This window comes from Coturnix japonica, chromosome 1, assembly GCF_001577835.2.
Source record: "Coturnix japonica isolate 7356 chromosome 1, Coturnix japonica 2.1, whole genome shotgun sequence".
NCBI classification, from domain to species: domain Eukaryota; kingdom Metazoa; phylum Chordata; class Aves; order Galliformes; family Phasianidae; genus Coturnix; species Coturnix japonica.
Window position 1 is genome coordinate 62408488 of NC_029516.1, and position 144179 is coordinate 62552666.

The window sequence follows — 144179 nt, forward strand, 5'->3', positions numbered from 1 at the left end:
TTCCAAGAAGTTACATTTCCTAATGTCCAGCCTGAATCTGCCCTGGTGCAGCTTAAAACCATTCCCTCTAGTTCTATCACTGATTACACGAGAGAAGAGGCCAACCCCCAGCTCACCACAACCTCCCTTCAGGAAGTTATAGAGAGCTATAAGGTCTCCCCTGAGCCTCCTCTTCTCCAGGCTGAACAATCCTAGCTCTCTCAGCCGCTCCTCACAAGGCCTGTGCTCCAGACCCCTCACCAGCTTCGTAGTCCTCCTTTGAACGCGCTCCAGGGCCTCAATGTCTTTCTTGCAGTGAGGGGCCCAAAACTGAACACAGTACTCTAGGTGCAGCCGCACCAATGCCGAGTACAGGGGGACAATTACCTCCCTGTTCCTGCTAGTAACACTGTTTTTGATGCAGGCCCGTGTGCTGTTGGCCTTCTTGGCCACCCGGGCACACTGTCGGCTCATGTTCAGCCAAGCATCAATCAGTACCCCCAGGTCCGTTTCCTCCACACAATCGTCCAGCCACTCCACCCCAAGCCTATATGATAAAGATGAAATCACAGCTAGGTAGCTTGAAAGTCACATTGGAGAACTAAATGCCATCCCCATTTCTGCTGTAAAGTTATCCCACGATATTTTAAGAGTTACTGAAATGTATTTCTAATGGTTTCTAAGTACATGTTCTCATTTCTTCAATTTCCAGTTTCCAAGATCTGCAGATGTGCTGAATCTCACAGCTGGAATCATAACTAGCTGGTGACATTTCCTGAATATATGACGGAAAAGAAACCTTTACTCTGGGAAAGAAGAGCTTTAGTATCTCAACATTTTAAATGCAACACTTCTGCAACAATAGGATATACATCTACAGTATAATAAATAGTAGAAATGAAGTATGGTTAAACATCTCTGCGCAACTTCTTGAAATGGACAGAATCAACAACAGTCTGAGACATTACATTTATTTCACTTGCTGTAAGCCAGGCAAGTCAAAACTGTCCTTGTGACAGGTGTGAACCAAGGCCTATTTAAGCCAACAAAAGCCTGGATCAGGCTAGTAAGGCTCCAGTTTGGTGCAGCTAGATCTTATCATTTAAATTAAGAACAAGACCCTGAAAAGTTGTATTTCCTTCTCTAAACATAAACACAGCTTCTAATACCACAAGAGTATTTTTGGCATTCAAGAAGTACAAACTGCATGTTGTCAGTGCTTTGTTATTTTTTCCACCAAGTAAAAAAGTGGAATGAATTATCCACAACTATAAGCTCATATCTAAAAAAGCTAAGAAAAATGAGACCCGGTTAAAAGAAAAGAAAGGTAAAAAACTGACCAAATATTTGGGGTAATCCTTAAAACGTCGGGTTATCTTCTAAAAAAAATAAATACATCAGCAGCTCCAGTAGTTGCGAACCTCATGAGATTATTTTCCATCTACACTAAGAGCAGAGCTGGAGCAAGGAGCTGCTCCCAAAGTGAGGGATTTGTGCTCAGTAGACAAAGTGAATAATCAGTTCTTTGACCACAAGCAGGTTAGTCCCTTTCCTTCTGTTCTCCATCTGCTCCAATGCCTTTGTTGACTTGGAATTTCTTTCACAAAACTGGCCTTTCACATTCCAGCTTGAAACTTCAGCAATGTGTTCATCAAGACTTCTGGGAAGTCACCTCTCCAGTAAGGTACGTCTTTGCTCAAAAAGTTGGAACATGCATTAATTAAAAAAACAAAAAACAAAACAAAACAAAACAAAAACACAAAAAAACAACAACAATTATTCTCATTTACTGACCTCTAAACTTCTTGGGAGGGTTGGCAAGGTCACCTGCATCTGGCTGAACCACGCATCTGTCATCCACCAACCTAAAAATACAAAAGTTATTACTCACTAAAACATGTTTGAGAGCAGTATACATAAATTCCAACACACAAGTCATACCTTCACTACAGAAGTTTATATATTTTTCCAATTTAAGCCAAAAAAAATGGAAGCCGTGTTTGTATCAGATACGAGAAAGGATGTTTAAAGTCCAACAGGTTAGCTTGGCCCTAACCCCATTTGCAGGTTCTTGCATCTGCTCTGAGGCCTTTCAAAAGCAGGCAGAGCAAGCAGCCATCACTCAGGTACAGAAGTATATGTTAACCTGTGTTAACACAACCAGGACTTAAAGGAGAGCTTGCCAATGGCTCCCTGTTTTCACCACACTTAGCTAGATTTTGAATACAGAATCTGATCAAGCACCTCAGATTTTAGTCCTCAATCATTCTTCTTCACAATTTCCAGTTTTTTTCCTCTAGAAGAGGCATGTAAAATCAAGACTCAGCTCTGATCAAAACTCACAGGAGCACATTTTCCTTTGCTACAATGAATAAGTGTTTATGTAACTAGCAGCTGAAAATATAAATAACAAACTAAACATATTTCTCGCAATATTTTAACAGTTAAATAAACAACGCAATTTGAAAAGATTATAAACCCCACTTAGAAGACGAAAAGTCGCTTATCTTATCACAGAACTTCCTAAGCATAAATTTAGGTTCCCTTCAGGAAGCATCTTGTAAACAAACTGCCTGTTTCAAACAGCTACTCACGGTTAAGGGCACAGAACGGCCCTGCCACTCAGCAACGCAAGTTGTAACAGCATCTACTGTGGGAAACTGACAGAAAATGCACAATTTGGGTTCATCTCAGTTACGATGAAGACGCATTCAACTTTTACTCAAGTTGAAGGGTTTATACCATAAGACCGATTCCCCAATATAAACAAGGATTTTGCACCTCAAATAGGACCGTAAGAATTTTGGAAGCCAGTAGCTCAGTTACCATAACATATTTGGCGGCAAATCTGAGGTATCTGTGAGGATAGAGAAGCAAAGGGACAGCTACAGGAGCCATGGCCTTGTGGAGGTGTGCTTTTTGCACAGTTTATATCATTGGGGCTTAGCAAAATCAAAGCAAGGCCTGTATAGCAGGATTTAGGAAGAGTCAGTCCTGCAAGATGCCTTTTGTCTATGAACTAAAGTGGCAAAGCATTCTATAAGCAGTTCCTAAAATCTGCAGAAAATTATCCGCTTCAATTCAGAGACACACGATTCCATACTGCTTCAATACTTCAATAGCAGTTACCAGCAAACACTGCTGTGATAATGACTAGTGTCTGCCATGTGAGAGGTGTCTGTAAGGGTGAGTGACGAGTGGGGCAGTGGAAGGAGAGGTCAAGGCCTGGCTGCTCTCCTGCCTTCTGGCTTCAGTCTTAGTCACTGTCTGCCACCGTCAGACTTGGAAAGCAAATAATGCAGATGTCTAGCTACACTTCAAATTTCACCAACTGCAATGACTTTTTGAAAGCAAGAAACTCAAAAAGAATAAATGTTAAAATGCCTCACCGAGGGATTTTAATGTCAAGTGCTTGCTGCTCTACAAAATCCCTCCAAGGCTGTCTGAATGAACCCGTGAGGTTTAACCCTTAAACACAGGCAGGATGGAGGATGGTATGTGGGAAGTGGCGTGACTCACAAGGCACATCCTGTGCTTCTTGGTGACATCTTGCATACCCTAGTGACAACTCCAACTGCTCCTAGGCACCCCACTGCTGCAACAAAAGCCATGTACAAAACATCATGTCGGTGCTGAGAAAAACAAACAGAATCCTGCACACCCTCTGAGATGGTGAGCTGCACCATTCAAATGCATGCTGAACTTCCTAGGCTCAGAACACAGATATTAAATATTTATTCATCATCTTCATTTAAGCATTGTCTAAAGGCACAAAGGACCATAAATGAGTTCTGCGGTCGTCAGGGACCAAAGACATCAGACAAGGCAGACAAAGCAGAATGGAATGGCTACTGCTCCCATCCCATGTGCAGGAAATGACAGCTCAGAGAGATTAATTGATGTGAAGCAGAACAGCCACGCAACAGAACTGAAACATCTCCTGAGCCCTTGTTCAACTTCTGGCACTTTTGCTTCTTATTAAGTCCCTTATAACACAGGACAAAAAACTAAAGTATTGCTTTATTTGTACAGTAGTCATTCTGCAATTTAATCACCAGTATTTTCATACAATGAATGTACTTCATGAGTTTGCATTTTGAAGAGTTTGGGAGTACTCAGAGGCACTTCTTGCATGCCATAGTTATAGCTGAGTTTCCTGCAGCTCACAAAGTGGGGGCCTCAGCCCCTCCTACAGGCTGGGGCCAAAAAGGTCCCTCAAACACAGAGTACTTTCCCTGAGTGCACTTCTCAATATACCCAAATCTCACTTCTTAAGGAGGGGTAGACAGCAGCTGAAGATGCACTGGTGGATGCACTGAACAACTAGTTAATGACCTACACAACAAGCAAACAAACCAAGGGGTAAAATCAAACAACAGGCTTGACCACACAAGGTCCTGGACATCATCAGTTTCCATCAGACCAGAACAAAGCACCTTCCAGTGTTGCTCGCTGTTTTGCATAGGAGACTGAAGAGCGCAAATGAGCACTTTGGTAATAAAGGAAGAATTTACTATGTTATACAAGCAAATGTGCTCACTACTTAAATACTGATCTAAACTATTAAGCAAATATTCAAGTCATTGTGCTATCAAAAAGCTTTGGTAGACTTCAGGGGGTTTAATTATTTAATCATTGATCCAGACTACTTTGTGCCTCCTGTTGTCACTTAGTACCTGCCAGAAACAGCATGACCACATTTCAGTTTTTCACATCAGCTGCATATAAGCAACAAACAAGTTCATTACACATGTACAGAACAATCCTTATTTGTGCAAGTTCTTCTTTGAATACAACAATTAACTGCTTCATGCACAACCTCACACTAGCATGTACAAAGCCACACTGAAAAAAATAATAAAGCTATCTAAATTATGTCCAGGAGGTAAGGCCTGTTTCTCAGTGGAGAAGAAGCAGCTTACAACCCCCTGCTAGAATAAGCCAAGGTAAGCACACTGTACAGTGTGAAGCAAAGCTCCAATCTGTATGGAGTTCTACAGACATGTTCCTCTTCCTGCATCTGGTGGGGTTAAATCTGCCTCATCTCTCCACATGTAAACCCAAACATATTTAGATGCATTCAATTTAACAATATCTTGTAGCAATGAACTCCACCTATAAGGTGACACCTGTCTGCAAACATTTACAAGCAGTTTTAAACATACCATCTCTCCTGTTTGGTAGTGTTTTGGCAATAAGAGGACAGGATCCACTTCTCCTAATGCTCTTCATTATCTGCATTCAGAACTTGCCTAAAACCAGCTTCAAACTTCTCATATAGCTTCTATGATTGCTCCACTCCCTGGGCACTGCTGGGAAACAGGGAAACAACTTGGGGTAATTCCCACTGCTGGGAACAGCAGCAACCTTTCTAGGGATTTTCATTGAAAGAAAAAAGCAGAAGGTATGTGCACAACCAGTGGGTTGCAATGTGTATTCAGGGAAAGAGGAGGAAGAATTCACTGATAAGGCAGGTATGTTGTCAGAAAATATTGATAATGTGTTTATAGCATGGCTGTTCAACCTGTTGAATTGCCTGAGCCACAGAGTGAAGAGGAATTGTCTAGAGTTACTCTGAAATGAATGCCTCCTATTTATTTCCATGGAAACTACACCAGATACGAAGAGCACAATCACACTATTTGAGCACATTCTCAGCCACGATACAACTCTTGTTCAACACATTCACCAGCATTAGCTATGTGTTTTCACCAGCAATGAACAAGAGCTGCGTGTCAGACTCATAAAGATCTGCACCAGTGGAGGTGACCCACTGCCTCGCTGTGCTCACAGCCACTGCTGGTCTCCATTAGTGTTCAGCAAGCATCAATGAATGCCAGCGGGTGCTATGTTTCCCACAAAGAGGAACTGAATTACACCCCTTTGCTTCATGCACACTTACTTCCATATCAGATGCCCTTTTGTCAGACTGCCCCTATGCTGCCATCTGTCACACGGCAACAAAATGTAATGGAATATTGATGGGAAGGCTCAGCCTCTACTGTCATACTACCAACATCCACCTCTGACATTGTGGACCAACATCATAAAACAGAAGGCTTTAGTTTTGGAAATGCCCTTGTAAAATATAAAATACCATTAATATGGAAGTAACAAAACATTTCAATTTTTAATATTTTTCTTAAAACATTAGAAAAAGAGGAACAAAAACATAAAACTAGTGGGATATGTGACCTTGTTTTCGTGAACCCAAGGCATCAGGCTGGTCCAATGGCAGTGGTTGCAATACTCAGTGAGTTCTCAAGGTTTCTGATGAAAGTTCACTCTTCCTGTGCTTCAAAGTTATTTTGTCTCTTTCTACCAACAGAGAGACCTTCATGTTTCAGGGCTACTATTACTAAGTACTTAGTAACAGAAAATAACACACAAGAGAGGACAAAAAACACTACCCTATACACTCTCATACATACAATTACCCTAGGTTTGTGTGCCTAACTTGTTAAAATCACAAGAGAAATACTGATGTCTAATTATTGTTAACACAGGGATGTGCAGAACTAAGTGTGGTGCTTTACATACATACAGTATTCTATCCCTCTAACAAAATAAGCCAGAGTATGTTAGACTGAAAGCACTTCCTCTCTGGTTGCTCAGCTTTTACTCTCACAGTTCCTGTTACATTATCATTTCACTGATTTTCTCAGCAGCAGGAACAGGGGACAACATTGACAACAGACGTCAGCAAGAGAAGCTGGACATTTTAATTGCTAGTGGAGCTAGAGATTTTAATTGCCAGTGGAGCCAAGGCCAACCTTTGTCCAGCATCAGCTCACAAATCATGCCAAGGCTATGTCCCAAAGATTTGATCTCAACAACCTTTCACGAGCAAAGAAGCAGCCCTCAGAGCTTCCCCTTCCTTTGTTCCACAGCCATCCCTTTACACACACTACCTTCTCACCAGAAATATTCCTCTGGAACACCTCCCACACAAAGCAATTCTCCCCTTCCTAACTGTAGCTCTCACCCACAAAGCTTCTCCCGCTCTCCTCACACCCCAGCGTGCAGTACCCACTCAGGAAGAGAGGTGCTAGTCACACTACTAAGGACCCAACCAATAACAAACAATAGGTTATTAAAATTTTGCTGCCCTGGAAATCAAGCATCAAATACCCAAGTGCCAAAACAATCAGGTCCACCCAGTTCTTTGCCAGGTCCACCCACTTTTCATTTCATTTCTTCTCTTATCAGGCATCTGGGTCAGCCCACTTCTTGCTTGCCTCAAGCAGTCCCCTGCCAAAACTCTGCAGTTATTATACCTCACCCTTCTCAAGACGTTAGTTCATACTACTTTTTGACGACCAGTCCTGATTCAAACAATTTACAGCTTTATGATTTAGCTCAACTGTATGAAATTTGTCCTTTTCCTGTCTCCTTCCTCATCAAAGCTTGGTTTTTCGTCCTCTTCTTTTTGTATCTGCAGTCTTTCAGGTTCTCCTACATTAACCCCAACTGGCACAGAAAAGCAAAAAGTATCCTCGTCTAGCATCAGACCTGGAGGTTGGTGGCCCCAATGTTGGTGGGCATTTGGAACTTGATGATCTCTGAAGTCCCTTCCAACCCAAACCATTCTATGATTCTATCTCCCTTACGCAGTGAATAAACTTCATCACAAACCATCCTTAGAGTAGAACAAGAATATGGGCGTATTTTATGCCAGTTGCACAGAATGGAACCACTCAGCCATTCCTACCATGCTGGAAAATGCTTGTGTTGGTTACTCGGGGTTGTACTACCAAACACCAAGGAGACAGAGGGCACAAGGAACGGTACCAAGCACATACTGGGAAATGGAACAACAGCTTGCATGCAGGCAGTGCCAAAGTTGCATTAACAGTTGCACTAACAAACAGCCCTAAAGTTTTTTTCCTTATCTGATATATCCACGTAACTGTACCTGCAGGCTTACATGTCAGAGGGGAAAAAAGTGTTGCCTGTTCAATTAAGTACTACAGCTATAAATCCTGAATGTCACTTTGTTATTCTTTTGTACTGTATTATATCCAGTGGTGCTCTTAGATTGTAAAAGCTTCAGAAACCTGTTCAGTAGAATTTGTTTGTCCATTTTATAGCTAAATTTATTTTTAAAACATTGTGTAAATTAAAATAAATAACAGTAGAGTTAAAAGAATTGGTAACAATAGAACACAGTGCTACTTGGAGGTTGCAATGCAGGGGAGGAAACACGATTCCTAGATTTTAGACTTGATTCTGCCATTTACTTAGCCAGCATAATAGGCAAGTCATTTAAGCACAAGGAAAATGGAACTGAACTTAACTGGGCCATACTTACTTTGCCAAGGAACTAAGCATTTGCATTTTTTAGCAGAACAAAGCATCCTAATTTACTGTTGTCAAAATGAGGCCTCAGAACCAGCAAGGGGAGGAGGAGAAGACAGGCACCTCCAGAGGGCAATATCAACCTTTTATAGGATGGATATGCAGAACAGGACACCTTCTGGACACAGACTCTCTCTCCCCCTTGCCTATTTGCTGCTTGTGATACAGTTTCTAAAGATTGGTGATTGGAAAATCACCAAGGTGTGGTGGGAACAAAAGAGAAAAGTCTTTCAGTTAAGCTTGTTCAGCTAAGACATTTGTGAGGGACCATCTGAGTTAATTACACGCAAAATAAAGAAGGTAAAGAGAACTGTACAAACAAAGTTTTGCTAACACTGGAAATCTGAGAATTTCAAGAAAAGGCTTTAGAAAGTGGAACATTATACAAGCAAATCCAAAAAGGTCACCTTCTGCTCATCTGCTGTACTACAGCATGTCTGAGGTATTATCCCACATGAAGTACACGTATACAGCCCAAACTGAGTCATTATTATTCAGGGTAGAGGCCACATACCACAGATGTCCATGATCACCTCCAAATATTCCCTTTACTTCTTTTAGGAGCATCCAAAACATCCTTCACCAAAGTTTTTAAATTTGATCAAACTTTGGTGGCTCTTCTACTTAATTTTCACTCGTATTAGCAACAGACTGAGTGCAAAAACTGTAATGAGTCCAGGATTTGGCCCAACAAAAACAGGGTGCTATGTTAAGCAGCTTAGGAGCTACTCAAACAAGTGGTTTTAACTCTGCTTGTTTACACATTATAATTACCCAAAACACGTCTGCAACTCAGCCCTCTCAATGTAAAAAAGCATGGTTGAAGCATAAGCATGACGTGTGTTGACAAAGCACGCATTAGAAGCACCGACACTGTGATGATCACTAATTACTAACAGGATTTTCAGAAATAGGCAAACTTACGTCTTTACATCAATTTTAGGCATGTAATTCACAGATTAGTCCTTGGCAGGCCAAGTAACTTACAATTCTACAGTACGTAAGTGATTTCAGAAAGAGCTCCTATTAACGGTATATCTGGTCTCAAAAGCAGGCAGGCATACAGAACTTGTTGCGTGGTAGTTATTCCGCCTCAGGCAGCAAAGCAAAAATAAATTAAAAGAAAAAAGAAGAAAATCATAATCAACAGAAATTCTGCATTCAACTCCTACCAGAAGAACTCATGGTTTTTATTCAGCACTGTCTACAGCTGCAATGCACATTTGTGAGCATCCACTTGAAAGGTCTGTTTTGAAGAACCACGTGCTAATGAATGGAAGTGGAAAGGTTGAATTTGCCACGGTTAACACTATTTAATGAAATAGAAAGTTTTACTCAGAAAAATACTGTTGAGAAGTGCCAACATCAGTCAAGCGATCAAAAAAAATAACACTGAAAATGGTAATTAAGGCATTCACACCTACACATCAGAAAGGCAACTCATTATATAAAGGATGAATAAGCAAAGGGAGAGAATTAGGACACTCATATTTAGCTGAAATACTATGATGTAAAAGTATCACCGTTTAACTAGAGAAGCTGTTCTCAAATGCCAAACAGCTCAGCAGTTTTTGTGACAATAATATATGCATTTAAGTTTTTTTGTCTATATATGTAAATAAATAGAACATACAAATGTAAATACAACCTGGAATCTAGGTCCTAGACATCAAATCGTGCTTTTTTCATCTCGTAGCATAAGAGTAGTAACCCCATCATTGCATAAAACTGTGTGTGTAAAGCATTTCTTTATCAAAATGCTGACCAAAGCTCCATTTTCCAGACCTGGTTACACATCAGGAACCAAAGAAGGATCCATTTGATTTCCGAGGCCTTCAGACAGTGACAAGTCCAGAGCTAGCATGACCGTGCAATTCCACAGAAGTCAGTCAAGCAGCACTACTTGATAGCAACAAGGTTCCTGTTCCTGTGCTTTTAATATTTATTCTTTGGTGTGTCATGGCTCAGCTGTCCCAAGGCCTCTCTCCAGTTCAGATGAGCACTATTGTGCTACCACCGTCATATCCTAGGACTCATGCCATTACTTTTGGGAACAAATCAGAGCTTGACACCAGGACACAAACCATGTCTAGTCCCAACCTTACTGGTGAACACAGTGCACTGGAAGCACACCATAGACCAGTGTTCTTTCAGACAAAAGAACACAGCTCACAGTTGAAATGTTAGAGCCACGAGGCTGTACCCAGAAGGTAATTCAGCTCCCAGAATCCTGTAGTTGGTTTCAGAACTGACTTCTGCCTGCAGGGATGAGGACTTGGCTCAGTAGATCTGTCTGAATGAGGTCTGTTCGTTCTTTAATATGTATCCAGCTCTCATTGATGTTAATTAGAATTATGCAAAGCTATTAAAGCATAAGAGAACACTTTACATCAACACGTGTTCCAATTTTCTAAACAAAAGGGTGTTTTTTTTTAATTTTCATTTTGCAATGATAAATGTTTACAAATCTTTGCAGTTGGGCCAGGTACTCCTGTAGATTTCTCTTTGCTTTTCTGTTTCTTTGGCACAAACCAACCAACCAACCAAACAAGACTTAAAAACAAAAAAAAACAGCTGGAAAATTACAGTTACTTTTACTTGTTTTTTAAACTACGTGAAGCCAGTTTCCCACTGGGACAGATCATTTTGGGAGCTGCTCCAGATTATTTCAGAGCTGCTTTCCCAGTAGCTGGGAGCAGCTCTCGAAGCATTTTGCCACACCTACACCCAACCTGTACCTGCTCGCTTAAGAGAAGTTACAGGCGGCAGCGCAGAGTAGCAACCCTTAGAGGAAGTGGCAAGATATGCTCCTTCCATATGGTGAAGCAGCTGAGAAGTGGGAGAGTCCAGAAACAGCAGCCATAAATAAGACGGTAAGACAACAACTTCTGTGGACATATGCAGGTATTGAAGGCAAAGGTGTAAAAGAACCTAGTGCACTGCAGTGCTGGTCACGAGAATCTTTCATAACTAGTATTTTAATATGGAAAAAAAAAAAGCCAGAATAAGCAGATTCCTACCTCGGAAACGCTTCGGCCCTTTCTCAAATTGACCTCAATGTGAGCAGCCATCCATCTTGGCTTCAACACACTGAGGCATCCTTACAATAGCAAATCAAACGTGCCCAAGAACATTCTCAGGCTCTGAGGCTAAGTGGCATGGGAAAGCACACAGCTATACCAGCAGGATCTCATGCTGAAGAGAGGGTGGGGTGGTCACACTCTTCACAAGCTTTCAGAAGCATTCCAACCCTTACTCCCATACAGTCTTGGTGATAGCGTGAGCACGAGTGCCAAGATCATGCCATGAGCCTTGCTGGCAGGTCACTGCTACAGATACCTATAAACTCGTGTTAATATATTAATACTGGTGCAGCAGGAAGGTTTTTGGAAAATGGTCTCATTCTTGACCCAGAGTTTTCACTTGTGCTCTCAGAGCCAACAATATTTCACTGAACAGGGACAGCATTTTTATCAGCACATAAACGTCAGAGCAGCCACTGCTGAGTGCTGAACAACGCTGACTCGCAGGCTGTGCTGTCAGGTGTCCAAACGTTATATCACCTCCTGAGGTGTGTCTTAACAACAAGCTTTGTTACAAAGAAGTGAGTTTGGCCTTTTACTTGAAGGCCCTCCAGTTTTGCAGCATTCTTTTCAGCTGAACCAAAGCGTTTCAAAGTCTCTTCATACGGTTTATTCTGACACCGTAACAGAGGAAAAATGCCTGCAAGTAATCATTTTCTGCTTGGAGAACTGCAGTTCTGGATGGCTTACACACAATAACCAGGAATTGAGTGGCAGGCAAATAAACCACATCTTCTAGAAAAGCTTACATTTTGTTGGTACAGCCAGTGGAAGAATGGAATCCACTCAATTTTGCCTTTTAAGAATATTACTGCTGTGCAAACACTTCTTAACACATTATGATCCTACAAAATCCAGATTTTTAACAGTACGAGCCACATTTTAGCTGGGGAAGCTCCAGGACAAGGAACATGTTTCATTTTGGAACAAACCTCAAAGCACTATTATTGTCAGGAACAACCCAGGCATGCAATGATGCATCTTCTCACTCCTATGCCAAAATATATACATTGGAAACCAAAGAGAATTTAGCTGTAGAGTTACAACTAAGTCATGTTATGAATGTTTTTAAGGTCAATGGCAACTGATACTAACAAGATAGCACGCATTTTATTCCAAGCCTTGGTCTCTTTATCACTTCTAATGGTATATATCTTGATGCTGCATGCATATACACACACACGCACATATATAAACCTGCTTTCATTGAAGTGAAACTGTCCCTTGCTGTCACTGCTGTGCTGAAAAATATGTAGAATGGCCTTCAGATATTCAAGTTCAAAGCCAGAATACCAAGAGAACAAATCCACACAATTGCTTTTAAATCTCATGATTTTTCAAACGCATCTCTTCAGTTTGTGGGGGATCTGACTCATAATTGTCAGAAACAAACAGGAAACACTGCAGACATCTCCAAGTATTTCCTCTCTCCACCCCGCCACCAGCCTTGTCTTTTACTTCACTTCAGGATACTTTACTATCCCTTTCATCAGGTCGGCAATGAAACGGCACTGCTCTCCACAGTACCCAGGCATGCAAGAGCTTCCCTTCTCCTGCCCAAACCTGGGGCAGAGGTGCCCTTCCTCTTCATGGCATGGTGAATCAAGGCCACTTTGTGCCTTCCACAGTGACAGATGAGAAAGCCCAAGAGCTCCACCACGCTTCGCCCTGCTGCAACCACAGTACCTAGAGGAGTAGCAGGGAGGTACCACCTCGGTGGTACTGCCCAACAGCGATCTGCCTCATCTGACTGCCCGAGGGAGCCTGTGCAACCGGCAGCGGCATGTGCAGCCTGTCAGAGGACCAAGCTTGGCCTGCCAGTCCCCTCCGGACCACTGAGGGCCTGGAACAGTGGAACAGGATGAAAAAGTGCTACAAAGTACATACTGGGAAGGGTTTTTTTACATCACTTGGTTTACTGCAGTGCTTCCTTTCATTGTATACGTGGAAAAAAAAAAACATTTCCCTTTCTCCATTCACCATCGTAACCTGTCACAACAGCAGGCAGGCAGCGGTTGTGTGAGCCCAGCCAGCAGGAGGCATGGCAGAGGATGGAAGCCAGGACAAGCTTGACAGCACCCCAGGGAAGAGTCCGGAGCTGTAACCTGCAGGAAAGCACGGTAGATTTCTTGGCTGGCCCTGCTAAACAAGTCCATCACCTTCTGCAGTGAAGGGAAAGGACGTAAATAATATTAACAGTGGTGGGAGAAGAAAGGGAATAAATTGATTTGCCAAAGACTACACAGCACCCATAGGGAAGTGAAATAAGGTCAGAAAAAAAATGGGTGACAGTAAGTGGCCATTATCACTGGCTTCTGTACTGTCAGCACTCAAACTCAACAAATTGTTGCAAGATAATTTCATCCAAGCTCTCTCCTCCCATAAACAGCTGGACCCTGATGATCTGTCCAAGAACCCTCCAAATAGGGCTATTCTATGACTACAGGGACCCTCACTGGGCATGATAGGGACCATGGAGGCATGCACTAGAATCCTATGCACTTGCCTCTTCAATTATGTCAGTTATCTAGTGCCACTCTTTACTATTTTTCAATGGAAAAAACAAGTAAGTGTGATACATTTTAGTGGCCATTCTCGGAGGAACTTGTTGCACCTTTCAGGACATGTTGTGTATTCAATCTCTTCCTATAGGTGGACAGTGTTACTGGTAATTGCAGACAAGCCGAAGACCCCCTTAATGACAACCTTAAAAATGGTGCAATCCATGCTGTCCTGGCTCCAACAATGACTCTGAATAGTAGCAGCAATATTGCACTGCTGCTGGACACTTTCCCTGCAAGGGTAACCTGGACAAAAGAGCATACCAAAGTTCAAATCTGGTTTCAAGTTATACAAACTAATTGGTGTACACAACCCCAGTTTAAAAGGCCCTGCTAAAGTCAATCTAACATTGTGCAATGATATTCAGCAGAGAAAAACCATTCTAACCTTTTCCTTATCTCTCCACAAGCCTCCTGGACTGCTACACATTATCACAGGTTAACCCGCTGCCTGGCACATTAAGATTAAAAACCTGCTCGCTGCCCTAGCTACAATTCTCTATTCATTTGTGTATAATAAATATCAAATACTCAGCTATAAACTGATCTGAAGAGATAGTACATCACCCCACCCCGAATCAGCTCCATTTTTATCACCTTTCCAGATTTCATTACACAATCACAAAGCCGAGCAACTATCTCTACAGTGCAGCTCTGTGTATGGTTATACAGTTCTTTCTCCAAGTCAAACAGTGCTGCACTGTCTGGGATAATCTCAGCCATTCACATAAACAACTTGTCTGCTATATTTTGATTAACGCTTCCTTTTATGAGGATATTGAGATGCTTCAAAGCACAAAGTCTGGCCTTCTGCTACAACAGACTTATTTCTCTGACTGGGAAATGCAGCTGCCAGCCTTGCCCCATGCCCCTCTCTGAAGAAGAGTTCTATTATTTTCCAATTTGACACACAGAAATAAAATGGCATTGGCTTAGGTGATGGCTGACACTTTTTTGATTGATACTCATACATCACAACGTTCAATAAAAGCTGACCCAAATGCAGGAAAGGGCAAAAGTAAACACCAGGCTTGCTCATTCATTTCAGGTTACAAGCTTGCAGAGGCTGACGGTCTCCAAGCAACAGTCGACTCAGTTAGCACAAATCATCCACTAAATTGTTTAAGTATATGAACTCATATTGCTTGGAGAGAGCTAAGAAGCACTCACATAAACTGTTATGACGGTGAACAGTAACATGTTGCCACCATTAAAAAATAGCTTGCAGAATAAAAGCATATCCACAGCCTCGGTGGTTTGAAAAACTGTTCCCCAAGCAGCCGAGATGGTCTCCGATATCACAGTTTATTCACACACAAATCCTTCCGCTGGTACAACACCATAAATAAGACATCAGAGTTAAAAGAGCTGTCAGCTCTACGTATAAACAGATATTAGTCAAACCTAAATGAATAATCTTTCCTAAAGAAATGGAAGTGGCAATGAGGATTATTCCTCTGAACATATGCTGTTGCTTGCTACTTCGGCAACTTAAAAGGAGTGCAAATTGCTCCTGCACCTCATAGCGGGCAGTTTACTGCGCTGGGCTGCAGCTTTGCATTAGCAATTCTGTGAACTGGAAACAAGCTTGAACCTCTGCTGTTTCTTTTCCTCTAATCCTCATTCTGAAGAGGTCTTAGAGTGTATTTTTGTTTATTTTTATCTTTCAAGTTTAATTTTTTTTTTTTATCTAAGAAGTGAGAGCTGAGAACAGCTATTTGTTTGTACATAAAGCTGTGTGTTAATATAAAAGTCTACATCTAATTTGTTGTCCTGAAATCAGAAAAAGGTATCACAGTACTTATTAAAGTTAAGCTAGCTACTACCAACTAACTTAACACAGACTTTGTCAGAGTTGTGGGATGAACTTTCAGCTGGCATTTGGGTTAGATTTGCTTCTGATCTCCTCAGCAATGCAAAGCAGCAGACAGCAGCTGATGCTCATCACCTGGAATAGAACAGATCAACTGACACAAATTCCCACTGTTCTCAACATACAAATATGGCAGAACTAAAGTAAGACTTCTCAGTGATCCCCAGCAATCCCTTCTGGCCAAGACCATTTGAAAGCGATTGCTTTGGTATTAGGACTAATATAAACCAGAATTTCATCTGGTCACTTGTGCCCAATTCAGGTGCGAACACCAGCCCCATAGCACAAACAGCTGCTACTCATTCAGAGCAGCAATAGGGCATTGCCCATTGACTCTCCTTGGAGAGCTCAGGTTCTGCAGAAGCCTTTTGGCCACTTAATTCTACACAGATACAGAGAACCTGACAGCTTCTTCCAAGCAATCTTCAGTCCCATCACCACCAATCTACCCAAAAGGTCCCACCTTCAGTCTAGCAGCTGAGTAGTGGAGAATTCATCAGCCCCTTGAGATAAACACCTGATGTGGGCCAAGCTCAGAGCATCTCCTGCATACTAGCAGGAAAACAAAGTTCATCAGCATTCTGAGATTCAGACTCCTAATTTTTCAAGCCAGCTGAGAAGCAGCAAACAAGCACAATCAGACTGATTACTCGGTGATAGCAGATGATCATTTGCTATCAACTGTTCTGAGTTGTGTGGACCCCCACCACGCAAATTTCCCCTTTGACGCACTTCCTCCAGCCACACAAACTGCAAGCACTTTGGCTGAAAGTCAGAGCAGTGTCAGTGGTGCAAAAGATACTCTGAAGCGTGTTCTTGCCAGCACACATTGCTCTTTCAGGGCTCCTGAGCTTGGTAACGGGGACAAAATGAACTTCCTGTTCTTCCACAACTGACACAGCAGATTAAGTGCTGGGAATGGGGAACTGCAGCAAACCACCTCAGACTGCACAGCCCTGAGACAAGGAGAAAGCACTGCTTAAAAAGAGCTACCAGCACAGGGCACTGAATGCATCTCTGACAGGTGAATTCTGTTCCACTTCATAATGAGAAGGATCAAAAACTCGTGGAAGATATTTGTGGCTCAGCCTATGAAGCACTTCCATATTCTTTCTGGATGCAAAAATGAGGGGGGAAAAAAACCGTACTTGATTTTATTTCTTTTTTTTTTTTTATTTTCCCATAGAAATAATGAATGCCTTTGTTAAATCCTTAAAATCAAGCACTCGGACCAGATCCATCAAACTAAAACACCCCATTCTTGAGCAAAAATAGGCAGAATGAAGAAATCCAGAGCGCTCTCTTAGGTAACACCAAGCACCAGCCCAGATTCCCAAAGCAAAAATTCAGGGGCCGCTCAATGGCTGATACCTGAAGACATTTCACCACCCAAGCAAGTTTGAGATTCTATTTGTTTCAGTATAGTGAGAGGACTGAAATGTTTGGAAAGAAGAGCTGTCCAGACATTTTCAGTCATTATTCACTAAAGTGATAAAACACCTCTAGATCTTGTACAACCTCTCCTAAACTGGGATAATATGATGAAAAATAGCTACTGAAAAATGTTTTTTTTTCACACCAGCTTACTGGAAATCTTTCTTATGTCTGAACACGAGCTTGGTTGCTTTAGTTCATGCACTTGTCACTACAAGTTAGACCATTATCACACACTATATCTTAACAACGTACAAAAATGAGGCACAAAGTGCAACCAAGACTGAATTCTCCCTAGATCGTCTCACTAATCTCCAGACACTTCTCAGCCTCAGTATATTTTCATGTGAACATGCATCCAGGAGATGTTTACATTACCAATCAGGCTTTAATGTTTCCAATTCACTGTTTGGTTCTACACACAGTCGTCACTGCCCCAAAATTTCTTTATTTTAAAGAGATTTGCTTTATGTTGAAATAAAACTTTTGAAGTACAATTCAGTGTACTGGGCATACCTCTGCTGGGCATGTTTCATGCAAGCCTACAATCTCAAAGACTTATTGAAATACTTTGAATTTTAAATGTTCCTTTGATCTATAGGCGGCTTGCTCTTGACTGCAAAAATCATTTGGAAAGGTTTCTTCTATTTCCAGTTTTCTTTGGTGCAACTGTCAGGCCACTTCCTGAAATAAGTCATGACTGCACCGATTGTAACTAGCACGCTAAAGCCAACTCTCAACTCCCTGGCAGAAAGAAAGCTAGGCTCTTCATCAACACACTCCATCTATGCCACAACAAGATACTGTTGGCACCAGGGCTCTCTCTTATCTGTCATGTAAACATCACATTTCCTGCACCATTTTCCACATCCTGCTTACACATCACCAAATCATACATTTCTTTCACATCAGCTTTGACTTCTGCAGCCCCCCAGCTCCAGCATTTCCAAGGACATGGTACAATGTCTGAAATAACGCAACCATGCAACAGTGGTACCAGTTATTCATTTTCCCCCACCTCCTATGTACTGTCTCACTTCTAAACTGCACTTGCCTGATGAGACCAGAAAATTTGATCTTGCCACTCTGAGAGGAAACTACACATTAAGACAATTGCAGGAGTCAATTAGATCCCCAAATTCTCCTTGAGAAGCTTCTGGCTGCTCTGAAGTCCATTCCAGGAAGCCAAACACATTCTTCAGGTGGATGATTCAGGGAGTTTTGCATCTTATTCAGAAGGTTTTGCAAATTGTGGGAGGGTAATTTCTTTCTCAGCAATCTCATTCCTTGAAATAACCAATCCTTTGATCTTCTGCCTAAGGCAGTATCTGCAGCTAGCCTCCAAAGAGTTCATTTGGATGAGGCACATCATCTCATTCCAACTTGGAAACAGGATTACTACAGTAACCAAAAGTGATCTGCAAGATCACTTCTAATGTCCACAAGTCTTTGCAGAGGCTCAAACACAAAACAATCCGAAGCTTTCCACAACTACATTTTGTGGAAAACCAGATCAAGATAACTGTAATTGCATTTTTGACCATCCAGTTGACTCCCTTTGCTCTCTGAGAGCGGCTGTATTGCCTGCTCGCTTCCAGATAGTGGAATTTATTGCAACCGCATAAAAGGTTTCACTTTCATCTGCAAGTCACCACTCAAAGCGTTCATTAAGTAGCCTCATCAGATATTTGATTCCTTCTGATTTGCTCAATTCTTTTTTTTTCTTCTGACGGATTTATTTTTATTTTAAACCCATAAGCTTTCAGTTCTAATACTGGAGGTCGTATCAGTTCTATATGCTCTCTTTAAATGGTGCACTTTTCTCTGTGACTGCTTCTCATACCGCAGCTCCACAAGAACACTCATCTACCATGTGATACCAGTTATGAACAGCCACAAGTGATAATGCAAGTTCTGAAGACTTAATGACTACCGAACTCTAAGGAAAAATCTGAGATGCTGTCAAGTACTTTCTTGATCATTTATTCACTACCATTTATTCATTTATTTATTTTTTAACAAATCCTTGTTTTCTCGGATGAAGAAATCAAACAGTAGACATTTCTTTGATGACAGTTTTCAGAGAGGACAGAGCTCAATTGCATTATCTCATTTTTATTTTCCTTGGGTCAATGTAGCCGCCATTCTTTGCCTATGACTGAAGTTTTGTTTTTGCTCTTTGCAGTTCTGTGTATTTGGGCATACACAGTTTGCCCTGTCAATGCTGAATTTCTTTCTAAGAAAAGCATTGACCCAGCCTCTTGGGTCACACAACTCAGCTTTTACCCAGCCATTACTGGGTATCTGTGCTTTGGGTGATGACTTCTATTGCTTCAGCTATATCGTTCCATAAAGGAGGATTTTATGTCATAATTCAATGACAAATGAAGAGTAGTAATTAAATTCACTAGTTTCAGTGAGGATGCACCCAACATATGAGGCACAACAACAATGCCAGCAAGTGTAAAACTTTTTTCAATTCATATTTTTTCACATGATAAAACTTATTCTGAGTTTTTAGATATATACTTTAAAAGGTTTGACATGTGGAAACAGTAATGAACCAATCAGTTTTGTCACAGCTGGCTTTCTCCAAGGTTTACCACAAGATAAGTAAACATTAAAAAAAGCAATTTAGCATTGACTATCTTACCAGATCAACATTTATAAAACAGAGCGGCAACCCAGAACTTGAAGTCTTATGTTATATATGACAACTTGTTAGCAACCTTGTGCAAGTCACTCCTCTGCTTGAGTCCCATCTCTTATTACAACAATTCCCTTTAAAACACTGCAGATCTACAGGGGAAAATCCAGACCAACACTCTCTCCTCCAGCCCTACTGAAGTATAACAACTGTGCCAGGCAGAGCTTAATCACAGTGAACAGTATAGTCTGCCACAGACAGGAGACAGGTAAAATGGTCCCAAGGCCAGGAGTTTGACTCCACCACCCCAATGCACAACACTGCTTCCAGTGAAGTGCTGTAACAGAACTTCACGTGTAGCAGTTTCACTGTGTCCTGTGTACTACTAGATAGGGAAAAAATAAATAAATCATGCAGTAATTGGTCTTTAAATTCACTGGCAGAAAAACCTGTTCAGCTACAAAAGTTAATACAGACAGGACTTGAGGCCTGCCAGGTCCTGACCTTGTTTTTTTCACAAGCAATGCCATCGCTACCATCAACCAAGCTCACCTCTAACCTGAATCCTGCAGTTGTCCAGGTTGCATAGCAGTGCTTCTGAATGACTTAGTGGCCAAATTCTCATTTCTACTCAAGTAATCTAGAGAGCTTGCCAGGGAAGCATTAACCTGGACTTGGATATAGTTCAATTGGGATCCTGTTATTAATTACTTTGTAATGCATTTGCCTTTTTTAAGCCTACAGATGTTCAGGTGTAGGACCTACTGTCAGGGATCTTGGCTGCTACTTTGTCGGTTATTTTTTCTTAGCAAAAGTGTATACATTATCATAACTAACTGTCAACTACACTTATGGAAATGAATTATTACCTTCTCACTTAAAAATAAAAATCAATAGCCACTAAATTCTGTATGTTTTGGACTTTTATCATTTAAAGGCTACTTCATAAGCAGCATGTTAGGACAGCAATGACATGTAATCCTATCTACAAAGATACTTGAAAATTTCATCTGAAATTTAAACTTTCCCGCTGTGACATTAATAAGAAAACCCAAAATATTTCTTGCAGCAGCTCAATACTTGCAATGCCTGTTTAACGTCAAAGCTCCATTTACTAAGTTCTGCCTTCAGTCTGAGAAGCACTACAGGCATCGCCCAACCTGATTTTTACATCAGCAAATCTGATTTCTTCTTCTATATACCAACTGTAAAGCCATGAAATTTCACAGAATTCTTCATTTAACTTCAACTTTCCAGCTGTCTGCAGAGTCAAGTGAAGGAAAAAAAAGTTAGCTTACCGAGTAGTTTTACAACATTTATTCTTTGATCAGAAAAAAAAAAATGGAGCTTGCTTAGTGATGTATTTTTACATTTTTCACCAGTCACAACTAGAAAGATCTGCTCCTGGTGTTTTCAAAACCGATAGTCTTAACACAATCCATTAGTTTTGCTTACAGCTTTTTTTCATTGTTTCTGAACGCTAAGAAAATATTAACCAGGCATAAAAGGTGACTGAGAATACCTTAGCCAAGCACACCAATTTGGTTATCTGGAACAACTGCAGAGCCTGACAGATCTCCAAGATTATTCAACTTTAAGTGAGATCAACAAGGTCATGCCAAAAGCAGTGCTCCAGTCTCAGGCACTCTTGTACCAGTCGTGAGACCCCACCTGCAAAACATGTGCCCTGATACAAAGACAGAAGAAGGAAATTACTACTAAACTCAAGGCACTTCTTATACATCACGCACGCGATGTTTTCAAGCTTACCTCCACATCCACCCAATTTACTTCTGCTTAAATGGAAGTTTAGAACACTCTAAATTCATAGAGTCCCAGGAGCTGGGACTTCTCAAATAATCCCAGATTATTTGATAATAAGGATAAAACTATACTTGCCATGTTCTGTACAGCTGCCCCCTAAAGCTGACAAGTTAAACTCCAAATTGCATAGCTCAAGATTGAAAAACTACCCAACATTTCACAGGCATTAGACTGCAAATGTGCTCTGGAGCCAGGCGAAACTCCCCATAGCAAAACAAGACATGTCCTGCAGGGTTCCTTGGTGCTTTGTGCCTGCTGGGCTCCAGCTCGAACCTCAGGCTAGGCAAAGAGGCAGGAAGGAATGATATCACAAGCAAAGAGAAGTTCATGAGCTGAGTTTCTGTCTGTTAACTGTGGGCACTTTGGTGTAAAAGTCTGGAGCTTACTGTGAGTTTCAGCAGCTGTTTCCTTATTCTGCAACTGCATGCTTTCTTTCAGCTGCCTCTGCAACACTCATTAACTTACATATGTCAGGTGCAGAGAAAAAAAAAAAAAAAAAAAAAAAGCAAACGTTTGAAATTCAAACAAGCCTCTAAAAGAAAATCAAGATAACAAGTCCAAGCGTTGGATCATAACAAGCTTCTGTATTTTGTGATTCATATGAAAAGCTCCAGTTTCAGGGTTTGTTTTTCTTTTAAATGACATTGATTTTTATCTGCCAGAGGTCGAAGAAGAAAAGCTTGGTTACTGTTTTAACGTTGGCTCCTGCAGTAAGTTCAATTTGCAGTGTCAAACAACAACAGCCACACCTCCATATGCTTTCCTAGCCTTCTTCTGCCAGGTAATTTCAAACGGATTTCAACCCCATGCCTTCTGTCACATGGCTGCAATCAACCTAAAGGGACATGTCAAATGAACTGTCTTAAACTTGTTATCTATAAGATTACAGGAATTCATTACATATAACCTTAGTTGCTAGGTGCACATGATGTCCAATGCTTTGGTAATGATTCTGCCATACTCTGCAAATATGGAACAGGACTGTGTCAGTAAGGGCTGCTTTGTGCTTTTAAAGAGAATTGTGTATGGTAGAATAGGCAATCTTAAAACTATTCCCACTATTTCTTATTCGGAGGGATTGATTTTGTAACTCAGTCATTCTCTTAGGGAAGACAGTACTGTTATGCATTTTCCCAAGCAATACCAAATATTCATTTGACTGAGACCAGACCAGACTCACCATTTGAAACAGCAAACCAAGCAGCAGCAGCATCAGGCTGCTTGCTTCTGTGTGGAATAATCTGAAAATAAATAAGACAATTTGCCAGCAACTTTCAAAGCTATTTTCTGACAGTGGGGGACTGCAGATCCCTCAGCAACTGTCCTTCTTGTGCTTCTGTTCACTTACACTTTCTTTCCAATAGGTTCTGCCTGTTGTACCATACACACCTAACTGCCCATGCACACAGGGTGCCTGAATCTTGCCCTTCTGACTTTCCTACCACCTAACCCTAGGCCAAAGAGCAAAGCTGCTCAGAACCAGCAGTGCAGGAGCTACTAACTCCAAAGCCATTACAATGAGATAATGGCCAGGGGCAGCTTCCAGCACAACCCACAGTGTCACAGCAGTCCCAGTAAGATCATTCTCCATCACAGTGCCTGCAAAAGCCAGGCCAACATTAAGAGGAGCAGAGGAAGAGGAGTCCGCCATGCAGGAGGAAGAGCAGGCCTTATGGCTGCACTGCCACTTCCACACAAAAAAGATCATCCCTGGGCACACCTCCCTCAGTAGAAGTCAAGGCACAGCACCACAGCAAACAGCAGGATCCAGGGCATACGATGGGCAAAGTCTGCACGTGAATGTACCTGTGGAACTGGCTGTTCAGTACTTAGAAGGAATCAAATTTAATATAACATAAGTGAAGGTTTGAAAAATCAGTCATAAGGACGCTGTGAAAGGCTAAAATATTCATCTTGAAACAAGTGGCAAAATAAAACACCAATGAGGAAACAAAGCAAAATCCTGAACGATCAATTTCCTTCCCTCATTTTTTCAAGTGCAACACAGTGACACCTGAAATCTGCTGCTCCTCTCTCGGCACAAGAAGGGACAGACCCTTCAGCACAAGCAGACACCAGACCCCCACATGCACCAGGGCAAACCCAGCATCTGTGGGCCCATGACTCACCACATAGCTCAGCAGCACCCGTGCCATTGGCACTGCAGAGCGTGAGGCCCAGTGCAACACCAGCTGCCCACAGGCACGAGTGCCTCTCACCGGAGCAATTGCAGATGGAGCCCACCCTGCCTTCTGGGGCACGTTCAAAATATAGGGTGCCCCTGATTGGCATCTGCAGACCACATAAGGGACTGCTGACCTAAGCCTCTCGTTATGCAGAAGGCAGCTCAATACAGCTTAAAGTCATACAAGTTGCTAAACAATCTTCACTCTATACTGACTGCTTCCCACACAGCCCTGTCGAGAACAGCAGAAGCTGTAAGAGCCACACCAGCCGTCTCCACTTAAAATTAAGTCTCCTTTTATTTCAATCAGCACACGCAGCTTAGGGGTAAACTCACTTTTACTTTGAATCAATTGGTTCTTTTCCTACACCCACTTCACTCTCCACTTGTTTGTCCTTTGATAATGAACACTTTGAACTAGGGATATTACGTTTCAGCATATAGCCTTATTAATCGTAAGGCTGTAATTAAGGCTACTTCTGCACTCCTTCACATTCAGGCTGTGCTCTGTGTGCAGGCAGAATGCCTGGAAGAAGCCGTCCCCCCTGGGCTCCTTACTTGCTGCATTCCCACAAGAGTTCTTTGTGGGAAGCCCCGTGCCATTGTTTATTTAAAGGCGGCACTGTTGTTTGGGATGAGCATCAAAATAAGTTCATTACAAGCAGCAAAGCTGGAACAGTGCCCAGTTGTTAATGTGAGGGGATAATTGCAGAGGAGATAACCTTTAATACATGCATTGAAATGCAAGGCAGGCGAGACACAGGCTTGTATTTATATATTTCTGCTTATGTGGTAAGCATTATATAGTCAGTGAAGATATTTAATAATGCATACAACATAGTTCACGCTTTAAAAAGTTATCACAGAAGAGAAATACACAGTATAGCTGCAAAGTGGCCCATAACCAGCCAATTTGTGCTCTCAGGTACATCAGCAGACACAGAAAGTAGCTGTAGAATTCAGACTGGTGCTTTTGCACTACATTGATAACAAAGAGAAGGTATTTCTGAAAACGCTAAGCCTGCAAAGCAGAAAAGATATTAAGACACAGAATCAAACTGACAAGTTTCATCAGGAGGATAAGGCACCTCTGTAACAAAACACAGCAGCGCTTCTGGCCACAGGAAAGAGGAAATTCATCTTTCCTCCCTGCTCCACATATTACTGTTCTGTATGTATCAGAATTGAATTATGCTGATTCCAGTTACGCCACTTTCACTTTCTTCAAGCTTTTTATTCTCTCCTGACTAATTACCCTTTGTCAGCTGGCAAAAGAAAGAAAAAAAAAAAAATTGCCATTAATTAAAGGACATGTACAGTTCTCCTCAAACATAGCTTACAGTTTCAGGCAGTATAAGAGAAGGATGGAAAAAAAGGTGCACTTATGAAAATACTACACTGGCGTGTTGTAGCATCATCAGTATCCTGCTGGTAGCCCCCACCATGTCCCCCATTAACCACACTCAATGAGGATTTTGTGGCCCCGCACCGCAGCAGCTGTGCAGAGGTGAGCCAGGAACGCAGCTACCCACAGTGACCGGTAGCCCCATTGTCAGACTTCCCAGCAGCTGATGCCGGCTCTTGTGGATATTTACTGCTTTTCCGCCTCCCCAGCTGAGAACATATTTTCCTCTCATTGTACAGAAAGGTGATTAGCGGTAGCTCCAATTCCCAGCACACATCAGTGCCCACACTTACTGTCAAAGCACTGGGAAGGTGGTCCGAAGGCTCAGGCACCACTGTAAGACAACCTGTGATACCCGGATCCATCGCCTGCTCTGCCACATTCTGCCTCTAGGACATAAAGCCTCATGCTGTGCACGAGCTGAGACACTCTTAGAGTTTAAAAATGTGTGTTATTCAGTAACCCAGTACAAAACTGATTTTGAAATGGCTGAAAAATTACCCATGGGTACAAATTCCTTTTCCCAAGCACTTCTCAGGCTGAACAGTTTGTATACACAGAAACATTCTTTTTTAAAAACAGAAGCAGAGAAAAAGAAACAGCTCAAACCTTTGGGATCAGGAAAGTCAGATGACCCGTCATCAGCACCACAGAGCAGAGCCCAGATTCAGAATAAACCCAAACTCAAACAAACAAAAATAAATGCAGGCAAGTGCTTGGACCTCTGTACCTCACGCATCTGAAGCCTGCAGCATCCAACAGAGAGTGCTGAGCTTTGAAACCCTCTCTAAGAAGTCCCAGAGGTGCTGCTGCCCACCTGGATCCACAGCCTGCAACATCCTTCTGAAGACGGGCATTTCTGCCTCTCCTTCAAAACCTCACCACAGCCCCATTCTACAGATGGAAAAAAGAGGAAGAGTTAGGAGCAGGCTGCCTCACTTCTCTGCCCCTGCCCCCAGCCAGCGCTGACTCGAGATGCGGAAGAGACACTCAGTTTCCTCTTCTGACTGTGGGATCACATCTACCAGCAGAGCCCTTGCGCTGTGTTTCACCCAACAGCTGTTTTATAAGTAAACAGAAACAAAAGCCCTGCACCAGGGACAGGAAGGCAGGTTTCTCTTGGCCCAGAGAAGTGCCCAGCCTTTTAGGTCCCACTCCCAGTACCTCACTGCCCCAGCAACTCCCAAAACCTTTTTACAGCCAGAGGTGTAAAGAGGCGTTGCTGCCTTCACAGCACTCCCAGGCATAATCATCTGGACACGGGGCAAGGATGCCTGGTCCCCAAATGCTGAACAAGGGAGGACCACCAGTCCTGCTCCCTGCTCAGCAGGAAGGTTCCCATGCTCAGGCTTCAGCAGGTATTAAGAAGGGCCTAAGCTCAATCTACACAGCTCAGCTTCATCTTTCTTTTGGATTTAAGTTTGATGAAGAAAACCGAGCACATGAACATTTCTGCATCAGCAAGCAAGCAAAAAATGCACGAAACCCAGCTTTCGCATGGATCACATCAGCACTAATCTGTTGGAATAAGGCCACTTACGCATGGGTCTCCCCAGCCTGAAGAGGTACTGTGCACGCCTTTTTACCTTGTTTATAGTGTGGCCTCACTCACGCTTTGTTTAAGAAACAATTAGCCTTTGACAGCTTAAAATAAACAGCACTCTCTCCCTGCTACAGAGCCACTAGATTCAAGTTGGATTTAAAGTTCTTGCAGCTACATGAGATTGATGGACCAACAGACTGCGAGCCACAAGCTGGTTTGCTCTCCTTTCCCTGACCTTGGCAAGACGGGACACCTCCACACAGGCACTGGCAAAGCAGGGGACCTGTAGCAGGCAGACCGGCTGCAGATGCACAGCAAATGTGCAGCTAGGCAAAGCTCTCTCCTGGACTTACTGGTGCTTTCTTCCTTGGACATAATGGTGTTTGTCTCTTGCCTGGCTGCAGCCAGCCCAAAGGCAGTGACTGCGCTGTCTGGCACAGGTAACACCACCTGGCAGCACGACCTTCAATGTCTGCCCAACTCCTGCACCACCAGCAGAGGGTCAGTGCTCCCACTTAGAGGGCATGGGAGTATTTCACTGGCAGCTTCACTTTTCCTTTGGAGCCTTCAAGCTCCTCAGCTCCAATCCACAGCCGTCTTTGGACGATGGGGAGCACAGGATGCTGAGGAGCTGCCAGAGCTGCCTTGTGTTCCTGAAGCCCTGAAGGAGAGACACAAGCAGATATCCTGCCTCATCCTGGAGGTGTCCTCCAGCTGATTAGCTTGCTTTTACTACAGGAAAGCCTGGAGTGATGTTAGTAAGGGTGTTAGCTTAGGCTCAGTGACTTCTGCAGAAGAGATCCCCTGTGCCATAGGCACACTGCAGCCTCGGCTTCCTGTCCGTAAAGCTGGGTTAAATGCTCTGCCCTTGCTCCTGGGAAGGAGCAAGAAGCTACAAGAAGCTCAGTAGCCACCAGGTAACCAAATGCAACAGTGTAACAGAGCCCAGCAACTCCAAAACAAACTCTCCTGACACAGAAGACATGTGGGGGCTACAGGAATAATAAACAATAGCCAATGGTTAACAGCTGCACAAAGCAAACATTTTCAGACAGCATTTAAGATCACAAAGAGTCAGCAAAATAAAAGGAGATGTGAGACACGGCAGTCACAGATAGAAAAGGCACGAAATTAACAAATAGAGGAACAAACCATGGAAAAAATATTTGTTAACGTGAAATGATCACACACAAGAATAGGAAGTAATCATAACATAGAAAAAAATATAGAGGACTACAAGCTCCAGCTTCCTTCCAGTAAGTGTACGGCAGCAGGTACCCCCACAGTCATTGCTGCTATCCTAACACTGACTGCCCTTACTCATAGCCTCACTGTTGGGCCTCAAGGGCACCAGCAGCTCAGTGACAGGAGCCGTGCACACCTCACAAACTAAGGGTTGACTTCAGCATGAAGTACATTTGCTTAACTGTAGCTCTGAAGGTACAGCTGATGCCTGAGAAGCAAAAGCTGTTGTTTAACCTGGGCTTGAGCTGTCTCATGGACTGAATGGCAACGATTCACCCCACCAGCACGCAGTTCAGGCACGCTCAGGGACATGCTCACCTTAATCATAGCACCCAGGCACTGGGACTCTGCATCAGTGGAACTGTGAGGGCTGCTGCTGCAGCCACGCTGTGCCACAGGTAAAGAACACGACGGGTGTGCTCCTGGAGGCAGCCCCGGTGGGTGTGTGGGATCCCAAGGGGCAACCAGAAGCACACAGAGAACCCCAGGCAAACAGGAGAGGGGCAGCCACGGTTGCACTGCACCTTTCCATCCAGCACAGAGGAAACACAGCTCGTGAAAGAAGCATCCCCACGGAACGGAGTATTTGGTTACGAAGAGCTGCTTATTGTCCACCGCAGGGAAGACCCCACCGGAACACGAACGAGGAGAGGCGAGGAGAGGAGAACACGAACGAGGAAAGTTTTTTGCCCTTTCACACCTTTGCAGTGAATCACACACACACAGCCAAAATTAAAAATAATAATAATAGTTCGAAGTAAATACATAAATAAATTAAAAGCTTTCAAGCCAGGTACACGGCGCACACGGGGCACTCCGGGTAGGCTGCGCCGGACAGAACCGAGCCGGGCCGGGCCGGGCTGCTGTGTCTCCCCGCTGCCCCTCTGGTCCTCCTCCGCACTTCCTACTTTCCCCGCTCCGCCGAGCGCCGAGCCGGGCTGGCAGCGCGCTCCGCCGGCCGCTTCCTGTGCCGCCGCCCGCCCCGCACTCACCCCAGGGTGCTGATGAAACCATTGACGGAACCCTCGGCGTAAAGGGACACGATGTCCCCGATGTACAGAAAGCTGGACATTTTCTCAGACATTTTGCCTCATTCTCCGTTCATCTCCGTTCAACTCCGCCCTCCTCGAAGCCAGACAACACCGGGTGAGTCCGGAGGAGCGCGGCGGAACGGCGGCGAGCGCGGGCCCGGCCGCGGCTCCTGCGGCGCTGACAGGAGCGCGGCGTCGCTGCCCCCCGCAGCCCTTAGCCCGCCTCGCCCCGCGCCGCCTCCCGCCCGCCTCCCGCCCCTCGCGGCGGCCCGCCCCGGCCTCGCCACATGGCCGCCCGCCTGGCCCGAGCTGCAAGGCTGCCCCGGCGCGTTGCCGCTGGAGCTCGGTGGCGTGTGTACTCCCCTGGGTCAAACTTTAGGAACCCGACTTCTTTCACCCATGTTTTCTCTACAGCTCTAATCGCAGACTTGCATACCCGCAGCACCAGTTAGTCACTGCTTTTCCACAGAATCACAGAATGACCCGGGTTGGAAGGGACCTCAAGGATCATGTAGTTCCAACCCCCCTGCCTGGCAGGGCCACCAAACATACACCTTTACTAGATCAGGTTGCCCAGGGCCCTGTCCAACCTGGTCTTGAACACCTCCAAGGACGGGGCATCCACAACCTCCCTGGGCAGCCTGTTCCAGGGCCTAACCACTCTCCTAGTGTTTTTTCCAGCAGCTAGCTGGAGGTTGTGAAGAAACAATAATTTACCGTGGTCAAATACTAGGCTTGAATGTTAGGAGTATAAATCTGGTGGCAGGAACAAGCAGGTTGCTGCAAATGAGGAATAAGCTGAAAGCACGACACTTGCATTACATGTCCCACACTCACAGATTCCAGCTTTATCTCACTTCTACTCCAAGCAAACACCAGAAATGCTGAATCTCAACATTAATGTTAGGAAGAAATTACCATCTAGCCTGCCCAGAAAAGCCTGTCATGCCATTTTAGTGTTTCTGTGAAAGAAACAGAACTTCTGATCTTCAGGATACCAGGTGAAGTGCCCTACACAAGCCAAGAAGTTGGCTGGGGTCGCATGAGACAGAAGGGGCCAAGGAAATCCTTGAGCTTGAGAACGGTGGCAGAGCAGTATGAAAGGGTGACAGATTCAGGCTTTGGGGATAATAACCTGAGCAGTAGGTGCCAGCCCACTGACATCAGCAGAGGTCACATAGGAACAAAATGGGAGCCACAGTGGTGACACAAGAAGGCTCCAGGGAGCATATTGAAGGGACTTGAAGCAACTTGAAGGGAGCATATAAACAGGAGGGGGAATGACTGTTTATGTGGGAATGGCAATTGGACAAAGGGGAATGGTTTTAAACTAAGAGGCTTAAGTTAGATATTAGGAGGAAGTTTTTCCATTCAGAGGGTTGTGACGCATTGGAACAGGATGCCCAAGGAGGCTGTGGCCACCACATCCCTGGATCATTATGGTCCTTTTCAACCCAGGCCATTCTATGATTCTATGAGGGCTGCTGCCCAGATGAGGTGACACAGGAGAGGCCAGAATCACACCACCCATGTAAATGTCCACTGGTAGCTGATACACACAGGTTGTCAGTAGGGCTTGGTATAGTATACTGTGCCCCAACATCTGCACCTGTGTGTAGGACAGCTGAGTTCTAACATTACAAAAGATTCATTTTAGGAAATTTTTAGCGTGTACTTTCCATGGCAAAGCATGGACAGGAGCCCTGTAACTCCTCATCTTCTCTGCCTCTTTTCTTCCTGGTAAGCTGGGGCCAGGCTGCATTCTGTAGCATCCCTCCATCCATTTGTCCTTACTCAAATGGAATGCACTTACCACCAAAAGCTGTTACCACCTCCTAGCCCTCTAGTGATAAATCTTAATCCAGTTTTGAGCAATGATGGCTATTAGCTAGAAACGATCTGTCTGAAAACAGCAGGCTTTTTCCTCTTTGTGGGGAAGAAAAAAAAAATCAGATTCAAAAGGCAGTCGAGCATTTGAGCAAACACTTCATTTTAAATCTGTATCATTGAAACAGTCCAACAATCTCAATGAAGTTACTAGATTTGTATGCTGAAAATAAGCAAGCACTCTCCTGCTTTCCTCAACTAGGTCTAAAACTGGTCTGCAAAGGAGCCCTTGCTGATCCTCTCCTTGCAGACAGGAAACTTCAGCTTGACAAATGCTTCTCCAGCATTTTCAACAAGCATTAAGCCTACTTTTATTTAAAGTAATGTTCGTGTCTCACTGAGTGTTAGTTTTATGAAGATAATATCTGGAAACATTTTATTAAGATGAAAGAGATTTTGTCATAACAAAGTATACATAGAAAAAAAATGGTGTGGTCAGAGATTGTAAATAGAACATTGCTAAATTTGTCTGGAGCAGAAATAAACCAAATTGGTTTAAATATTTTTACTTCTGTTTTTAACCTTGCAGCTAGATGCAGAGCAAAGGTGAGACTCTTTAGTCATTAAATTGGACTAGTTGGATTAATAGCTGCATGGAATTTTTCAAGGCCTTTGACATAGTCCCACACCACATCCTTATCTCCAAATCAGAGGTATGGATAAAGAATAAGCTGGATGATCACAGCCAGAAGACTGTGGTCAATGGATCTATGTCCAGGTGGATGAGGTAGCATTTGGATTTGATGATCTTTAAGGTATTTCCGAAGAAACTATTGAAATGTGTCTAGAGAAGGCCACAAGGAGGTACCAACCCATGAGGAAAGGTTGAGGGAGTTGGGCCTGTTCATCCTGAAGAAGAGAAAGCCCTGGGGAGACTTCATTGCAGCCTTCTAGTACTTAAAAGGAGCTTACAATCAAGAGTAAGACCAACATTTTACACAGCAATAGGACAGGGGGGAATGGTTGTAGAGCAAAAGAAGGGAGGATCCAGATTAGAAATTAAGAGATAATTCTTTACACAGAGTGTAGTGAGGCACTGACACAGGCTGCCCAGAGAAGCTGTGGATGCCCATTCCCTGGGGTAAACCAAAGCCCAAGTGGATGGAGCCCTAGGGTACTCTCATTTATGGCAAGGCGGGGTGAACTGGGTTGTCTTCAAAGTCCCTTCTAAACCAAGCCATTCTGTGAAATGGTATATGCTTTCTGATGGTTATCTCCAGTAACCTTTTGTCTCAAGCTGTGCATACAGGCTTCTCCATTCAACAGGACCCAGCTTCAGAAATCACTGTCTGGTGCTGATGTACTGCCTCAGTGCAAACTCTGCTCTCCATCATGGAAACGAAGAAATCTTCCTTATTCAACTTTCATTTGAAGCTTATTACTTATTTTCAGGGATTCATCTATTTTTAGTGACTTTTGAAGCAACACTCTCAAATTAAATCTCTATGTTTGTAAATACTTGACTTCTTTAAAGGGAAGATTTATCATGATCTCTGCATCCTTGATTTCTGCTGTTCATGTCATTGCTGAGGCACAGAAGAGCAGCAGTTTATCCATAGAAAAGTCAATAAAAGCACCCACTGCTGCATTTGAATATCTGCTTTAGATGTGAGAATGCACCATATTGAAATTACTTTTAACTCAAAGAAGTAAATCGTCATTTAGATAGGCTGACATGTTAAGACATGAAAGGTGGAAAATAAATAAAAATATGAAGACGTCTGAATTTCCTGTTAATCTTATATGAACAGGGGATCCCCTGACACTGACCAAATATCTTATGGATTTGAGCACTACCTGAGTGGAAGGGCTTTGATCTCTCTCCTGTACAACCTCCCTCTTGTAGAAGGGTTACAGAAGTTACATATGTATAGGCCGCTTCAGTGAGAGCAAACTGGACCAAGGGGAGGCATATGCAACCAGTGGCATTGATGTTTCTTTTCATGAAAGCAGCACACAGTACTTTCCAGCTGCAAGGGAGCAGTGGGAAGAGAGGAATGCCTTGAACTGTTTCAGTACAATTACTATAGGTGGAATTAGGCCAAAATGCATTATCTTTGGATCCAAAGCCTTGATTTTGTTTCTCATTTTTCTAATGCAAAGAAGAAAAAAAGAAAAAGAACAAAGATTATCCCATTGCAGACATTTCAGCGTTTAAAACCCAGCTCTGATCTTAGAGCCCAGCAGTAACTGGAGTACTTTTTACACTCTAATCACAAGCAACGTATAATTACGGCATACTTGAGGAATGCTTGGCTTTCAAGGCACCTGATGAAGTTTCTCACACCAACTGGAGACACCCCATTACCTTGTGGATGGTTGTATTTAAGACAGCTTAGATCTTCCTTGAGCACAGAGGCATTTCAAAACCTTTGGAAGTATAAAAGAGAGCATTTATTGGCCTAAGAGCTGATTAGAGAGAGCCAGAACAGCCTATTTTGACAACACCCGCACACAAGAATTGATTTATTGCTGCTAGCGCTTTGTTTTACTTTGCTTATAGCAAACGCCAAGTACTAGATGATTTCTTGATAGTTAGCTAGCTGCCTGCACTCTTTCTGCCTTTTTTCCCCATTGTGGGAGTTAACTCTTTATGCCATTGTTTGAAACAATCCATTGGTGTCAGTGCCATACAAAATATCATGTGCATCTGGTAAAAACCAAAGAAGAAAAATACCCGAGGGGGAAAAAGGCCTGACAAAGAGAAATGTGATTTGGTAACAAGAAGAGCCTCGTGAATCATGTAAATGTACTGTATTTGACCAAGACTGTGAAAAACAGAACACAGAGCACTCACTGCTGCTCTGCCCAGTTTATTCAACCTGTTATAGTACAACCATGGAACCGTGGCTAAATTCCTAACACCTGGTTTTACATACGTCTTTCCACTGGAGGCAAAGATTTTTCCTGTCATTAGAGGTGGTCCTGGAAACAAACATCTCTCATATCTCTCACCTCTGTGAGGCTTTTGTATGAGCACAGGGATGAACTCTGTATGTTCACTATTTGTGCACACACATATGCACTGTGATGTATATGCAGGAACAGGGCTCACTTGCCATTTCATACAGCTCACTCTGTAAGAGCTAATATATGTGTTAATTTGAGAATTTAAATAATTGCTGGCTTGCCATAATAATCTCTTGAATGAAACTCAGAAATAATGAAAACTAAAGTTACTTGTGAATTAATTATTTAAGTAAAAAGTTTAAAGAGGAAGCCTGAATGCTCTTCAGACTGTGGCGCAGTACAACAGCTATGTAAATAAATTCCTGAGAGCCGCTCCAAGCCATTCACTTGAAAATAATTTTACTTGTGATACATTCAAGCCTTTTGAAATAAGTTTTTGATAGTTTAACAACCAAAGTTGTTCATTCACAGGGCCAAAAATGAAAGCTTGACCGAGGCAGAAAGTACAGTGTTTCTTTCTTTGAAAACTTCTATCCAGAATGGATGCTTTATTTGGAGAGTTCAGGAAGTTGAAACGTTGCCTTCTATCACCTCACAGCCACAAAGCAAGCATCAGGAAGCACACAAAAATGAACTTACTATTCCCGTGTGGATTGAGTGCCAACAGTTACACCAAGTTTGCTTTCAGCCTTGCAGAACTCACTGCCAGCCCCCGGAGACTTGTTAATTGTGCACTGTCTCCTGGGGTTTCTTTTCTGCTTGGCTGCCTGAAAGCAAAGCCTTGCTCTACAAAGCAGAGAGATAAACATACCTTGTTTGGTATAATAAATGGCCTCATTTTCAGCTGCTTCTTCTGCTTTTTTTCTTCAGCCCTATCCCACTCCCAACTATGACTTCTCCAACAGCAGAATCAGTGCACCTGCAGAGCACAGTGTCTAATTGCAGAGCCATCTTTAATACTGAATTACAAGCTGAAAGGCCAACCCTATTACAAGGCGGATATAGCAGAATACTAGTCAACATTTTCATTAAATAATTATTTAAGTATCTTGATTGACTTTTCCCACTGGAACTCAGTATCTTAATTTTGGGAGAAAAAAAGTTAAACTTCACCAAGATTTCCACAAACAAAAAAGTACCTTTAGAAAAATAACAGCTCTAATAAGAATCCTAAAGATGCAGTTATGTTCACAAGCTGAATAAAGTGGCAATAATTTGTATTCCTGGAAAATATGGCTATCTTATACAGCACATAAAATAGAGGAAGATCTCTGTGACCACAACAGAGCAGCAAGTAAATCATGTATCTGAGGAAAACCACCCCCTTCCTTTCTTTTTTATTATGCAAAGCATGAGGAAAGATATTCCAAACCTATTGAAGTTTCATAATTTAAGACTGCTTAGAAAGCCACCTTAAGATTTCATGGCTTTTTTCCAGTCTTTTATTCTATTGAAAATTTGTGGTGTTGTTTTCTGTATCGGCTGTGTTTTTATTTACAAATAAATACTACTCCTTTGCAAGAAATGCCTCCTTTCACTAGCATAGCTGGCATATTACTCCTTACACAGTAAACTGAAGGCTCTGCCACCAATTTATTTATCTGCATTGACCATGTGAAAAATTAACAGACAGGGAAGAAAATTCATATCCTTCCTTTTGGTCATATAATCTTAATGACACTTATCCTTCCTCAATTGTACTCTAGGCCTAGGCCTTCACTCCAGAAGGAATCAAATCAACAAAATATACTGAAAATAGAAGATAAGAAAAGCCCATTCAAGTCATCAGGCTGTAGGTAGTAGGCAAAGCAGAGAAGCAATCTAGGGAAATGAGGAAGAGCTAAAATTTAATCAAATAAATAACTTATCCTCAACTATCTCTTAAAACATAAAATACCTGAGGTGCCTCAGGAATGGGTCAGGAAGCAAAAATCATAGATTATGAAGAATTTTATTTAGATTGATTAAATTATCTAGAAAATGACCCTGATCCCGTGAGTAAGTACAAAAAATCAAAAGATGGGTGGCCAGCAAGGCAATGGAGGTGATATAATGGATGTCTTCTCTGCCTTTGTGAGGACGCAACTGCAGTACTGCATCCAGACCTGGGGCCTCCAGCACAAGAAAGATGTGGAGCTGTTGGAGTGAGTCCAGAAGGGGGAAGCATGGATACTCAGAGGGTTGGGGAACCTCTCATGTGAAGAAAGATTGAGGGTTTTGGGCTTGTTCATCCTGGAGAAGCGAAGGCTCTGGGAGGACCTCATTGCAGCCTTCCAGTACCTCATGTGAGCTTACAAGAAAGCTGGAGAAGGACTATGCATCAGGGTTGTGGTGACTGGACAAGGGGAATGGTTTTACTCTGAAAGAAGGGAGATTCAGGTAAGTTGTTATGGAGAATTTTTTTCTTACTCAGAAGGTGGTGAGTCCCTGGCACAGGCTGCCCAGACATGCTGTGGATGCCTCATCCCTGAAGGCATTCAAGCACAGGTCAGATGGGGCCCTGAGCAGCTTGATCTAGTGGGTTCCAACCCCCCATTGCAGGGGGTAGGAACTTTGTGATCTTAAAGTTTCTCCCAGCCCAAACCATTCTATGATTAGTAACATACAGTAATGTAAACATCAAAAGATATCCCCAAAAATGAAAAGTAGGATTCAAATTAAGGGGAACACCAAGTAAATGAACCAGCTTATGTGGTTTTTTTTTAAGTTAAAGATTAATGGGAAAGACCATAAACAGAGAACATAAGGAATCATGCATGATTTGTATTATGTGTGAAATTAGCTGACTGTGTGTTACGTAAAACTCTGCGGGTAAAATGAACTACACTTGAGGAGCTCTTGGGTACTTTTAACTAGTAGTAAATCAGCTACATTTCATTATTTCCTGCTGGTGTTCCTACTGGAAGTATATTCAACTCATTTTTAAGCAAAGTATTTTCTTTACTCAAATGGCAAACAAATCACTGATTAAATGGAGAGATAATACACCCAGATGATTTGCATCAATGTAACTGCACCTCAAGTCCTATAATTATGCATTATAACACCACTGTGTAGGGCTTGAACCAAAAATTCCCCTTGCAAACAAAGCCAGAGTTGGTAATTGCTGCAAAATGACGTTACTAATTTATTTTTTAGTATCAACCCCTGAGGGCTGTTGAGATCCCAGAAGATCCTAAGTCTCCAAAACAGGTGTAAATTTAGCTTCCTAGCCTTTTCCATAGTGTTTTGAGTTTACTGATCTTTTTTTCTCCAAAGACAGTGCGCACACAATCATTTGCAATCCGCTACTACAGATACCAGGGGGCAGATAAAGCAAGAAGCATAACATTGTCACCTAAATCCTCATTGCTTGGCCTTCACAGTGAGCTATAACAAACATGCTGCTGACAACCACACCACTGACGTCAGCACTTGCTTCCCAGCTCTGCTGCAGAGTTCCACAGTACTACATCTGGCAATGCCATTTCCATGGCCACAAAGGACTTGCCTCTGGGCTTTCACCCAAGCTTGCTTAAGGTAAGACTCACTCCAACAGCTCTACATCTTTCTTGTGCTGGGGGCCCCAGGTCTGGATGCAGTATTGCAGATGGGTCCTCTCAAGGGCAGAGAAGATGGCAGCTATCACCTCCCTCACCCTGTTTTCGGATCTGTTTTTACAGAGGCCAGGTCACAGGTGGCTTTCTGGACTGCACATTGCTGGCTCATCTCTATCTTTTCATCCACCAGAGCCATCATGTCCCTGTCTAGTGGGCTGCTCTCAAGCAGTTCTTCTTCCATTCTGTATTTATACCTGGTACTACTCTGTCTCAAGTACTGCACTTTGCACTTAGACTTGTTGGACTGCATTAGGTTCACATGGGACTACTTCTCCAGCTAGTCTACGTCTCTTTGGATGGCATCTCTTCCTTTTATTGTACCAACCGCACCACTCATCTTGTTGTTGCCCACAGACTTGCTGAGGCTGCACTCAATCCCACAGTCTAGGTCACTGATAAAGATGTTAAAGAGTCCCAGGATAGACTCCCAGGGGACATCTCTCATCTTATGCAAGGTGTTGTCCTATCCCAAGGACTGGACCCAAGCAAATGCTGGAGTAGTCTCATCATTCCTATAACACCACAAATAAGAAATAAAGTGCTACCAAAGGCTGCAGTCCAACAGATACTGGACCAAACCTAAAACCTCAGATGTGGTATAGGAAGAACTACCTTATGAATTTTAAATCTCAGAAAGCACAGCAACTGAACCAGTCCCACCACCACCATCCCTTGGAAATCGCAGTCAGACAACACTTTCCTTCACGCTTGAGTTGGAATTTGGCTGGAGCAAAGATTGAAGTACCTAATTTCTTGTTGTTTGAATAAAGAGAAACACTGCTGATATCCTGGCAGGGCAAGTTTCCCTGCCCTGTGTGCTATGACACAGGAACTAGCTGTAGAGACAAGATGTTCTCTGTAATTACCTAGGAACATCTTTTGTTTACTTTGGTTGAAACTCCAGTGATGTCCCACCCCTGCATGCGGAGCATGGAGTGCACCTCTATTTTACCTGTACTGGCAAAAACACATACACAGAGGAAAGATGAAGAGATTACAAAGAAAAAGTTTTTTTTCAGTATTCTGGCCATAGGTGTTTTTGGGCAAGGGTGTGTATAGACAGGTCTGGGGTATTTCAAGCAACTGCTGCATCATTCTCAGAGTCATTTTCTCATCTATCTGCAGCATTTGGATTAGCTGAGCTGCGCACAGTTGTTTGCAAAACTACTTTACTTCCAGCTATCCCAAGGCGATCACTGAACCTCCAGTTTTGGTTTGAGATGGCACATGTTCACAATTCAAGGCACCTGCCCAACAGCAGTCTGGCCCAGTGAAAACACTCGAGATTTACATCCCAGCCACCTCAAAGAAGAAAATCCACTTTTTTTTTAATAAAAAACCATCTAAAGATTGCTTGCGGGATCTTTGGAAATCCTCCAGATGTGCTAAAGGCTGAGGAGAAAGGGGAATGGTGCTGCTTCTTGCTTTGTACATGAGCTTGACCCACTCCAGCCTTCCATTAGCTCTTCCATCTCTGGATTGAGCTGCTTTAGTCCTGGGCAGCTCTCACATCCACCATGCCTGAATGCAAGAGGAGGGGGAATTTTCTCTGTCTCTCACATGCTCACATTCTGCTTTATGTTGTGAGGCAAAACTGCTATGCACATTCTTACCCACTATCCCTAGGCTTTCTGAATGTGACTTCTATCTGGTGTGACCCTTGGAGCTTTCCTTCTCCATGCTCTGCTCCTGGTCCTGAGCTTGCTCCAGCACAGGCAAGACCACCAACTGGACTAATGCAGACCAAAAGATCAGACCCGTCAGTATTCAAACTGACTTCAACATAGGTGAAAGCAATTTTTACTTTGCTCTGCTAATTATACAAACAATGAAAGGCCGTTTTCCCACATCATCACAAGAGTCTCTGACAACATTAACAACCCAGGAGAAAAAAAAAAAGGTTCATCTTAAAAAGCTAAATACCCTACTTTTCACTCTTTTCTAGTAAATCCCAGTTTGGATGCTACAGTCCCATAAACACTGATAGAAAAAAGTCCTCAAGCATAAAACCGGCACAAAGGTGAGAGCGGCTCCCTAAGCTCTCAAAATAAAGTTCTTTGTTTACAGGTGTCAGACACCCAAGGATAAATATCATCTCACTTGTTTAACTTCCTGAGCTGTAATTTACCTACTATAAACAGAGCTGTTTAATTCTCATCTGTATCAGTTAAAAGGAAAATAACGTTATATCCTCTTTGTATTAATATCAGTACTCAGACATTGTTCTTCACTAAGGTGAGAAGGTCTGAAGACCACATAGCACTAAGGAAAGATGCTTCATTTTCAACACAGCATCTAAGGCAACTCGTTTTTTTCGAAGGAGGGTATCCAATGCCTTGCAATCTTCTTTCTTTGCCAAGGGTAATCCTATGTGAGAGTGACATTGATATTTGGTTTTCCATTTTTGTGAGAGAGGGATACTTTACACATGAGTGCACTGCAGATTTTTTTATTGTTTAAAATATATGCTCCAAAGCTGACAATACTGTTGTGATCTCGGGACATAATCTGATTTTGTGCTGTTACTGGGGAAAAAAGAGGAGATATTCACAGTGCAGATAGACCATTCCAAACAGGAGCATAAACTGCTTCCCCAGTCCTCATACCAGGAGACTATTGGACAATCTTACTTCTTCCATAGATTATTCTGATGGTACTTCTCCTTTGTTTGTGGCCATATTGGGCTGGTTTTAGGGTATGACCACCTGGTAGCGAGAATAAATGTTCATGTTTATTTCGTCACCAAGTAGAATATTAAAGAGATGAAGCTTAAAGAAAATAATAATAATTCTTTCTTCAGAAAGACATTCCGTGACATGCACATCAAATACTTGTAACCACCCACATCCAATGCCACTTTACAGCACCTTCGGGTTTGCTACAAAAATACTCCGAGGGAGAGGACAAAAAAAGTTATCAGCAGGAATTCTGTTAATTGTCACCAAAAGCCTTTAGCTAAATCATTTCCTGTCCTCTGAATCCAGCTGGAAGCACTTGCTAGCAAGAAGGCGGCCACGTAATCGCATGGCCCAGTCGCTCTCTGTGAGACAAACAGAGGAAACGACATCCTATCATAAATCTGTCAGTCATGTACCAAATGGGTATCGTGAGGGCTGGGCTTTTCCCTCTCTAATTATCACTTGGCACACAGAAGCAGGGTTTGATATACTATTTGTATCACAGGCTTTTTTGACAGCCTAATCCCACAGATTCAGCCTCTCACAGACCTGGTGCCAGAGCAATGAAGCAGATCCCTCAGTGGAGAGACCAGAGGGAGTTGAGGAGACCTGCATGTGTTGCTGCCCTCCCACTGATCTGCAGGGTGAGCTTATGTGAGAGACTGAGAGCACTGCCCTTCTTTCAGTGCTTTCAGTGGATGAGCTGAAGATTGAAGATAAATATGAAGTTAATTTATTTAATGCAAGCTGATAGTCATTGTTTTGACATGTCTGGGCATATTCAAGGAGTAGGTAGGTGGGTAGAAACAAAATAGCAAAGAAAACATCCATGAGCTTCAGTAACAAAAGCATTGTACCTGGACTTTTTCAGATGTAAGTGTATGCGGAAAGGAACATCAGCATCTACCCATCAGCCTGCTGCTTGATTACAGGCAAACAAGCAAAGTCAAGGAGCACTGTGTAGGTCATAGGACAGGCATGGAATCAGAAGGGAAACACAGACACCAAGAAGTAAATGGCAGGAGATAAAAAGGAGTTCAGGAATTTGAGGAAGCAGTGGCGTCTGAAGGGCAGGTTGGCATGTGAGTAGGGTGGTCCACACACAGCAGGCCAAGGCAAGCAGCAAGATGTGAGGGAAGCCCATAGGTGGAAGGAGGCCTCCATTTTGGATGCTGAGGGCTGCCAGAAAGGCCCAGACTGATCGGCTGAATCTAGATGATCACCCCAAAGCCACCCAAAAATTAATGATATATTTTGTCCTTTCATGCCAGGGCAAGAATTTTTGCCTGGCAAAGAAGAAGGCCTGCAGTGGAAAAAGAATTACAGCCTGGCTCTGGTAGCCACAGATCCAAAACACAGCCAGGAAAGCAGTGTAGTTCTTCCGTTGCTCATTCTCACTCTGCTTTCAGCAGGAAACATCATCTCAGTTACTGTGGTAACAAAAAAGGGTAACTGTTGGAGTAACAAACATCATGTGTGCAAATTCAAGTATCCAGGCACAACAGCCCAGAGGGAAAAATCGAACAAACAAATAAACCAGCACAATGGTAATGAAAGTAAACCTAGTGCAAGGTACTACACTTTGGCCACAAACAGCTCCGTGCATTGTTACAGGCTTGGGGCAGACTGGCTGGAAATCTGTGCAACAGAAAAGGATTGGGTGTGTCAATTTACAGCTGGCTGAATATGAGCCAGCAGTGTGCCCGAGTGGCCAAGAAGGCCAATGGAAACCTGGCTTGTATCAGAAACAGTGCAGCCAGCAGGATCAGGGAAGTGATTGTCCCTCTGTACTCAGCTCTGGAGTGGCCTGGCCACACCTCAAGTACTGCATTCAGCTTTAGGCTCCTCACTGGAAGAAAAACAGCCAAACAAGCTGCCCAGGGAGGTGGTGGAATCACCATCCCTGGAGGTACTTGAGAAACAGAGATCCTTACAGGAGAGTGAAGAACGTGTCAGAGATGTTATGTAATACTGCACTGCATTGACAGACCTGTAATCCAGGAGCATGCACAATCCTTTCCTTCCCCCAGCATATTGAGCTCCAGCACCCACACTTTCCTTAGAATTAAATTCACCCCAAACCTCAAGAGCTTCAATAAAGACCCTTGCATACCTCAACATGAGTCATGAACATACTTTGCTGGGTCTTGTAGCAAGTCTCAACCCACACTACAATGTAGTAACTTGTTTTTCTTTAATCTGTGGTATATTTAGTATGTAGGGATCATATTCAATCCCCTATTAGTTATGAAACCAGAACTTTTGATAAGTCATATGATTCTTCAAAGATAAGGAAGCAGACTCCTGGCTGGCTGGCTTTATAGAAGTCTCAATATCTCTGCAATTATTGGTGCAATCATATACCAGATGACACTTTTCCTGACTTGTGGTTCTCCGGGCAATTCTTAATTTAATCTACAACAAGGAAAAAACAGGCGTAAAGCAGAGAAAGGGGGAGAGGCAGAAACCGAATCCTGTAGATAGCTCTGGGCCAACCCAATTGAAAGAAAGCTGTCAGTATTGCCATCAAATCAAGAATGAAGACAAATACTGTCTCTGCTATAACTGAAAGAAAAGGCAGCCACATTCAGTTCCATCTGTCTCCTTGCTGCCTGTCCACACAGAAGGTGTGGCAAAAGATGAAGCTGAGATCATTGACAGAGAAGAAAGGGAAGTAAAGAAAAACCTGAGAGAAGCCAGATTCCATTTGTTCCACTGTTCACAGAGCAATTTGTTTAGGTAATTGCAAAGTAAAACAAACAGAGAAAGAAAAACATCTGGGAGGATAACTTGGTGGGAATGATCTGGCTGTACATTTGCTTCCTATTCCCCATCAGTCAACAACCTCTTGCTATCTGCAATGCAAGAAAGGCAGAAGGGGGGGGGAGGGAGGTTGCTTTAGGGTTTCTCTAATAGCTTTGGGACTCAATTTAAACAACAGACACGGAGGGAGGAGAGCAAATAGACTAATTGCATGTTTTTTTGAAACAGCCTAAGGGTTAAAATGGTGCGACATGGCCTGTAAACCCAGCACTGGCACGAGCATCAGACTGGCACTGGCACCGCTGCTGTTTCCTTTGTGTCTTTCTTATAACTTCCCAGAGGGGCTAAATTAACAGATCCTATGAGAAGGACCCACCTCTGATCATAAGAGAATTAGATTTTCCTCCTTTCCAGAAAGCAGATAGGAACCATCAAATGTAAAAAAAAGCAACAAGTAATGGCAACAGCATCTGCATTTCTGGAGGACAATAGAGGGGCAGTGCTAGAATTAATAGCATTTTAAGCCAAATTCAGGGCTGGTGCCAGGGGAAGGGAGCTCTGTCCCAGACTGTTACATTTGCTGAGAGTAAGGCTAAATGGAGCCCATTGAGCACGACGAAAACATTATGAGGTTATTACAACAACTTGTTTGAAAATGTGCAGCGGGAAGCCAGCAACGCCAGATGAATACAAAACCCGAGCCCGGGAGCGGTGTCAGGCAACATAAATAAGGTTTTGTCCTCATGTCCATGATGAACCTCGTGTTCGTTGTTTGGGACATAATCCATTCCCTTTAAAAAAATAAAACATAACCAGAGGGCTGGAACTTGGCGGGCCAGCTCCCATCCTGCTGCAGTGTTTGTGCAAACCTCAGCTCTGCTCACACTCCTGCAACTGACAGGAGAAGGGCAGAGGGAAAAAAAAAAACACAAAAGAGCAGTAATTAGCCAAAAGGTTTCAGCTCCATTTGCCACTAAGGATGGTTAGAAAAACACCAGATGATGCAACTTCTGAAATCCCTTTTGAAGTGCTGGCCCATGCTTGTTATCAGCAGCCAGAGCGAGATGCAAAGCTTCACCAACTTCCAGGCCTCACAATGAATGGAACAGAGGGGGAAGGCCTAAAGTCCTGAGTTATGGGCAGCTCTTTCTGCTGCTCTGCCTAAGGAGAACAGCAACACAAAGCCAAGTGATGACACTTCACTTCCAGACAAGGCAAATAAATGGACTTTTCCCTACTAAATAGCTAGCATCTTCAAAAAGGCCCAGATTTTATTATCTTTCCAAAGTTTACGAAAAGACAGTGGTTCACCCTAAAAATGGAAGCTTTTCAATTAATTTTTTTCTTCCATTTTCAAAGAATTTGAAATGAAATAAATGAATAAATAAATGAATGAATAAATGAATGAATGACACTCTGTAGAATGAAACCATTGAAGTAAATTCTTTCTTCTCAGCTTTTAAACTCTCCCCAGGGAAAAAAAAATAAAAAATAAAAAATCAAAAATCTAATGGTGAGGGCTTGTATGAGCAGGAAGCATTTTATCTACTCAATATACAGCTGTAACCGTGTCAGTGCCTGAGCCTTTCTACTGCAGCTTCTTCCAGCTCAGCTAAACTGTTTTCAAGATTATAAGCTGGGCTTTAAAGAAGAAAACCATAATTTATAAAGAAAAGAAAAACGCTTGTAGCAAAACAAGGGCATTCATGTGGGTCGTTAAAACCAAATTTAACACCAGAACACATTCATGCCCTGGCTTTCATGTCTAGACTTTCCCACAGAGACAGTTTCTCAGAGGAAACATGGGGGGTGAGGGAAGTGAGGTGGGAAATGAAGATACTTTCCCAGTGCAAGGCAGAACGGGAACCAGAAGCAAGTAAGGACAAGGACTGAGGAGTGTTCCATCAGATGTCACTTTCCTTTATCTTTTCCACTCTTTCCCCCATTCACTTTGCAATAAGAAGAAATGGATGGAGGCAGAAACCCATAGATGAACACTGGTGTGTTTAAAAATTACACGTTGTTATTTTGTTTGTTTTTCATTTTTATTTTTTTGTTGCTGTTTTGTTTTGAATTTTGAAGAAAAGACCTGTAATTTCCACTACAGATATCAAAATGTGACTTTCTCCATTGCATGCATTGAGTCACACTGGACATTTGCCATTTGGTCCCACTGAACACTCAGACGGGTACGCAGCCCCTTGGTGACAGCACAAGATGTACTCTATACCAAACACCTTTGACGTTGTGCCTCTGAACAGAGGAATATGGTGGGCTCTGCCTGTTTCAAAAAGGCCAGGTAAAATAAACACCTCTTGGAAATCAGTGCCTTGTGACCTAAGGGTCTTTTTCCCTGGATAGAAGGTGTGTGTTACCATGACCACAACAAGGGCTGCCGGGTCTGTCACACAAGGCCCAGTACCATGAACATGTAGGAATATCTCGTGTGTACAGGCTCCATTTGTGCATTTGTGTCTTCTCTAACACCCAAATACCAACTTTCTGTCTTCCAGAAATAGACAATTCCATCCCCACTGAGACTAAGACAACAGAGGTGAAACAGAGATAGAGAGCAAGAGCAGAGACAGAGAAGCCAGAGAGGAGACAGAAAGGAGCAAGAGAAGCCAGAGAGAACAGAACAGAAAGAGGATTCAGAGAAGTCAGAGACGAGCCATGGAATGCACAGAAGATCCATAATGGAGCCACAGAGGAAGCAGAGGTGACAGGGAAGCTAAAGAAAGGCTGGAGAGCAGAGAGGAGCAAAAGAGGTGATAGAGAAGAGTCAGAGAAGTGCCAGAGGGGGAACAGAGCAGAAACAGAGAAGCCAGGGAAACAAGAGAGGAGATAGAATGACAGAATGGTAGGGGTTGGAAGGGACCTCTGGAGATCAAGTCCAACCACTCTGCTAAAGCTGGTCCTCTACAGCAGGTTGCACAGGGGTGTGAGCAGATCTTGAATATCTCCAGAGAAGGAGATTCCACCACCTCTCTGTGTCACCTGTTCTTGTGCTCTGCCACTCTGACAGTAAAGAAGTTTTCCTTTGCTTGTCTGAAACTTCCCATGCTCCAGTTTCTGCCCATTGCCTCTTGTTCTGTTGCTGCTCAGCACCAAAAGAATCCACTGCCATCGATTTGTCTCTTGCACTTCAGACAGTGATGAGATCCCCTCTGAACCTTCTCCAGGCTGAAGGGTCCCAGGTCTCTCAGTGCAACCAACATGAAACCAGAGAGGAGAGAGAAAACCTAGAGAAGCAAGAAAGATGACTAAGAGACAAGAGGTGCCAAAATGGTGCTTGAGAGGAGACAGGAGGCAAAGGTGCCAGTGAAGCAATAGAAGATAGAGAGCCAGAGGAACAAGAGAAGAGCCAGAGACACCAAAGAAACCACAAAGAAGCCAGAGAGGAGACAGAGAGTAGACAGAAAGCCAGATTGCATCTCATTGAGACAGCAATACTTTCAGTCAGGAGTCCTTGCTTCTGAATGAGCTACATTTATTAACAAGTTTTTCTGCATTTAGACCAAAAAAAAAAAGGTATGTTTGATCATCTCTGTTTTTATCAAAAGGTATTTCACATCATATTTGACCACATGTTTCAATTTGCCTAAAAAATGAATTCTGAGCTCAGTAATTGCGCTGTAGTGAGAATTACAGGAAGCCAGAAGATTTTAAAATATATTATAATATTATGCATCTATAGCATCTTTATATGGAGTTTTAGCTTATAACTGGAGAGTCAATATAGCACAGAATGTGCTTTTGCCGCACTTGGCTCGGCAAAGCAAATGCATCATGTTTCTCAAAAGGTCCAGAGTTAATTCAGAAGGATGCAAACAGGTGAAACGCCTGGGGCGCGGTGTTTTCCATCCCCTGAGTTGCAGCAGGGACCAGGGACTGGGGCGGATAGTGCACCTTTGGGTGGTGGTTAGGACCTCTTTCAGATCGCAGCGAGAAGAGTTCTTGGAACATTGCCATCCGGGTGCTCCAAAATGATGATTCATGCATGGTTACACGGCAATATTTACTGAGCTCTCAGGAGGCAAATCCATTAGCAGAGATTAGTCAGCTGTCAAGAGCCCATTCCCTCGTATAAGAGTTCTGTTCTCTAAATAAAAGTTCTCATCTGTAACAGGAACTTCCACCCCACCACCTACTCGCTCATTTCATAATGCCGTAATGGCTGAGTTAGGGCATGCCGGTGTGTTTTCTCAGATTGCAGAGGAAAGTAACACAGGAGGAACTGACAGTGAAAAATGAACATTTGTCTGCAGCAACTTTTCTCACCATAACTGAGCATCGTCACACAACTTCTGACTCATTCAGAGCCAATTCTGCCTGTGAGGAAAAGAGGATGCTGCTTCATCTCCACCCAAGCACAGTAGCCACCTCAAGCGTGTGCACTGAGCTCTGCAGAGAAACTCCTTTTGGTTGTTCAGAGTGCCGCATCCCTCCAGTAGGACACACACAGCCTCCAGGTAACCACTTTGTGGTTCAGGAGATGTCACACGGGGTGGGTGTTTTTGCCTGTACACATGAATACTTGGGGGCGTTGATTACCGCATTGGTTACAATTTCTCACTCTATCCAAAGAATAACTCCACCCAAATGGAAGAGATCTGGGCAACACGGCATGACAGAATGGCTGGCAGCTACTACAAAGCATGGTGCACACAAACAGGAGGAATAAACCAGAGCAAGACTCATTCCCAGACCCATGGCTGTCTCTGCGCAGAGAGGGCTGTGGCTTTCAAGATGTCCAGCTGTAAGATCTGTAACAAAAAACATTGTTTCTTCAATCTTCTGGGCCCAAAGTATTGTTCAGGCATTCCCAGCTGTATCAATTGGTTTAGGAAACATTGCACTTGCTGCCTGTAACTATTTTTCTCCTGCATGCTTTGAAATAAATCTACCCTCAGCAGGACAGATGAAGCGTACTGCAGGCCCCGCTCATGCAAAAGGTGTTGCATTTGGAAGCTGCTTACAGATCTGTGAGAGCCCTGCACCTGCAGATACCATTTCACTACTTATTACTGCTTTTATCTCCTCTGAAAAACTGCAGCAAGTCAAAGCAGCGGGAGTCTGGCCCATGATACTCCAGAGACATGGATACTGACCCTGCCTTTGCTTTCAGTTTGTTTGCTGTATGCCACACCTGGTTTTCCTTTTGCTACCACTATACCACAAACCCTGTCAGGTCGGGTTACTGCTCTGTTATCTGGCTCTTCTAAGCCATATGTTGAAGGCCCCCCTGAGGAGGCCCTCGTGTAACATTTCAGCTCCTGGAGACCAAGTGGTCTTTCATTGGGACAGGAACAGCAATGGGAGCAACAGCAGCTGAAAAGCGTTATGAGTTGGCTCTGTGCTACAAGGTACTTTCCCATGAGAGGTCTTTAGCTGAACAGAGCAGTGGTGGTGAGTACAGAGGCTTTTATAAAGTCTACAGCCCACTAAAGATCCAGCTGTGGGCTGCAACAAACAGATCGGAGGGCTTCTAACAGATGCTGCTTAAAGCCTTCCTGCATTTTACACCTTTCTGCTTCCTCACAAGATGAAGTAGACTGATCTAAAGTGCATATATATGTGGTTTGGTTTTCTTTTTTCTCCCTTTTCCCTTACAGATTGAAAGTGCAATGAAGTAGCAGCATTTACCTGGTAGCAGGGTGCACACGGGCAGCCCCACACAGCTGCTACTGGACGACAGATGCCCACAGGAGCCCTGTTGGCACTGACAGTAGGTGTTCTGCCGCAGGGTCCTGCTCCCTCCTGCAATGCAAGTTTCACCTGCACTCTACCTTCTCTTTGCACTGGCATGTGTCGGTGTAAACACGTCTGCTACAGTTGTCAAGGAGTCAGATAACACGTGTGAAGAAACAAAGGTCCTGAAAGGAATCCCAGATGCAACAGCCTTCGTGGGAAAGATATTCTGTTATCCCATGCCAGTATTTGCCTTTCAGGGAACGATAACTCAGTACAAGGTAATGCTGTTAAATGCACTTCTTGGTATAATCCTTCAGCAAATGAGCATTCACTTTATTTTTAAAATTAACTCAATGAAAGTCTCTTCAGAGATGCACTCTGAAGAATTAGAAATGATGGTAAGAAGGTAACTGCTGGTCTTTTCCAATGTAACAACTACAGCTTAATCAGAGAAAACCCACGCACAATGTGTATTTCATACACATGCAGCATGAAGAATGAGAGGTCTTTGAAGCGTACAGAGTTGTCACTACGTTTAAAAGAACAAAACAAGCACTACAGAAAGACTGAGGTGCACCACCTCTAAAACAACAGCTCATTTGCAGCTTTTCCTGGACTTCTGTTTTTCCTTAGAGCATGCTAACTGTAAAACTACAGGGGCCGCTCCAAAAGCAGCCCTCTTATTTTATGATGTTGGCCCACAATATCAGAGGCAGATGTTGGTGGAATGGCAGTAGAAGTTGAACCTTCCCACCAATATTCCATTGCATCTTGTTGCTGTGTGACAGATGGCAGCAGAGGGGCAGTCTGACAAAATGGCGTCTGACATGGAAGCATGGATTAAGAAAGGTGTGTCATTGAATTCCTTCACGTGGGAAAACAATGGCATGCATTGGCATCCATCCATGTTCGGTGAACGTTTATGGAGACCAAACGGTAGATGTGAGCACCACGAGGTGGTGCATTTTAGCAGTGATGACAGCAATGTGAAAGATAAGCCACGTTCCCAATGGGCACATTTATGAGTGAGGCACGCAGGCTCTTGTCCATCACTGGTGCAAGTGCCTAGCTAATGGTGGCGACTATGCTGAAAAATAGTGTTGGCAGCTGAGAATTTGCTCTATCCAATAGCATTATTGTGTTCTTCATCTCTATTGTAGTTTCCATGAAAATAAATAGGAAGCATTACTTTCACGGTGATCTATGTCGAATAGGAACACCTACTTCCTGCCTTTAATTCTGTTCATCTTCTGTTCTCTTATGGAGCAGGTCACTTTGGCCAGTGGTGCAAATTTGCCAGGCTGGTTGGACTTCAATCCCAACACAAACATGCTGCAGGGGCTGCCAATGACCGGGGAGAGCGGAGCATATCTGCTAAGCATAACTGCCCCTGGAAGAACATGCACCCAGAGAGCTGCTGTGATGTTCACCATCCATGTTCAGGACAGCATTTCATTTCTGGACATGGAGAACAGCTTCAACCACATACCAAACAGGCACCAGTGAGTACTGTCAGATGCTGAGGGCCTTTGCCCAAATCTGAGTTTAAAAAAAAATGAAAATGGAAAAGAAGAAATGCGGTGGGATGCTGATTTTCCAGGTGGCTGCTGACAAGGCAGCATCCAGCTTCCCTGGCCCAGCTGGGAACTGGAGCTCTTCCTTTGTGGGGAGAGAGGCAAGGCCATCAATTGTCTCTGCAATACACTACCCACTTCCACTGATGATACTGGGTTTCTTTCCTATATATAAGTATTCCCAGTCTAGTTGACATCAAATGTAAATCTTTTAACTGAATTACTTTGAAGTCAGCATCACGATGGCAGTATTTGATAAATCTAAATCATGCTGCTGTGCTCTAGATTAGCAGTGGGGTCAAACACAGCTCTTGCTGAAGATAAACAAGTGTAGAACGTTCACACAATCCAGTAGGAGGAAATTTTGGATGAAGAGGTGAGGTTGAGTGATGTATGTTCATAGGAAAATGGATTGAATTCAAACAAGTACCTTCACAAAAAAAAAGTGGGGGAGGGGCAGATTAACAACTTAATCAATCCAATTTTGGACTTTAATGCCAATCCTCATAGGTGTGGGAAGGAAGTTCCCATCACTTCTGCTGAAGTCATTCTCTCCATTGGAGCCAAAACCCTGGAAGCACAGGAACGCCTCTACATCGTGTACACAATCGCTGAATATCTCCATCTGGATTCCTCCCTGGTAACCCTGTTCCAGTACACAGACGTGGTACACAGAAACTTGCAGAACGTGACTGTGCTGGCCAGAGACACTTTGCACATTGACTTCACAGTGAACCGCTATGTAGGACTCTCCTGGCTTGTCAAGTGTGGAGAGCTCGCTGTGCCCCGCGAATTCATCCAAGTCCTGCAACGCAATATTGATTCCCATCATCTCTCACAACTCCTAGGATATGAAATTTCAGGCTGGAGAATACTTAGGACAGAGAGTAACAAAAGAAAGTCTCCGAGACAACAGCACAGGCCATTAATGATCACACCAACACCGACACTGAAAGTAATTAGAATTACTCAGAGACCAGCTGCTGTTGCTCCCCATCCTTTGTTCTCTGCTGTGCCAAGTCGTTTACTCTTACAATTTACTGTATCAGCTACCCAGAATTTATATAGGGAAAGTATAACAGCAGCAAGTGTTGAGTTGCAGAATAACATCCATTCTGTAAGTCAAGGAAGTTTAGTCACCTTAAAAATGGATTCAGCGTGGGACATGCCAACTAATAATCCAACAGTAGTTGTTATGTTTGGAGACACTAGTTCCTCAGATCTTTCACCTTCACTGGTTCCTAAATCAATGCTTCTCTTCACTGAGCTGGAAGTGCTGCCCACCAGTGCTCCTGAAGTGTCCTTGCTGCTACAGCAACCTGAGCCTCACCTGCTTCAGACAGACTTATATTTCCATTCTAGTAAAACAGAAGTATATGGATCTCATCTCCTACAGGACATCACCTCAAATAAAGACCTGTTTCCCAGACCCATGTACACTCTGATGATGAACACCCTTCATGAATGGCCCCATACCTTGACAGAGGCACTTTCTTCAGAGACAGAACATCATGTAATTTTGCTACAAGAAACGTCAACATCAGAAATACCAGATTACAGTGATAAGGCAAGAAGCCACTTTCCAAAATCTGAAATGCTTTCTAGTGCATCCCTGTCTCTGGAGAGGCTTCTGTCTCTATCCCCAAGCACTCTGCTAACAGCCACAGCTTCATCTGATTTCACATTTCCCATCAATTATATGTTTCCACCTTCACCAGCAAGTAGTAGCCCAAGCCAGGAGTTAGCTCATAGCCATGAACCATTACCTAAGTCTTCCACAACTATGCCGTCATCCTATAGATTTGCATTTATTGAAGGGACAGTTTCTTCTGTGATCCAATCAGAAGCCCAGACCCTCTATCCCAAACTCAATTTACATTCTGAAATCTCAGCCTGCTTTTCCAGCTCTTTGTACAGCCCTTTCCCTGGTGAAGCTAAAACATCTTATGAATCAAGTCTGCCCATTCCGGCCCATTCTCATAGCACTCCAGTTCTTACTCTTACACCACCAATTATACATTCTATTTGTGGCAGCATGCTCAAAACACAGATACAGTCTCCAAGTATTTTACCCACAAAGGAGCTGCACTCAGGCAGAGATCTGGGAACAGGAATGATTTTGCCAATCATCACTGAGCCTACCCTGGAGTCACCCAAAATCTCAGCTGTCATAGTTGATGCCATAGAACTACCCCTGGTGACTTTATTTACTGCCACGTCTCATCTGTTCAACAGTGTGTCAGGTACGTTACAACATTTAACTTCCCCTTCATTTTATTTCCTTCTGCGAGAGTCCTAATAAAATAGATCGATATAATTTACTCTGCATCAGCACGACCATGCTGCACTTTGGATACGTCAGCAACAGAGTTCCTTGTATGGAAAAGTAATTTTCTCTCTCAACTTCGTACATTTCCCCTAATGACAAGCAGACCCAGATCTGGCAGTCCTATCTCAGGAAAGATATGGACCCATTGAAAAAGATCCAAAGGAACACAATGACGGTCAGAAGACTAGAAAACATGACATAAATGGAAATAATTAATCTAGAGGACTGAGGAAAGATGCAAGTTTATGTTACAGCTTGCTGAAAAGATGTAAGAACTGTTCTCCATATCCCGTGGGAACAAAAGCAGCACTAATGACTCTATATTACACTGAAGCTGATGTAAGTTAAACACTAGATAAACTTTCTCAGAGCAAGGATAATAAGACACTAGATAAGACTGCTTGCGGAACACTGTGGTTGTCGTTAAGAACACAGCAACAAATGTTTATCAGAAATGACATAAATGTAGCTACATCCTTTAGAGTCCTCCTCCAAGTGCATGAATCAGAGTCAGGCTTAAGCACAAGTTAGACTTCAAGAGGTAGCATGTTTATAAGACCAGTTGGGTAGGTCTGAAGGATTGTGTCTGAATCTGCTTCCATTATACTTTTAAAAAGGTACACGATAGAACTTAAATACTGAGTCAGTTCAGGCATTCAGAGCCAAACCCTTCCTTCGTTCTCAAGCAAAGTCACTGCCCCTATTTTTATAGAATTGACCCAGTAAGCGTCCTTCTGAAATATTTTCTTTCTAAAGCTCTTCTAGACCTACCTTATCCGTGCACCCACAGTGCAAAACTGCAGCTTGAAATGTTCAGGTTTGTAATCAGGTGCCTATGCAACCAGCTGTGAAAGCCCAGATAGATGACACAACAACACTAACATGATGCTGCTCTTAACACTGGCAAATTCAGACCATAGAGAGATATTCAAAACTCTCTGCTCTGCTAAGAGAAACTGCCTGAGGAAAGGCTCTGTTGCTTTTCCAAAGGAGAGGCTGAATATTACCCAGCCAGTTAATATAATCTTTTTATTCACTCAGATGCTACATTTTCCAACACCGTTTTCACCCAATAACCAAAACCTTGAATGGTGATTTACAAGTTATTGAAATAAATGCCTAGCGCATCAGGTGTGTAAGGTATTGCAAGTATTTTACAACATTATTACAGTATTTTTCATTCCAGCGATCTGTGTGGTAATGGCTGAGAAATTAAGACAATATGCCAAAGCCCACTGCAGGACAGAGCAATCACACTGTGATAATCCTACTGAAGAGAGATGCTGATGTATTCAATGCCTACACAGCAAATCAGTTCCAGAGACGAGATCAGAAGCCAGCTCAGTTTACAGACATGAGATAAGAGTCTAACAGCAGAAACTCAGATCTACACTGCTTTCTTCTCTAGCTTCCTTTCCATGGCTCTAACCTTGCTGGCAGATGCTGGCAAAGAATTTTTAAAGACATGCCATAAAAGCCTTGAAAATATATTCCCAACTGTATAGCAAATTATTAAATCAAGATTTTTTTTTACATACATTTAAGCAATCTTCTACCAAACACTATAATAAATAATACCTTGTTTTCACAGAGCTGCTTCAGACACCACCACCATCACACCAGGATGCAAGCATCTCGCAATTGCCTACTGATGAAACACTACAGTTTACAGAAAGTATAGGGATTCTCCCTCCATCTTCTACTTCACAAGAGCTTCAGAATGAAACCCCAGGTAAAAAAAAAAGCATTGAAGTCATCATCATCCTCAGTGATCTTTGCAAGGTATTGCTGCTCTCTGATACCAGAATTCATGTAGTATGGGGTCATAACATTCAAAGCATCATGACCTAAACTTTGTGCTCTTTGAATGAATCCTCTTTTTAATTAGGTAAGTAGTACCTAAGGAGAGGATGAGCTTAGAGTGTTACTTTACTAGAACCTGCAAAGCGTTCCCTGTCCTGGTGTTGAAAACACACATAAATGAGATACATGAGAACTAGCAGGAAGAAATGAACATCTCTGTCACAGACTGTGGGAATCCTATGAGTTCTCATCTTCGCCCTTACTCTGAGCCTGCCAGCAAGCTTGACCAAATAGTCAATTTTCCTTTTCAAATTCATCACCACATTTTATCTTCCTCACAGCTCACTTGGTGTCGGCCTATATAGTCATTCGTAAGTGCTCTACTAATTGGGCAGATGTGTTGCTGCCAAGGCAAATGCTGCCCCAGGCAGTGTATCTGCCATCTCCAGAAGTGGGGGGACAGTGCTGGCACCCAGCATTTGCCTGATTAACCTGAAACTATTCTCAATGATAGGCGTGGCTCAATAGAGCGCAAAGAAAACGCAAACATTCTCATAAAATTCCCCGACAAGAAATCCATGCTTGGTGTTGTCAATAGAAAACAAAACAATAACAGGTGTTAAGATCTACCTCATACATGAACTCATGTTCTGAATCTAATGGAGCACTCACAACCAGAGCTGTTCCAGTTCCTTACAGCGCTAAGTGTTATTTCTTCAAGATTCGCTTCTGTTTCCAAAGAGAACATCTTACTCAGAAACTGTATATTTTTCTGCAGTGGGGATCTCAGCTTGTGCAAACACACTGCCAGGGGCTCCTGTGAATTTAATTTGGGAATGAATGTATATCATCTGAGGAGAACCCTGCTAATGAGATACTTGTGCCAAAGCCTTCAATATTGAAGGTATCAGAGTACTATGAAGTTTCCTTTCCTGTTGGGTAGCTTCAGACTGTAGTCTCCACTGATTTCAATACACTATCCAGCTGTACAAGGAAGGACCTTTACGGTTACACAAACTTTCCATAACACAAAATGAAAAAAAAGAATTAAAAGAATGTTGCAATAGGAAGGAACACTGCACTTACTCCTTGATACTTAAAGCGTCAGAAATGGGACATACTTGACTGCCAACATGAAGTATATCCATAATCTGAGAAGCATGCTGTGGTATTTTTATGAGTTAGATTAAGATATACTCTTGTGGAAAAGACTTTGCTAATATATTATAGTAGATAGAAGTGTCTTCATATTTGTTTCAATGAACACATCACTGCTAAATATGCTTCATTGTAACCAGAGAATTGTAAAGTCAAGTGTTAAGTTTACACCCAAAAGCACATGAAATTGTCATTAAGATGTAATCAAGGGCAATGCTTTACAGTATCATTAAAAGCTTGTCATTATAAGCTTATCAGATAGCTATTTTTTCCTCATAACCCTTTTCCTTTCCTCATTCCTCTCTAAAGGGCAAACAAACACTTCTCCAAAGGTTGTTCATTCAATCCAATTTGTAACAGCAACTATTGGATGCCTGTTCTCTTTTCCTGTATCTGCCGACACATTTTATGATGAGGAAGATGGCAATTCAACTCAGTTATCTTTGCAGTTAATTCCAGCTGATGGCTCTCCAGGGGGATCAGAAAGCTGGCTTCAGTTTAATGTGACTCAGCAGATCATGCATGGCTATCCCCTTGCTATTGATTTCCAGTATTCACCTCAAGAGTTCATGCTGTCTGCCACAGATTCGGGGGGACTGACTGTCTGGCAATCCTTTACCATTGAGCTTCTGAAGCCCATACACGTACCATGCCACCTTTACACCATCAGAACCAAAAACAGCTACTATTCCTTCTTGAGAGACAGGAAAAGGATTAGTTTATTTCTAGAGAAGCTCTCCTTGTATTTGAACTCCACCAGCCCCAAAGACATTATGGTGACCACTCTCAAACCTGGATCCACGCTGATCTCATGGTACAACAGTTCCCTGTGTACAAGTGTCAACAGACCCTTCAGCTGGTGCAAAAAAGAGGAAATCCAGGAAGCACTAAACAAACTACAAGTGCCAGATGGATACGTCAGTCCGCATTTCATCCAAGCAATGTTACCAGAATACAAGATTGATGCCATCTTCAATATTTCATACAGTGATAACTGCTTTCCCACTACAAAGCCATTTGGTGGATCTTTCAACAGTACTGTGCCTGCACTTCAAGGCTGGGGTGACTCCAATATCATAAAGCCCCCAACAGCCTTACTTAGCAGCCTTTGTGTCACTGTTGGGCTGGTTCTGCTCACATTAATTTACTGTTCTTGCAGGTATTACAGCAAGATTCCTAAATCCAAGATTATGACATTTCAGAGTAACTCCCAGCTAAGCCATGCTGATGTGGCAATGGATGTTCTGCAGCCTCGCAAAGTACCTGTACATGAGTGTGGGGGATCATCATCACATTCATTATGGCTGCCACCTTTGTTATCACTTACCTCCCCAGAGCAGTATGCCAGGTCAGTAAGGTTGTCTCACGTCATACCATCTTCCCAGCCACCAAAATATCAGCTCCCACCCCATTATCAAGAGGGTACAACTAGCCAAAGTGACCAGAGTAATATCTGTAGATTTAAGATGACATCTTCTAAATGATAGCAAAGCAAATACACAAATAGAACATTTGTATGCTAGGAAGTACTTTCCTTATTGCACCAGAAAAGAAAATGTAGCATAAGGCTAAGTAGTTAATTTTTCAATTTCAGGTAGGACATACGTTACATAAGCTATGCCTAATGAAGAAGCATAAGAAGAATCAAAATCCTGAAACTAAGAACAAAATGCCAAATGCATAAGGTAAAGTTATCTACAGATAAGGTGGACAGACCAATGGGTCTGCACCAGTCAGTCAGAAAATGTGCACCAGACTGGTGATAGTAGGAATGAGCCAGAGCTGAGTAAAGCCAATTTCATTATGACTCCATTAGTTTTGTGAAGAAACAGCAGAACTGTCAGGAGAACCATAACAAAAGCCAATGTTTTCACTGAAATTTGAAAGCCCTACAAGCCCTGAGTCCCTGTGTTATCCCATAATTATATCCATATATTTCTTTTTTAAACAGTATGCAGAGAAGCCATGCTGCACACAGGGCAGTCCAACAACCACCAACACTGCTCTGACACAGCAAACAGCCACTGAGAAGCAGACAGCCAACAGATAGTTTGTGCAGGCTAAATAGCCTAGACATAAGTGCATGCTCCTACTGTCAGGGAAGTGAGCAGAACCAGACCTAGTGAAGCAGAAGGCAGACAGGGAGATGAACCGTGACTATTAAACCACAAGTATGAAAGCGCTGCTGACCCATTAAGATCTTTTTTGAAGGAACAGTACTTGCCTCACAAATGTAACAGCAGCAAAAAGATTTACTGAATTAGTCACCATGAATTATGGTATTTCAAGTTTCAGATGAAGAAAATATTGATTTAGTTTTAAGGCCTCTTTCTGAGCTTTTCTATATTGACAAACTAATACATCAAAGCTGCAGGACCTTCAGTTGCTTGTACAGGCTAAAATAAAGCAATGGGAGTAGATCAGAGGAAAACTGATAGAACTCAGCTAAACTCAACTGAAAGCACAGAAAGACTGGGAACTAGTTTCTGAATGAGGTTTTATTTTTGTATCTCTATAGCTTCACGCCCTGCTCTTCTGTGACTGGCACGTTGAAGGAGGGATCAGCTACTTGGAGAGATTAGCAGAGATTCTAATGGGGGGGGAAGAAAGGAAGTCTGGTCATTAGATTTGTCATTTCACAGCAATATTCAGCAATATTCAGAATAAGCCTCCCCTTTATAAGTTTATAAGGGCCTAAGGAGGCCTAAAGCCACTGGTAGTTTGGAGGTTACATTCCATCAAAAAAACATGTAATGGTTAGCAAAAATTTTATTTCAATTTTGTTTAAAAACACTTAATTCCAGCACAACAACCTGAAAGGTTTTGCTTTCTAAAGTTCACTCCTAACAAATTTTAAAAAGTTCTTAAGCCAACACTTTGTCTTTAAAAGCACTCACGCCCCCCACCCCACCACTTGCATGAAAACCAAGACTGACACATTGACAAGGTATTCAGTGTGCGGTCTTTTCAATAACTCTGGATGCCTGAGAAGTTTCCTATAAATAAAACCATTAATGAACTGAAATTAACAGTATCTGTTATTTATCAATTGAAACTGAAGCTCTTCAAACGGTCAGTCATTGCTGTATTAAATACTGATGGAAAAAGACTTCAAATTCAGACCAACATGTTTGACAATTTCATTTAGTCCTTGGCAGCAGAGGTTTTCTTCATTCTAAAAGTCGACTGTACAGTACTTCAGGACAGGCTCTATTTGCACACCATTCAGTGTGATACGTGGATTTTACAGTTCATAGAAAAATAGAAATACAAAAAACTGAAAACAAATCAGAATTAAACAACTGTACTAAACGGTACCAATTTCAACTCCATCATCACGGTGCTCTGTTTTTTATTTCCCCCCTGTGCAATTTGGCCAAATTCTGTTTGAAGAAAATCACTGCCGTCCAGTTTTTCCATTCTCTGTCGTTTCCATTCTGAAATGGCAAAAGACAACTGGTAAGAATCAACGTTGTTAATACAATTGACAGACCAAGAAAGAAATGAAATTAAGTTTTTTATTTGCAATTTTGGTTTTGTAAATTTTGCATATTTTAATCCTCAGAAGTGTAATCAGTCCTTCTAATGCAAATAAGCTATTAATCCATATTGCATTTGACTATTGCTTGAGTAGTAGTGATACATTTATTGATACAAACCCATTTTCTTCTTTCAGATGTTGATACAGCTCAGCTTTATTGTTGACAGAGTTCAAACGACCAATAAATTCTTGGTGTTTCCTAGAATTGGCGGTATTAATCCTGTTGCTCCATAAAGACAGCAAGGACATTGGCCCTAAAATTGCATGCAAAAACAGGCAAAATCTGTAATTAAATGACTTATAACAAAGTGATTTATTTCTGTATTCCTAAAACATTATAAAGTTTTAGAAGAAATTACAGACATGGTAGTACAGCACTAATATTATAAAGCCTGATTGGCCTCTTACACTTGTAATATAGACTACACATAAGTACAACATAAATAGAGTTACAACAGTTGAGTTGCTGCTTTATAGGAGGTTGACTTTGCTTCACAAGCAAAATCATAACACCAAGTCAGCCATTATGACAGACACCAGCAGCTCAACAAGGAAAAGAAGCCAGTGAAAAATGTCCCTTTTAACAACCAGACTGTTCAGCATGTCTACATCCATTAGTCAGCAAGAGACAGCTGATACTGATACCCACTCTTAAATAACATTTCTGTCAGAGTAGCTCAGCTAGCACCAGCAGAAAACCGTTCTTGTCTCTTGTCAATCCAATTGCCTATCTGTAGGTTGACCCAGTGTCTCGGTGTCTTTCTTTTGACACTGTCTTGTTAAGGTTAACACATATTTACCAAGAGCTTCTCAGCATTATTTAAAAAATTCTCTTCACACTAATTCAGCTTTTACTCCAAGATCTGCCTTATTACTTCAAGGAAAAAAAAAACAAACAAACCAAAACCACACTGATGTACAAATTTTCAAGTGAGAAAATCTGTCACAATCCTTCTGTTTTACCTTTTGCCTTTTCCACTACAGGCATTTCATCCATTGTTATAAGAGGCTTTTTGTTGGGGGGCTCAGGAGAATCAGGGGAATCTTTTATAACTTCTGCTTCCGCTAGTTCTTCTTTTTCACGATCCAAAAGACCTTTTAACCTTTTCGAGAGGGAAGGAAAACAATGAAGGAAGATACAATACAACAGCACCTATTATTTCCTGACATTTCTGTACTCTTCAAGTGACCCACAACCCACATCATGAGAATGATGTTTCTTCTGGCCACTCGTCAAACTGAGAAACTTGGGAAATCCAGCCAAATAATCCTCTGGAAGACTTCAAGACCTTAAAATATATTTTCATTTCCTTTTAAACATTTACATCATACTCACTGAGGTAGCCTTTAAAATATACAGAATGCCATAATTTTTTTATTTTTTTTTTTTAATATGATCAAGGTTTATATTCTATATCAAATTGCTTTAATCTCAGCCCTTGCTTTGTTTCACCTGTCAAAGCAAAAGTAGCTGTAGAAATGGATTTGATTGTATGCAAGAAGGCAAGACAATCATCAACACAGTAGCAATAACACAGGTCAAAGCGTCCACCCTCCTAAGCAATCCTAGCATGTACAAAACTACGTATTCAAAAAAGCTTAGTAATGCAAAGTGTTTTGGACCTCCTTAGCATAATTAGTTTGAAAGAAGAAAACCAGATCCTTAACCTGCTACAGAAGTTAGGATAATTAACATGAATTATAAACTGTAGGTGCAAGGACACTCGTCCTTGATGTTCAACCAAAGAGACCAGCCAAAATAACTTGGATATACCCAAATGATTACAGTTCAACTGACTGAAAAAATGTGACTAGACAGTTGATTTCATGTTCTAATATTCCTACAGTACACGAAGTGTTGTAGTTATAAAGTAGTGTAAAGCCCTGCTAAATTGTCAGCAACTTGTCCAAGAACCATATTTGTAAAATATTTTTACTTAGCACATCTGATAAGCAGGCACTATTAATAACATAAATGTTTTTCCAGGTTATTAAAGGCAAATGACAAAAAAAAAAAAATAGTGATCTACAATCACTGCTCATGCTTTTAACCGTGGCTTACCAACAAATTAAATTAAAACCATTTTACAGCAGTTCTCTTGAAGACAATAATTATAAGAGTCATTACATAATAGTCTTATATTACTTCAGAAAATGTACCTTTCTGATTCTTGCCATGGCTTATCTGGTTCATAGTCCTTTCCTGACTTCTCTGACTTGTCTTCTTTATCTTCTCTCTTTCTGCCTCGTTTCTTGCGTTCTTCTTCTTCTGGGGGTTTGCTTCTGCAAGCCATCAAACACTCTAAGACCCGCTGGTGCTTATCAGAGTTACCAATGTGCGCTCGTACAAGAGTCTCCAGTTCATTCCACATAATCCGATACTGTTCATCCCTAAGCAACGGTAGGAAAAGCAGAACTGTATGCAGGATAATCTAAATCATTAACCTACTGAATAGCTAAACTAAATATCTTTATTTCTGTGTCACATTTTGATATATTTTTTTTTGTTTATCCCCCGAGCTCTCTCCTTCATTTGAAGGTCTATCCACACCTTAAATTGTTCCATCCTTGAAATTCACAGAATCACATCACATGAACTTTCTCAATTAACATTCAGAAATCAGTTTAAGTTGAAGCATAAATACTGATGTCAAAGACAGCAAATTCTTAACTTCCACGAGATCTCATAATTCCATCAACTGTTTGCTAGCCAGCAAGTTGAGCAATATTATGATATGCTGAAGGCCACTCAAGTACTGAAACACCTATGATTTATTTAAATCTTTGCATAAAAACAAAAATTAGGAGTCTTATATTGGTTGGCTGTAAATAATTTCCAGATGCCTGGGAAACTGTTGTAGATTAATTTCTTTCCAGTTAATTCTTGGAAAGACAACACATCTGTATTGTCAACGTTGGAACAACAGATAAATGGATACCCTATGCAGATTTTAAAAGGAGCATCCTTTATTTTAAGTAATGGTTTCAAGGCTATTTGAGTATTTTAATAATTCAATTTTATACTGCTGTTTGCTTACAATATTAAGTTCCCATTTTTAATCACTTGGCATTATCTTTTTCTCCCATAGCTTGCATCACCTTTTTCAATGGTTACTTTCAGATTCACATTTAACATACAAACTTTCAGCAATAAAATAACTTCTGTTTCCTAACATTCAGCACAATCACTGCCCCTAAATGGTGTTAGCAAAGCATCTGCAGCATTTGCATATCAATTTCTATACTCTATATTACCTTTGGCCACACTTTATTAAAAAAGACGTAGGAGACCAATATAAATGATATATTACTGAGAAACATGCAACAACAACAAAAATACTGGTATTTAACCTCTTAGGGCCCTTTCCTCTGGTACCAACTGTTGAAATTGGCAGTGGATCATTTTTCCTCTCCATATCTACCAAATTGTATATTGTTTTTTGACAATTCAATACATCCTCATCTGTCATTGCTTCTTTCACAATCACACTGGCTAATGGCACTACCTGCAATACAAAACATAAGTTAAGAATAGGAAGTCAACATATTGCAGGAAACTAGCAGGAAGAGGAAAAAGAAGTCTGAGTAACCACGGAACAACACACAACAAAAATACTACATTCTCTCCTGAATTTAATAGTAACACTGAGTTATAACCACGTGCATGCTATGCTGTCTTCACCCATAACAACTCAGCAGCCCCATAGCTAAGTCAGTTTCAAGTACAACACTCAATTTAGATTAAACAGTTACAATCTACTGACGTTAATTACTGAAGTTTAAAATCAAATATTGAAGTAAACTCATTTTGTGACAAATGACTTATCATGCAGTTAGCACTTCCATCAAGTAGCAAATTCAGACTTACTCTAGAGCAGAAGAAAAGGTTACACACCCAAAATTACTTACAGCTTGCATATTGAAGATGGTAGTCTGAGAAATAATCATAGGCCAGTAACGAGTATGTTTCTCTAATTGATCTTTTGCACGTTCCAATGGAATTTCTAGACTTCCATCGATCTTATATCTGGGTTCTAGAAAAGGAGTTAATCGGTTTTCCCTCATAAATTCACCAAAATCCTAATGATAACCAAACAAAATAAAGTTAGGAATTTCTCTAACAAAGTAACTTTCACTGAATGGGTGAAACAGCATAGTCTTGCCTATCATTAACTACACACCACCATCATTAAACCTGACTCCAACACCCAGAGCCCTGTTTCTAGCTTTCAAATTTGCAACATTCTTTGAGGCAAACATAGAAATTCATAATAACAGGGGTTAAAAACCGACATGAAGTTTTAAACGAGAACATCTTCTGGACTTAGAAGGTATTTTGTGTGTGGTAAGCAGCTTTACTATGGTGGCTGGAAGTAACTCCTGCTTACATACAGTAGGTGCAAAGGAAGTGTTAAAAAAAAAAAAAGCCAGTTCACTGTCTGTTCTATAACCAGAGTTCAAAGCTGACAACTTCATCTTTCCTACCTATTTCACAATGCATTCACGCACAATCAAGCCTTCCAACAATGACCATGATACAGTTCTACATGTACCCAGCCCATACTAAAACCTTGCCAGGAAAACGCCATTTCAGAATTAAAACTAAGATTAGATATGGATAGTGCATAAGGCAGCAAGTGTTTCCTCAGCATGGAAAGGGTTCTATGAAGCACACATGACAATAAACAGATGTTCTACTTTGTACTAAATATACATCAATGTATACAAAGAAAATCAGACTATGATGTCATGTAAACCACCCCAAATCTCCAAAACACGCACTGGAATTTCCGATACACAACACCCATTGCACTACATCTCTTGTTATCAATGTGAAAATGAACTAAAACATAAAAGTCTTACTGTAATCCGGTAGTCAGTAACTCTCCCACCGCAACCTTCACTAATTGATGGGGGATCTTCTAGAATTGATCGTGAGCTGCTTAATACGTGCAGAAAAATTTCTCCTCCATGGCTGCTGAGCATGTGACTGATTACTTTAGAGCCAGACTTGCGTGGCTGTTCCAACAAAACAGAACGACCTGTTGGAAGCGAGATCAGTTGTTTACTCTATTTCCCTAAACAATACACTAAGCTTTTAAATCTTACACAGAACAGCTGAAAGCCCCTTCCCCCTCTCCTGGGAACACATTACTGCTTCATAAGCAGGACATTATTCCTAGGAAAAATAAGCATTTAGACATTCATATGGTATGCTGACTTAAAAATAACAAGCCATTCATACGCAAAGATGATGTTGTATACTTAACCATTATCTTGCTCTAGGCAGAAACTCATTAATAGCACCTTCTACAAAGAAACAGCATAACCCACTCAAGAGGTAACCACTTAGACTATTTTTAGTACTTAAAACAGGCACAACTTCCCAAACATACAAAGCTTTCTGACTTACTTTCATTATAATACATTAAACAAAGAGGTGTAACCTCCAAACAGCTTGTTACAAGGAAGCAGGAACAGAAGACCAGAAGGGAGTAGTTATTTAAAATATACTATCAGTTTGAGTTCTAACCATTCTTATTAACCAAAGTAGTTTTCCAGTACAGAATCTTTAGAAAAAAAATACACAGAATAACTTCCCTGGGAAAAAAGAAAACAACACAACAACATCCCGTTAAAAGGATGTTTGTAATGCAGCCTTTTTTTGCTTACTGTAAAGAAACGCATACAATTAAAGCTGACTACATACCTCTGGCATTATGATGAAGGCACAATCGCCTACTGAAACAAACATTTCCTACTAAACATAATATAACATATTCTACATTTGGATTCAGTAAAGGACTTTCCGAATTCAATATCTGCTCTCTATCTCTTTCCTCTCATTTCCAGTTATTCATATGACATGTTAATATATTCAGCATTTTCAGGGTATACTGCAGGCCCTGAGGTCAGTACAGAAAGAGGGCAGGAGGTGCTCCAGGTGCAGAGAAGTTCCCTGCCCATGAGAAGCCCATGGTGCTTAGACTGTCCTTCTGCAGCTCATGGGCACCATGCAGCCCACAGAGGACCCCAAATTGCTGGAGGTGAATATGGTCTGAAGGATGCTGCAGCCTGTGGAGGGTCCCCACAAGAGCAGGCCCTGAGCAGGAGCTAGGGCCTGTGGAAAAGAGCTCCTAGTGGAGCAGGAGGCCATAGTGGGGACCAGTGCAGCCCTGAAGCGTGGGTCCCATGGTACAGAAGCCACATGAACAATGCTTGAAGAGTTGCAACTCATGGAGAGCCCATGCACGTTCCCTGTGCTGGAGCAGGGTTAAGAGTGATCATAAAGGAGCAGCCAAGACTAAGCATTATGGGCTGACTGCAACCTCCAGAATCACAGAATCACAGAATGACCCAGGTTGGAAGGGACCTCAAGGATCATGTAGTTCCAACCCCCTGCCTGGCAGGGCCAGCAGACATACACATTTACTAGATCAGGATGCCCAGAGCCCTGTCCAACCTGGTCTTGAACACCTCCAAGGACGGGGCATCCACAACCTTCCTGGGCAGCCTGTTCCAGGACCTAACCACTCTCCTAGTGAAGAACTTCCCCCTAACATCCAACCTAAATCTTCAACCTCCACCCCCTGTATTAGTCAGGGAGAGAAGGCAAAAGAAGGTGTAAGGAAGTAGGCGCTTTTAGTTCTCACTGCTCTAGTCTGTTAGACAAAAGCAATAAATTACATTTATCTACCTATGAGGAGTCTGTTTTGCCTCTTAAAATAAGGGTGAGAAGATAACTTCAATTGTCTCAACCATGAGTCTTTTCTCATCTGACTTTCCCACCATTCTGTTAAGGGGAACTGAAAGAGCAGCACAGTGGAGCAAAGATTCCTACCAGTGCAAAGCCACCACAGCGTTCCATTTCTACTATTAACAACTTGAAAATAATTAGCCGAGGACACAAACTTACCATTAAGGAGAAAGTTTGTAAGGCATGAAGACGGTCTGCTATTTACATCTACCGGTGAAATTCTGTACGCTCCAGTGCAGTAGTGTAATTCTGAAAAATGAAAGAACAGAAGTTGAACCTACTTCCACACAGAAAAAACAAAAACATCTCATGTAATCAAAGAAGAGGTTGAGGCTGGCATAGTTTCACCACTATTAAAACAAGCTGCAATCAACAGTGACGTAGGCAGAGTAGAAGGTAAAAACATCAACAAGTACTTCCTAGCTTAATTCTTATCAGAACATGAGGAGAACAGCATCCAACACAAGTTAGAATGGCAGCTCTGTAAGATCCCATGTTACCTACCTACACTATTTGTTCGAGGAGTGCACCATTTTAATGTCACAGTTTCTTTAAATGCGCCTTCTCTGCTATTGCCACCGACGTGATTATCACCTGCAACATCGAGTCAGAAGAACGTGCATCATAACATGATCAAACATTGTCTTTGCCTCACAAAAACTCAGCAAAGTATTTCTTGAGTTGTGGTTTTCTTTTTGCAGTAATACTTCACGCTTCCAAATTCAAGGTACAAAATATTTAATAATGTGATCACATACCAGAAGTAATCTAATTAAGCTAGATATTTAACAAGCGAAAGAAATCCCTACTGCATCAATCACAGTACTTAAGCTTCTAAAAAGAAAAATCAACAGCTATTGAGTGTTGTAAAAAGGAAATGCAAGCAAACAAACAGCGTAGATCCAGAGTATGTTCCAAATATTCAGTTCAACACTTAGAAAATTACAGATACAGAGTAGAACAAAACGTAAACAGCCTCTTTTTCTTAAAAAAAAAAAAAAGGAAAAAAAAAAAAAAGCCTAAGACTTCAAAAGCATGCCTGTTTTTCACAGTTGAACCCTTAGCAAGCATTGACAGCCCTTCCTTAAGGATGATTACGGAATCATCAAATTATCAAGGTTGGAAAAGACCTAAATCATCTAGTCCAACCATCACCAATACTTCCAGGCTAAATCATATTCCTCATCACCACATCCAAGCCTTTCTGTAACACCTCATGGTCGGTGACTCCACCACCTCCCTGGGCAGTGCATTCCAATGACTGACTACCCCTTCCGAGAAGTAATACTTCCTAATGTCCAGCCTGAATCTCCCCTGAACGCAGCTTAAAACCATTCCCTCTAGTTCTATCACTGATTACACGAGAGAAGAGGCCAAACCCTGAGAGAAGAGGCCAACCCCCAAGCTTATGTACATACCATATCTCAGCCTAAAATGAAACTGATCTCAAGGCACATTTGACAATCTGGGCTTTTGAGGGAAAATAAAATTCAGTCTCATTACCCAGCATCTTGGTTATGTCAAATTTAATGGTTTTATTATTTATTTACTACAGGCCACAGGTGTTTTATCACTACAAATATTTTTGTATAACATCACACCGACAACTGGTCTGGTAGACAGCATCTGAAGGCATTAAAGCAGATACTATGTAATTTATTGTTCTAGGTATTGATAAATAGTCAAAATATCACGCTTGAATCCAAAATAATCTGAAAAGAATTGGATACATACATCCACATTCTACGCAGTATGTTAGGATTTAGTCTAAGACTCTACGTAGGAACTCCCCTCTGATTTCATACCATAAAGATTTCCTCACAAAATCTTTGTTTGATCTGCATACTAATCAGCTGCAGAAGAGGCTTTTTTAATGTCTAAGAGTTCCATTAAAAATAATTGGAATTCTTTTGGAAAGATCTCTCATAGATTAAGTTTTGCCTCGACACCAATTTCCTAGCAACTTTGATAAGAAATAATATCTAATTAAATAACCAAATTGCCCCATTCCTAGTACTTAGTACTGTTAGAAGATGGATTTTAAAATAAACAAATAAATAAAAGAACAAAAACTGACAAGATCTGATGAAAACAAACTGAAAGTGCATTGCGCCAGGAGTCTGGCTTTGGCTTCCACTAGCAGGCTTATTCCCTGAGCCCCGAGGTTTCACATAAGCATTCCTGAGCCTCAGCCTTAAAGCTCTGTACTTTCAACATGCATAATAAGTTCAAGTCAACCAGAATTCAGTATTGTAACATCCGATTCCTTCTCCTCCCCCAAGTCTTTAATCATAAACTTAACTAAAACAAAGAAACTAAAAGAACAGTAATTATAAATGAGATGCATTCTGTTCTGGAGGCAATGGTAGTCCTCCTAAGAGCAGAGGGGAAAGAGAAGTTCCCCAAAGCAGCTACTTACACACCAAATGTTTTCAAATCTAAGAAGAGAAATACCCACTACTTCTTAAATAACAAGCAGATAATTCACCTGTTGAAATACTATACTTCTAAAACATTAAGCCATCACCTTCTTAGTATGCTTCAAAGCCATATAACTGAATAGTAAGAAACATCTATAATCAGTAACTAAATACATGTATTTTACACATACGACAAGTCAGGCTAAGATTTCTTGTGACTCAGTGCCAATTAAAAGAAGTTACGAACTATGCTGAGAAATGAGAAAACAAAGCCTAAAAAAACATCAAATGAGACTTTAGCATTTCAGAAGAGGCACGTAATAAGTATTCCACCAAACACTGGTAGACAGGGCATTTTCAGTTGCTTGCTAAGTACCACCAATACAGAAACATTTTACCTCATTTTATACTTTAACAAAATGTTCTATCAACCACCTTCTGCAAAATTGTCCCCCCTATCCCCCACATTTACAAATAAAGTATCTTCTTAACTCCAATAATTTTAAGGTCTGAAACTTGCATCAGTTCGAAGCTCATAACCCCTACTTGTTAATCACAGAATCACACAGAATCACAGAATGAGCCGGGTTGGAAGGGACCTCAAGGATCATGTAGTTCCAACCCCCCTGCCTGGCAGGGCCACCAAACATACACCTTTACTAGATCAGGTTGCCCAGGGCCCCGTCCAACCTGGTCTTGAACACCTCCAAGGACGGGGCATCCACAACCTCCCTGGGCAGCCTGTTCCAGGGCCTAACCACTCTCCTAGTGAAGAACTTCCCCCTAACATCCAACCTAAATCTTCCCTCTTTTAACTTAAAACCATTTCCCCTAGTCCTGCTATTATCAGCCCTTTCAAAGAGTTTACTCCTTCTAGCATGCTAATGATTGAATCAACAACATTTCGAATTATTTCTACTTACCACTCTTTAAAAAGTCAACATGTGCTTCTTTGTGATGAAGAAGCTCCACATCATAGTTGGCTGATGTGTTAGCATGTTGTTCTTCCTTTAAAAGAGACAGGTAAAAACAATGTATACAATTATTTCCAAGCAGCAATGACTATGTTTATTTATAAATTATTTTGATGATTTGACATTTAGCTCTTACATCACAGGAAAACAAGTCTCCCAAGTGCATCAGACAACAATGGGATTGAAATATTGAGGAAGCTGTTCTCTGATCTATTTAAAGATGCAGCCTTCTCTTTCCTTACAGGGTTTGAAAAAGGACTAAACTTTCTTAACATAAGTGTCATGACAGTGTACATAGTGGAAGTTGTAGACTTAAAATAGCTGTAACTAAGTTTGCTTAAACTAATAACATTTAGGAAGCCTCACAAGAATCTCGGCCAAAAAAAGACTTTGAACGTATCATCATTGTCTTACACTTCAGATGCATGGAAAACAGTACTTTCAACTTCAAGTTGATGATCACTGCATCTTTAAACAGCAGCAACAGATCAGCAAAAATGAAAGAGTAATCCCACTAATTTATTCCAAGTTAAAAAACACAAACAAGGAACTCAACATAGTCTATTACTATAAGGACAAAGATAGAAGGGAGAGGCATACCAGCAGCACACAGGTCAGACTACAGACAAGGTATTTGCAAGCCTGGAAGTCACGTTCATATGAGGATCTAAGTCAAAGTTTATTAAAAATGGAATTAAATGTCACGAGACATCAATGTTTTAACTTATTAGATCCATATCAAATTGCTATTTTTGAAAGACATTCATAGAAAATTGCTCTTTTTCAAAGAACGCAGTAAGAATTAACAATATTACAGCCTTCAATTGTTTTTAAAAATAAAAAAGTTCATCTGCCCTTATCCTTCAAATACTTCGGATCAGGCAGAAAGAATTGAAAATTACTCTAAACTTAATTATTAAATACTTAATTGTTCTGATTTCCCTCCCCGCAGTGATAAGAAATAAACAGGAACATAAACAACTTAGTCCAGATCATTAAATTTAATAGCTTCCTCAAATAGATTATATCCCATCCTTGTTTTTCTGTTTTATAGACATTCAGAATGGAAAACCTGGAGCCAAAAACCAGCTGTTAGTTACAAACACCTTTATTTTGAGTGGGACGACGAGACAGAGGAAAGAGTTACTATGCCACTAAAATGCACGAGGGTCAAGAATATCTAATAACACAACTAGAAAAAAACAAGAGAATCACAAAGTAATTTAAGGCAAGTAAGATTATATTTATATGACATAATACAGACAGAACTGAAACAACACTTGTATTGCTACATCAACAATAGAGATCCAGCAATACATTTTGTTCTGTGATCCTTCTTTACATTCTTCCCTTACTTCACTTTTACTAACCTGGTCACAAACATTAAATGTGGGCTAATAAAAAAAAAAAAAAAAGAAACAAAAATGATATGGAGAGAAAAACAATGTAAAAAAAATCATTTAAATAAAAAAAAAAAAGAAAATAAATTTAGAAGCAATTCAGCTAGCTAACGAAGCAACAGACAATATTACCTTCATAGGAATGTTGGTTATTGTGGTTGAAGCCAGATCAAAGTGTTGTTGTACCAAAACATTCAGTTTTGTAGCTAAATGGCGCCCTGCACGGACACTGTGCACTTCACTGGTTAAAACAGGTGAAAGCTAAAATAAATTGACAGAAAACACACAGTGTTAAAAAACACACAGTGTTAATGGATTGGACTCCAGCATCACAGAATAATATAAAACACTTGAAACACTAAACTCAGAACATTTATACTATTAAATTCAATCAGAAAGAAAACCATCAAGGAAAGTTACAAAGGGAAAAATTGCTTCTTTTTCAGAATTCTGCAGATTGTGTCAGTCGCTACAGTTGCAGTTTCTGCCACATGTCCTGAAGTCAAAAGCATGCTATGATCTCTGACGCATTAATTGTTAACAGGGAGAATACCAGGACATAGGAAAAGAACCCTCTTCTCAGGTCTAGTGTTGCCCTCTTTTACCCACTGAGTAACAGGTGCAAAGCTCTTTCTAACTATCTGCACATTAAACAAAACACAAGCTGTACGTTGTATTTGATTTTCCAAATAATGACACTGCTCATTTTTAAGCCTAAAACCAATGATTGTCTCATAAAGGAAAAACATAATCATTTATACAGTCATGCTTTAAGAAGATAAAGCAAAACTAGTGAGTATTTCTGCACAATATCTCAGAACAGTAGCTGCATTCCTTTTCACTTGTGAAGTAGGATGTAAGACGAGATGCCCTTTGTGTTAAGGCCAAGGCATCTTCCTTGCACTCTTCCTGTATCAGTACATTATTCTTAGCAGAGCAGCCTGAATGTCAGCACAATACACTACAAAATCATTTGCATGTGTTTGTATACAAGTTCATACAGCACACATTTTTGCTACAACTGAAACGTTCACATAAAATGATGCATATAAGAAATGATTCTATCTTTTTATGTTATGATTTTTCATGTTTCCGTAGTGTACTTTAAAGATGCGATGACCTTCAAACATTCCGTATTCCTATGACATATTACCCCTTCCTTTGGAAGCAGACATGCTTTCTAAGGCTTTTCACCATAAAGGCATTCTGTTGGCTAGCACTTGACCACACACATCAAAGCATCATTTCAGTGTCATGAGAAAAATAATTCAATAGTTAAAAATCATAATGCATCAGCTTGAATAACGTGGAACACTGTGCTGAGCAATACCACTGTAATTTAACATGTTAAACTATGCTTGCTGCTGGCTAGCAAGTCAAACAGGCCAACTACAGAACAGTTATTCTACTCATCCATCCCACATACAAATAGTTGGTGGCTTTCCATTCAATTCCTTCTCAAAAGAGAAATCAAAGCAAACATTCTCTCATGCTACATTCACACATGCACACAAAAAAAGCATGAATTACTACTGCAAGAAACGTAAGAAATTAAAAATATGATGCCATATTTGCTTGCACACTGTAAAAGAGAACATGCAGTTCAGATGGCAATATGCAAGCTGTCAGCTTCTCAAAGAACTGCCACCTGTATTTTTTACATTCCCTTATCAGGGGCCCAAAACTTTATGGAGGCTTAATTTGAATTGCCTATTGGAGTCTGACACTGTTCCTAATGCTGGGCTACATTTTCTCATTTTAAGACCTTTACCTCTTTCTTAGGACGATCTGAAACAAGGCTGTCTTCACCAACCGGGTACGTGTGGATTAAGACCAATTCACATTTCTGGATCTGCATCAGACTTAAAAAGAAAACATTCTATTTTAACCTACAGAGCAGCAAAAAGTATTTAAAAAGTACCTCACAGAAACTACATGATCTCTGGAGACTCATCTGACCAAAAGAACACAATCCCAGATGGCACAATATACAGTTTCTAGAAGATGCTCTCAGAAACAAAGTTCCATAAAATATATTCAAAAGCATCCTTCAAAGTAAAGTATCAGAATAAGCACTTGTGCATCATTTCTAGCCCTTCAGTTGCAATAGTACTGTGCTACATTTTTACAGCTAAATAAAATAAAACAGATCCTCAACTTGTGTACTATTTACTTTCATCATCTGAAAATGGACACTACAGAGGATTTGTCTCAGCAAGCGTGCCCGCAAGTGTTAACAGGAATTCTGGTGAACACGGGGCTATGCCAATATCATGTCTATCTCCTAACACAGCTGGAAACCTGGAAAGATTGAGACACTCTCTTGCATCCGTTGCTACAGCAATGTATGGAACAGGTTGCTTAGCAAGGTTCTGAATGCCCCCTTCCTGGAAGCGCTCAAGGCCAGGCTGGATGGGGCTCTGAGCAACCTGGTTTAGAGAGAGGTGTCCCTGCCTATAGCAGGGGATTGGAACCAGACTGTCATCAATGTCCTTTCCATCCCCAAACCATTTTATGATAGGTCACCCTTTACAATGGACTTAGCATCTGATTTCCTGGCACTAGTGTCCTTCATACATATACAAAACTGCATTTGCAGCAGCTAAACATAGCTTCTGCTATATAAGTGCCTATGGAGAAATGAAGGACAGAATCTCACGCTACTATATACTTTGCAAGGTAACACACAATTCCTGCACCAAGCAGTTCACTGTTTAATTAGACAAAGCACACAGTAGAAAATTGGCATAAGGAAGGAGATCAAGAGATACCTTTATCCCAAAGGAACATGTCAAGCAACACTAATTCAGAAATTAAATACTACTTTCAAGTCCCTCAGCTATTTCAGTCTAAGAAAAAGGAAAGTGAAACTAATTTGCTGCTTTCAAGCAACAATGCAGATGCACAACTGGTAACTGTGCCTTGTTACAGGACTATAACATCTCGTGTTTTAGATAAAGATAAAAGATAGCAACCTGACAAAATATTGTCCTATGAGAATAAAGAACGATACATCAGCTGAGAACCCTCTATTTCACAGCAGCATTCAAACTACACATCAGAAAAAGGTTTCAGAATTTACATTCGTGTTTCTTAGGGAACATACCGGGCACACATAGGGAAAAACAAACTGTTGAAGGTGTACTCACTGATCTGAATTAGCTGCAAGTTTGTTATGTTCATGAATGGTTTCCTGAACGTAATCCTCAAGCATCCGAACGTGACTGTCACTGGAAAGAAACCAAATTTTATGCAATATTATAAATCCTCTTGATCAGAGCAACAAGCCACTATGTGCTTTTCTATTCAAAGTTAGTTTCCTCCATTGGTTACTGTAGTACATATCCATAAACAAAAGCATTAATAAGGCAAGAAATGCTTTACACTAAGAATATACCTACTTAAAGTATTAACTTATGGCAATCAATGAAATACTTCTAAAAATGTATAAAATCCCATTATTTCTTGCTGGCAGAAGCAAACGATAATACATACCTTTTTGCATTAGTAATACAGATTATTCTTCCTCTATTTCCAACACGTTCCGCGTTCTCCATGAGCATGGTTCGAGCCTCATGTTGGTATTCTGTTATTTTACAAAGTGCTTCAACTGCAGCAACCAGCCCATGAAGTATGCTGCAGCATTCTGGATCCGCACGAGGATTAGGTGGCCCCACGGCTGCTAAGGCTGCCATCAACTGGATAAAGGAATGACTGAAAGTTATTTTTAAGGCATCTGGTAAAGTTTCCAGTTGTGAGAAAAGTTACCATCGTCACTAATTTTATGTTACTTCACATTGTTGGGAGAAAAGCAGAGCAATAGAAGACGTATATATGCTCCCACACTTTGGAAAAACACTGACCCCAGGTTACCCCATGCAGTTGATTTACTATGTGTTAACAAGCCCGTACAATATCCTTTCTCATAGAGAGAATACATAGCCATAATTGCAACTTATATCCAACACCTATAAGAAATTCTTACTTTATCAACTGCAATTCCCTTTCATATTCTAAAAATTTGGAAACCCAGTTGCTTCCTAAAGTAAGTTCTTCAGAGCCCATTAGATATGAGTGAAAGTGAGAATAGAAAATACAAATACTGTTTATATCTTTTACGATTTGCACAAACAAGTGCAAAATTCAAGAAGTATCACTAATCCACAGATGAAATGCATACCCAACTAATTTCTTCATACCATTTATTTTAATATAATTTGATCCTGAAAGCTGCTTGTATTTCTGAACATTGCTGCCTATACAGATCACCCAGCCTCCCAGGCTACTACTTATAATGGTACCATGCAATGATTTCAGACCACGTTGATCCACTAGCATTTTAATTCATAACATAAATACTGAATATAGAATCACTGAATGGCTTGGGTTGGAAGAGACTTTAAAGACCACGAAGTTGTAACCACCCTGCCACAGGAAGGGTTGCCACCCACCAGATACACATCTTTGCTTATGCTGGGGTCCCCAGGCCTGGATGCAGTCGAGACCTCAGGAGGGCAGAGCAGAATGGAGCCATCACCTCCTTTGCTCTGCTGGCCATATCACTTTTGGTGAGGGCCAGGATACAGTTGTTGGCTTTCCTAGCTGCAAGCATGCACTGCTGGCTCCCACCCATCTTTTTTGTCCACCACAGGGCTGCTCTCAAGACAATTCTTCTCCCAGTTTGTACTCATGCCTGGGACAGCTCCAGTCCAGGTGCAACACTTGCATTTGGCCTTTTTAAGCCTTGTGCCTTAATACAGCTTCCAGAACGGGCTGCTCCACGATCTTTCCACGCACACAAGTGAGGCTCACTTCTCTAGTGAGTGACAAACAGGTGCCTCGGTGCTTCTCAACAAGAAGTCCCAGTTACTTACACCCTTCACCTTACACAGGTATAATAAAGACCAACTTAATGTGACTGTCCCTTCCTGGGCCTTGATTGTTACCCACATCCACTCTTATTTTCAGCCCCAGAGCTGCATGTCTGTTACACAGGTAGATTTCAAGAGCAAAGGGCAGACTTCTCTTGCTCCGAGCAGAGGAGAGGCTGCTGTATCCACTATCTTGCATTTTATTGGAATCTATCTCCTCAAGGCTGAAAGCCAGGTTAGTTTCTTTCCCTCACAGGGACTTAAGACAGCGCTGTCAGTCTGCCTGCAACACTGCACAGTACGACATCACCCTCTCTCATATTTCTGGATATTGCACTGCCTGATGATTTTCCTCATTCAATCTAGACACCTGATTGAGTAAGTAGTTCATTGAGCTGGGCATACTGGGAACCCCTTCCCCCCCAACCCTCAGTCCCTTGGGGGATGCAGGAGCTTCCCACAACCAAAACCCTGGGCAGCTATCTTTGTACCTATGGAGGGCGCCCATTGCTGCTCCCAGCCCTGCCCCTCAGCGTCTCCCACACAAGCTGGCAGCCCCTGCCTGTTCTCATCTCACCCTGGGGACTCCCCATTTGCAGGACCTGAAGAGTGGGTGAAGACCCCACCCTGCCTCCACCCATTCATTTCCTGCTGTGCTGCAGAACATGCCTGCACGGGAGTTAATCACCTTGGAGCAACTAGTAACACATCACAATTTATCCTGTAAATATACTAAACATTCATTATATATATATATATATATATATATATATATACAACAAATACCTCTTGCAAGTTCTGGTCTTCTTGGGTCCAAGAATTCAAAACATGAGCTCCAGAATCACTCACAATGAAATTAACCTAAAAGTATATTAAAAGTTCACGTCAGATAATAGTTAAGACCATGGATTATGGTTACATCTCCAGCTCTATACTGACAAGGACTACACCTCCTCCTTCAGACTGATACCCAGCAGATGTTTGCAATTACAAGCCAAACTAAAAATAAGACATACACAAAAAGCACTCAGTCCTGCCACATTTATATTACTTTGAGACTAAATGATCAGCAACTTCTTATTCAAACATTTACTTTTAAGCTATCAAATCAACCTTGATACTGAGTTAGTATTTCAGGCTATTATGAAGTTTTAATAAATAGGTAATATTTTCAGTAGAAAAATCTACCGCAAAGCCCAAATACTGCAGTACAGCAAGCTGTTCTCCAGATGTCACAATAGATTACAAGGTAAATACCCAGCAAGATCTACTCCATGTCAGACAGCAAAACACATTGTAAAGTCAGCAGAAACAGTCAAGAGGAAGAACATCTTCCATCTCAATTTCTGGATCTTACAGCACACAGGCTTCAGATTAGTTAAAAGATATACACCAACAGAGAATATACTTGATGCAATCCCACGGTGAGACAAGACTGCAGTTTAAATTAAGTATATGCTGCCTAAGAGCCAGGACACGCAATCCGCCAAAGCAGTGAGGCTGACATATCAAAGCACTGAACTTCCAGCAGCATTGGTTAGTGTCAAGCAAAGCCCTTCTGCTTTCTGAAACGGGCTGTTGGTTGCCATTACTTTGCAGTAATATCATCGTCACAACTTTTTTTTCCCCCACATTTCTTAAGGTGATCAGCCCCAGGAAATTTCCTAAGAGTTTACCCAATAATATGACAGCATCAAGAACCAGAGGTTAGTGACAGAGCCACCAGGTATTTCTGCTTCTAAAGAGCAGCTCTGAACCCTCTTACCTTTTCAGACCTGCCCTTAGACAGATATCCCACCTATTCAAACCTGCCCTTAGAGAGATATCCTACCGATGCCTATTCCCATCCAATTCCTTTGGAGTTGGCATTGAACACCCTGAAGTGCTGCCACGTCTACATATTTAGAACCAGAGTATGATATGCAGCAAGTCCCCCCTCAAGTTTTGTGAGCGTGTTACCTTAAAGCACGTCTCACGTTCTGCACAAAACAAAGGCCCCCAAAATTAACATCTAATGGGACTCTGACGCTATTTAAAGAAATTTTACAAACTCACTGTATCAACAATATTAATACACTCATATAATAAATCAGACTTAGCCTTATAACAACAGCAAGCAGCATTAAAAGCTTTATAAAAACATCAATGTACCCATTACGTATCATGTAGAATTTGTCGAAAAACTTACCAGTTTCTTGAAAGGAAAAATGTCATACATTATTCTGCAGTACTCCATAGATGATTCCACTGAACAGGTCCATAGTGACTTCGATATAGGTGCTAGAGGTATGATTCCTTGGGTCCGATTCTTCACTAACATGTCAAATTCAACATGCTGTCTGCAGGATTCTGCCATATACGGGCAGTGATCCACAACAAAAACAGTTTTATGAGACTCAGAGAAGATTTTCATTTTCTTCCTAAAACAGATATTACAGTTAGAAAAAAAAACAATGTAGGAGACAAACGTATCACTGAATTACTGCAGGGTTCATAGAGCACTAAAACATTTGACTAGAACACTTGAGTTCTGAAGGGGTTATCTCAAACTATTTAGATTATACATTGTATCCAATAGGTGTAGCAACATCCTATTAGGCTTCAGGACGCACTACAGAGACTATTCACATAAAAATATCTTAGCCCTTATATTTAGCTTTCTAGATGCATAATCATTTCTTTGTCCCCTAGGAGGAAAGATACAGAAAGTACGAACACATACAGTTGAGAATTAATAACACACTGCATTACCTTCCTCCCTCCTGTGATTAAAAGCTACATTTAAGCAAAAATCGTACTGCTAGCTAGAGCTTTCCTACTAAAGGTAACATGAAAAAGACACACACGATTAGACCACACGGGCTGTGACAGTATTGAGGCTCTCAGGTCAACTTCCAGCCTTTGCTTTACACTTCTCAGTCAGAAAAAAGGAAAGGAGAAGCACACGAGAAAGACGATGAGGGCACAGGGGGATGGGGGGCGCGGGCGGCGTCTCTTACTTGGGCCGGCTCCTGCGTTGCTGCAGCAGTCCCGGGCCTCCTCCGCGCCGTGCCCGTGCCCTGCCGCGGGCTCGCTCCGGTGAGGAGGGGTAGGCCCCGCGGGGCGCCCTAGAGAGGGCCGGGCGCGGTCGCCTTCGGCCGGGCGTCCTCCATGCCCCTCCGCTCGCTTCCTCGGCCGGCTCGGCGGGGAGCGCAGGGCCCGGCTCCGGTCTCCGCGCCCGACGCCCGCGGGGGTGGGAGAAGCGGCCGCAGCCCCCCCCGCTCCGCCCACCCCTGAGGCCGCGAGACCCCCGCGCGGCCACTTACGCCGCTGGAGTAACGGCTCCCCCAGCGCTGGCAGGGGGAGCGCCTCTCCCCTCACCTCCCCTCAGCCCTCCACTCCCCGCCGGCCCCGCCAGCCAGCAGGGCCCCGGCGGCGAGCCGGGATCACGCAGCCGCCATGGCCCCGCCGCCCGCCCGCCCCGCAGCGGGACACACTACGCGAGATCCCGCGAGACTAACGGGGGAGGTACGAAGAAGAGTGGACGGTGAGGTGAGGCCTCGCGAGACTTGATGGCTGAGGCGCAGCGCGGCCGCCCTCGCTCCACCCCCGCCGCCATTTGACAGCGGGGCGGGCAGCCGGGACTCAGCCGGCACCGCCGGTCATGAGTGAGTGAGGGAGCCGGGGCTCGGTGGGAGGCTGGTGTGGGGAGGGGTGGTGGAAGAGGTTGGTGGGAGCTGCTGTCAGCCTCAACCTGCCCGCTGTGTCGCGACAGGTGGCCTGAGTCGCGATAGGCCTGGCGTGACTGAGGGAAGGGCGGACAGCGCACTCCTCTAAACTGTGGGGCTGCGTAGTGTGAGAGAGAAAAGGAAGAATTAGGCTACATTATAAGGTGGTTTTCTATACTGAGGAAAGCAGACGCAATAGCAGAGGGAGGCTGCGGTGCTGGCGGAGCCTTTGTTTTTTGTTTGGTAAAGTGCAGCCCAATGAGGTAATGAAAGCAATTAGTCAATGGCAGGAGGCGGCAGGAAATGAGTGTGGGGCAGCAGCGTTGTTGTGCTGCTGGAGTTGCTGCTCCCATTGCTACCTGTTGGCCTGGAGCGGCTGTGGGGTGATAGCTGTGTATGGAGCTGGGGCAGAGGGCACTGAGGTGTGCTACTGTAGTCCTTGTGCTTGCACATTGAGGGTCGGTTTGAGACTGATATCTTTGATTCATTGATCTTTGTTTTTTTCTTTCTGAATGTTCGGGTTAACTCACAGTTCTGTTTTATGGCAAGGCAATGCTTTTGTTCTTAACAGGCAGCCAGCTGAGAAAGTAGAAAGTACTGTAAGTGCCAAGAGTGAGGCTGCTGCTGTGCCAGAAGGAATCCTAGTCAAGATTTGGCTCTTTGGATCTCATGATACAAACAGCAATCCTCCTCCTGGGGGACTGTGCGGGATGAAAAACAGGCTGTGGCTTCAGGCTTGTCAGATCTCCCACTCCATGATGTGGGTTTGGGGCTGCTGCCTGATTCAGGGCTGCCTTCTTCCTGCACAAGGTGCCCCAGCTCAGTCACCGTGAAAAAGCAAGTCAGTTTTTGTGCCAGGAAGGAGTCGCTTTTTGTCTCACGCCGTCAAAATGATAGTGCACGGAAGGATGAATGTGTGCTGTGTTTCAAATGTGGTGTTGATGCAAATTATCAGAGGTGTTAACTGCGTTGTAGTCTGAATGCAAAACGTATTTTGTGCTCGTGGGGAGGCCTGAGAGGCTTGTTTTGCAGTGGCTGGAGAATTCGTGGCCTGGGAATTGAGTTAATGTCTGCTCTTCAAATTCTCCTGAAACACTGAGCTAATTAAATCAACTTCGGTAGCAGTTCGGTCATCTGTCATGGGGGTTCATGTTTTGTCTGTAACCATTTTGTAGACCAGTGAGAATGTGAGACCGGATTTGGAAGGAGGAGTAGCACACGAGTAAAGCAGATCCTTAAAAGCACCGCAATATGTTGTCACCACCTGAAATGTTATCCAGAGTTCTAGCAGCATCTGGACAATACCCCCAGAAATATGGTCTGAGTTTTGGGTTGTCCAGTGTGGAGCCAGGAACTGAGCCTGGTGATCCTTATGGGTCCCTTCCTATTTGGGATATTCTTTGGTTCCTTTCTATGTAATATTCAAAAGAGCTCCAGCTGCTAAAACACAGTGTGTAAGTGAACCGCCTCTGGTAACACACTAATCTACTGAAGAACCCAAATACGTAAATACTTCATATTTACGAAAATCTCTCCTTCAGCAAAGTTGAGGTAATTTCTACTTAGAGCTCCTGCAATTAGAAGGCTGGTATTTTAATTATGCGATTAGTTCTTTGTCTTAGCTAAATGGCAGTATTGCTCTATCCTGTTGAAAACAGCACATTTTACAGTTTCATTTCAGGCTGTGATGCTTGTGTTCGTTTATAGACATGAAGATAACACAGGCCTTTGGCTTTCAGACTTTTCCCTAAGTAATTTTCCTCTACGTTGCCACTTTTAGTTCTTCTTTCTCTACTGATTTAATTAGTCAAAATCTTCAAGCCCTCTGTATCCTTTTTGGTGTTCTCTTTTGTCTTGAATTTATACCTCTCAGGTGGCAAGAGAATATCAAATGTTCTCATCACAACACGGTTTACTTTCGTTCCTTTGCTGTTATCCGTGATCTCAACAGCAAGCAAAAAGCAGGAAATGGAAAGCCAGCCTTGCAGTAATTTTAAGTCATATGAATTATTTTCTACTCCTAAAAGACAGCGTGGGTCTAAAATGTCAGCTCTCATTGTTATGGGGATGAGGAGAATGTTGTAGTCAGCTGCTTCATACTTAGGAAAAGTGCGTGTATGTGTGTGTGTTACAGAGATAGTGGTTCTGTCTATAGCAAACGGGTGCTGCTGTGAAAAATAATACATTTCTTATCTTTAGAAATGAGTTGCACAATTGAGAAAGCCTTAGCAGATGCCAAAGCACTGGTGGAACGGCTGCGGGAACACGACAACGCTGCAGAAGCTCTTATTGAACAGACTACAGCTCTTAATAAACGGGTTGAAGCGATGAAGCAGGTTTGTTTTTCAACTTTGTTTACTCCGTCAGGAGTAGAATTTGGAAACACATCATTTAAAGTCATTTCTGTGGTGTGTTAAGCAATGTAGAATCAGCGTGTTATTTGGCTAATCCTTTAATGCCATACAAAGTATTCTTCTTGTGGGTGTGGCTGTCATCTAAAATTAGGCTGTTTATAATTTAGTTTGACCCTGCGAGGAACTGTTGCCTGCTGTTGTAGCTTAAACATTGAAAGTTGGTGTTTGTGTTAAGGGCACAGGTACAAATGGGGTTAGTGTCCTGCTAAGCATTCTGTGCTGCCTTGTGTTTTGTTCTTCTGTCAAATACTACTTGTTTTGTGATTCAGATGAGCAGATTTAGTTGTACAGAGGTCACACAGAATCACAGAATGACCCGGGTTGGAAGGGACCTCAAGGATCATGTAGTTCCAACCCCCCTGCCTGGCAGGGCCACCAAACATACACCTTTACTAGATCAGGTTGCCCAGGGCCCCGTCCAACCTGGTCTTGAACATCTCCAAGGATGTTCATCCACAACCTCCCTGGGCAGCCTGTTCCAGGGCCTAACCACTCTCCTAGTGAAGAACTTCCCCCTAACAGCCAACCTAAATCTTCCCTCTTTAGTGTTTTCTGTTTAGAACACTTCATCTTTTCACTGTCTCCTTTTCTTTCCAGGTAGCCTTTTAGGCTTATTCACTATTATTTCCAATCTGATGTGAAGCTGTCCAAGGCATATCATTAGGTTGAGTGTGACTTTCACTAGAGAATTTCTGCAAAACATAAAGGTGTCTGCTGTCTTTCCACTTGGAAGTTCATCCTGTCATTTCTGTTTTAATACATGTTAATGAGCCTGTAAAGTAACAAAATCCTGCATGTTGAGGTTGGTACTAGATGATCTTTGAAGTCCCTTCCAACCCAAGCTATTGTAATATTCTATTCTGTATACTTCATCCTTGTGAAACTAGTCACGCAGAGGCTTTGTAACCTTAGATCAATAGCATCACATTTCCCGACTTGTTGAGAGCCAGGACTCATGCATTTAGGTCCATGTGATTTGTACTCATACACGTGCTTTAAGGCATCAGGAAGCCACAGAGGTGTTAGTACCTCATGGCTATTCTTTACCACGTGTTTGTCAGCTGTAATGATCTGATGGTGAATTTGACCTGCACCAGCTGGAGGTTAAACCACGCCCACTACGGAGACCTGAGGTATCAAACTTGGTTTAAAGTGAGCATCTCTATAGGGCAGTAAGTTGACAACACCTCCAGATGTGGGTTTGGTTATATAATTAATTAAAATGAAACATCTATCTCGCTGGTTACAGACTTTGACTGACATTAGAACTGGTTCTTAGTGACTTGCTGAGTAACGTTTGCCGTTGGTTACTGAAATATGGGGGGTTTGGGGTTTTTTTTCTTTTTTTTTTTTCTTTTTTTAATAACTAGTACCAAGAGGAAATTCAGGAGCTTAATGAAGTAGCAAGACATCGTCCTCGCTCTACGTTAGTGATGGGTATCCAACAGGAAAACAGACAGATCAGGGAGTTACAGCAGGAGAATAAAGGTAAGATTAACATTCTCTCATATTCAGGTTTTAGCCTGCATCACTCCAACCAGTGATACTTTCCTAACTGACCCGAGTCCCAAAGAATATTTTATAGAAGTTTTCTTGTAAGCAAAACCTATCAGTTTAACTGATCACAATATCAGCTAATGCAAAGCCTAAATGGCTCAGCACCAGAACCATGAGTAACAAAAAGAGCTGTACAGAACAACTGATTCAGTCCATACTTTGTGTTTGGTATAAGTGAGGAGACTAAGTACTGCTTCTACAATGTAAGTATCTATATGAAGATATATTTTCCCATTTCTTTAAAATAACTGACGTCAGGAAAACTTGATGTGTAAGTATAGCAGTACAATTCCTTCTGAAATTCCATACACTAGGAATTAACAAATGAACAGCAGAATCTGTTTCTGGCTGAGCAAGAAGATTCTTGGGCAGTTACAACTGAAATATTTGCAGACGCAGCCAAGACTTGATGGTGGAAGTTGGGGGCATGCTTACTTAAGGGTTTAGTTCAGTTTTCTCAGGCGGTAGCATTTTTGCAGTGTGTTTCAGTTCTTCTCTGATAAAGTTTAACTGAATATCACATTTTATTGGTAGAACTGCGAACATCTCTTGAAGAACATCAGTCTGCTTTGGAACTCATAATGAGCAAGTACAGAGAACAGATGTTTAGGTTGCTTATGGCAAGCAAGAAGGATGATCCAAGTATAATAATGAAATTAAAAGAGCAACATTCCAAGGTAATTATTTTGGTTTATTGGCTTTAAGGGTTTTTTTTGTTGTTGTTTTCCCACTAACATGTAAGTTAGTTTATAATGAACCAACACAAAACTTGCATCATCTCAGTTCTTATACTATTGTATGAACTAGTTCTAATGAAACACAAATGGGAAACTTGATCCATCTAGTAGGTCAACCTTACCAGCTGCTGATATATTTAAGCTTTTATCAAGTAGTCATTACCATATCTCCTTAATTTACTTTTGCTTTGCTTAGGTCTTTAAAGCAACTGCTCAGTTGTAGTTCCAGGTATGCATAGATCTCAGTCTAAATGCCTCAGATTGCTGTCTTTAACTTATGCTTGTGACTCCAACAAATAATTAGTTAATCTGTGCTTACTGGAAAGGGTGGAAGGAGTAAGCCAAACATTTAGCAAAGCAGTACCAAAACGTTTTATTTGGTATTAGCGCTGTAAGTTAGCTTTATCTCTTGTGTATTTGATACCTTTGGTACCCGGGTCAATCCTTTGGAACCAAGGCAAGAAAGTAAAACATCAGTCCTGAAATGGACTTCAAAATTTCATTTAGAAACACTTTTCTCAATTACAAGCTTGAGACAACAAAACAATAATAATGGAAAATAGTGTTACTTAAACGGGAGATTTAGGCTTTGGCATTTTTATTAAGTTGGACCTCACAAATATACTTGATAAAGAGGATTTATTACCCTTTCCTGACTCTTAGATTTCTGGCATTTTGTTATTTATCCCTCTGGTCAGTCCTCGCCTCCAGTAAGACTGAACAATCTTGAAGCAGTATTTAAATAGTTCTTAGCACATTAACAACAAATTCCATAATACCTAACGAGCTAATCTCAATGTTACCAGTAATCACTGCTTTCTTAAGTGGCAACTGTCAACTTCAGTGGCTATTTGCAAAATATTATTTAACTCATTAATTTCTGCAGCTCAACAAGCACCTGCCTTTAACAGAACAGCAGTTTCTCTTAGCATTCTTGTGTGCATGAGAATTGCTTGTAATGAGCCTAAGCATGCTGTCTGATCTCCTGTTAGTGACCTTGTAACAGGCTCTAGATCATATTGATCGAGATGCCACATAAGCTTGCCAAATGAGACAGCTGTGTATCTAAAAGCCACTAATTCCTTCCCAGTCCTTCTCCAGGATACATCCTAGCCTGCTCATTCTTTTACCATTGATCACAGCTTCCTTTCAAGCCATATTTATTCTTTTAAGAAACTCTTGAAAAACAACTTTCAGTGAAGGAAAAATGCTCAATGCACCCACTCTCACTGGAAATTGAGAAGAATTTACAAGCTTATTTACAGGAAGCTCTTTTTCTCCTCCCCACTCCTTTCCCTCACTTCCATGCTGCAAACAAACACTTAATGAGTAAACAGCTAAACCACAGCTTTGGCAACTGAAACAGCAGAGAAGGATGGGAAGGGCTGATGTTCATTTTTAATGGTTGGTCAGACTGTGATTCCAAGCAGAGGAATTTTTTTTTTACGATAGTTTAATTGTTTCTGAGAGTTCAAGGGCAAGGTGATGATCTGCTAGATGTGTGGACTTCTAATCAAGTTTGTCATTTAAAGATGGTATTTAACTTTAATCTGTGCTGTTCCTCACTGTACATAGCAGATTTCAGTCCTACTGTTCTTTTTCTAGTAATATTTAATAAATGTTGTGAATTTTGCCCAAAGGTCAGGCCAGGCATGGAGAGGCAGGTCTGTTAGTGGATTTGGAATAAGAAACAGGTTGAAAGACTGGACAAATTAAAAGCGTCTGTAAATACATTAAAGTATTTGGCTTAACTCTACAGCAGTGAATGCCAAATCACTTAGGCTCTTCATCTACATTTTTCAAGAGAAATAAGCAGAGGCTCTATAAGTGCTTCTTGCTGATATGCTGGCCAGTGAGAAAGTAAAACATCACCCAAGCCAACAAGGGCCAAGTAAGATATCACTTATTTGCAAACAGGGGAGATTATTCAAAATCTAACTTCCCTGCAAAGGCTGTTAGGCCTGTGTTAATGTCTCCTATCATCACTTTCCTGGCAGTGGAACAAGATGAGCAAAGACAACTACTGCACTTGTTGTTTTTTTCTCCTCCATGAATATTTCAGTGAGATGCAGTAATTATTTATAATAGGGAAGTACCCTATTGGTATTAATTAGTGGAGGTCAGGCAGGACACGAGGGTGTTTCTAGAGTTCAACAAGGACAAGGACCTCTAGAGACCAGATCCCAGATAAGCTGAAATGGGAAGTGGATTTGAGCAGCGGTACCGCAAAAAGGACTCAGAGTTTTCCAACTTATGTCATAGTCAGGATGACAGCTTTGCCTGCTCTTTCTAACAGAGAAATGCCCACTCACGGGCGAGTACTGTCTGTACCAGACTTGCGACCAGCTTTCAAACAGGTCCAATATGCTGCTGTGCTCAGATGAAGTTGGCCTTTCTGCACATCCAGAAGGACGCATACATCAGCTCCTGCAGTACAGGAAGTTCTTGCCAGAGCAAACACGTGGCTGTCTAACAGCCATCTGGGAGACATGGAAGCTGTCAAAGGCACAGTCATTTGGGCATGTTTTCTTCTGTAAAACTCCTAAAAGTGAACCGTGTGGCAAACCAGATTGATTTAAATGAACAGAACTGCAGTGGCTGCTCATGCTGTAGAGTTAGCGCTTCTTTGTTTAGGTCTGTGTTTGCATTTTTATTGCATGACACGGCAGTTTAAATGCACATGTAATACTTTATTTTTAGTAATGAAGAAAGCTTATTACTAAAAGTACTGTTTTATCTATATGGTGTAGGAACTACAAGTGCACGTGGACCAAATTACAGAAATGGCAGCGGTAATGAGGAAAGCCATTGAAATTGATGACAAGCATGGCTGTAAAGAGCAGGAACGTATCATTCAGCTTGAAGTAAGTATGAGATCTTTTTTTGAGATTTGTGCCAGTGATGGCACAAATAGGGATCTGTCTTCCTCTACCCTCCCAGTGAGAAATGCTCAGAACTGACTGTGAGACAAGAAGTTGCGATTACACACAGATCAGAGTCTGGCTGTCAGAACAGGGAAACTCTCTGCCACTTATTTGGGGAGTTGGGGGAGCAGGTTACCGCTACCCAAATACGTTCACACAAGCTTTAAATTGTGCTCCACGTCTCTAAACAAAATATCTTGTTCTGACCCTACAGTTCTACCTTTCTTTTACAGTCTTTCAGTACTTTAGGGTTTAGGAATAGCCAGCTTCCCGTGCATCTGCTGCCAGTACTCAAAGCCAGCATTAAGATAGCTGCGTGCTATCTTCATGGAGCTGGACTGTTTCAGGTAATTAGTTTACTTAGGAGAATTAGTTTGATGTTGTATCAAGGAGCTGAGGGGGCTGTAGCTGACATGAGATTGGTCTCTGCTGCGGTGCCATCTTTCCAGAACTCGGGAGCAAATCATGTTCTGTATTCTTGCAGTAGATTTGCTGAAATTGCCACAAATCCTGAGATGCTGATTTAGACTTTTGCTTTAGTCACCTGCTTGGTTTTCCAGTCTCCCTCGGTATTAAATCATTTCCTTTGACAAAGGTTTTCCCAGTGCGCTACCAATTTGGCTGCTTTTTTATAAGACGTTGTGGAACCAAGTCACACGTTATTATCGAGTGAGGAACTGGGTGCAATGTTTAATTATTTCCAATGCTGCTACCAACCCTAACAACAGTTTTTAAAGTCAGTAAACTCTTCAGTAAAGGGATCCTTTCTGTTTGTAACTCTGTGGTAATCCGGCACGTAAAACAAAAGCCGCTTTGTGCACTTACCTTCTGGTACAGTTCGTTGTGTGTAAAATGCCTTTGGTTCTGTTGTTCCCAGTGCTTCAGTTATTTCTAGAACTCAGCCCTTAGCAAGGGTGTTAACCTTATCACAGTTACTGAGTTACTGTCTCTTTCTTGAGTTACTGGATCATTCACTGGTACTGCTAGTTTGTTGCATGTCTTTTGTAAGTGTGTTTGTAGTAAAGGGAAGGAGAGATCCTTCATGTAGTTATCTGACTTTCTGGAGTTCTATTAAATGCCTTTTTTTATCCCTCGGTTATAGCAAGAAAACAAAGGCTTGAGAGAAATTCTTCAGATAACCAGAGAATCATTCCTGAACCTTAAGAAAGAAGATGCATCAGAGAGTACATCCCTTTCAGGGTTAGTAACAAGCAGTGATTTGAGCCTGAGGAAGAGCTGAAGACTGTGGAAGCCAACCAGCTTTAATTGCACACTTTACAAACGGAATATCAGGGGTCACTTGTCAAGCACTTGTTACTGAATAGGGCACCAGCAGGCTTATGCATCTTGAACTTTGGTTTAGTGGCTTTTATACCGTGTAAAATAAACTCCAGTCGGTACTCTCTGAATACCGTAGTGACAGATTAATTGCCATAGGTCTAACTTCAGTAGGAAATGGGTTAGTGCACTTATGGAATTGGGAATTATTTTTATATGAAGTCATTTTACAAATAAAATACATAATTTCACTTAATTTATATAATTTATTGCTCGGACAAAACTTCAGTGCACCTATTATACAATAAATGCAAGATTTAAAGTAGTCTGATATCTGGCTAAAAGATAGCGACTGACTACGCTTTGTGCATGCTCCATAGTTCATTTGTCCTTTTAGTTACTAAGGTTTGTGAAATTCAGCATTTAGCAACGAGCCTCTTTAATGGAAAGAGCCAGCAGAAAGCCGACGGGCTCCTGTTAGCCGCAGGCTGCCCTGTTGCAATGTAAGGCCAGTTGCTCAAACATAAGCAATACTTTTGCAGTTGTTTTTACCTTATGAGAGAAAATGAAGCTCAGTTCTCTGTGGGTGGCAGGCTGCCGTAGTCTCATCTGTTTCTTTGGGGATTGGCTGCCCAAAGCTAGAAACAGCAATTTGAAAGCACTCAGACCGTACTGAGGGAAAGATAATTGGGAGAAAGAGGTGAGAAATTCTATGGCAAAGTTAGCAGACTGTGCACCTGGAACTATTATTTTCTTTCTTTAAGTACTATTTAGTCAAGGAGTTTTGTGTATTTTCACTGGGAGCTCTCAATACATCACACTGACAAGACTGCTCACTTTTATTAGTGAAAAAGCTGCAGAGGTGAAAATGAATTAGCGCTTCTAGAACAAGAAGTAGCTTGCACGGTTTGCCTGTACACCAGAAGTGCTTCGTAAGATGTGTTTGCCATGAAAGAGGCGCCGCAATGATTGACAGCTGGCTTTTGTCAGACCGCTTCTGCTCATTGTTCAGAGCGCTAAGGCTGCTGCTAAGCGAGTTACCACATTTTGTTCAGCGTGTTACTATAGTCTTTACTTGGAACGCACACTTGAAGTACAGTAAAAGCTTTCAGTCACAGAAGGCTGCAGATGTACAACCGGTATCGGGGCTGTTTACTAACTTACTTACCTCGCACAATGAGTTGAAGTACTCTGCAATCAGTTACCATTTAAACAAGTTTCATTTTCAGTTGCAACAATGCAGGCGGGATGGAGCATTAAGCGCTATCAAATGCGGCTGTTTTAAAAACAATATTAAGTAAAACCTCCATAGACTCGAAGGTACATGCAACAAAAGGTCTACAATGGAACTTAAGATTCCCAGTGGATGGGCCGATTTACAGGGAGCTTAATGTGATCTCAAGCCCAAATGACACCTGCTGTGATCTAAACGTTACCCATGCTTACATAACAGCTTTTTGCATTTCTGCTGTAGCTTGCAAGCCGGTGACTTAGCAGCAGCGACATCTATTGTACCGCAGTGTGTTTTGGCACTGCCAGCTGGGAAGAAATTCTGGCTTCAGGTTTTTCTCCAAGTGTCTTTTCAGCTGTTGGCTGGTATCAGAGACATTCGCATCCGTTTGATACTGAATGCAGCTCCACGGCTGACCTGCACTGTCTCAAATACAGTCTGCAGAGGGTGTAGCAGAGAAGGGTTGTTAGACTGTGGCAGTTCTTTAAGGTTGCTCTATTATGAAATAATGCTTGATTAGTGTTTATTTTTGTAAATTAAGATATGTGACTTAATTTATCTACTCTTAGTCTTCACGTTTGATACGTCTCCCCTTCTGTTCCCCTGACCCGATCACTTTAGGACTTTAAAGAGCCTTCACGTTGTGTGGAGTGACTATTTTTCATTGCATACCTGTTATTTTTGTAATGCGGATAGCTTGAAAAGAATTTATGGCTAGAATTGTGTACTGTACAGTAAACTTATTTTATCAATAAAGTTGACTGAAAATAGGGATGTCTGTGTGATTAAAGCAAGGCCCTGGATCCCAAATGAGCCCTGTTTATAACATCTGAGATTTTGCATGTGCTTCAGTCCTAGAAAAGCTGTAGGAGCAATGAGGACAAACGCCATGAAGTAATCGCAGCACTGTTACAGTGCAGTGAGGACTGCAGAAATGCACCAAAGCGGTGACAGCGGGTGGGATCTCTAGGGCAGAGAGAGGCAGATCACCATAATGCAGGAGGCAATTTGCAATCAACGCACCTGATTTTATAGAGCTATCGGCATCCAGAGCTTCCCAAGAAGCATTAAATAGCATCAGTTTAAGCTAGCACAACTGCACGGTAAGTGCTTCCAGTGAGAGATGCTGCAGTGAGCACTTTTCCATGCTTGCACAGTACAGAAATGCATAGCAAGCTGGAATCCAGTCTCTCTTGCAGCTGCCACAAATGGTACACAAGAGCCTTAAAAAAAATCCCCCTTGCTGCAGTGAATCAGTCAGTATATTCTTACAACAGTCACTATTAAGCACTGTGGCTTATGGAACATGAAAATAAACCACACACAGTCTTTAATTGGAAAAGAAGCCCCACCATCTCCAGTTGAGGATCTCAGAAGAGTTCCAAGTTCCGCCCCAGCCTTCCTACAGGATCTGGCAGCCTTGTTTCCAGTCGAGAGCTTGACACACTGTCCTTTGTCCTTTAGGACTTTGCCCAATGAAGCTACAGACACCTCATCAGGTCCTGCACTCACATGGAATGTGCCTGCTCTCAGCCTGGAGCTCAGGGTGTCACTGTGACTGCAGTCAGTCCTTAAGACAGATCAGCTGGGCTTCCCCTACCGCATTTCAGAACAGCCAACCACTACAACTCCCACCAGCATTTGTGACTGTAAAAGTGACGCCAAACTCAGCATGAAGACATCCCTTCAGTCACAATATTATTTCAAAAGACATCTTTATTATAAAAAGATATAGAAAATTAGAGTTCAACTTGTTTCTCTCAGAATGCTAGTCACAACAGTTAAAAAAAAAAACAAAAACAAGGTAAACACATTTAAGAGCATTTGTATACCAAATAAGTGTTGGCTACTTAGTCAAATCCACAAAGACAAGCTCAGTATCAGTGCAGTAAGGGCAGTCAGTGAACATCAGTCCATCAGGGACCAAGGGAAGAGCTCCTCATTTACCCCCATCTGCCACACAGAACAGCAGAGTGAAGCAAGGCCCTAACTGCAGGATTCCAGCCTTGCTCTGTTGGAAGTAAATGTACCAGCTCAAAGCAGTCATGGGATTTGTCTCTAAACATCAGATTGGATCAGCTCAGTGGCCGTACCACACTATAAAGTTTCACTCCTTAAAAAGCTGAGAAGTGGCTGTAAAATTGAGTTATTTGGAAGTCATTGATTCCTTTCTCCTGCTGGGATGTTCAAGCCTTCAACTAAGTTCTCAGAGTAGTATGGCCACTTTCCTTAGAGAAAGGTTTGACACTTATCACCAAGAATTTAAAGTAGTGGCTGTGAACTGAAGCTTTATCAGCAGGTTATTCACTAGCAGTGGCTCCATTCAAGCAGCAGAACAGCCATTCACCTCCGGACAGGAAGGACAACTTACTCTGCTGCCCACACTAAACGTATAAAGATCGGAAGAGGAAATTAAAGTTTAAAAACAAAAGTCAGAAAGAGCCACCAAAACCTGTATGAAGAATCAATGTAATGCATTATTTTCACTGCTATTTAATATAAGACAGACCACAATGTAAACACTGAGGATACAGACCAGGACCGGGCAGGGGGTGGGCAGTAGAACCCAAGGACAATCTCAGGTCAGTACATTAATGTGAGGCCAAACCCACGATGCTCCAGTCTGCATTTTGAAAACGGCTACTTGTTTTATTTAAGGAAGTGAATAATACCACCAAAAAAGATGCAGTTTCCCACTGAACACAAGAGTGGTCCTTTATCTGTTTTACACTACATTCTACTTTGGGCAAATGCAATCAAAGTTGGTAAGGAACATTCTGAGTCAGCAAGGATCTTGGTCAGCACTTTGCCCGCAGCACGCTGCTCTCACTGTTAGAGGCAAAAATTAGGAGACTTATTGATTAAAGCAGGAAAAACAAAACCCAACAACCACCCACAATAGTTAGTGTTTCAACTAATTCCAGGAAAGACTGACATTGGCTGTAAAGTGCTTATTCCAGTTACTCTCTTCCACAGCACCCCATCAAAAGAGATGATGCCAGAGACAAAGCATGTCACGGGCTATTCAGAAAGCAAATGAGGAGGCAAGCCACTTGTGTTCTCTTAGCAGTCATCTCTGTACAAAGACCAGATGACCAGCCTGCTACAGAACCAAGCAAAAGAGGGAGAGTCTTGTCTCAGATCAGCTCCACTTTCTGAGTCCCAGTGTGCTCACAACAGTTAATTCAGTGCATTCGAGTCACTTAATTTAGCTTGCAAGGTTCAGTAATACTTCTTGGATGCAACTGTGTCTGCAGCCATACATTTTGTACCTACAATAAGATACTTCAGTTCCTGCTAGAAGAACTCCTATGTATGACCCTTGTCTTTCTTCCCTTGCAAAATGGCAGACTGCTCACCTCCAAGAGCAAGTCAGGCAATATTTTGGCAGCAACTTTCACACCATGAGGGAAGAACCAGCGTTGTACAGGTTGTTTTCTAAGGACTGTTTTATACTTCACATACCTGGACGTCAAACTAGCTCACTACAAGACAAATACCTGTACTTGATCCTTAATATGAGATCTCTGCAGCCAGACACATGCATGTTACAGCAGCCTGAGTGGGCCACTGAGGCATGTCACAAAACAGCATGTAGTGGACAGGACAGATAATTTTTCCTTCAAGTTGAAAAAACAGCCTCTTATAACACAAGACAAGTTGACAGCAGTATAAGCCTGCACCACTGACTGGTCTGCTGGTGATAACTTATCTTGTCATCCTTAGATTCTTCCTCTCTTTTCCTACCAGTTATTGAGCTAGTTATAGAAGCAGTGGAGTTCTTTCCCCAGCTGGCTGCTCTTTCTGAAAAAGCTCTTTAATCTGTAGCAGCTTGCTGTGGATCCTCTCTCTTAAGGGAGGGATATGATGGCTGGGGTCTAAGACATTTGTGCTTCTGCGCTCCCTTTCCCGTTTCCAGGTGAGGTAAGGGTGTGGTGGGAAGGGCACTTCACTTCTCTCTCGGCGAAGCTGCACAGTGATTCCACTAAGGGCCAGCATTATCCACACTGCCAGGACAATAAAGTCTAAAAGAAAAGAAAAAAAACACACTGATTCCCATAAAACTTAAAAGGAAGTGTGAAGTCTGTGAAGTTCATGCACACGTTTAAGACTAAGATGGATTGGGGCTTTGGGCAACCTGGTCTACTCACAGCAGAGAGCTCACAACTGGATGACCTTTAAGGTCCCCTCCAACCCAAACCATCCTATCATTCCCAAGCACAAACACTGACACATACAGAAACAGGAAGGAATGACATGTTGCTTCTGCATCCTCACAGGCAGAGAGAATAATCAAGCGAAGGCAAGAACAAGCACGTTCAGTCATCGTCCCTTAGACTGACAGTCTGCAAACATAGCAGCCCAAGCCTGAAAAGCACCTCTGGTAAGTGCCTTGTTAGGCAACATCTGCTGGAGGGTTCATGTGTGAGTCAGCTCAGTGTTACTTCTGGAGGACTGAAATTCACCATTCGGGTGTTAAAATCTCACACCATACTCCTTATGTTATCTTTTCATCACCTCAACATTTACTGTTTACAAAGGCAACGGTGCAGTTCTCAAGTAAATATTTCCAACTTTTAAAGTAAGCGTAAGAACAGCACTCACCATTTGTTTGAAAAGGCACATTGGTGTAAGCTCTGTTGAAGTAATCATTGAGGAGCCTTCTGAGCAAGTCTAAGGCAATGTAAGCAAGACTCGTGTAGACATAACATGCAATAGCCAGGACCACTGAGTAAGAACCTACTATTCCACAGGCCAGTATGTTCAGCTGGAAGGGGGAAGAAAAACAGAACTTAAGAAAACTGACTAACACTGTACTCCCCCACCTTTTCAATGCAACATTTTATCAGTTCTACCAAAAGAATCTGGCTCCCCACACCCAGTTATCCATACATCCTATTAAGACAGCATAGGTAGGCCAATAAAAGTGTTACTGGTTGTTGTGTGCAAAGCTGCAAAAATATCATTCCTTTGCTCATGGACTACTCAGCACAAGAAGCAGCAAATAGGAACTCAGAGCTGAGCTTCATGAAGCTGTGTTGATCTTCTACACATCCTACAGGACTGCAGTTTGGATAATGCTCTGAAACCCTTTCCCCCCCCCTATTCCCAGAGGGGAAGAACAAATTACTTACAATTCTTGGACAGCCAACAAAAAGCACTGGAATCATCAAAGCCACAGAAGAAAAGGTCACCCAGAACACAACATCATCGTGGAACACCCTGTAGTCTCCTGAAAAGACACCATATTTCAGAAATAGCTTTTCTAGCATAATTAAAACAATCACTTCTTTTCCCTACGTGGTTGCAGTGGTACGCTCTTCTCTGAAGATTCTGTACATTCAGAAACTTTAGAAATACCTGGAGTACAACATGGAAAAGTTTAATTGGCATTTGAGCTCAAAAGCTAAAGTGCACTTTTAATGAGAACAGAAAGATTGTTCCAGTTTAGCACAAGTCCTAAATTGGGAAGCAGATCTTGATCATCAAGCAAGTTTTCTGGTGAAGTATGCACTACTTATCTGGTAAGAGTGAAAAGCAGAGTACTTCCACCTAATAAGAAACCATTTTATTGCCTATATAGTTTTACAGTTTATAGACCTGTCTGTATCCACATAGGTTTTACTATAGGACCTGGTGCAAGTGTAACCACTGCAATATATGGCAAGAAGCTCTTCCAGCTTTAGGAAGAATAATCAAGTTACGTGATTAAATGGTACTTTGTTCCCCCTGCTTTCAAAGGCCTGTCATCTAAGCAGGAGACTGGCTGACTCTAATTCACTCACTATTTTACTCTCATAAAAAGCAACCAGGGAATGCATGGATTATTACACAATCACAGACTGAGTAAAACAGAATCTTCAGAAGGAAAAACTGCTCCACCAGGAGATCTTAAGTAGGAAAGCCAGAAAGGAATGCATTTATGAGATTTAAAGATACAGCAAAGAAAGCAGTGCAGCCGATGCCTTGATGTCCCTGAGGGATTTCATCTCAGCAGCCCTTCTTGCTTTGCTGCAATTTGCCCGTTGTTCTTCTTAAGGGAGTAATTCTAAAAACACCCGTGATATCAGTTCAGCTGCAAATACAAGTTTGAGTCTTACAGCAAAGTGCTACCACAGCATTTCACTGCACTATGGTAAAAGGTAACAGCAAGAGCTCCTCTTAATCCATGATGCCTTCATGCCTGAAGCCTCAGAGTCAGATCACTGATTTTCTACTGTATTTTGCTTTGGATCAGAGAGCAAGACTGACAGTAAATGCTTGCCTGGAGCAGAGATGGTATTAGATTACTGAAATGCAAGCAGCTTGGGTAGGAAGATTAAGCCATTTCCTTTTCCCACCAGTGCTGATTCCTCAGGGAGCTTTAATTGCAGCACACCTGAAAGAAAGCCTCAGAGACACATCTCTAATACTTCCAAGACCAGAAAGGGAAAAAGTAAAGACAAATTACACTAAGATACACCAGATAGGGCATATGTCCTAGAGCCTTGGAGTCCCTGAAATACAGAAGGGGAGGATCACTCAATAGTCAGTTCACAGCAGAATATTTCAGTACATACCTACTGGGGTGAAGAAGACCATTGAGGAGAAGAGAAATCCCAGCACAAGTCCAATAATCAACATACAGAGTAGGACAGAGCCAAATCTCCACCAGCTTGCAACCAGGAGAATCCCTCCAATAATCCCAGCTACTGCTGTCAAAATAAGACGCACTGAAAAATAAAACAGGAAATTCTAAGCTAAGAACTGTGGCAGCATCCTGAAAATTTCAGTTTTTACAATAACATACTCAACAGCTTTGCTTGTATGCTTCATTGTTACCTAATGAAAGCCTCCTACAAACTTTCTGAAAAAAGCACATATTTGTGCTTCACGTATTTCACCAACTCCAATCAGTAACTTGAGAGTATGCTACTGAGAGAGTGACATAGGACTGTAGCGAAGGTATTGCTACTATGTAAAAGAGTACTTTGAGTTCTCAAAGAAGTTACATTGCAACAGATATTGTGTGCCCCGGTGGCGCAGTGGTAGGAATGCCGTGTTGCAACACCGGGGCCGGGTTCGAATGCCCCTGTGGTGCAAGTGGTAGAAGTGCCGCTCTGCTACACAGAGGCTCGAATCCCGGGGGTTGGACTCGATGATCTCTAAGGTGCCTTCCAACCCGCACGAGACTATGAGACTATGAGATATTGAATTATCAGAAAAGCACCTCCACGAGGTAGGATGTAATAAAGACAAAGGAACCAACTCTTGCCAGTGCAACAGACAGGCTGCAACTGCTTATTCCGTTTTACATTTAGAATCTGCATTGATCTGAAACTCAGGTCTACCCATTACAGAAGAGGCAGGAAGGAAGTACACTGCAAATTCCAGACAGTTTCTAAATCTACACCTCCCCTGGATAGATATGCAAATTTGTCTCTCATAGTTGCAGCTATTAATTTCCACTTTATTGTCTGAGGTTGAAAGCAATTACTGCTCTGTTGTTTATTTGGCTGTTAGGGCAATCAGAACTCAGGTCAAGTTCTCACATACTTCTTTGTTTCTAATCTTTCCCAAGGCTAGCCAGCTGCAAGCACAACTTAAGAGACAAATAGCAATAATGTTTTGGGAAGCAGACAATCCTGACATCTACTCACCATCATAACCAAGGCCAGTTACCCTAGTGATGAATACAAAGAAGAAGAATCCCGTCAATATGAATCCCATGAAGAATAAGTCTAGAGATAAGAGAAAAGGGATTTAGTATGCTACCATATCACATGATATCAACTCTACTTCAGTAATCTTCATGTCCTTCTGTTTTACTACTAGGAAGGGAAATCTCAGCTCACTAGTTGTTAAGCACAAGGAGACAGCCAACACTTTGCTCTGGAAAGGGCAGCTCCAGAGTATTTCAAAATAAGCTAAAAATCAAACATTTCTATTCATGCTCCCCAGCATGAACCCTGGTTCTGGGTTCCTGTTCTTGGAATACCAGAAACTTCTTGTTTTGAGCTAAAGAGATCTGGCTCTGTTAAAGCAAAGCTGTGGATTTAACCAACATATAATCACTACCAGCTGATTCTTAGCAAGTCACAGCAAGTTACACTTATGAAATTCTAACAGGAGTTACGAGAAGAAAAACCATTCCATACCTGTTTTCCAGAATCTGTGTCCAAAAAAGCAAGTGAATAGACCAAGAAGAGCAAGAACAGTGAAGAATATCTTGGTAGAGAGTTTGCCTACAGGGAGAAACAAAGTGATATTAGGGCATTCTCTTCTAGTAGTCCCAATAGCGACATTAACAAGCACGGGTTGTCATCGCTTAGTCTGTCAACAACATAACTACTGCTCCTTCAGACTCACAGTGACAACAAATCTGCAGCATCTGACCTAACAAATATCTTTAGGATCTGCAACAGAATATTTAAGTAGCTCTGGTCTAAGCTGCAGTCAAAAGCTTCTACTTACTCAAGGGACTATAGTTTCTGTAACCATTAGTCAGACAGTTGTAACTCGCTGTTTGCAGTTCTGCTATTACAGTGTTATCTGAAATTCTCTACTCAGCTTTAAAACAGTCAGTACTACAGCAGTTAGTCTTTATCTTTGCAGCCTTCATCTTTATCTACAATAAATATACTTTTCATGCAACAGAAAGGACCATCGCCACCCCAGTACAGCTCACCTCTGTCTCCTAGAAATAATTCTTACTAATATTTAGGCTACATTTCTCTAGTTTTCTGAATTAGAGGACAGGCTTTTAAGCCCAGATGTCTCTTATGAGGTTAGAAGACCTAGAATTTGATAAGTCACCTGAGTAATAATTAACCAAATGAGGACATATCTTGCTTTATGAACCATATTCTATCCATTGTTCTTGTTCCTTCAGTTTGCTCTTCTTGCACTCATATTCTATAGTTACATAACCTCATAGAAAGTAGTGACCTACTAATTAGATTTCTACTGCTGGTATTATATCTGTGCTTGTTTTTAGGTGACTATCCCATTTCAAAATATTTGAAAATTACTGATTGCTATTAGCACCAGCACAATTCAAGAATCAGAGCTGGACTCTAACCCAGACCATGTTTTATCAGCTTAGTTTCACATACATCACCCACAAAGTAATTTAAAACTACATACCCAGTTCAAACGGAAAACGCTGGAGAGAGACCATCAATCAGTAATAGCTCTCCATATACTAATCCTTATAATTCTAGAATTTCCACTCAATCAAGAAGTAGATTCAAAGCAACAAAAATGTATCAAGAGTATCCATCTACACAGATAAAAAGCTCACAAAAAACCCCACCACTCAGCACACTGGAGTACAAGCTTGAATTGTACTCCAGCAAATCCCAACTTACTAAGAGAGGAGCAGTTATCCACTAGGTCAACAAAGCTGCAGGCATATGTGTGCACAGGTATGTATGCAGCAGAAGTATTCCAAAGAGGATCCCATACTATGACGTTGTAGATCACACCTTGCCCAGGGAGCGAGGAGAAGTACACATCTGTCTTATCATCACTTGTCACTGTAAGCATCTGGAACAGTAAAGAATATTTTTAATTGCACAGACCTGCTTGTCACCATTTCTAATGCCATGCCAATATACACACACAGCTAAAGCAGTACTCAGCAGCTCAAGGAAGATCAGCAAGAACTGAAATGTGAGCCCTGCTATTCTGAACCTTCACAGTAACTGAACTGTTAAAGGCTTACAGAACTGACTCCACTTCCCTCAATATAAAACAGTGCTTTTTGACAGCACACTAGATTTTCCTACCCATGTTTTGTTCCTCCCCATATGAGGGCATAGTCCATTTTTTTGTATCAGTCTTCTAGCTCAAGTCTGCCCTCTGAAGCAGGGAGTCTGCCATTCTATTCCCTAACAAGACCAGATAGGTCATGGCCGCTGACATTTTCACCCTCTGTCCCTTCCAATCTCTTTACTGGGAGTAGACAAACATGCCAGAATTGTTTGCTCTTCAGGTCACTTCAAACTGGGGTCAGTTTCTAGTCCAGTTCAACTCAAGGAAGAGAAGAACAGGGAAAGAAAAAAAAATTCACACAGTGCACTGCCAAGTGCCTCACAGACTGAGGCTTCACACTTACTTTAACACCATTAGCTTTGATACTTTGCACCTCAGACATCTTCCGTATGTGGCTCATGAGCACCATCTCAGAAAGATTGTTCTCTGGTAAGAAGTACTGGTAGACATCATAGCGCAGCCGCCATCTGGAGTTCTGACCAGTCCCTGAATCACAGGATGGCGGGTTTGCCCCTCTGCAATTAAAAAGAGGTCGGCAACATGCTTAGAACAAAGCCCTCATACGCATAATCTCTCCCACAGGATGCAACTTCCATTTCTTACAGTACCTCTTCCCCCTTTCTTTTCCTCGCTTACTTCTTAGATTACTAGTTGCAGCAAACAATATTTCTACCAGTAGTTAGATGTTCAACCTTTCTGTTAAATCTTGTATTATCACTCTAGTCAAGTATAGGGAAAGGAAACACCAACATAGGGTCTAGTCAGAGCACTGAAGCTCCCATTTGCTTTTATTTATTTTTTAAACTACACACCTCGTATATCCCAAGTTCGCAGGGGCAAACTTTATGCGCACATCAACCAGTGTGTAGTCTAAATAAATGTTGGGATCCACTTCCAAGTCAAACTCTAGATTGCAGCCTCCAGGTATAGGATCTGGAAAACAAAACAACAACAACAAATAGATGTAGTAGTTCTTTCTTACACAATATGAATAAAAAGTTCAAGACTTCAGCAATGCACACACATGCAGGCACAGTCTGATGCTGAGCATCCAGAATTCTTAGGCTCTAGCCCTGCAGACAATACAAGTAACGCCACTACAGTCACTATAACAGACGCTAACATACATGTACAGCATTTTTCTACTCTGAGGCTGAAGTCATGACAAGACCATACAACACATCTTATGCACAAATCACTTCATTCCACAGTTTGCTAATAGTAAGCAGAGCTGGCACCCCTTAACCAAAAAAGAGAATGACAACATACCTTTCTCCATATAGGGAATAGAGATAGCTGTGCTTAGCACCTGGTTAGCATCCAGAGATCGAAGGTACCACGTACACACAGTCTGTTGAGGTCGAAGGATGGAAATGAGTCCTCTGTCTACTCCAGTTCCTGAGCTGTTTGTAGATGGATTCTGGACAGAAACACATTATATAAACAAGCAATTAATCGTGATCATGTTTTACCACAGCTAGACATATTGCACAGCAGCCACGTTCCGGCCACAGACCTGTAGGGCACACATTCAAGTGCCAGTTGCCACAAATGAGGCATTCAGCTTAACTAGCAGGAGCTCAGAGCTGGGGAAAGAAAAGAAAAAAATAGCCTTCGACACCACATGTTGGCTAGTTCAGGCTCAAAAGAAAGGAAACCTGGAAGACTGGACTATTGAAGAAGTAACATCAAAAGCAAATCACAGAGATTCCTAACTAGCCAAGTCTACTGATGTACAGATATGGAGTGATTAGTAAAGGTATAAAGGGATTAGAATGCCTCTTACAAAAAGGTGCAAAGGAACTGACGAGCATCCTGAGAACAAGAGTGCCAAAACACCTCATTATCTCCACCAAAATGGAGCCTACTTTATAACAGCTGGCTTCCACATGAATCATGCCAGATCACCACTGGTCTAATCCTCACCATCAACACTCCTTTCAGAACCAAGAGCTTTGAGGTAACATCAGATAGCAACAACCACATGGCTGGAACAACCAAGATTTGACATGCAGTCAAATCTTCAGCATGGAAAAAGCCTTTTGTCCAAGACCACAATAGCTACCCAAGGCAACACCATAAGGGGGCACTTTACACCTGGCGGGTCTTAAGGTCTGGCTCAATTTCATATCTTCAGAGGCAGACCAACCCTAAAAGCAGTACAGCCACATTCATGTGGCACTACCCTTGGCCTGGTAAACCCCACACGTGCAAGTAGAGCCTGAACTGACACAGCAGAAAGCATTATGGCAGCTGATCAATGGCTGAATAAGTACAGCAGTAACACCTCCACTCTGGAATCCTGCGTATTTAAACAGTACAAAGATGACTGAGCCAGGTTATTTGTGTTACAGGTTATTCACCTTCTAAGCTTCCCAGCATAGTCCTTGGCACACAATATATTCTCATTTGAAATACACTAATGGAATACAGGAACTGGATGGCTGCTGTCATGTTGTTACCTACTACCTCCAGCTTAGCTTACGTTCTGCTCAAATACCACTAACTGCCTCAGAGTACCATAAAATCAGTATTTTAGATTACGTCAAGTAATGACAGGACAAAAATGAGGCCAACATACAGCAGTAAGAACACTTGTATTGCCAGCTAGGTGTAGCAGCTCTCACTAGAATACTGTGGAAGAATCTCTCCATCTGCCACCAAATAAGAATTAACTCCAGAGAGGCAGTTGGGATAATGAGATACCACACCTACAGGAGTTGTACACAAACAACATGAACTGCAGACAGCTAAACATCAAGAAGTGATCGTGCTTAGCGTAACAAGGCATCTGGAGACTGTTTGTCAGGAGTCTGTTTTTAATGTGACACACTGATGGACAGCGGTCAGCAGCCACATATCAAAACATCCTCAACAAGGGTAAAGAAAATTGGAAAAGAAAGTTTTCAAGCTAGTTCCAAAACTCTTTTGCTGTTCAGTCCTCTAAAATAGCTACCACAACAAAAGAGCATGAGAAAGTATTATTCTAGTTTCAGAAACCTTAAAAGCACATTAACTGCATGGCTTTTATGTAATACTTACATAGCTTTAATTTTGTGCCCTACATGTGGGATGGCCAACACCTACTTTTCCTTTAGGGAAAGAAAAGTAGTACTCAAGAATAGAAATGACGCTCTTCCCATACCTTATCAAAGGATATCACCACATCACTTTGCTGTGCATGAACTTGAAAAACGATGACTGTCACGTTGCTCGCAATGTTCCTGATGACTGCTTCCACTGGATTTGTCTGATTAAGTAGCACATTTCTGAATTTTCCCAAGGAGAGCTCAAGAAGACCTGCATTCCAAAAAAAAAGGAAAATCACTTGGTTTTTCATTCACATGGGAAGCAGTTATTGAGGGACTTGAAGGAGGGCCAGAGCAATATTAGTCTGCTGGGAACACTGCAAGACATTTTATGCTGCTTTCACTCAACAAGCTCAGGCTCCAGGGGCTGCTATACACAAAGCTATGCCTACAAGAAGGGATAAGCTGGGAAAACTACCGTGCAGCCTGGCTTTCACCTAAGCATATGGGACATCACAGAATTGCAGGGGTTAGAAGAGACCTCAAAAGATCAAGTCCAACCCCCGTGGCTAAAGCAGGTACCCTACAATAGGTCACATAAGTAGGCATTCAGACAGGTCTTCAATATCTCCATAGGAGACTCCACAAGCTCTCTGGACAAGACTTCCTGCCATTAACTCAGTCCACCTCCTGCACAGCTAAGCTCATAAGCAACAAACACCTGCTGCAGATGATGCAGACCAGTGCAACCAAGGGCAAGTACCCTTCAGTAAATATGATAGTGAGAGCTACTTGCTTTTCTGCAGATAGAAGAGAGTAAGCTCATATTAGCCAGCCAACATGCACAAAATCTGCTGGATTTCTTGAGCAACCTTCTCAGTGATGGGAATTGCATCAAGGTCTACAAGAGCAAACTTGCTGTTTACATACATATACTTAACTATTTTAATTATTTCACAAGGGATTCGATCACAAACTATTCTTAATTATTAGGACTGCTGTATCCTAAGCTGTTTCTTTTCCTAGACACAATCAATACCTCCTTTTCCCCCCCAGGATGAGCACAGCTCTATCATCTGCTGTCATTTCAATTTAAAGAGTAACACATGACACAGAATATAAGATTCTCTGAGAATCAACTTCAGCTTGTTGTTCAAGTCCTGCAAGAAAGCCTGGTTTCTCCCTACGCTGTGCTCTTGGGAAACAGAATCTCAGGAGAGGGAAGAGAAGCAGCTTCAGAAACCATGAGAGAGGGAAGAGAAGCAGCTTCATGTTTTCTACAGAAACCATGAGATTCTCTTTTGTCAAAAGGTAGAGACTGTAGAGCTTGTAGCTTGAACAGTGCCTTTGAGCACTGCACTATGATGCTTCATAAGAATTCCCCTGCGTGGGCACAAACACAAATCCAGCTGACCTAAAACTTACCAAGCTTAAAAACAAATACACTACTTCTGCAAAGTTGCCTCTCCTAGTAGGAAGGTTGATATTGACATGTTACTCTGTGCTTTTATTGGAGAACAATCATCCCATTCACACTCGATGGGTCAGGTGTTTTCCTTTTTAAAACAAGAGTCTTCTCATTCTGAACTCCATCCACAGAACTCAGTTCCCCTTTTAGTTCTTTCCTGTCACTTTTCATTATCCCCTCTTTGGCAGGTTTCTTGGCCTTCTAACATGCAAAAATAGGTGACCTAACCTCGTGCACCTTCCATTCTTCTCACAGCAGAGGAAAATCTTGCTAACTTCAATCCTTACTTCAGTCCTATACTCGCCCCTAAAGTTTGATGATTACCAGTACCAGATCACCAACAAGCCCCTTGCTGAAACACAGCGACCACAGATCATCCAGGAGAAATACTGCTATGACTATATGGAAAAATAATCTTCAGTTTATGTTAAAGTTTTCAAGTATTTTGGAGTAATTTTCAATTTCTGAGTGTCCCCTGCACAGCATCCATATAGCTGCCCCTTCCACAAAATCTCTGTCCTCTTGCAACTTGAAGTTATACCAGAGCGCTGACTTTCTATGCACTCAAACTTGCAGCAGCACAGAACAGGAGAAGATATCCCTGAACTTTACAAGTGGCTTCCTGAACCGCAGGGTGTTCACTCCACAAATGTTACTTTAAAGAAAGAAAAACTGAAACCTTGTTCTCTCTTCTCTACAACAAGGGGAAAAACAGCATTGCTCTGTCTTGTTTCTCACCTCTGCTCTGTTCTTACACCCTGAGGCCTCTGCATATGTAAGGTCAGATCTGTCAGCAAAGCATGAGCCACTACCTCAGTAAGATCATGAGACTCTAAATGTCAGAGGCGCTCTCTCAAATTTAATTAGTGTGGTAAACTAAGGAATGGTGTTCTACATTACATTACTGTTTGCATAACTGCTCCTAGACGGTGCATGTGACATATTTTAAGCCAAAGTCTGGACAGAAGAGCATAGATGCAGAGTTAAGAACAAGAATGGCTACATCCATGAGGCTAGTACTTTTCAGATGGTTGTCTACAAGCTCCTTGAACCGCCCTTCAAGTCAGGCTGGAAAGATTACTAAGGAGAGTTTGCAAGCACTGCAGAGCAGCAGAACCTTTTAAGTTATTTGCTGGAAGAATAATTACTACATTGCCAAACTACAATGCCTAAAACCTTCCTGTTTTCTCCATTTCCATCACTTGATGAAGATATTGGTAGTGCTCCTAAGCAGACAGGAGCATGGCAAGCAAGACACACCAATCTACTCACAATTCAGCAGGCCCGTCAATATCATGTTTTCAGACAGTCATTAAATTGCCTGAACTCAATGTAATTCATAACGGAGCTCAGTGTTGCCACGGTATCTTGACCACATTACATAGGCTTCTTTTGTCAAGTTAGATCCCATATAGCACAGCATGCCAAACAGGACTACCACAATCACGCTATCACTGCAGTGAAGTAGTTCACCAAACAAGACCCAGGTTTCCCAAAAAGAACCCAGCTTATCTTCCTCCCCTCCCTTGCTTTCCTTTTCTTCAAGGGGTGAAGATCAGAAAACTGCTGGTAAATACCAAGCTACGTCCTCTTCTCTACAGGAGGAAGAAGAAATCTCAAGGTACTATATGTCAGAATCGTTTTAGGTAAGATACAAGAGAAGAATCCTCGATATTACAGAAACTGTCAAATGAAAACATATAGGAAGCCAGCATTCTTGAAACTGAGCAAAAGCAAAGTTGGAGTGCTTAGCGTACACTATTCAGTTTACTAGTACCACCAATACTAAGACAGAAGCAGAGATGGAAAAATCTGCTGACATCCCACACTGCATTTCTTCTCCTGCATAAGAAGCAAAGCCAGCAGAGACAGCAAAGAAGCTCAGCCTCCCAGAGCTCTGTACAGATGGCAACTCCTTACTCCTAGCTCTAAGAATTGAGATAACCAGCTTCCCCTAAGATCTGCAGTCTCTCCAACAAGCAATGGCCAACTTGAATCATTTCCGTTCCGTTGATTCAGCAGCAAACCCCCAGTTCATTTGGTACTTCAGCCACATTTCTGACCCCAATTGCCATAGCTAAAAACATAAGGTTCCTGGTGACACTGTACTATTCAATTCCCATTAAGAAACTAATTGAAGAAACCATCGTTGCGTATGCAGAAACAGCCTTTGCACCTACATGGCTATACTCAATCAGTACACTTATCTCTAGTAAGAGAAAATGAATTTCAGTACCAACTAGCTTACAGATACACTAAGTCACCTTCTATGAGCCTTTAGAGGCAAGAAGAGCTCTTCAGTGCATAAGGAACATCAACAGTAAGATGTAGACATTTTGAGCAGAGAAAACTGAGCACACTTTATTAAACTATCGTGTTACATCAGACCTTTCAGGGCTGTACACGGATGTACATCAGAACCCTCAGTCTTTTCACACTAGTACAACCCCAAATAAAGGCACTCCTGCCAAAAGAAAGAAGGAAATCTATGAGAGTTCCTAAACTTCAAACTGAGGTGATTGAGATTCAGTGCATGGCTCGATGCTCAATGCAGACAGTACCACAGCTGCAACACTCCCATCCCAGAAGACTGAACTGTCCACCAAGTTGTAGAGTTCATTAGGACTTCTGCAGTCTGAAAAGGGACAGTGAAAAGTTCTCGTATCACCTGCTCACATTTACCAATCCACTGATCCACAGCCAAAATATGCAAGCTCTGGCTTCAAGTCCATTGCTGGTACTGTTGATTAGGATATCACTTGCATCTTATCCACAAGAAGGAGGCATCATTACCCAGATGTGCAAGCAAACAGCTGCATAATACATTCAGGGACCACGGTAGCCTTGTGGGAACTTCAGTCTGTCTCTGCGTAGACTAAACAACTAGCACAAAATAAGTACATCCAGATAAGCTGAAGCAGAACAACCATTCAACTGCTTTGCAATTTTTGCATGATTTTAGCATTGCTGCATCTTAACTGAAGGATGGTCTTGATCCACCTGGAACTTTACCACAGGGCCCTGCTCAAACCTAATTAAACATCAAACTCACTTTTGTTTTTTGCATCACTGAAAAAACTGGTTTGGAATTAACAAACAAGGCAAACTGCACTCCTATTTCAGGAAGGTGGAGCTCCCTAAGTGTTTTAAACATAATGCAGATTGCTTCTTTAGTATAAAAGCTAAGTTTAAAGAGCTGCTGCCTATCAGAACCCCAGAAAGGCAATACAGCCTATCATGGGCAGCGCTTAAAAACTGCAGTGGGACCTTTCAGTACTAGGAGACAGCAGAAATCAAACCTGCAAACCTGAACTGAACAGCCACAGGACAATTTTAAATCAGTGAACCATTAAGTAGGTGTCCTCGTTTAAAGGGCCTAATAATCAGTGAGGTCTTGGAACACAAATTACACAGCTCATTAACTTCTCATGAGGAAAGTGATGTTCTTCCCTTCCACTCTTAGTTCTGCAAGGAGATACAGCAACAGCCTCCTCCAAAACGAAGCAGCTGCTGTCTGGCTTCAATTCTGTGTTTAGAAAGCAAACAAAAAACCTACAACACCATTTTAAACCAAGTCTGGGAGACATCTGAGATTTCATTCTCAAACCTGCTCAACGTTATCAAGCACTAAGCAGAAGTCTTCTGCGCCTGCACAGATATAGATAAGATATAGGCATGAGATTAGGGAAGGAAGACTTGCACACTTGAGATCGATTCCAAATAGCGCTCCGAGGCCCTGCAACATACCCCAAGGGCAGATAACACCTTTTGGAGAATTAAACTTCATTACACGCTAGTTTAAAAGTAAAGAAAACCTGAAAGAGGCTTATATCAGCCCTACTATCAGAGGTCGCTTGCTTATCTCGGAAGAAACTTCTCACGAGCAGGAAAAGCGTTAGCAAGTAGAGCATCTGTTCAGTCTCTGCAAGATACAATCACTAGAGAGCACTGAGCTCGGGAGGCCCACTTCAGTCCCAGGCACAAGCACAAAGGAATTAGAAAAAGAAGGCCAGGCTCAGTAAAGTCAGATTACACCAGCACGGCCAACAACTCATGTCAGAACCCGAGTTCCAAGCTTTCGGGGCTGCTGCTCGTGCCCTCGATTTTAAAGGGACGGTTTGTGGACTGAGACCTGCGAGGCGCTAGAAAGCCAGAACCTCTCGTCAGAAGCAATTAACCCTATTCCCTCCCTTAGGTAAGTTCACAGAATCACAGAATGACCCGGGTTGGAAGGGACCTCAAGGATCATGTAGTTCCAACCGCCGCTGCGCCGGTTTTCTATTGGCCACAGTAGATGCATCGAGTTGGCTACTCGTTTTTTATCGTTGTATGCGATGTGGTTTTGTCCGTGGCAGTGTTGCCGTTCGTTGTCTGTTGGTTCCTAGGCCTGGTTCGTTGATGACGAGTTCTCGTCTAGAGCGGGGGGCGGGATGTTTGGGCGCATCTGAATGTTCGGGGTCCCTGGGCAGCCTGTTCCAAGTTCTTACACCCCCTTCTTATTTCTCCACACCAAACCCATCAGCCCATGCCACAACAGCACTGTTGTAGCCCAGCAGAGCCACACAGGGGGTAGAACAACAGATAGCGAGCCGCAAAGCCGCTGAGCTAAGGAAACGCCGAAGGAGGCAGGAGGGACATCCGGCCGTGCCCGCACCGCTCCTTACGGGCCCGCAGCCCCCCGACACACGCATCTTCACCTCGAGAGGCTACGCCGCCATTGCGCAGCGCCCCGAGGAGCCCCAGGAGCAGCACGGCACCGGGGAGGAGGGAACCGCATGGCGCTGCGGAGGGAAGGGAAAGCAGCTGAGAGAGGGCCGAGAAGCAGAAGAGAAGACGGGCGGGGCCTGTGAGGAGGAGGAACACCCTGAGGACACGCAGGCCCCGCCCAACCGCTTCGCTCCGCACCCACCCCACCCAACTCGAGGGGCTTGAGGGTACACCCGGCCGTGGGCAGGCACTTCAGCTCCCATGTACCGCCCTCCGCAGAGTGTGACTAAGCCCTCAGTAACAAAAAAACATGGGGATTTTGGAAAGGTCAGAGGAGGGACACGAAGATGATCAGGGGGCTGGAGCGAACCTCCCTTATGAAGGACAAGGCTGAGGGAGTTGGTTTGTTTCACTGGAGAAGAGAAAGGCTGCGGGGTGACCCTAATTGCAGCTTTCAATAGCTGAAGGAAACTTACACCTCAGGAGGGAGTAAACTCTTCGAAAGGGCTGACAATAGCAGGACACGGGGAAATGGTGTTTAAGTTACAAAGAGGGAAGAATTTAGGTTGTATAGTCTTATGGGGGAAGTTTCTTCACATAGGAGAAGTGGTTAGGCCCTGGAACTACGGCTGCCCAGGGAGGTTCGTGGATGCCCGTCCTTGGAGGTTGTTCAAGACCAAGGTTGGACCGGGGCCTGGCAACCTGATTAGGTAAAGGTGTATGTTTGGTGGCCCTGCCAGGCAGGGGGGTTGGAACTACATGATCCTTGAGGTCCCTTCCAACCCGGGTCATTCTGTGTAATACCCGGCCCCACAAGCACAACAGCTGTTAATGCCCCAAAGCTCCTCTGGTCCCCGCCCCGCACAGCGCTGCCTCCTCCCGGCCGGCAGGGGGCGCTCAACGCCACGCTCCGCCTACAGGAAGAAGCCTCCCGCCCCGCCCCGTCCGGCTGCTGTCAGCCATGGCGGACCGGCTCACGCAGCTGCAGGATGCGGTGAACTCGGTGAGGCGGCCGCTGCCTTTTCCCCGACAACTGTTCTTCTTAGAGGAATCTTGGCCTGGCCTTGTGCTTTTCTTGGGCTCTGAGTTGCTTCCCTCACCCAGGGTGCGATCCCAGCCGAGGGGCCCCGCTGCTTGTAGTTGGCTGTGGTGCTCTGCGCACAGCTCTGGCGGGCGGGGGGCAAAATAAAGTAGAAATGGCTTTAGATATTCAATAAACGAAGTGTCGTTACACCCTGCAGCTCGCTGACCAATTCTGTAACGCCATCGGAGTGCTGCAGCAGTGCGGCCCCCCAGCTTCCTTCAGCAACATTCAGACAGCAATCAACAAGGATCAGCCGGCTAATCCCACGGAAGGCAAGTCGCTCGGGTTCCCTTGTGGCACATTTACATTCAGTTATTGCACTGAATTGCATTGCATGCTAAGCGAGCAGTTCTGCTAGTAACTGTCGGTGAAGTCACAAATTGATGTCAGGCTGCGCTTCCTTATGAAACTGTGACCTTGGCAACGTCATTTTGAGTTGTAACTGAGCACTGAAATGTATTGCTTGTGATGGTTTATTTGCATAGATACAGTAGCCCTTCACATATAAACTTGTGTAAGAAGACTGCCGTGGGAGATTGTTAGCGAGCTTCCCACTATTTCTTTATTTTTTGAATGCAAATAAGTGTTTGTTTTATGGAATTATACGTGAGTTTAAAGCTCTCTGGCTTACCTGTTTGTAAGTATGTTTCTCTGCATACGTTGCTTGCTTATGTAATTAATCAGGGAATCTTTTGTCATTCCTGAACTCTGAATGTAGTGAGTTTACTAAAATCATACAGCCAACTTCACAATGTTAATGAGAAATCACAAAACAAACAGTTGAATATTTATGGAGACCAAACAGTGGGTATTATCACGGTGAGGCAGTGGGTGGTGAAAAACAAACCACACTCTGGATGGCGATGCAGATTTGACAGGATGGCCTGCAGGCTTTTCCCTGGTGAAAATGCACAACTGATGAGAGTGACCGTGTGTTTTGAAGCTGAGAATATGCTCTGTTAAATGGTGTTATTGTGCTCTTTGTAGCTCTTGTAGTTTCTGTGGAAATAAATAGGAAGCGTTACTTTCAGAGCAACCTACTTACTTCCAATACTTATTACAGAAACTAGGATACTGAATAGTCTTAGTAATTTCTTAACAGGCTAATCACGATGGAGTTTAGCTATTTTCTCAATTATACAAAGCCTAGTCCATAACTTTGTATGACGAGTTATTCTGTTTAATCTGGGGTTGGAATCAACCATTATCTACTAATAGCATCCCTTTCTTGTCAGTTGTAATATTGTTGTTTCCTTCATATAGGAGAAACTGTAACATGTGTATACCTGAGGTCTTCAGATTTTTCCATGCCATAAATGCAGAGTTGTGCTTATTTCTAGCAATGCATTGAGAAAGCTGACTTTTTTTTTATTATCCTTTCAAAGAATATGCCCAACTGTTTGCAGCGTTGATTGCACGAACTGCAAAAGATATCGATGTTCTGATAGATTCCCTGCCTAGTGAAGAATCAACAGCAGCTTTGCAGGTAAGAGTGCTCTTAGTTAAAGTAGCAGAGGGTATTTTAGGTAGACAGACTTATGTCTACCTAAATAATATAATTTTATAATAATATAATTATAATAACATAAGCCTGGATTTTTCATGCAGGTACTTTATAGGCTTATTGGAAAAACTGTGTCTGTTTCTGAGGAGATTCTACAAAGTGAGCATTGTTTAAACTTGTTTTGGTGGTTTTTTTTTTTGCTAGAATGTTCAAAAAAAAACCACAACAATAGCAACACAAGAATTTATTTTATCAGTCCTAGAATATATTACAGCTGCTTCTTGTTTTTAAGCTATTCTAATACTGATGCAACAGACCTGATGCATTGTACCTTTTGGTTTTCTCTTTGCTTATCTTTCATTCTTTCATATTCTCTTGCTCATTAAAGCTGTGTTTCATTTTGTAGCTGCAGAGCCAATGCTTTAATGAAGCCTTTAGTTCTAAAATGATACTGTTTATTAAAAGCTTTGCAGTATATCTTAAATTCTCTATCTCTGTCACAAAATAGTTCCTTGTCTTTTCAATAATAGAATGTCTTTCTTTGGACCAGTCAGACAGTCTTTGTGTTGTTTTTTTCTTGCTCCTTTCCTTAGAATGGAGATGCTCTAGGAAGTGCTTGAGAACAGGAGGCAGCTACTGGCCAAGGCAGTTATTAGCAGATGTAGCTATTGTGTACTGGAAAGGTAGCTTGGCAAGCTGTAGGCAATCCAGAAGGCTCCTGGAATGAATGCTTTGAGGGTAACTTTTGGAGCCTAGTAATAGACAGCTTCAGCAGGGGAGATACAGTACTGGACCAATGCACTCACCAATGCAAGTGAACTGATTGGTTACATCAGGATTGGAAGCCGCCTAGGCTGTAGTGACCATGCAGTGGTAAAGTTCTCACTCCTGAGAGATATTGGACAAAGAGTAAAATCAGGATGCTAAATTTTAGGAAAACTAGCTTTCAGCTCTTCAGGGAATCTGTTATCAAAACCCCCTAGGAAACTAAAAGGACAAGGGAGCAGTGCAGCACTGGCAGACCTTTTAGAGCTGTCTAACCCCAGGTGCTGGAAGTCTGAAAGGGAAAGCAAGAGACCAGCATGGCTTGACCAGGACTTGATGGTCAAACCGGAGTGCAAGAAAAAAATACACAAGCAGTGGAAGCAGGGACAGGTACCCTGGGAGATGTACGGTCTGCTGCTGGGCTATGTAGGGACAGGGTCAGGAAGACCTAGGCCCAGCTGGAACTGGACTTAGTAAGTGATGTAAACCAGAACAAGAAAGGCTCCTACCGGTACATCGGTCAGAAAAGGAGCATCCAAAAAAGGTGTTGCCCCTGATGGTGAGCAGTACAGTACGGCAGGCTGGTAACAAAGGACTAAAAGAAAACTGAGATACTCAATGACTTTTTTGCCTCAGTCTTCATTGGCAGGTGCTTTTCACACACCCCTTGAGTAGATGAGTCAGACAGTAGGGACTGGGGGAGCAGTGCTCCTCTTGCTATAAAAGAAGGTCATGTTTGTGACCACATGAGGAACCCGAACATCCCTAAGCCTATAAATCCTGCTGGGATTCATCCCAGAGTCCTGAAGGAATTGTCTTAAGTAGTCACCAAGCCATTCTCGGTGTTGTTTGAGAAATCATGGCTATCAGATGAAGTCCCTAGAGACTGGAAAAAAGGCAACATCACACCCTCTTTTAAGAAGGGGATGACCCAGAGAATTACCAGCCTGGCAGCCTCACCTCTGTTCTGAGGAAAATTGTGGAGCAGATCCTCCTAGAAGCTAAGGTGCATAGAAGAGATTGAGTTGATATGAGATAACCAGCATGGCTTCACCAAGGATCCGCTTGACCAGCCTAGTGGCTTTTTATAATGGTGTAACTGTGTCAGTGGATAGGGGAAAAGCCATTGATGTCATCTGTCTGGACTTTGAGGAGACCTACAAGTGGTCCTACGTTATCTAAAGGGGAGCTCTAAGAAGGGGACAGACTCTTTAACAGGGTCTGTTATGATAGGAAAAGGGGAAATGTTTTCAAACCAAAGGAGGGAACATTTAAATTGGCTGTAAGGAAGAATTTTTTTAGGAAAAGTGTGATGAGACACTGGAACAGATTGCCCAGACAAGTGGTGGATCCCCATTCCTGCAGACATTCAAGGTCAGGCTGGATGGGGCTCTGAGCAACCTGATCTAGCTGTGTGTCTCCCTGTTCATTGCTGAGGAGTTGGACTAGATGATCTTTAAGGGTCCCTTCCTACTCAAACAGTTCCAATGCCCTGCTGCCTTACAGGGCCTGAACTGCTGTGAACAGCTTCTGAACCCATTTGCAACGCTCAGATATCTGCTTCTCACTTCCAAAAAAATGCTTCCCACCCCCAGTTCTAAGAATGCTACTGGCTTATTCTGCTTTTTGTAAAGATCTTTTCTAGTAAACAGATCTTCTCCATGGACTCTGGCTCTGCATTTAGATCAAGTGTTTTCTTTTTAGAATGCAACAAGGATGCAAATAACTCTGTTTCTTTGAGGAACCTGGAGCTTCCTTAAGATCTCCTGAAGGTTTAACACCAGGGTTGATAATCTGCAACTATTTGAAAGCATTTCACAAAAGACAATTGATGTGCCCGTTCAACCAAATAACGTGACACCAACATTGCATTTTGATTTTAAACAGAGGAGAGGAGGAAGATATAGAAACATTGTTAGTAACAACAATCACTGAGTGTACTAACCGGGAATGTAGACACCAGTCTAATACCATGTCAGTGTGTGTACTTCATAGTCAAAGACCTCTCCTCTACTGTAGCCAAGCAGTATGCTTGTTCTGTGACTGAGCTGTGTTTGATTGTAGTGACAGCTGATGCAAGGAAGCCAGAGTAGAGAGCCCAGCAGGGGCATGCTTTCCTTGGAGTTGATATTCTAACAGCTTCTTGTTTGTTAACGCAGGATTTAGTTTCAGAAGAATTTATGATCGCTTTGGGTTTGAGATAAGTTAGCGTGGACATTTTGGTTCAGAAACAAATTATGGAAATGAAACACTGCTAAATAAGATTTTCATGTGAGATATGCTATTTTATGGGAAGGTCTGAATAAACTATCCTAACATCCTATAGGGACCTTTCAGTAACTGTGTGGGGAAGGGGATAAATATTCATTTCTTTTCAGGAAACCCTATACTGAGCTAAAAGATAAAATGTGGAAAAAGCTAATATCTCTACATAGTGTGCGGGGGGAGGGGGTGTTTACTCCATATGGATATGCACTGTGTTTTAGACTGTAATGAGTTGCTCAGAAATTACAAGTATGGAATTCAGGGCCTTCTAGGGACCATTAACTATTAGATCACCTCCCGTCAGTAGCAGTCAAGTTTGGGTTCTATCTGAAGATCCTTACTTTTCCCCCATTTTATTTTAAAGGCTGCCAGTCTGCATCGGTTAGAAGAAGAGAATCACGAAGCAGCTGCCCGTCTAGAAGAGGTAGTTTATCGTGGGGATATGCTGCTGGAAAAGATACAAAGTGCCCTGGCAGATATTGCCCAGTCGCAACTGAAGACCAGGAGTGGCACGCACAGCCAGCCCCTTCCGGACTCGTAGCACCAGGGGGCAGCACTCCGCTACATAACTGAACTGCGGCAAGCCGTCTGGTGTGAAACCCAACTCTGTGCCTACCGGGAGCTGCAGCAGCCAGCCCTGATCCCGTGGGGCTTCCAGGTGCCCTGATCGTCGGTAAACACCTTTTATCAAAGCTCAAACTACAGGCTTTGTATGAGAAACACAATGTAGAATCAGTGGTTTTGTTCTCAACTTCCACTTCTTAATGTATAATTCTTGGACTTAAAATATTAATTTCTTAGGTTTTGTCATAGGTATGTCTGACTTCAGTCTTATCTTTTTTTATACAGGCCTTAGTGTCTAAAGGAAACAGAAGTACCTTAAGAATATCTATGTGATTTACTCATCTGTCTTCAATTTTGTTATGTTCTTAGTGTACTTTTTTTCCCTGTGAAACACAAACATGGACACACTGTTTAATTTGCTAGAGTTCCATGGAGACAGTGCTAGACAATGATGTGAATACAGTGGTGGCCATCTGTTCTAATTAATGGAAATGGTAATTAAACATTTGTACTACTACTTAGCTTATCTTTTACAGAGCAAGTAAAGGGGTAAGTACACTTTGAAGTTTGCGGGGTAAGTGTTCTTGCTATTGGCATCTCATTTAAAAATAAATAAATCTGCAAATATCTGGTGTTGGCATTTTTTATTGTTTGTAATTCAGGAGTTGGTCTTTGACTCCCTTGTGATCACAGATACACGTTTACCTGCTTCTGCTGCTGCTCTGCCTTCTCACAGCAACTGGTGAGTGCCTCTAAAGCAGATGGTAGTGAGGAGGGCAATGAGAAAGCTAAACGTGACTGATGTAATATTGCTTTTCAGTGCAAGCAGTAAACTGCCACATGAATGAATGATCATTAGCAGCAAAAGGCCTGTGATCTCCAGCATCCCTTAAGAGGTTTTTCTTCTCATCTTCACACACTGAATAAATTTCTGTCCCTCATCCTAGGACTCCAGAAACACCAACACCTTTTCTTCCATGTGAGAGAAAATAAAGAAGCCAAAGAACCTCTGTAGGGGAAACAGTTGATCACAGCCTGAACCTCTGATTAACCATCTGAGGAAAGCAGCGAGTCAGCTGTGGGAGCACAGGTGAAGGTAATTCAGCTGTGCTCCCAGAAGGGGTGGAGCTTGACTCCTTCTCCTAGATCCCTTTTAAGGGCTGACCATTGCTAAGGTAGTGTCTCTTTCTGGAGATTGCTCCTTTGTGGAGTTCTTGCAGTGAGCCTTGACATTGGTGAGCACCTATCTTGAAGGCCTCAGAGTTGGTGAGTCCTTTTCCTTAGTTACCCTCTGGCTATTTATTTCCACTATATTTGTATTATTCCAACTGTATGTTATACTTGTGTTATTTTCACTCTACAACCAGATAATTTGAGATCTAGTGCTTGAACTTGGGAGTTGAACCATTAGTCGCTTTCTGTATTTTTGAATCCACTGTCTTATGTTATTGTAGGATGGTTTTTGATTATACTTACTTAATGTCTGCTCAATTGCTGATCAAGACACTGATGTATACTGGGCATACATCAGGTGAAGTCACATGCATTGCTAATGTGTTTAATTGGATAAGAGTAGTTCTGGTATGTTTTTAGCAACAGATCTGCAGGGAATTGGATACTTCTGCTTAGAGGACTGCACCAATGAAACTGAGTATAACATGGCAGAGGATGGTACACATAGCAGCCTCCAGTTTGGAGGATTAAGAAAATGCAAAGCTGTTTCTACCTGTAACAGTTAGTCAGGTTTGTATTTTATTTAATATTTAGTCAAACTTGCATATCTGTGGTCATAAATCTAATCTGCTCTTGTGAGGCTTTTTTACCACCCAGTTTCCTCAGGAGGCAGAACAACTGGGGAGGTGGGCAGGCTATGGCACAACTTAATCTGCATTGCTGGGAAAGGGATTGGGTTCTCATGGCAGGTTCCCTTGTACATCTGATTATCAGCCTTTTTCCCTGTGAAGCTTCAGCTCTGAGAGACAGCGTACAGCTTCAGTAACAATGCAGCTATTTTTATTTCACATCTTTTTGGGTTTTGTACTTGGAAACTGTTGTATTACTGCAGCTTAATATTGTTTAAATCTACAAGTTTTTCCCTTGTGTGAGTATGCTAGCCTTGTTGAACGCTAATTAATCACATTTAAAAGTAAACTTTAACAGAGGAGCAAGCTCTCAATAGGCCAGTATGGTTGTGTTGATTTGTCTGGTCCCTGCCCCTGCGGAGTAAACATCTGTTTAGAAAAATGACCCCACAATGTCTATGATCTACACAGGAGGCTGCCTTGAAATTGTTTGCTATGCTCATTCATGGATGGTAGGGTGTGCAGGATTATTGTGTCTGTACCTTCTAACACCCTGAATATCAAGGAGGAGAAAGAAGGGGGGAAACCACAGATCTTTGGAAGAGGCATTGCTTCCTCCTTGAGAAGCCATGACTGCCTCCTGTTTCTCTATTAGGAGGCAGGAGAAGGAGGAACCCTGGATAACATCTGCTAACAAACATATCAGGTTACATGCAAGTGAGCTGTAAAAGAAAACTTGGGTTGAGATGGGAGGTAACGCATCATGGGAAGAAAACAAAAGTATTGAGCAAGGTATAAAATGGCTGTGTTGGACAAGGAGTACTGCCCAGAGAACAAAATGTGCTTTGAAGGAAGATAGCACTGAGCACAATGGAAAATTCCATTGAAAAACAATTTCAGCCACTTCAAATGAGCAGGAGCATCTCATGTTGAGAATCCATACAGCCCACTGGCAAAGACACTGGAATCAATTTAGTAAATATGAGCAGATGATCAAAGCCTGGTATTCTTTACTATAAACAACCTTGCTTGGAGGAGAGGAATACCTCACAGCAGCTGTTCTCATTTTCAGTTACAAGCATATGAAGGAATTCACTTTAACTTAATGCCTCTGAAAACAGTCCTGACATTACTGCAGATGACGTTGGCATTCTGGGAACTTCTGAGTGTTTGGGATTGGTAATGGGAGGGTGTCCCAACCATCCTGATGAGTTAATACCATGAGATTTTGGGAGTCTGCAACAAAAGAGGCCAGGGACTGCCTGGCTGGCAGCTCTGTTCCAAAGGGCCTAGTGGTCTTGGCAGGCAGCAAACGGAGCATGAGCCAGCAGCTGGACCTGGCAATAAAAGCAAGTCCTTTGACATCCTGGGCTGTGTTAGTTGAGAACACTGCTGGTAGACAGAGGAAAGTGATTACTTCCCTCTGCCTAGCACTGGTTGGACTGCATCTGGAACATTGTGGTTCGGAGGCCCCCAACATGAAAAAGATGGTAATAAATTACAGCGAGTTCATCAGAAGGCCTCTGTAAGAGTGTGGATGGAGCACCACTCCCACGAGGGGAGGCTGAAGCAGCTGGTCCTACTCAGCTGGGGAAGGGATGGCACAGAGGGACCTAGCAACATCCTGCCTACACCTGTGGGCAACTCATGGAGAAGGCAAGGCCGAGCTCTTCTGGCAGGGGAATGATAAACAGAGTGTAGAAGCTGCAGTAACAGATGGGAGGTTCAGACCAGTTGCAAACAAAAGTTTTTTTGTTGCTGGGACAGTCCAGTTTTGGAGCATAGTCCCCAAAGAAGCTGGAATTTCTTGGAGCTTTTCAAACCTGGCTGAGTAAAGCTCTGCACAACTTGATGTGGCCTTGCAGTGACCAATCTTTGAGTGAGAGGTTGGGTTAGAGGCTTCCTGAGGTCTTGTCTGACCTTAATGGTCCCATGGTTGCCAAGTATATTCATGATTTCAGAAAGCACCAAGAAACTAGCAAGGAATGCTCTTGCCTTTTCCCATCTTTAAAAAGGCAGAACTGGAGGGCACGAAACTTGGGAGTATCTGGTATCAGCCTCATTCCTATTGATGAGACTTTGTGTGCTGGAAGGCCACTGAGTGGGTCTGAGGCATGGTGTGAAATTCCATGCTGTAGTGACCCAAGTTTCCATTGAGTGCCCTTGGAGAGAGTGATATGCAAAATCCACATCCTACGCTTAAAGATAACTGATCTGTCAGATGATGCTGACTCATTATTAGACAGAAGCAGGCTTCTCTAAAGAAAGAAATTGTGTTTTAGATAGCTTGTTAAGTAGCCTTACGTAAGAAATAATGAAAGCCTTATTCTCAGGCACCAGACCTGAGGCTAGAGCAGGGTTTTTCTAGACTTTTCTTTCAAACCTATGGAAGAAAAGGTAACTGGATTTTATTGACTGATGAATAAATCATTTTTTGATGAACAGGACCTTTATACCTGAAATCCTAAGTCTAAGTTCCAGCATCAAAGGGCACAGAAAACAGCTTGCCAGTGAGGTGATTTTTCATGCTCCGAATATGTCTCACCATGTTCCCCCTTAATTGTTTATAGCCAACGTTCATGTAGCATAGTGCAGTAGTATAAACAGACCTTCTCCCCAACTCTTTTAATTTGATATTTGATCACCATGAATATTACCAGACTCTTGCAGAAGGCTGCTGGACTTATCTTCTTTAGCCTTACGCACTTCACTGGAGGCCTAAATGAATTAGTCCTGAGACACAGAAATTTGTAGCTGAGTAGGAACCGTGCAATTTGACTGCAAAACATCCTTTCTCCTCCCTGCCCACTTAAAAAGAAAAGATTGAAATAGAAGCTCTCTTTCAGGAAACGATGTACTTCCCTCTATGGCTGTGTGGGAGAGCAATTGACTCCACATCAACTTTCCACAAGTGCTAGAGGAGAATTATAATTGATCCAAGTGAGAGAAGCCATATTCATATAAAGAACACCCTCAAAGGAAGAGGGGTCTTGCACAATCTTGCACAAACTGTCGAAGCGTGCCTTTCTGAAACAAGAATAACAGAGCTCCCCTCTTTGCTTCCTTTTCAGAAGGCATCAGAGAAAGGGTGGGTTTTGCTTCCAGTTCTGCCATTTCATTCTGAATGCTCATTTCAACGAACACTCAATACAATAGGCATTATTTTTGGTAGCTGAACAGCTTGCAGATCTGTGCTTAGACAAACCTCTCTGCACGCAACTGGGAGTTCCGTCTGTGTTTGGTGAACCTGGGGCTGGAAGGGAAGCTTTGGCAAATGAGGCTTCTTTCTATGCAGCCCATTTCAGTTGGTGCTGTTTCAAAAATTGCAATGAGTTAATGCCAGGAAGGTTTCTCTGATACAGCGATGCAATGAGGGGACAATAATTTATCCAGCTTTCACTGTGAAAAAGCCAGCAGAATCAATCAGCCACTTCCAGAGGGCAGCAGACTCTTTGTTTCAGTGGGACTACATATGTGTAATGCCAAGGAAGCTTTCCTACTAGCTTAGATTCCCCAGAGGGAGTTCCTCTGCACATTTACTGTATGGTTTGCAAAGAGAAAGACACAGAATCAAAATGATGATGCCATCAAACATGCTTCCTCAAGTGATGAAAGCATCTCAGATAGGATTTGGTTTTTGAGTGGTCCTGTATGCAGCCAGGAGTTGGACTCAACGTGCCTTTGTGGGTCCCTTCCAACTCAAGAAACTCTGTGATTCTATGATTCCATCAAGCCACTGCAGTGAGCAAGAAGAGTCATCTTGGTCCGCTCCAGGGGCAGCAAGTGGGCACATAAATCACAGAATCATTTGCTTTGGAAGGGACATTTAAAGACCATCTAGTCCAACTCCCCCGCAATGAACAGGGACATCTGCAGCATCAGGTTGCTCAGAGCCTTGTCCATCTTGACCTTGAATGTCTCCAGGCTGTACAGTGTGACCACCCTTCCCCAGAAGCCACTGATTATGAAAGTAAAATCATATAACTAATTAAAATCAGTATGGTTTAATATGTATTTTGAGAGCCAGCTATGGAAAGGTGTGTATGGCTGGTCTGGGTGATGTGTTCCAACTCGCTTCAGGCATTCAGCAGCCCAAACAACTGTGTTAGAAGTCCCTGCTGGCAAAGGAGAGCTGGAGTTCCCAGGCAACACCAAAACACTGAGATTTTCAGTGAGTCAGATAGACAGATGGACAACCATGATGTCCCTGCGCTGCAGGCAAGTGGGGCTGCCCCTGTTGGAGGCCTATCAACAGCAGGAATCCCCCACCAGCTTCCAGCAAGCTGTGGAGGAGTGCTTGGATGGCATGCAGTCTCTAACAAAGCAGAATGAGAAGCTCTGACTTGTTTTGCTGTGTGCTCAAGCATGCAAAGTGTAATTCTGCTCAGAGCATTCATATTTCACATCTGCAAATTATTGCATTTAACTGCTTCCCCCTCTCGCATCTGCAGGTGGATGGGTGTGCAGCCCAGTTCCTCCCACCCGGCCCTTCACCGAGCTGTGAAGAATAACATCCTGTGTATCCAATGTAGCCAAAAGGCACAGTTCTGAGCCTGACACAGGGAGCAAGGGAGAAGCCTTCTCAGAAGTTGTATCTTTAGGATCTGTAGGTGCCAGTGTTCCTTTACTGTGTCGCTTGTTATTTATGGCTAGGCCATATGTAATCGTCTGTTGTGCAACACTGGATACCAGCCCCATCGGAAGTCCGGGCTTTGTTGGGCTTTAAGAATGGATCATAAATCGTCAGGCTGAATTGTGAAAAAGGCAGTTATTGCAGGGGCATTGTATCAGGAAGAATCCTATGGAGCAGCACTAGAAATGAGTCTGGCTGTTTAGGGTAATTAAGTGAAATGTTTACCACAGTAAGAAGGATTATACTTATGTCCTGTACACCCTTGATGCTTGATTGCTGCCAGAATAAAAATGCAGTAACATAACTTCTCTTTTTCTAAGAACAAATAATGAAGTTAAACTGTAAACAGACTGTAGCCCTTGCTTTGTAAGGGGAACTTGCGGTTGCTTTCTGTTGATAACATCTCACACTGAGGTGTGGTAAGCAAGCTTCAGCAGGTAACTGTACGTTTTCCAGACTTTCTTCAGCAGCAAATCACATTGCGATTTGTGGCTTTCAGAAGAGCAGTGGTTAATCTGGACTATCCATGAGCACAACTGTTGCTGGGTGGGGTTCACAAGGCTGCAGCTCTCTTCAAAGGCACCCCCAGGTGCTGCAGGGCTGTGTCTGAACCACAGGGCCTGGGTTCAACTGCTGGTGACATCTGAATTCAGGAAGACATCAGCCTTAGAATTAGGTCTGTTGTGACAAGACAAGGGGAAATAGTTTCCAATCAAAAAAGAGGAGATTTGGATTGGATATAAGGACTTTATTTTACAGAAGATGGTGAGGCACTGGGGCAGGTTGCCCACTGATGTGATGGATGATCCCCATCCCTGGAGGCATTCAATGTCAGGCTGAACCAGGCTCTGAGCAACCTGATCTAGCTGTCAGTGTCCCTGTTCACTGCAGGTGAGTTGGATTAGATGATCTTTAAATGTCTCTTCCAACTCTAATTATTCTATGGTTCTTAAACTAAACTACAGCTAAAGCCCAAAGTCTTTGGTGCCTTTTCTGCTGTAGAGACCCATTACAGAATTCCATAGAGGTCAAGAGAAGATTTCCAGATGGTTCTTGGAAATGGAATTGCAAGCTGGTTTGGGGTACTTACAAGGAGACACTGCACTGCAGAACTGCTAATTATCTCTTGTGATTCATAATGCTGATACATGTAGGGACTCCTATACCAGGCACAGCAGAGCCAGCTGTTGCACTTGCAGAAATGCATTATCCTGGCATTTTAAGCCATCAGAAACACACACTGAGGAGTGTGCCACACTTGGTTGTAAGGGGGCTGCCCTCCTCACTACAACCACATTGCAGTCTATAAGACACCCTTGTGGGGCCCATCATCGGCTTTTTTTTCCCCCCCAAAATGTTTCACCTTCCATGGAAACAATCAAATTGTCACTAATCTGGAAAGACAGATTGAGACCACACAGGTGTGGTTTGTGTTCCAGTATGGATCCATAAATATCCTTGAGGGAGAGGAAGGGCACAGGTAGAAATCCTTTCACGAAGTGGATAGGAAGTGCTCCAGCACAATGAGGAATGCAATGTTTTACTGCTCCAGAGAAGCCTCTAACCCTAAAGTCTATGTTCAGATCCCCCAGATCAGTCAAAATGGATCTCCTTGTGTCCCATATAGTAGATACTGAGCTTTAGGTCTAGGCAGGACCTTTGGAGGTGCAAGAAAAGGATTACTGTGTGGGATGGAAAGGCCAGCAAAGGAGTATTGCAGCAACATAAGATAACGGAGTTCCATCAGTTCCTTCTCTTGAATAACTCATTCAGCCCATCTGTGGGTCCTGACTCTGCCACTTCCTTTGCTGTCCTTTCACCTGCTTTTTCTCTGAAAAGAGGTTTCCATAGAAGCAATTGTCCTGTTGACTTCATCTCATTATTCTCTGGCAAATCAGGTTGGATGTTAGGAAAAATGTACTCTCAGCAAGTGTAATGATGGATTGGCACAGGCTGCCCATAGGAGTGGTGGAATCACCATCCCTGGGGGTTCTCAAGAAATATATGGACGTTGCACTGAGGGATGTAGTTAGTAGGTATGGTGGGGTTGGGTTGATGGTTGGGAAGAGATGACCTTGGAGGTCTTTTCAACCTTTGTGATTCTATGATTCAATGACTATGAAATCCAAAGACCTGGGTGAGTGGTGATGGAGTAAGTATCCAGGGTCCTATACAGATCTTGGGGTGAGGTTAGTTTGACTGTGTTTAACAGGTGCATGTGGTTTACCTGATGAAAATGGTAAAATTTGGTATTACCTTAATTTGGTAATCTGTAAACTGATTTTGTTTGTGATGTATCTAATGGAAAGTCAATGGTAAACAATTATCCGTCAGGGGGAAGAGCTTTGTTCTGGCACAGTCACCCCATCTGGAGGAGCAGGTGCTGCTCTTTGTCCATTCAAACAGCATTTTTTCCTCCGGGTTTTCCCTTGTATCCTTTGTTACATGGGCTTTAAGCAGACCTACCCAGTGAACCATGCTACCACTTCATCTTGTACAGGCTGTCAGATACACAGGAAGCTTTGCCAGCTCTGGGTGAAACTGGTCCTTATTACTGTGGAGGCTAGCAAGAGTGTGTCATGCTGAAGGATGGCACAGTCCCATCTTGCAATATGTCAGTTGTGTTCTCCCAGTGCAGCCAACTGAAGCACGCAGCAGCCATCACAGGAGCATGGCAGGATGAAAGGAGCAATGTGGGTCCAGTAAGGTGGACGTACCCTTTTGCCACCATGGATGTGGGCACAAATCTACCAAAGCTATGGTGTTCTTTGGACCTTGGAGAAGGGTACAGAATTGGGAGCCTGAAAGAGCCTCCTGTCTGATGCTAAGTGCCCCCAGCTCAGTCAGTGAGGTGCTGCCAGCTCATAGACAGCACAGTAATACTCCTCATGCAGTGAAACAATTCAATCACAGTTTCAAAACCTTCATGCTTGGTATTGCTGATGATTGAGAGTTATAAAATAATAAGCCTTGTGGAACAAGAATAGGTTAAAAAAATCTTGAGTGATCGCAAAGTTGAGAGAGCCAGTATATATCAACAACATGTTTTAATTGCACAGTGTGTTAGTTCCTCCATCACTGCCAGAGCTTTCAGAAAATGGACTCTGAAATTGTTGTCTATTTAGACAGGGAAAAAACAGTCTGGAGTGACTCACAGGTGTCTGGAGAGGCCAGAATACTTGTCTCGATGCAAGTTTCATCACAGTATTTCAAGCCATTATTGCAGAATGATGTCACCCAGGGAGAATGTCACTCACCAGAGCTGCCCAGAAGTTTGCCTTTATTAAGTAGGTTGAATAGTTCAACCCACGTTAATGGTTAAGCTGGCTCAATGTTTCTCCCAGATCATGTTTTCCTTAAATGTCTTTTTGGAGATGAGACGGGACAGGGTCTTGAGGAGACTTAACATCATTCCCAAGCCTGCATTTTTACTCACCACATGGGTTTTTAGATATATACTTTGACGTATCAGAACTAAAAATAGCTCCAGCTGCAAAGCAGGGAGATGAATAACCACATTCAAAAGACTTCTTGGAGCTCTGTTTCACTCCACAGACTTTTAGATAGATACCATTCTTCTCTTAGAGTCATAGAATGGCTTGGGTTGGAAGGGACTTTTAAGACCACCTAGTTCCAACCCCCTGCTATAGGCAGGGACACCTCCCTCTAGACCAGATTGCTCAAAGCCCTGTCCAGCCTGGCCTTGAATGTCTTCAGGGAGTAGGCATCCACAGCCTCACTGCACATCCTGTTGCAGTGTCTCACCACCCTTAAAGAATTTCTTCCTCATATCTAGTCTAAATCTACCCTCTTCCAGTTTAAAGCCTTTTCCCTCATCCTGTCTCTATATGCAACTTCTTATAAGAAGTCCCTCCCCAGCTTCCCTGTAGGCCCCCTTCAGGTACTGGAAGTCTATAAGATCTCCTTGCAGCCTTCTCTTCTCCAAGCTCCGGCTCTCTCAGTCTGTCCTCATAGAGGAGGTGCTCCAGCCCTCTGATCATCTTTGTGGCCCTCCTCTGGATCTGCTCTAAGAGATCCATGTCATTCTTGTGTTGGGGGCTCCAGAAGTGGATATAGTACTTCAGGTGGGGTCTCATGAGAGCAGAGTGGAGGGGCAGAATCCCCTCCCTTGATCTACCAGTCACACTTCTCTCGATGCAACCCAGGGTATGGTTGGCCTCCTGGGATGCAAATACTCATTGCAGCCCATGTTGAATCTTTCAACTGACACCCCCAAATCCTTCCTCTCAGAGCTGTTCTGCCCAGCTTGCATCTGTGCTTTGGATTGCCCCGACCCAGGTGCAGGGCTCGCACTTGGCCTTGTTGAACTCCATGAGGTTGGTGTGGGCCCTTATCTCAGGCCACTTCTTTTTTAAGGGTAGGCTGGCTTGACCTAAATGCCTGTGTAACAGAGTTTAACAGGAAGCCATTAGAAACAGCAAGCAAGATAAATAATAATAAAACATCAAGGAAATAAATAATGAGAATCGATAGAAGACAAAAGGCAAATTCTTCCCTGTTATGTGCAGCATTTTTTGCTGAGTACTGAGGTCACCATACTGTCCCATAAAGAACTTCCCTATATCTGCTGCTGCTGTTTGCTGCCAAAGAATCAAGGGACTCCAGCCTTCTCTGCTTCCACCAGGCCACACCGTGGTGGGTTATAGAGCTGATTATTGACTCACTGGAAATACAGGTTCAGATGTTTCTAAGTGGTCTGCAACTGCTGAGAAAGAAAGTTATGGTTCTAAACTGCAGTGTGTGATTGAAGTAAAATGATTCTGAGTGCCAGAAGATGGAAGGGAAAAAAGAGGGAGAGTTACTGAATAGTGACAAATGAAATAAAATATTGTAGCTATTACCCAGTTTTTTTTTCTAGCCTGCTCTTTCTGTGTCTCATGTCTTTGACCACCTACTCCTTTCTGCCCTAAACTGAGCCACCAGATTCTCTAGGTAGGGAGATCAGGTTGGTTAAGTGCTTTGCTGAGTGTTTTAAAGCACCTCTGGTGATTCCACTGTACAAAATCTTGTCTACCTTGACCTTATCTGAACTCATTTCTTAAGAACATTATCTCAGTTGATGCTGGAAGTTTCTAATATCTTTCAGGAAGCATTTTGAGTGCAGTGCATTATACTTAGCGTTCTTTATGGCCCTAATGCAGCATTTATGCATGGGCAAAACTCAATGCACAACCACACCACCCTTGCTCCAAGTTCTGCAGTGCCTCTGCTGAGAAACAATGGGTCAGCATCTCATTTTGCCCTGTCTGCCCCCAGACTTGTTTCATCCAAGGGAAGGGCTGAATCGATCAAACCCAATCAACCCAAGCTGTGGGCTTCTTTGGAGAATGCCAGCATCAACTGGAGCTGCCACAGTCACATTGGTTTGTTGGCTCAGGTACTTCATGCATTAAAATACTTAGGGCCAGAAGGAGTGAAACCACTGTTACGCACAGGTGTTACTGGAATTCATCCAAAAAGAAACAGGCAGGCCTGGGTTTAAACTTGAAGTAGTGCATGAAGAAATTAGTTCAGTCCTAAGCATGTTTTTCAGCTTTATCCCTAAATATATATGGATATGAGGAAATCAGTGTAAGGGAGAGGCTTTTTACAATAGGGATAGTAAAGCACTGGAATAGGCTGCCAAGAAAAGTGGTGGATCCCCATCCTTGGAGACATTCAAGGTCGGGCTGGATGGGGCTCTGAGCAACCTGATCAAGCTGTAGTTGTCCCTGATCATTGCAGGGGAGTTGGACTAGATGGTCTTTGGTATCCCTTCCAACATGGAGGATTCTATGATATCCTAATTTCTCCTACAGCTCTGTGCATATAAATACATATACAAATACATACATACTTACACACCACATTTGTCTGTGAACACAAATTGAATTAGTATTTAACATTTCCGTATTACCCTGAGTGTTACTGAAAGATAAGATGCTGAAAGATGCATTCAGGGATCTGGTGCTCCATCACTCGCATTCTCACAGTTATCACAAATTTCTCTGGGCTGTGCCAGCGAAGGACAGAATGGGTGAGGATCCCTGGTCACAGGCATTCCATTCACTGCCTGCTCATCTGCCTCCCACCCCTGTCTGTTTCTTTTCTTGGATTCTTCTCTTCTTGTGTTTTTTTCCCACTTATCTCCTCACAGGATATGAGTAACAGCCTCCAAAGTCAAACTGAGTTACTCACTTCCTCCACATGGGATCACAGGTCCCCAAAGCACACATTCTGCAGAATCACACAAATATTTGCATGCCTGCCCTACAGTAGGAATGAGCTTTGGGAGAGCGACCCTGTGAGATTTCTTGCATTCCATGTGTTCTATCAGGTGAGAAAAAACATCGAAGTCCTTGTTTCATGAAGTACTTTTGTTTCTGAAGAATTAAGTTATACAGAAACCTTTAGAAACTGATGTCATTAAATATGTTATATGATTTGGTGGAAAAGGAGCATGATCTTGTGTTTACTTTGAGGTTTCTTATCGGTTCTTATTTTACCTACACTATGTTGACCAGGAAATCGTTTCGCTGTTTTCTAAAGGTAAAATATTCTCCTTAAGTTCAGAGAGTACCAAATTTTCATTTACAAAAACAAGCATGTTATCAGAGTTAGAAATAAGGTGAAATCTGACGGTTGGATTTGAATAGTCCCTCCACTTGTGGTCCTTAGAGCTTCCAAGGAACCTACCCAAGTACTCATCTGAACTTGAATCTCTGTGGTATCTACACAGGGCGGATTTTAAAGCCCCACAGAGTGAACTTAGCGTTACAGGTCATTTAATGGCATCTTCACGTAGTTACTCACAACTTCCTCTTGAGTTATGAACCTCTCTGAGCATTATGGCCCCTTCTGAGCAGTGGAGCTGGTATGAAGGGGATGATAATTTTGGGTTGGGGAGTTGAACACAAACAAGGATGCAGCCGCCATCCTCCCACGGTGCCAAAGGAAAACCAGTAGAGTTATCAGTGGTCTTGGAAAAAGAAGCAGTACAAATGTTACACATCATCTGCTGTCCAGATAAAGCTTATAACCGACTTGATGAAGTCACAGGTCACTACTAAGAGCATAGCAATGAAACAGCAGCTTCAGTGTAAGATCAGCTTAAGAATGTGTTGTCTGGAAGAAACATATACCACTGATATATTTGTCTTGTGAAGCCAGGAACTGGCTTCTCAAAAACAGGTGAGGTGATGACGCAGCTGTCAGAAAACACAGTTGCTCCTAAGAGTTTTTGTGCTCTAAGAAGTTGTTCCCCTGGAGATAACCTCAGGATTCCTGCAAGTCCAGCTGGAGTTAGCTGAGCTGGGAGGGGAGGAGCAAGAAGGTTGTGCCAGTGATGCCAAGCAGTCACTGGAAGGAGGGCTCAGCAGCATCTGAAAATGCTGCTGTCAAGCTTGTGCCTGGCAGTTTTGGAAAGAAGGAAAGTCTTTTTTATGGAGCTGCCCTTTAGGAGTCTCCTCTTGCTGCTATCTGCTCGCTCACGTGCACAGCCTGGAGCGCTTTGCTTTTTAAAGCAGGGTCTGCTGTAACTGATGGTGACAGCTTTGTTTCAGCTTCTGCAGAATGCTGCCAGGCCCCTAGAACTTCTGCTGCAAGCACTGGCCATGGTAGCAGAGGGTTGAAGAGGGAGTGAGCAGAATCCAACCTGTGCCTTGTCCTACCTGGTGCTGCCATTCAGAGAAGCTCTTGCAGCACAACACAAAAGTTTAGCACATCCCTTCCCTTTCCTTCAGGGCTGAATTCCAGCCTCCAGGATGTTGAAGGTTAAAGCACCATTGATCCTGCACTCATCATGCCAGTACCTACACCAAGGACCACTGTTGGCCTCATAGAAGAGGTTCTTCAATAAATCTTTGATCTTTTTTAGAGGTTAACTGTATCAGTTCTTTTTCTGGTACAAAATCATTTTACAAACAAAAACCTTGGAAAAGTCTGTGCAGAATTTCTTTTTTTTTCCCCCACGGGAGGAAGGAGAGTCACCTTATTGGCAAACCCCAGTTCTTTTTTTAGCTTTAGTTTCTGTTATGCTTCAAACCTTTGAAATGAAGACCTCTTCAGCATTACTCAGTGTCAAAGCACTAAAGGTTTCTCTGCTCCGTGACACTGATCGTTGCTTGTGCCTTTAAATGGCTTAAAGCATAGAGAAAGGGAGGCTGGGAAGGAGAAGAGCAGTGGCAGGAAGGAAAATTAAAAGGGTCTGAGAGACAGTGGGTTTCAAAGATCCAGGAATTCCAATTTTCTGCCATACATCAGCTAGGCAGGCTAAAGAGGAAGAGAAAAGACAGCTTAGCTCAGGCTAAGTGCTGTGGTTTACACTGAAAAAAAGCAATAACTGAGAACAAACAGAAAGCGAATAGCTGGGGAAGCGGCTGCCTGCAAGTAAAGCTGTCTGTGTTAAAGATCCTATTCCTTATCTCCTTGAGGGAGACTCCGTATTTCTGACACTTCACGGAAATGTATCAAGAAAGCCAAAATGTGTGATTTTATATTCCTTTTATTTCTGAACAAGAAGGCCTATGGGGAAAAAATAAAATAAAATGGGTTTCTACCTCTACTAGGCTTACTCTTAGAAAGAAGAGCGCCTTTCTACGTGTGTGTGTAGATAGCAACAGGGCTGATTTGTTTTTAAGCTTGAAAGTCACAATTAAGCGAAGTTCACGGTCACAATATTGAGTTATATTTAGGGACAAAGACAAAACAAAGGAACAGGATAGTCTGTATTTTGTCAATGTCCATGGCACTTTTATTACCTATTTGTTATTGCTGTGCTACAAGAAAGTCACTGAAGTACATATTACTGTTCTTTACGCTGTTTTCATTCCTCATGCTTCAAAACCAGTGAAATGCAGAATTTCAGATTAGCTGTGGAAATGACTGCATGTGTCTGAAGCAATTTTCCTTCCAGCCGCTATTTGTCACTGTCTGGGAGATCAAATGGGGTCAAGCTGCTACTTGACCTCATGATTTTGCTTCTTGCAGTCCTTGTGGGTAAAACCCTATCCGGCTTTAAACAGTCTCTTTGTTTACCAGTAATAAATCTATTTTCATTCTCCTTTTCCAAAGTCATTGTAGATCTGTCCCAAGAATTACTGATGTTTCCCAAACAAGCATCCATAAAACAGTTATCTCCGCATGACCCCTTCCCATGCCTTGAGCTTTTCCATACTGGTTCAGCCACTGCTCTGCACATCCCAGCTTTGGGCAGAATTAGCTAATGACGTGGCTACTAACGAAGAGGCATTATTATTGCCCAGTGAGAGAATTCATTGAAGTCAGGAGGACATTGCCAGAAAGGTAACTGAAGTATTGTACTGGTAGTAGAAGACCACAGGCAAGTGTTTGACAGGTGGCTGTACTCGCTCAGTTCTCCAGCTTGACATCCACATTCCTCAATTTGCTTGTCCAGTGTTGGAGTCAAGAAGCCTTGGAAATCTCTTCACATCATAGCAACACCACAGAGAACCCTTCCCAGCCTCACGTGGAACCTGTGAGGTTTTGATCTCTTTATTTATTTAAGTATTTAACATTTGTATTTAAGTACATGTGAAGTCATTGCCACCCAAAAGCTATTCTGGATTACTTGGGTATTTGAGTACAGACTTGTCTAATGCAGGACTCCAGGTACATTTCCAGACAGTCCTCTCACACAAAACGGGTGCTCCAACACCTGAGTTTTGGGCTTTTGATCTTGGTCTGAAATTTTAGGTAGAAGACCAAAATCTGACATGATAATTTTCTGTTATCTTAATAGGAGACTGCATCTAAACACTTCCTTCTGCCTTTAGGTAATAGAAGCAGAAGGAAAGTGGGTTTGGCTGTGCCCTCAGTTGGCCTCCTGTCAGGTAAGCACACAGTCACCCTTTCTGATAGGAACATGCCCTTCCCATCACTCTGCAACCTGCTCCCGGGCTTCAGGGAAGCTGTAAAAACACAAAAAAGGTCACGTTTTTCACTTTACTTTCACTGGGTGATAACAGCATGAACTGGCTTTCTCACACCTGCATTATCTCAGCTGTGTTCTGAGCTGTGGTTGTACCTGTGAGAAGGGTTCACCTCTGATTTTCCAGAAAATATCAGCTTATCACTTAACCAAGCTGTCCCCTCAAGGTGGCCTTTCTAGTCCAGCACATTTCAGTGTGATGACAGGACATGCTCCTGTTTCTGTTTCCCTGTTTGCAGTGCACAGGCGGTGACCTTGGTTCACCAGGACAAACAGGGCTCTGAGTCATCTTGCCGACTACTTCTGAGACACACTGGCTGATACCAACTACTAAATGTAGGCTGGCTGGATCTCTGTATCAGAATAAAAGCCTCAGCTCTGGTCTTTAACCCGAATTCCCCTTTTTAACAAGTCACAGCATCCACATCCTTGTATGATGCAGGAGGCTCAGCCTGCTGAGCATAGCTTCGCTGCCTGACTCCAAAGGCACCAGCAATGGGACAGGGCCTTCAGTTACCTTGCATCCTGTGGGTAAGGGTTGTTTTGGGATGTCACACTGGGGTTGTGAGAGTTGGACACCTCCACTGCATGGAGGAGCTCCTTGGAGAAATGCGGCCCCTTGATCTTGACAGAGGCCAAACATCCACTGTAAATACACTCAGCGTCAGAAAGGGGAACTGTATCAAAAAGAAGAATTTCATAAGGGAATATAAAAGGAAATTTATAATGACAGAGAAGTAAGTCCCTAAAAGCAGTGCAGGAATGGCTGATGGATGCAATGTTAGTAGCATGGTGCTGATACATGGCACCTTTTCAGATAGACACGAAGAAAGAGCCAACAGCAGAGTGTGCAAAAACAGCTGTGTGCTGGGGCAATACCTGGTGCTCTCTACCACAGCTTCTCCTCCTCCTACTGCACAGATTTTTGGGGCACTGCTCTGAATAACACCGTGCCTCAGTTATTCATCCAGAGAAGGTGATGGGAAAGGTGTTTGTATAGCCCCAAGTACACTGAGCAGCACAGCACCTCAGTACGCCTCTCAGTTTCCTTGCCCCCAAAACAGTAGGCCTGATACTGAATCCCCACTCAGGTTGCTTCAGAGGTGTGGGTAGGAACATGAAAACACCTTCTCAACTGTCTAGCAGCTGTATCTGTGACTGCCATCCATTCTCTATAGACCTTTAAATGTCTGGTTCTTCACTGAAATGAAAGATTAATCTAATGCTATTTCTCTTCTCCCATAGCAGAAGCTAAACTTTCAAAATGTTACTGAAATACATAGATACAAGGTAATTAGTATCAGTTTGCATCTATACTTAAATCCTTCTGTCAGCAAATCAAAGAAAAGTGATTTTTATATAAATATCTGAAGAGGTCCTGCTCACTGCCAGAAATAAACAGACAAAAGACCTTTTTAAGTGGTGCATTACTTGTTTCAAAGAGTGGGTGGGAAACTGACACGCTTCCTTATTTATCTTTGGGAATGAACAATTTCACCATGTACCGCAGGAGAAAATACAGCGCCACATTATGCAAGGGAATTTCCATTTAAAATAACCGAGTACTTAAAAGTCACTCTTTAGCTCATTAAACAAAACACTCAGCAGTTCTAAAGATGGAAACAACCACTAGTATCATCTTATCTGACCCTCTTTATAATGGAGGCAATTGAACATCCATTTTCCTTTGATACTTCACTTCTTGGTAAAAGTCCATTTCCATGTAAGGGTCAAGGCTTGATTTAAAAACTTCCAGAGAAAAGAATTTGCTGTTTCCTGTGTAAGTCTATTCCAATTTGTAATGGTACTCAAAGACGTACTTTGATTTTTCTGGCTTTATGCACCAACCAATCAGTTTGGTTTATGCCTTCCTCTACAGTGTGATGGATGAGCTCTCCTTCAGTCATACACAGTGGCATCTAATAAGATTTGATTACAGAAGTAGGAAGACACTATGTATGTCCCAGAAGTACAGAGGAAGTTTGGGAAAAGGGGAAGAGGGGAAAGAAGCCTCCAGTAGGGCAATCTTTTAGAAGTGTCTCAAATAAACTCTCTGTGATTGTAGAGGGTCAGACCATGCATTAAAGAGGTTCTGCAGTCTTCTCTAAGGCACAACATCCATCAAGCTCTGATGGGTATTTCAGATCTGTAGTTGCTGATTAAGGAGTATGACACAGCTTTCCATATTTACACATATTTAAAATGTTCCTGATAAGTGCCATCCATATGCTTTTAATTTCCCTTCTAATAGTTTTATTTTCTTGCTTATTCTGCTGTTCTAACTTCATTAGCTAGAGCAATTAGACATTCAGAGATGGCCACTCTGCTTCGCTGGCTTGGAAGATGGGGGCAAAATGCTCATTCCCATGTCTCCACCCTACAAGGCCTGCATGGATGACCTCCATTGTTGACATCACCCTCTCCAAGAACTTCTCCTATCTCATGCTGCATTTGTGGCAGGATGGAGATGGTCAGCAGTTCTCCTGCTGTGGGTGGGAAACACAAAGCATGGAAGATAACTTGACAAGACTGGAAACAATGATCCAGAAGATGCCTCCCCTCAGAGACACTGGAGAGGCATCATAGCCCAAGAGATTAATGGATAGGAACAGCAAGGAGTTACTCTTAGGTCAGTAGAGGCAAGGCAAGCCATTTCTGTGTCCTCAAAGTTGAATAAGAAATACAGTGCATCTACAGCAACAGTAGCTCCTGGATGTCTGCTTTGAAAAGCATGTTTGTAAGGCCAGTTAATGGAAGAATTTCCAGTTTAAAGGTGACCTCTTTAACTTACAAGAGGTTGATATTCTGGCTAACGTGTTTCTTATGATGTTTTTGATCTTAATGTCATGTGACACTGCCCTTAGCAGCATGCACGTGTATCCCTGAGTCACTATGACTCTTCCAACATCAGTGCAGCCGCATCGCAGTTACAGCTGTTTTCTCAACAAGTTTTCTGATAAGGAAGGGGAAGGCAAGGGTCACTGTTTCTGCCTGCCAACAAGTCCAGTAATTCAGCATGAAATCAGTTTTCTTTCTGAAAATGACCTTCGCAGGTATTATGGTAAAATAGAAGGTCAGTAACAGGTTTATCTCTCAAATTGAACAGTAATACAGATAAAGTGGAAATTTATTTGGCTTATGAACAGCACAGAATATATCTACATCACTTGGATGTCTATCTAGAAACATATGAAACACAGCATCGTTACTGAGTTCACATTCACAGGCTGATAGTCCATCTAACAGTCAAATCATTTCTGGGAAAATATTTCCAGTATATCAAAAGCATTTTCCTTTCAATACCAAACAGAGGGAAACCAGCAGATACTTTTTCTGCAGCCCCAGTTAAGCAGATACTTATGGAAGAGGAATGGAAAAGAGAAGACTTTCGATGTTAACATTCTGGCAACAGTCCTAGCCCTTACCAGTTGATTTTAGCAGATTGGAAATAAATCTGCAGGATGAGAATTTCCAGAAATATATTTGACTGCGACCAAGGAATCAGCATCCAATGGGCTTTTTATCACATTGGCAGACTAAAAGCAGTCTTTGTGTGATTCATGTCCTAAAAGCACAGCATATTTTGGACCACGCAGTGCTTCACAAGAGACATCCTCCAAAATTTAGAAGACTTAACAAAACATAAGTAAGAGCTGGACACAGTCACTGCTAGTTATGTGGTCCTGATCCTTGTAAGCAAATAGGAATCTGGAAGGGTATGCATTACAAAACCAATACACAAGTAACAATGTCCATAGATCTACTTGATGGTGTCACATTGAAATATATCTGAGTTTTTTGGGTTTGGGTGGTTGTTTGTGCATGCTCCTATTATCAAAGTCAGTGATGTTTCCAGGCACATTAATATGGCTGAGTTCTCCTGTGCACTGTCTGCATGCCAAAACAGACATTTCCCAAAGATAAATTCACAGATCTGGAAGGGTAAGATGGGTCTCAGGAGACCACCTCCTCCAGCTTCCTGTGCTCAGACAGGCTAAAAGTATCTGGATGCCATCCCTGACACTTTCATCTTCCATTAAGAAATTTCATTAAGAAATCAATACCACAGGCTAAAAAGTCCTAATGCTTTGCCACCCTTTCAAATAAAAAGACTTACCTAGTATCCTACCTAAATTTTTTAAGCTGCAGATGGAACTGAGTCTTTCCTGCCTTTCCCTAAATGGACATACAAGTTATTATACAGGTGTTCCCCCATCAGTTCCAATCCTTTCTAAGCTACAGTGCCTCTCAGCCTTCTCTTTTTGATCCTATGCCTTCACCTTCCTTCTCATGTGTTACATTTTCTGTGCCTCTCATCCACTTGTTGCTTTTGCATGCTTTTCCCTCCACTCTACCTGCTACCAGACGAGGCAGAGGACTCTTTGCACAAAACTTCAGGTTCCATCATCAAATAGGCAACTTGGAAAGAGGCTCAAGCTTAGCAAAAGCGACATTTCCAGAGTCATCATTAAGCACTGCAGAGCATTTGGCAACCATTAGCCTCTAGGGGTTGTGTCTGATGTTAATTTATGCAGAAAGGAGTTTTACACCAAATGAGTAGAGCCAGCCCCAGATCACACAGTGATGCCAGAATTTTTCTAAGCCAAATCACCAAAATCCTGTGAGGGAACAGAATTCATTTTTTTGTTTCCAAGCTCAAACTTCAGAAATGAAAACAAGCAAGTCTTATATTTGAATAACTAAAACAGTGCTCTCCTCTCCTTCTGGTCTCAGTTAGTGTTCACCTATGTAATCTTAACGCCAAGTCAGAAGTATTTCTCAGGGGTCTATAGCTGAAATATTGGTGAAGGTCGAAGGGAGATGAGGTTTCACATAGAAGAAGCACCTTGTTTCATGATTCACTTCATTGATTTGAAGTGTTAGGGGGGTATAGTGTCACTAATGAGCAGTTACTGAAGTTAGTTCCCATACAGCATATACTCTTCCAGGAAGATCTTATTAAAATATAGATTGCCTTACAGAACTACACGTGAAATGAAGAATCCCTTTTTCAAAACAAAACAAAACAAAAACATGATATACTGGACTGTGAGGCTGAAAGAGAATTTAGAGTCATTATATGAAAGGTGTATGAACAGAAAATAAGTAACTGTGTTTGTTTGCCTACAAACTTTGTCAGTGACTGCATCTGTTTTCTTACTCCAGTCAGCAGAGGGGTGTTTTTAAGGCAAGGATCCGTGTTGTTGTATTTGTGTTTTTGAACTCTCTAACATGGCCAAAGGCTGTTGTGTAGAAAAATAATCACCAGAAGAAATGCACTGAAAGTACCATTGCACTCATAAGCTACTTCGGTTGTACAAGATAGAAATGACCCTATGTCTTAGGTGAATGTATCTGAAATGCATTGTAGTTGCCACTCTTTCATTCACAGGTTTGCAGGCAGAGCAGCAAGCAGATGCTTGAGAAGTCAGGTGCGTGAAATAAACCTTACCTGGAGTGCTTTGGCTGGCAGAGAGAAACTCAAGGGAGAGGTACTGCAGGAGCATTAGTCAAGAAAACATCTTGCAAAGGCTCTTCGCAAGGCTGGGAAACATAAATGCAACAGAAAACTAGCTGTGAAGTAGCAAAACTTCTCTCTCCTCTCCTCCTCTCCTCTCCCCCCCTCTCCTCTTTCCTCTCCTCTCCTTCCCTCTCCTCTCCTCTCCTCTCCTCTCCTCTCCTCTCCTCTCCTCTCCCTCTCCTCTCCTCTCCTCTCCTCTCCTCTCCTCTCCTCTCTTCCTCTCCTCTCCTCTCCTCTCCTCTCCTCTTCCTTCCATAAAATTATACATTGTAATATTCTGTCTAAAGGTCATGGTGTGTTTATAATCACGAAAACAGGAAAAACCTACTCTTTGCATGGAATACTAACCTCTGCCAGTTATTCTAGCTTCAGGCTTGAACAATTAATGTGTGATAACCCCAAAAGCTTGGAAAGTTCAGATCCCCTCTCCCAAAAAGAAAATAAGTGATCCCCTACATCCCCAAAAGCTTAATTTTGTTAAGTGTTAATTTACTCAAACATTTGTACACCAGATATCACAAGTCTGGAATACAGCGCAGTGAGCTGTTGCATTTGGCGAAGAATGGAAATCACATTCAGTGTCGTTTCTTTTTACAAAACACAGCAATTTGAAAATTATGGGGGTAGAGATGAAGCCTGTTCTCACCCGATCCTTTCTGCAAGTACTGCAATAAACAATGCTTAGAGATAATGGTAAGCTCCAAAGACAGAGAGCCAGTATTGCATGGGTTGCTGATCTGTCCTATTGAAATGAAGTCAGTAATGGAAGAAAAGCACTGGCCTAAATGCTGGTTTAATTCCTGGAAGATGCTGACCAAGTTCCTTTTCCTTTCACACACTTGGTGTGTGATCCAGCAAAGATCACTTAGGACAAGCTCCACAGATGCAGACACCAAATGCCATTTCTGATATAGGACTTAAAGAGTTTCCATGCCTTAAATTGCTCATTTGTAGATTCAGGGCCACAGAACTTCCCTATTTTAGTGCAGCAGCAGGAAGAGAAAGAATTGAAGTTGTTTAGATACTGCAGTGAAAAGAGACAAAGACAGAAAGGAATAGCAAAGATGGTTGGATAGATAGCAAAGATGGAAAGGAATGAGCTCCAATTTCTATTCCAGGACAGCTGCCTTGGAGATGGAGAAAGAGTGCAGGATTTGGAGCTGAAAAAAGAAATGGGCGAGAAGAGAGCTACCAGTCCCCACAGCACACATTCCTATAGGATATCTTTATTTGAAAGATAATAGCAAAGTCTGTCTTTTTTAATGCAGTAGAGGATGGCTGTGTCTATTCTGTAAGCAAGATAAAACCCTCCAAAAAGAAAACCACTTGACTTTTCTCTGTCTTTCTTTCCCCACTCCCACCAGCGTGCTGGAAGGCCTCAGATTCCAGGGAGAGGCTCCCACATAGCCTGGCATCCCCACGTGCCTTGTTGCTAATTCCCAGTAGAAACAAGAATGACTGTTTCTGTTTGATGACTAAAAGAGGGCTTTTCTAAAATATCAAGTCTTTAGAGCTCCAGGACTCCAGTGACTTTGCTAGTAATTTCTTATGATCTAAGAGGAGACACTTTCAATAGAAGGTTTGCATTGGCTTTATGTATGATGTGCTTTAGACCCACTCTTTCCATTGGTTTACCCTTGAGAAGTTCTGGTGTGAGCACAGGAAGAACAATCCACCTGTACTGAAAGGTATCACCCTTCCAAAAAGCCATGCAAGCACACAAGATCCCAGCATGCCAACAGACCACGGCATTGCTCAAAGGACGCAGACACCCAGACCCAAAGTAGAGTATCCAAATATGCTCTAACTGCCTTTTCTCCTGACTGCAAATTAGAAATTTGTACATCTACACTCACTTTATTTGAGACTCTGATTACTGTGTAATTATTGATTAACACATAAAACATGCAGCTGAAATGGGTGACTGTTTCTCAATTGCTGTTATTGTAGTAACTTACAAGAAGTCCCATTTCCTTGAGAGATATGGTGTGAACCCACAAAGTGCATGGACAACAGACATGAGATCTTCCTTCAGGAAGGAACCAAAGCACCCTATGGAACAGGGGGTATTTTTGAACCTTATGTTCCTTGTAAGCCAAAGGGTTATTTTCTCATTCTACACAGACAACCCTCTAAAAAAGAAGGGATAGAAATAAATATTTAAAGATACCAGCTGATATCATTACCAAAAACAAACAGAAGAAAATGGGAGTATTCAGCTGGCATAAATACAACCAAGTGCTCCCTGCTGTCTGACTCAGGGTGTTCTTATGCCACACTCTGCTCAAGACTTTCTTCTTTGCTCTCCAGAGGCACTAAACTCATTCCAGGCACAGACATCTGGGTGGAATCTAAGTTGTCTGGAAATGTCTCTAGGAGATTTAAAAACATAACTTAGAAGAAAGAGAAAGAAATGTTCTCTTTGTTCATTGATATTCTCTGCTCCTTGAAGACCTGATCTAGAGCAATTGAAGGTGTCAGAATTGATGAAACAGTCTTTTCCTGAAATTTTCATAAGGAGTTTTTCTTGATCTGTTATTTTTCACTTTGGGATCAGATCTTGGCAAAAGCATGAACAACTATTATATGACAGGTGGTATTTTTTCACTTTAGTGATGACTGAAACTCTCATCAGCAGGGTTTTCACCCACAGAGCTACTCCCCAGAAAGGATCCTTGCTCCCTTTCCATGCAGTGAAGGAGGCTTTATAAATGTAACACTATTTCAAAAAGTATCCTGGTAGGAGAGAAAATATCTCCCTCCTCTGCCTTCACTCTTTTCTAATTCAGCTGAAGGGGAACAAAGCCTGATGTATCTCCTGCTAGCAAGGATGGCACATTCTTGTGTGCCTAGGTACAAGCAAACACAACATTTCCCAAGCAGTTCGTATAGCTTTGCATCAAGCTCATCAAAATAGTTCTGGACATTCAACAGCAGAAATGCTTCATTCTATGAGAAGCCCAGAGGCAGGAGAATGGCCAGGGTCCCTGTGTCTTATCTGAGGAAATCATGGCACAGGAGGAGGTCAGCTGTGTTGAGGAGACAAGTGCCAGGGAAACAGATGTACACTGGGCTAAGCAGCTGGGTAGCTCCTTAGCTGGCTCTTTTCCCTTCCAAATATATACTGAGATAAATGCTCTGACTGTGTCCTGCACCCCTGCACTGCTGCAGCACTCCTCCTTGAACAAAGACAGATGCCAAAAAGTCCTGCTCATTTGATGATGGGAATTGGCCATGAAAGACCTCCTGCTAACTTCAGATAGAAGAGAAACACGGAATTCAAGCTGATGGCCACCATGGCAGTGCAGTATCCTTTCTTGTCACTCTTCTCAGTTTCCAAGGTGTCTAACAGTCCTTACCTTCCCATTTACACTGTCCTGAGAAGAACAGTTACAAGCTGCTAATTTTCTGTTATGTTCCATAGCAAAGAGAAAGGCTTTTCATTAGCTTCCAATTTCTTCTGTAGAGAAGTGCGACATACATTCACTCAGTAATTGGAAAGAGACTTAAGACCCTCAAGCAAAATATCTATATGAGGTTCAAAAAACTCCTCTGGTTGTTGGTCCCATGTTTCTCATCCAAGACAGTTTAACTCTGAACATATTTATTTCATTTCTGTGCTTGCTCTAGTAAGGACTAATGCTAAACAATCTTCACATGCAGGAATTGTAGTGTTGGTGTGAATTTGGTCTGGCTAAAACTGCATGTAAGGACCTCCAAGGCACACATCACTAACCTGCTTTCTGTCCCTTTTGTCCTTGTCCCAGCCCTAGACTCTGTTGGTAAAACTGTTTGGATCTGGAGAACTCTGCTCTCACCAGGACCAGCAGTGTGAAATACTGCCTTGGTGGAAGGCATTTTGAATGGGTAACGCTAGAATTTTAATCCCAGCTGTTATACCTCAGAATATGTTTTGATTTGATCTACAACCCTAATAAAAGCTGTTTCCTATGAAGCTGAGCTGTACAGAAGTGGCTGCTGTTATGCTAGGCTGTCTAATAAAATCTCCACAGTATTACAAGAGACCCTGAGCCTTCAGATGCACTCTCCAGCATTTATTATCTTATTTGATATGTTAATGGCTGGTTATTCTCATTAGCTGTTCTCTGGAGTTGTATAAGCTTTTTTTTCTGCACTTAAGCTGTGCAGCCTGCTGTGTAAAAGTAATTAGCAAGGGGCCAATGGATTAACTGGAGCCAGGTGTCAACTGTGCTTCTATTCTCTAGCACTGGCCTGAAGGAATGATGCTCCTGTTGGGCAGTTAGCTGTGTAACTGCAGGAGCTTCTGGCTGAGAGAGAGGTGAGAGGATGTGCAGGCTGGAAAACAGTGGCTGAGTTTGCAAACCTGCTCAGGGAAAGACAACACAGAGGAGGAAGAGGTGAAACAGAGCCATAGAGATTAAGATGTTTGTTAAATGAGAATATGCTTAGTGGGAGACAAGACTCTTGCAAACACGCTGCTTTGCAGAATAGTGCTGGCTTTTAAGAGCTGTTACCTGGTTGCACTCATCTTCTCCCTTGCTGTGACAGATCCCTGCATTGTGTTAAATAGAAACTGTCCACAGTGTTAAGGAATTCTATGCAAGTGTGATCCATCACTCTACAGTAGAACCAATAAAAGATCAGAGAGAACTGTGGAAAGCTACACAAGCAATTACAGAGGAGCAGTGCTTGTCTCATGAGGCCTGACATTCAAGCACACAGACATTCTCTTTATGTGCGTGAGGTAATGCAGTCCTCAAGGGCAAAATCACTCTAAATGATGTGGCTGTAAGGAAGATAGTACTTCACCTTGTTCTTAACCCATCTGAGAACAGAAAGCCTTTTGTTTCGTTCCTTTGGTTACAGAGAGTAGAAGCTGGAAGTTGAGAGCACGAGCCACACCTACGTCTGATGATAAAGAGAGGTTGTCTTTACAGCTGGAACAAAGAGCTCACAGACACCAGCTTTCAAGGCATTAAATCTTTGTGCACAATGCAGAAAGCCTGTGTTTCACAGAATATTGCAAAAGGTAGGGCTGGAACAAACCTGGAAAGAGGCCATGTGAAGCACTTGCTGCCCAACATGATAGGAGCGCTGACAGATGAAGTGGGGCTAATAGCATGCATGAACCAAACCCAAATTAAGGAAAAAAAAAACAACAACATGGTGAAAAAGAGGAATTCTTCACATGAAGGAAAGCATAAAGAAAGCTTTGTAACATCCAAACCAGGTGGCTCCGCTCATCTTTTAAGTTCCTAGCATCTTAAAAAGAGCCCTTGGTAATGAGGAAGGAAAGCAAGAACACAGTGTTAGAGGGACTCAGATGCTTGTAAACCCTGTTGAAAAGCCCAGTCCAACCCTGTTCTATGTTTGTATTTAAACTGAGCTTGCTGAACTGAAACATGCCAAGGAAGCCGTGAGTACTTGCCAAGTTCAAAGTGAGGGACAGAGGCAAGAGAAGGACTTCACTGTTGATGAGCACTTGCACAGCTGTGGTAGCTTTTGCTGCTGGGCTAGGAAGCCAGCCAGCTCAGCACAAAGAAAGGGGTATATATGGTGTTAAGAGCATAGTGAGCCACTCACCCATTGCCCCTGGCATCCCTATTGCCCCCTGCCTGGTCTATCTACTAAGTAACCTTCTTCCAACGTAACTGCTATTGCATGCAACTCTTGCAGTAGGGTCCTAATGAGGTTACAGTAATATACTGTAACAAATCCTAGTGTTCCTGAGACAGAAACAGCACAAGGTATTAAAGCAGAGGTTGCCTGTAATAATCAGGGGAAAATGCTAAGCAACCTAACTGCACGCTGATGATAACGTAATGCTCTGGGCAGTCACCAGATCCAAGGCCTGGTGGCAAGCCAGCACTGGTGGGCAGCCAGAGGAGCACCATTAAGCTCACATTCTTGCAAACCCAAGCCAGCAGCCCCAGCCTGTGAGGAATAATCATGGTCTGGATGGGGGAAAAACAATCTTATCTGCTTGTTCCCATGAAACCACCCACAGTCAGACACAGAACTTGGTGGTGGGTCCTCAGAGGCTGTTTCAAGTGGGTAACTGGAACATGTCAGCCCCAAACAGCTGCTATAGCATTTTAGGCCAACCAAGTGTTAAATTGATGGCATGTAGTGACGCGGATTGAGTTGGCCTCAGAACAGCTTGTCTGGGGGCAAGCAAGCAGCCAGCCACACACCGCTTTCAGCTGTGCCACAAAGAGCAGCAGCTGGGCCGGGCCTGCCAGCTGCTGGCCATATGGCCAGTGCGGTGCCTGCCGTTACTCTGCATCCCCTCTGTGAGCTGACAATGGCAGCGTGGGGCCATGGGAGCTCTGTAGGTTTTGCCTCATTTCACGGAGTGAAAGGAAAACCCAGTCTGCACGTCCCATGTATGCCTGCCTTTGTGCTAAGCAGGGAAATCGTGCACTGTACCACCGACCTGCCTGTTGGGGAGCCAGCAGGCACAGGGCTGGTGGGGCAGCAGGACCTTCCAGCCATGTAGACTAAGTCACCTAGCCACAGCAATGCGCAGCCCTAGCTCTTGCCTTCCAGATACAATCTTCTCTGAAGTCTTAAGGAGCTGCTGGCAGTAACAGTAAAATTCAGACTGAATTTGGTGCTAGGATCCAGTGAGATATGAAATGGACACCGAGGCGGCAGAAAGAGAAGCCCTTCCTACCCCAGGTGGCAGCATGTTGGTACAATTGCCTGTGTTGGTTTTTACAAATAGCAAATCTTGGTCTTCTCTCAGTGCTCAGCTACAGAAACAAGAGAGGATGCAGCACTTCAAATTCTGGATACTGTAATAAAATGTGGAAATTGCATGCAAATTATTTACCAGCACCGTAGTTTGATAATGAAAGCAATAATTTTCAAATTACTTTTGTTCAGTATTTGCTGTCTTTTATGAGTGCCAAAATGCTTCCTGTTCTTAAGCAGACAGGATTTCTTACACGTGTTCTACACCGATAAACTCAAATAATTTGCAAATGATTACAGAGGGTAAATGAACGGAAGGCAAATTTTCAAGGGCACAAATGGTAGCAAGCCATTAATTCTTTACAAATAACAGGACATTCGACTCATCATTTGTCCAAGACTGTACGGGAATCCTCACGTAAAAAATGCATTAAATTCATGGCTGCTAGTTCTGAGCTAGTGGGGAAAAACAAACAAAAAGCCACTAAACCAGGTTTCTTCTCCTAGTGTTTGGTTGGTCCTCATGCACAAAGCTTGGCCCTAACTCTGTGTCTGAAGAGACTGCCTGTCCCAGAACCCAGCAGAGCTGCAATAATAATCTGTACCTGATAAGCTGTACCCTGAGATAACAGCTCTGCATTAATTTGCCTAGGTCTAATTGTTGGCAAGGACACCTGGTAAGCCAGGACATCAGATATGTGCTGGAAGTAGGTGGAAGATCAGAAACATGATCCCGCAAGCCAGTATCTTGGCATACTGTATATCCAGGCAGGCAATACTATAAAGTTGATTATGAGGAGGAAACTTTCCTTTCCCAGGAAATCAATTCTCCATTAACAAATTAGAGAGAGCAGCACTAGGATAAAATAGGTCCAAGTGCTTCAGAATAGACACAGCTGGCAAGGTGTCCTAGGGCTCTCAACTTCTTGGTGATGCTCAAAGAGAACAAATTCACTGAAGATTTCCTCCACCAAAATGATCTGACTCACATGAGGGGGCAATGGAACATAATTACTGCATGGTGGTGATGGTGCTTGTCTGACATCCGTATATAGGGATAAAGGAAGACATGAATTACTT

The 144179-nt window shown here is 42.5% G+C and overlaps 6 protein-coding genes and 1 long non-coding RNA gene across 12 annotated transcripts in view; 4 read left to right on the plus strand and 3 right to left on the minus strand.

The window, feature by feature from the left end:
- Window positions 1-29384, minus strand: part of ITPR2 (inositol 1,4,5-trisphosphate receptor type 2) — a 253736-nt gene extending 224352 nt beyond the window's left edge. Inside the window, exons 1-2 of the mRNA XM_032446237.1 lie at window positions 29130-29384; window positions 1774-1844 (exon numbers count right to left, since the gene is read on the minus strand). Coding sequence (XP_032302128.1) covers window positions 1774-1844; window positions 29130-29221 — 163 coding nt within the window. The 5' untranslated portion in view covers window positions 29222-29384. The remainder of the gene's footprint in view (window positions 1-1773; window positions 1845-29129) is intronic.
- A 19192-nt stretch (window positions 29385-48576) lies between these two features.
- On the plus strand, window positions 48577-50205 carry LOC116653960 (dystroglycan-like). The gene is made up of 2 exons (XM_032447115.1): window positions 48577-48977; window positions 49969-50205. Exons 1-2 carry the CDS (start codon window positions 48771-48773, stop codon window positions 50203-50205), a joined length of 444 nt encoding a protein of 147 aa, XP_032303006.1. The 5' UTR covers window positions 48577-48770.
- A 20-nt stretch (window positions 50206-50225) lies between these two features.
- Window positions 50226-58217, plus strand: LOC107316774. The gene is made up of 3 exons (XM_032446242.1): window positions 50226-52516; window positions 54194-54334; window positions 55873-58217. The coding sequence occupies exons 1-3, from the start codon at window positions 51202-51204 to the stop codon at window positions 57045-57047; spliced, it is 2631 nt and encodes an 876-aa protein (XP_032302133.1). The 5' UTR covers window positions 50226-51201; the 3' UTR covers window positions 57048-58217.
- Window positions 58218-58314: 97 nt separating this feature from the next.
- On the minus strand, window positions 58315-78651 carry INTS13 (integrator complex subunit 13). Its single transcript, XM_015868904.2, has 17 exons — window positions 78526-78651; window positions 77715-77946; window positions 76313-76387; window positions 74151-74353; window positions 73805-73885; window positions 72427-72517; window positions 70788-70916; window positions 69205-69289; window positions 66366-66455; window positions 66021-66110; window positions 63968-64146; window positions 63014-63184; window positions 62456-62610; window positions 61265-61495; window positions 60068-60207; window positions 59223-59358; window positions 58315-59000 (listed from the first exon to the last, which is right to left on the minus strand). Exons 2-17 carry the CDS (start codon window positions 77937-77939, stop codon window positions 58961-58963), a joined length of 2121 nt encoding a protein of 706 aa, XP_015724390.1. The 5' UTR covers window positions 77940-77946; window positions 78526-78651; the 3' UTR covers window positions 58315-58960.
- A 299-nt stretch (window positions 78652-78950) lies between these two features.
- FGFR1OP2 (FGFR1 oncogene partner 2) lies at window positions 78951-91231 on the plus strand. 6 transcript variants are annotated; one of them, XM_015868935.1, is made up of 7 exons: window positions 78951-79033; window positions 81433-81569; window positions 83018-83135; window positions 83739-83881; window positions 86692-86805; window positions 87099-87212; window positions 87968-90146. In XM_015868935.1, the coding sequence occupies exons 2-7, from the start codon at window positions 81435-81437 to the stop codon at window positions 88103-88105; spliced, it is 762 nt and encodes a 253-aa protein (XP_015724421.1). In that variant the 5' UTR covers window positions 78951-79033; window positions 81433-81434; the 3' UTR covers window positions 88106-90146. The 6 variants fall into 6 exon arrangements, with proteins under 6 accessions (XP_015724421.1, XP_015724418.1, XP_015724409.1 ...); XM_015868932.1 differs by lacking the exon at window positions 78951-79033 and adding an exon at window positions 79039-79057; XM_015868923.1 differs by lacking the exon at window positions 78951-79033 and adding an exon at window positions 79064-79173.
- Window positions 91073-110922, minus strand: TM7SF3 (transmembrane 7 superfamily member 3). Its single transcript, XM_015868910.2, is given in 16 exon segments — window positions 91073-93399; window positions 93980-94142; window positions 94510-94607; window positions 95935-96087; window positions 97015-97095; window positions 97513-97599; window positions 98725-98902; window positions 99474-99645; window positions 99943-100063; window positions 100400-100550; window positions 102276-102430; window positions 108325-108388; window positions 108390-108620; window positions 109244-109337; window positions 109576-109690; window positions 110804-110922. Coding segments are annotated over 15 exon segments (2082 nt in total). The 5' UTR covers window positions 109647-109690; window positions 110804-110922; the 3' UTR covers window positions 91073-93136.
- Window positions 110923-127111: 16189 nt separating this feature from the next.
- LOC107316880 lies at window positions 127112-130802 on the plus strand. Its single transcript, XR_001556625.2, has 2 exons — window positions 127112-127288; window positions 130746-130802. It is a non-coding gene; the product is annotated as an uncharacterized LOC107316880 (long non-coding RNA).
- The last annotated feature ends 13377 nt before the right edge of the window (window positions 130803-144179 follow it).

Bases quoted from the DNA above. Each gene is read 5' to 3' on its own strand.
- LOC116653960 (XM_032447115.1), top strand. From the start codon at position 48,771: ATGCAAGTTTCACCTGCACTCTACCTTCTCTTTGCACTGGCATGTGTC. The intron at 48,978-49,968 runs GTAATGCTGTTA...CTTATGGAGCAG, and splicing joins GAACGATAACTCAGTACAAG to GTCACTTTGGCCAGTGGTGC.
- LOC107316774 (XM_032446242.1), top strand. From the start codon at position 51,202: ATGATCACACCAACACCGACACTGAAAGTAATTAGAATTACTCAGAGA. The intron at 52,517-54,193 runs GTACGTTACAAC...TTGTTTTCACAG, and splicing joins TCTGTTCAACAGTGTGTCAG to AGCTGCTTCAGACACCACCA. The intron at 54,335-55,872 runs GTAAAAAAAAAA...TCCTCTCTAAAG, and splicing joins GCTTCAGAATGAAACCCCAG to GGCAAACAAACACTTCTCCA.
- INTS13 (XM_015868904.2), bottom strand. From the start codon at position 77,939: ATGAAAATCTTCTCTGAGTCTCATAAAACTGTTTTTGTTGTGGATCAC. The intron at 62,611-63,013 runs GTAAGTAATTTT...TTTGTATTGCAG, and splicing joins CCATCTTCAATATGCAAGCT to GTAGTGCCATTAGCCAGTGT. The intron at 59,359-60,067 runs GTAAAACAGAAG...ATGCAATTTTAG, and splicing joins TGTAGTGGAAAAGGCAAAAG to GGCCAATGTCCTTGCTGTCT.
- FGFR1OP2 (XM_015868923.1), top strand. The intron at 83,136-83,738 runs GTAAGATTAACA...TTTTATTGGTAG, and splicing joins GTTACAGCAGGAGAATAAAG to AACTGCGAACATCTCTTGAA. The intron at 87,213-87,967 runs GTAATTAGTTTA...CCTCGGTTATAG, and splicing joins ATGGAGCTGGACTGTTTCAG to CAAGAAAACAAAGGCTTGAG.